Raw genomic sequence first — 135,181 nt, forward strand, 5'->3', positions numbered from 1 at the left:
GCGAGGAATGCAAGCAACCAACTGAAATCGGCAAACACAGCTGATGACGCAATGCTTTGCTGCCAGGTTGGCAACAGATGGTTAAGACCAACGTGTGTGCACCAGCGCTGAGTGTGCAGTGTGTCCGCTAGGTTGCCCTGCCACTTAAAGAGGGACTCAACCACCTGTCACCCTTGTCAGAGCAGTGCAGGGGTTGTTGTGTCCCAGGCCAGGGCAGGGCCTGGCCTGAGCTTGGCTGCCCTTTCATGCTGACGGCCCTGGCCCTCACACTGCTATGCTATTCCAATTGTAAAATTTGAAAACCAGGGCCTGGGGATGTAGTTGTGGTCAGTCACATGCTTAGCATTCATGAGGATCTAGGTTTCATCCCCAGCATTCCCTCCCCTGCCCAAGAAAAACTGAAGACAAAAATTAAACAATATACAACTCACATTATCTTATAACACTTAAAAAATCTATAGCCCTTAGGATATTTTTTCCTGTTTTTCATACTTATTAATATAATGGAGTTACACTGGACTTTGTGTGACAGCATACAGGTGGCACCAATCACATATGACTACATTTTTTTTTTCCGAGACAGGGTTTCTCTGTGTTAGCTTTGGCTGTCCTGGACTCGCTTTGTAGACCAGGCTGGCCTCAAACTCAGTGATCTGCCTGCCTCTGCCTCCTGAGTGCTGGGATTAAAGGCGTGCGCCACCATGCCCAGCTCATGACTACATTTTAAAAATGAGCTTCAGTTTTATTTTTATTTCATATATATTTATATATATATTTATATATATATATATATATATATATATATATATATATATATATATATATATATATAGTGGGTTGTTGTTTTGTTTTGTTTTGTTTGTTTTTGCTTTTGTTTTTGAGAAAGGGTTTCTTTTGTAGTCCTGGCTGTCCTGGACTCATTTTGTAGACCCAGCTGGCCTCGAACTCACAGGGATCTACCTGCCTCTGCCTCCCGAGTGCTGGGATTAAAGGCTTATGCCACCATGCCTGGCTTTAATTTATTTTTATTTCCTGTGCATTAGTGTTTTTCCTGCATGTAAGTCTGTGTAGGGGTGTTGGAACCCCTGGAACTGGAATTACAGACAGTTGTGAGCTGCCATGTAGGTGCTGGGAATCGAACCCAGGTCCTCTGGAAGAGCAGCCAGTGCTGAGCCATCTCTCCATCCCCCTATTTAAAATGTTAATACATTGATCCAGTGAGGTGGCTAGAGCTAAAAGGCTGGCTACACAAGCCTGATGGCCTGAGTTCAAGTCTCAGAGCCCACAGTGGAAGGAGACTGACTCCTGAAAGTTGCCTTCTAACCACACCACCTCAGCGTGCACAATAACAAAGGTTTAATATATTAACATAATGGGCTGATGAGATGGCTCAGCGGGTAAAGGCTCTTTCCAGAACTCAAGAACTGAGTTACATCTGGAACCTATAGGGTAGAAGAGAGCCCACTCCAGTGATTTATTTTATTATTTTATTTATTTATTTATTTTTATCTTTTTTGTTTTTTCAAGACAGGGTTTCTCTGTGTAGCCTTGGCTGTCCTGGGCTCACTTTGTAGACCAGGCTGGCCTCGAACTCACAGTGATCTGCCTGCCTCTGCCTCCCGAGTGCTGGGATTAAAGGCGTGCGCCACCATCTACTGGCATTAATCTCCTTTCAATTAGCCCGCCAGTAAACACAGGGCATCCTTTCGACAAGAAGTTGAAAGTTCAGGGCTCTAAAGGGCAGTGCGAAAACAGAGAAACTGAGTCAAATATGACTCTGATAGTATTGGCGTTTAACTTAGTGCTTCCTGCTGCCGCACAGGCATATACTCAGTGTCCATGTGGCTCCTAATGAAGCAGATGCTGTGTTTCTTTGGACCGGGGCCACCATGTCCCATGTTATCACGGAGAACAATAGGGATGGTGCCCCCTGCACTGGTGAGAGACCTGGCTGACTTACGAAAAACTCATTTGGCAGATGGGGAAGAAAATCGCCTTTGAACGTAAGAAACCACGGAGAAGTTCACACAGGGACCAAACCCCAAGGCAGCCCCACCCCATCCTGCCCTGATAATGGAGGTCAAGGCTGAGAAGCACCGCGGGTTCTTGCCAAAATACGGACCTTGCTCTCTGCACCGAGTTCCTGTTTGCACAAAAGCGTTTGCGCTCCTCGGGAGTATCTAGTCTTTCCCAGCGCCCTGCCCAGTTCCTGGGGAAGACCATTGGCCTTGGGCAACATACAAAGCCTCGGAGGGAGGTGCCTGGTGATCTGCCCTCACTGAGAGCCCAACGATGTGCTTTTGGGGATTGGCACTGATGGCCCCGATATAGCAGCTGCTATTTGGGCCCTTTATTTAGCAAATGTATGTATACTGCTCAGCTCACTGGCTCCGTTTCCCCAGGGATTGTTTCCAGCGAAGAAAGAGATTCCACTTGTCACAGCGACTGAAGATCAGAGTCGGTCCTGGAAGGGGCTATGGTCACTGCTGTTTGCAAACATTCTAGAAGAGTGGGAGGCCAGCAGACCCCATGCTCTGGAGTCCGCCCAGTGAGAGCGCTTCTTTCATCTCTTGCCTGGTTAGGGCTGAGGAGGGTGTGTGGAGTCCATATTTTTGTGGCGCATTGTTCAGTTGCACTCCCCCCAGTCTCCCTCGGTGTCAGCTCCTGGGCAAGACCCTTAGACCCGGGTCCAGAGGATTGGTGGGGATCTTCCCTATGCAGCTTGGAAGCACTAGGGAGACAGAGGCAGCCAGATCTCTGTGAGTTCAAGACCAGCCAGGGTCCCACAGAGATTTTGAATGTTTAATGACACTGAATTATATATTTAGCACTGATGAGAATGCCTAGTTTGGGATGATTTCTGTTTTGCCATAATTTAAAAAGCGTTTACTGCAACAACAACTAAAAAAAAAAGCATAAATAATAAATGAACCCAAGAAAGATTAGAAAACAGGAGCAGGAGAGATGCTCTTCTTACAGAGAACTTGAGTCCCAGCACCACATCAGGCTTCTCCCAGCATCAGCTCCAAGCAGATTCTCTCTCTCTTTCTCTCTCTCATAAGTGAAAGTTTAAAAAATTAAAAAATAAAGTAATTACAGCCAGGGGCTGGTGTTGACATACTTTTAAACAACTATTTTTATTTTGGGTTCCTTAAGTCTCTTTCTCCCTATTCCACCCCAATCCCTTCCAAAACCCCAACATCAGGTAAGGGAGAAAGAAGGTTAATGGGGAGAGAGGGCATAGTTTTCTTAGCTTCCTGCTGCTCAGTGCCGTTGGGTTCCTTGGGGCAAGTCCAATCTTCACTTCAGGATATCTCCAACGTCTCATCCCACTGCATCAACAGCATCCAGGAGCACAGGGGGAAAGCCCCGGCACCCTTTTTCTTTCTCTGAGCCCCCAGCCTCTCTTTGGGTCTGGCTTTTATCCCCACTGACAAAGACTATGCACAAGGTAGTTTCCACAGTCAAAGCCTGTGCTTCCTTGGCTACTTGTGAGAACTTTTTATTTTGTAATTTTTATTTGTATGTATTTTATTTTTTAATTTAATTAATTTATTTATTTATTTTGGTTTTTTGAGACAGGAGTTCTCTGTGTAGCCTTGGCTGTCTTGGACTTGCTTTGTAGACTGGGTGGCCTCGAACTCATAGCAATCTGCCTGCCTCTGCCTACCATACCCAGCCCATGAGAACTTTTTTTGCGGGGTGGGTTTCAAGACAGGGGAGAACTTTTTAAATGTAAAAACTCCTGGAATTTGGGTGTGAGAAGACTCTGTTCATACAGATGCTTGGGCATCTCATCAGGTTGCCCACTGCAGCGCTTTCATTTGTAGCTGTATTCATGAGCAGTGAGAGATGCTACTTCAACTGAGCAAAGGACTTCTACGCCGGCCAAACCATGGTAGGAGTTCAGGCATGCTGCCTAGTGAGGGAGAAAGGAAAGGCTCTGCCGAGCCTGCCACTCAGGCTACTTAGGAGTGAGTCATCTGCCTCTTAGTCAGGGAATGACCCATATCTGTGACAGGTTTTCTGGGTGGTATGCAGGAACATACGGAGGATTGGTCTTTATCTCAGAGAACAGCAAGGGTAAGCGTGCCTAAGCCTCCCTGTGGTCAGCTGAGTATGACCCTCAACTTCATCCTCATCACAGTCCCTGGGATGTATTACCTAAGAAGGCAAAAGGCACTTTGTGTATGTGACTAAGGACTTTGAGATGGGAGGAATTTCCTGGGTTATTGAGTTGAGTTCAATGGAAGCACAAGCACTGATGAATAGTTTGCCTTTTTTTTTTTTTTTTAGTTTTTCGAGACAGGGTTTCTCTGTGTAGCCTTGTCTGTCCTGGATTCGCTTTGTAGACCAGGCTGGTCTCAAACTCACAGAGATCCCCTTGCCTCTGCCTCCCGAGTACTGGGGTCAAAGGCATGCACCACCACCACTTACAGCAAAAAGTGCTTACAGCAAAAACAAAAACAAACAAACAAACAAACAAACAAAAAACCCCAAGCATAAATAATAAATGAAACCAAGAAAAATTAGAAAGTAGGAGCAGGAGAGATGCCTCGGTTAAGAGCACTTGCTGTTGTTCTTCCAGAAAACCTGAGTTCCCAGCGCTTATACCAGGGAAGCCAGGGAACAGAAGGGTGGTTAGAACCGGAGGCGGCAGCAGGAAGATCAGGAGTTCAAGGTCATGCTCGGCTACATAACAAGCGCAGGGCCAGCCCAGAATACAGGAGACCCTGCCTGTCTCAAGTGACATTCATGGACCCACGTGATAAAATAAGTGACTGAAATGCAAAATGCAAAGAGGTGAATTCTCTCACGTGGGAAGTAAATTTAAATAGGCGCTTCTAAAGGAGGCAGGGAACAACCCACCACTCCTCAAGAAAGGTCTGTGCACACTGGCTCCCTTCCAAAAAGCACCCTGCTGGGGAACGAAGGGCTTCACGGTGGCAGAACCGCAAGCATTTGGCCTCAGTCAGATCAGAGGCTATCAGCAACCGCATTGAGCCGTGCTGATGGTATGTGCCCTTGATACGACGTAGTGAGAATGGTATTTTACCTCTGTGGTTTCCTCATCGAAACTATGACACCCCGCTCCCCAAAGTAATCATGAGAGAAATGTCAAATGAATAGGAAATGAAGGGCAGTCTATAAATTCCTTGACCAGTACACCTCAAAAATGTCAAAGGCATCAAAACAAGAAATGTCAAAAACTGTCACAGCCTGGGAAGACTTGCAAAACATGATGAGTTAAGTAGGATGTTGAGATCCTGGATGGGGGTCCAACAGCAGAAAAGGACATTGAGACAAACTAAGATCTAAACAAAGGGTAGACTTTGGTTAATAATAATATGTACTGCAGGTTCACTAATGATGACAAAGGTACCCTGCTAAGGCAAAATTGTCACACAGTATCTGAAAAGGGCCTTCAAAGGCGCGCTGCATTGTCTTGGGCCAGAGGCTTCTCTAGACCACGGAGGCTAAAGGTGGGAGGGGAAGAAAGAAGTCACCACCCAGCCCTCGGTCCCTAGAGATATGGCAAGGCCCAGAGAACAGAAGTGTCTGGACAGCTGGGTATGTTACCTCCTCCTTGTAGGCCGGAGAGGCTGCCCTTCACAGAGGATCCTAGTCAACCCTCCGGACCTTCGCTAGCCTGGCGCCTCAGTCAGGCAGCCCAGCTGCTTCTGGTCTGGACATCCCCACAGGCTATTCTCTGAAGAGCTTGGTGAGTCATTCTGGAATCATCTGTCTGCAAGGCGTAGTGAGGGAAGAGCAGCAGCCTTGGCCTCTAGGGCTATAGGCTAGTCGGATCCCCACGGAGCCTCCTCTAGCTGCTCCACAGCCCCTGCCCAAGTCCCTGAGCTCAGCCAGAAGCAAGTGAGGTTATCCGCTGGGGAACCTTTTCCCTGAGAGTTTGCTATGCACCGCGCTGAAGGCAAGCATTAGCTGGCTCCCGAAGCCCGACCCGCACATGCGCTATCTTCTGAGTCCCCATTTCCCTGTACCCGAGTAGTGTGGAAGGTATTTTACCCACTGCTCACCGACTTCTGGCCTGGACCCCTAGAATAAACAGGAGAGGAGCTAAAAAGCCTCCGCGCTTCCCAGCCAAAGTAAAAGAAAAGGAAGGGAGGCGGAGCCTGGATTGGAGGGGAGGAGCTCCGAGACCTCGGGCGCGTGGCCTAGAGCCCAGGCGCCAGGCTGAGCTGATGTTCTCAGCTCAGAAGCCCGGGTGCCAGCTGGGCGCGGGCGGGTGGGCACGGGTAGGGCCATGTGCCAGACACACACAGAATGCCCTTTGAGGAGATGGCAGCTGTCGGCTCAGGCGTCCCTCTGGTTGCTGTGGCCTTGTCTGCCCTCTTCTAGCAATACCTTGCACAGCGCTGGGGACACCTACTCAAGAGATACAGGCGACCCTATTCAAAGCAAAGAAGGACACACACACACACACACACACACCCTCCCCCAATCAGTCCTAGAACCTCCTGGGTCTGGCGGTTGTCCTGATATCTCCCTTTCTCTAATATCTCCCCTCATTGTTTGGTTCCTTCTCAGAGTCTACCCTGAGGTTGACCCGACCTCAGGGAAAAAGCTGGGGCTCCTGGGGCCACCCCTGAGCCTCTGAGGAAGTCAGATACCCACGCTCACCTCTGCTCCCATCTCTTGAGCCTCCAACCACTGTAGGCCTGGAAGACAAAAAAAAGCTTGTTCTTGGCACTGCAGAGATGTCTCAGCGGTTATGAGCACTCTGTGTGCTCTTGCAGAGAACCCAGGTTTGGTTCCCAGCACCCACATGGCTGCTGACATAGTCTATAACTCCCGTTCCGGGGGAATCCCATGCCCTCTTCTGACCTCTGAGGGCAGCTGGCAGGTACATGGTGGACATACATGGACACACACACACACAAACACAAACACACACACACATGAAACAAACCAGACAACAAGGAGGAAGCAGTAGCATGCAGCAGCGGCAGCGGTGGTGGCAGCGGCGGCGGCAGCCCGCAGCCACCACAGCAGCCTTGAGCCTTGTCCCTAAGTATAATACTACAAATTTCCTAGCCTGATCGAAACTGCTGCCAGTCAGCTATTTGGAACAGGCTGTGTACTTGCTCCCCTAGGATAGCCATAGGCTGATTTCCTCCTATCTCCCACTTGCTGTAGGTACACACTCACCTACCCAGGGAGTGGCAGCCATTAACTACCCTGGGTCTGGCCTTGCCCAGGAAGAGGGTCCCATGGAGCAGTGACAGACTGTATGTGGTTTGGGCAGCACAGCGGATGGGTCACTGGTTCTTGTGACTTTGGGTAGCTGATGGAGCTCAGAGCCTCAGTGCACCGAGAGGAAGGTGAGAGCAGCAAGGGTGTGGCAGTCTTGAAGACAAAAGTTCATGCGCCCACTGCTTGCAGGTGCGTGTTTGGGCACCATGTCAGCTGTGAAACAGCGGAAGAAATTAGGGGTAATTAACTTGGGGCAAAGGAGGGCTTAGATTCCCGAAGGCCTGCCTCTCTTCCAGTCTTGGGGGGGGGCGGGGAAGGCGCACTGTGGGACCTTCCTTAAAAACCACTCTAGATTTCACTTTTCGGGGGACCCAAGGTTAAGTCAGGCTGCTTCCTGGAAGTCTGGAGCTCTCTGGGGGATGGAGTGGGCCTTGGGGGAGCCCCAGACTCCTTCTCAGCCAGGGGAGGGCAGAGGAATTCTGGCATAGTACTAAGCTGATCTAAAATCGCCTTCAACCAGACCGAGTGTGTCTACCTTATCTGCTCCCAAATTGGACCGCCACCGAGGGACCTGCTGCATGGGGGTGGGGACTTCTGGGCTCCAGAACCCTGTGGGTGGACCAGGTGGGATTTTCTAATAATGAATCTGGAGGTGGCCTTTGGAAGGACAAGGAAGGTGTGGGAACCGGGCCTCCTCGCCCGGTTGGGCCGACAGAAAAATGCTGGGGTCCCGGGTCCTCGCCTTTAACGCCGCCGGCGGCGGAGCAGGCGGGAGGGGGAGGGGCGGCGCGGAAGGCGCATGCGCGGCGCGGGGGGAGCGGCCGGACTGTCCGGTGGCGGAAAGCGGCCGGCGGGCAGCGGAGAGCGCCGGGACCCCGCGCCGGCGGCTGTGAGCGGCGCGGGCCCACCGAGCCCCGAGCTAGCCCGCGCCGCTGCCGCAGGGCCCCGCGGGCGGCGGCCAAGATGACCGTGCCGGTGAGTGCTGACCACCGGGGACCCTGCGTCTTAACCCCCCTTCCCCAGCCCCCCCATCCCACCGCTGCAGGCCTGGGCCACCGAGGGTCACCGGAGGTTCTTCATTTTCAGGCCGAGGTGGGGAACGTGGTGGAGGCGCCGCCCCCCTAGCCGGCTTTCCTGACCCTGCTTTTTACGCGGGCTGGGGGGGGGTGTAATTTTGGCCCCACGGGGAGCTCCCCGGGACGTCTGGGTTGGCCAGGGGGTGTTTGTGAGCCCTCTTGAACGATCCTGGGACTGGTGGGCCCAGCGAGGTCCGCGCTTTGACCCCCGGCCTCCTCCCAGAGTGTCCAGGCCTACCGAGAAGAGGGCTCTGTCACTCCCTGGAAACCCAAGGCCAGGTCAGCTGGGCGGCGTGCGGGGTAGACAAGTCTGTGCTGTTCCCCAGAAAACTCCCTGGGAGAACTGCCCTATTGTGCTCTCGGATCCCCACCCGGATGGCCAGGCGTGGGGCGGGGTCTGTGCTGTCCCTGGAGACACCCTTATCCCCAGAATGGCTTGGTTGGCTGAGGGGAACGGCATACCTCCCCCTACCTCTGGTTTATACACTCACTTTGTGGGAACTTTTGTTGACCCATTGTACCCCAGGCCCTTTGGACTAGCAACTCCTTTCTGTAGGGACTTCTCCCTTTGCCTGACACCCCATTTTCCTAACCCACGGGGCGGACTTGAGGAACCCTTGGTCCAGGGCTTAACACTTGGGCCTTGGGTCTCTCCTCCTGAGGTGGCAGGTGATTGTGGCAACTAAGGTGAAGGACTCAGGTATACACTCCAGCCCACTTTACAGATGGACCCACAGAGGTGTGAGGCCACACCTTCATCCTGTCAGCACTGGAGTCATGCCCTGCAGCCATTACTTCTCTGCTGAGTCAGGGATTTTTTCCCCCCAATGACAGGAAGGGGCAATGGGCCAGAGCCTCGTTTATCCTGGTCTTACTCTTCAATTGCTCTTCATCCACTTGGGGACCAGGTTCTCTCCGTGATGGAGATAGCTGAGGCTTCCTGGCAGGGCAGGTGGCCTCTTAATTGGCCACCATAGAGTATAGAGATTCCTGGAGAAGAGAGGGTTCTGTAAGTGCAAAGCATTGTTATTACAGAATTAAAGATTCCGGCTCCTGCCCGCCCCCCAGAAGCGCTAATGCTGAGTTACAGATGAAAAAATTAGGGCTTCCAGGCTGTGCTGATGGGAGCCCCCACCCCCATCTCTTCTGGTTCAAAGCGTAATTGGCTCATCTCTAGGAAGAGACAGAGAAAGCCTGCCAAGCCCCCTCTTGTTCTCCTGCGCTGTTCTGCAAAGCTCGGGATTTTCTCTGGCTTAGGGCATAGGGCACCAGCCAGCTCCGCCCCCTGTGGACACCGGTCAGAGAAACAAGACGGAGCCGCTGAACATGCTGGAGGGCCAGGGTGGCCAGGGCCGTAGTAACAGGAAATGCCCCTCTGGACAGGACTTTGGTTGGGAGGTCCAGGATTGGTCTGGCTGTCCAGAGTCCATATAGAGCTCTAAACACGGAGTCTTAAGTGGTGTGCAGGCTCTTACCTCACAGTCTTTCAGGTAGTCATCCTCTGCTGTGTGCCTCAGTGGCACCATCTGTAACCAGAGAGGGCAAGGGGTCTGGTGGGACTTGCTCGTGTGGATAAGAATCACTATGAAGAAACTCAAGTGAAGTTCTGTCCTCACCACTGTCCGCTCCAAGCCACTCTCACATGTGGCCACGGTAGTTTTGTGCATGGTGTGTAGCTAGGCTGTCCTTTCTCCCCGGACCTTGGTAGTGTGTGAGGTGGTGGGGCGAAGGAGTAGCTTTTATTTTCTAGCAGCCCTAGTGGGGGCTTCTAGAAAGATCTGCCTGCTCTGACCCTGCTCAGGGAGCCCGGAATGATGACTGGCCATGTGGTACTTAGGGACACGTTTGAGTTTTAAGCACACCCGCTCATTTGGGCAGGCTTTTCCTGGAGAGAGCTGACGCAGGCACTTTGGCCCACGGAAATTACAAGACACTACAGATGGCGATGGGAGATGATGGCAGGCAGAGGACTTGGGATGGACTGGGTTTAGTTGATGTGGCTTCCTGGATCTCCAAGCAGGGGAGGGTTTTGTTTTTTGCTTTGCTTTGTTTTAGTTAGTTAGTTAGTTAGTTTGTTTGATATAAGATCTCATTTTATAGCCCTGAATAGCCTAGAATTTACTATGTAGACCAGGCTATCCTTGAACTTACACAGAAACAGGTCTGCCTTTGCCTCCTCCCAAATGCTGGTCTGAAAGGTGTGCACCATCACGCCTGGCTGTTTGAGGGGTCTCAACTCTGTTATCTGATCCCTATGGATATGAGAGACAGAGAGACAGAGAGACAGAGAGAGGGGTGGGGGAGGAAGGAAGTCACCATGGTGGCCCTGGCTCCCAGCTCTTTCTTCGTCCTCTGCTGAGGACAGAGGTTCTCAAGCAGTGTTTGGCCGCTCATTTTCTGACTGTCCTCTGATATCTGCCTTCCTTCTGGGCATGGCTGGCCAGAAGTTCACACTTGAAAATGACCGTGTTGCCGGGCTGGAGAGATAGCTCAGAGATTAACAGCACCATCTCTGCTCTTCCAAAGGTCCCGAGTTCAATCCCCAGCAACCACATGGTGGCTTACAACCACCTGTAATGAGATCTGGTGCCTTCCTGTGGTGGGCAGGCACACGTGTGGGCAGAATACTGTATAAAGAAAGAAAGAAAAAAGAAAATGACCTTGTTGCCATCTCGGATGGGGTGACAAGAGGCTGGCTGCCCTGTCACTGTAAGGTGAAGAGCAAGTCCTGCGCAGAGCTGCCCAACTGCTGTCTGTCTCTGCATCTTGTTTCTTGTTTGTGAAACTGAGCAGCTCATCTGGCGTCTACAGTGTCCTTCCTTGGAGGACAGGCTCTTTCAAGGAACATAGGTGCTGCCCTGTGTAGGCATGTCCTATGTGCCAGGTATTGGCATGGACAAGACAGGCCTGAAGGAGGACCATGTGTGGCCACAGTCACATGGCCAGTAAGAGGTAAGGCAGTGTGGGAACCAGCTGTGGCAACATTCAGAGTGGTAAATGGCCATCATCCTACGTGGCCACTCTGATGTCAGGGCTGCATCCCAGAGAGCTGTGGACAGCCTTCTGGGCTTTCCAAGTGGGACCCTACAGTTTTCTTTTTGCTATGCTGAAGAGCAAGCCCAGAGTCCCTTTGTTGTCCCTGCAGACTGCCCTCCTGGGCTCACAGAGGCCAGGCAGCTTGCCCATGTCTGGGCAGCAGGGTTTGTCTAGTTTTGACTAATCTAACAACAGTCAGTGGAAATTAGTAGGCACTTGATTGGGCCTTGAATGACCCCAGGGCGCCCTCTGTGCCGTTGGCCTGGTAGTCAGCCATAGCCCCGTAAGAAGGGCACAAAAGGTGGAGAGAAACCAGTGTCTGAGTCCCTCAGCGCAATCTCCGGAGCTCATGCCATGCCCTCCCCTGTTACTGGACTTTGGTCCCTCTTGTCCCTCCCTGTACAGGAACTGGTCTTAAACCTTGTACCTGTAGGTCACCACTGCTGACACATGCAGCTCTGCCCCTGGACACCTCCTGGCCCCATTTTCTAGGATGTATTTTTAAAGATGGGATCACACAATTGCAGGCTTCATGGGGCAAGACCACCTGGTCCCTTATGCTTTCTCTCAGCAGCTCAGCCACGTGACAAGGGTGTGGTGTGCACCTCTTACTCCCCTCTCTGCCACTATGCCTGGTCAGGTCAGGTAATGATGGTCCTACATAGACCTTAAGATGCTCAGTCTCCGTGGTGGGGCACACCTTTAATCCCAGCACTGAGGAGGCAGAAGCAGGTGGATCTTTATGAGTTCGAGGCCAGCCTGGTCTACATGGCAAGTCCAGGGCAGCCAAGGCTACGTAGAGAAACCCTGTCTTGAAAAACAAAAACAACAACAAAACAAAACACAAGAAAAAAACCCCAAAAGATTGCTCAGTCTCTTTCCAGTCAACTGTATCTATGGCCAATTGGGGATCAAAGAAGGAGCTGCATCAGGGTGGGGGAATGTTCTGGTAGTCAAGGCTGAGGGCTCTAGAAGGAACCGTGATGGATTCCACAATAGCGCTGAGTTTCAGAACCTCGTGTGCTTCGGTGTTACGGGAATGCACTGAGCCCTAGTATTTAGGAGGAAGTCAGCAAGGGGTGCATGCAGCTCGCCATAGGAGGCTTCATAGCGGCTGCTGCCGTGAGATAGTGATCTGTTCCAGGCTCCATTGGCAGCTGTGGTAACCAAGGACCCTGTTCTCACTTCTGTGCAACCCTCTGTGGTACACCATCTCCCTCCCACGACTTTTTCTTTGTGGTTCACTTTAGTTCCTGCCAAGGCCTCCGTGGTGAGGTGACCCTGGCCTCTCCCCTGCTCTGCACAGCCTGTGGGATCCCATTCTCTTAAACCCCAGGAAGGTCATTGCCCTCACTTCTTCAACAGAGTGGCCTTTCTCTGATGGGGCCATTGGCTAAACCCACCTCACCTCAGGCCAGCTGGGCGACCTGCTGCCGTGCTTGCTATCTGGAGTGGACAGGGTCACATGTGCAGGCTTGTCCTCCTCAGACATGTCCGCAGCAGCATGGTCCAGCAATGGGGTAGCCAGGGCAGGACCTCAACCCCATCCTGTGGCTCTCAGTACCTTAAGATGCTAATGATGGCAGTGGGAGGGTGAGTGGCCCTGGGCAACTCCTGGTACTCCCTGGAGTCAGCTCTGCGCCCTCCCTACCTACTACCCTTAAGGATCTTAGGCTCCTTATAGCTGCCTGCTTTCCTTGTTTCCTGGCCAGACTTCATTATTTATTTTCTTTTGTCGTCATCATCATCACCATTATCATCATGTGTGAGCATGATGAGTGGGTGGACACACATGTAAGAGCAGAGGTCAGAGGGTGACGTTGCGTAGTCAGTGCTGTCCTGTGTTTATGTAGCTCCAGGGATGGACTTTGGTTGTCAGACTTGCCCAGCCAGTGCTCTTGATCCTCACTGGCCCAGACCAGACCTTTGTGTGCTCTTACTCACTGTCTGCCGAGGCACTGTCTCTCCAAGAAAGAGAGCCAGCAGCACCTCAGCAGAGGAGATGAGGGCCGCGCATTCTGGCAGGAGAGATGGTCACAAGTCGTGGCTCTAAAGTTAATCTCTTTTCTGGGGGGTAGGGATTAGAGACTAAGGGGGCTTTTCAGTAATTTTATTATTAAGCCCTGCCAAATTCCAAGACGGATTTGAAACAGATTATAGTGGAAGACACAAATAGTCTGGGATCATCAAAACCTCCAGAACTATGTAATAAGCGAGGAAAGAGGCACGTTGTTCACAAGGCCTAGGTTGAGTGGGCATAGAAATTTAACCCTCCATCCAGGGAACCTACAGAAAGCATAATGTAGTGAGTGGGTTTAGGACCATAAGACCTGCTTTGAGGTCCTCCAAGACACTGTGTAATGTCGTGCAGACTTTTCTTCGTGCTTGTTTCATTTCTATCCACTGAGACTTTGATACTGCGGTAGATTTTTACATGGCACGAAAGGTGCAGGCAGTAAGTGTACAGTCGATAAGTCTGGGCTACTGAAGATTCAGAATCTTCATCCATCAAGATGAGGCGTGTCATCATCTCCTCAAAGGTCTCAGAGGCCCCATCAGACGTCACCACTCTGCTTTCCATGCCTGGCTTAGATCTGCCTGTTGGTTCTCTCTTAGATCTTTCATTCCGCAAAATAGTTTAGAAGTCCACATGGGCGGCGTCACTGGTTTGTTCCTTCTTGGTTGCTGAATAATATCCTACTTATGGACGTACCACAGTGCATCCTCTTGTTGATGGAGAGCTGCCTCTTGAGTTTGTTGAGTGTGAATTTGTAGGTATCAGAACACTGGTATATGGTTAGCATTAGAACACCTGATCTCTAAGCATGCAGCCTTGGGTCATTCCCAGAGAGCTGTCTATGCCCCCGAACACCGCATCTGCTAAAATGATGCGCTTGCTCAGCATGTGCCTTAGACCAGTCATCATAGGCTTTTGAGTCACCTGTGATTTTTCTCAGGGCCTCATTCTATCTCGAGAGGTCCTGGCGAGGGCTGCAAGGAGAGCAGGTCAGAGAAGATAAGTCCTGGACACAAGCTGACTGGCCCTCCCCACCCTCCCCAGCTGGGACTGACCCAGACATCCTCCCAAGCCACTCCTGCTTGGTGCTCCTGCTTGCAAGCCACTCTGAGAGCCCAAGTCCAGGACACACCTTACACTTACCAGTTTGCCAAGACCCCCCTCATGCAGCACCTCAGCCCCCAGTCTGCTCTTCCATTCCCAGGCACCTCACTGGCCTGTACTTTTTAAATCAATTTTCACTGTTTTTATTTTTTCTGCACTGTGAACCTTAGCAAAAAATTCACACATTTCCTCATATGCCTCCTTCTCAGAGAGGCTCCCAAACATCTTGCATGGAACAGCTCCCCATCCCTGCCACTTTTTTGCCCTGCCTGAGTCCTTGTCACCACAGACCGGTGTGATTACCTGGCATGTTCACCTCCTGCAGCCCAAGTGTAAGTTCTCTGAGGAGGGGACTCTTTCCATGGCAGTGTCCTAGTACAACACAACGCCTGACGTGCATCTGATGCTCAGACCATGGTGCAACTGAGAGAGATGGATACCATGGCCAGCTACCCCCAAAGCGGTATGAGGGAACACACGAACACACACACACACACACACACACACACACACACACACACGCTCACCCTCAGCTCTGCCTGTGGATCTGTGGCAGCTGCATTCCAAGGAAGGATGGCATCCAGATCCTCCAATGAGGTTTGGAGGGAACTTGGGGAGTCTCCAGCATCTGCAAAGGGAGGGGGGAGAGCAAGGTTGGCTTAGAGGTGTGCACTTGCGTTTGTGGGGGTGGTGCAGGAGAGGGTGGGTCCTGGCACCTAGTGGGTGGTACCTGATGTATGGTGGATGGTACAAGTGCTTGGTGCAGCCCCCGTGTACACCCATGCCAGCTCCTGGATGTGGGCCCAGCTGCTGCTAATGGCCGCCTTTACCAAAGTGCATGGCCAGCTGAGGATGACACAGACAGCTGGAGTCATTTGTGTAGGCTCCTGTCCTTGTAGGCTTAGTCCAGGTGAAGCAGATGGGCCCCGCTGTGTGGGCTGAAATAGGGCTCATGGGGGAGCGCTGTGGGGTGGGTTGTTTGTTTGTTTGCTTGTTTGCTTTAGCTACAAGGAAAGAGCTGCTTTTATATACCCTGGAGCCTGTGGGTTGCTGCCTGTGATGTTGCTGGTCCTGTAGCTCACTGTCTCCAGCCCCCGGGCCTGACAACCCTGTTCTCTGCCCATCTGTGGGTATCTGTGGGTGCGGGCACTGGTGCTCAGTGGAAGTTGCTGAGGGCGTGTAGCAGATGGCATGTGAAGTCACCCCCTTTGCCTGCACTGCTGGTTGCTATGGGAGAGTGAGAGCAGATGGCCCAGCTAGTGAGGTCTCTTGACCACACCCTGTCCCTGCCCACCCAGCCTAACTGACAGAAGCCAGGCAGCCACTGGCATCTGAGCTTTCTCTCCACAGTCCGGGACCTGTCCACGTTCTTCCTTCTCTCTTGCCCCGCTCTTCCTTGACAGGGTTACTCTGTCTGACTCTTCCTTAATGCTGAGGGAATGTGGAGGCAAGAGCCAGCTACCAGAGGTAGCCACAGGGGCAGGCTCGCTAGGGCTAGCCTCTGGTCCACACTACTCAGGCCTAGCCCACTCGTCCATCAGCACCCAGTGAGGCCTCTGCTGGAGCTAAGTCCTGTCTGAGACAAGCATTTCCCTGAAGGTGCCACTGCTGCAGAATAATGTGAATAGGGGAAGTTTCTCTAGCCACCCCCCCCCCCATTTTGTCCCTGGTCCACACCTAAAAGGAGAAAGGGGAGCCGGGAGTGGGTGCTGGACTTATTAGGAGGTCTAAGTTGGTTTGTATTCTTCTCACCCCTGGGCTCTGTCCTTTCATAACAGGCAGCATTGTCTGTATCATGTGATCCTGCCTCTGTATCCAGGTCTATAGCAACCTGCAGAAAGGATGACAAAGGGCATGGCTGACCAGGAAGAACTCCCAGCTGTAGGGCCCGTCACCACTGTCATGAGGAGAGGAGGCTCTCATTGGTCATTCCGGTCTTGGAGCACTTTATGGCTAACAGCTCCGGTACCTGCCCTAGGAGAGCACTCTGCTGTCTGGGGTCACCTGGCTGGGTGCTCCCCCATGCCGACATGCTTAGGCTGCTGAATGGGCAGTTACAAATGTAAGCTGTACTAGCGCTTCCTGGCCCTGTAAGCCGGTGGAGGGAGGCACTGCCCTCCAAGCCTCTGGGCTGGTATTTCCATGTCCTGGTCCCCAGAGTGATGGGGATTGGCTGATGTGATCAGCTGTGTCCTCAGGGCCCCTGAAGCCTTGCCCAGGTTTTGACACTGTTGAGTAGTCCTCAGAGGGAAGGCAACAGCCCCTGTGGCCCTTCAGGGACAACATGTCTTCCTGTCCCTGAGGCTTGCAGTGCTTACCTCCGGCCTCAGGAAATCCTTTCCCACTGCCGCTCCCAGAGCCGGCCATCAGCTGACCTGTCCAGCCCAAGCTTCAGGAGGGAAGAGGCTGTGCGCCTAATCTCACACAAGTCATTTTAGGCTGCTCTGCTCACCCGCCTTAGTCATATGCTGTTGCCCTGTGTGATTTACTCTCAGAAGTGGCTGCCTGGTCTTCCTGCAGGGGGCTGCTCTGTCCAGCCGTGTTAGCAGCGCACATCCCATTCCGTGCCCCAGTGGTTAGCGTTACCCCTCTGTAGCCTGTGAGTGCATCTTCAACCTGGTAGAGGCTCCAGGCCACTCCTGGGATGGTGGCAGCTGTCCTGGAGGGTGGGGGCTGTGGTCTGGCCATTCCTGTGCAGTCTTTCTCCAGGAGCGCCCTCCTTCAGTTCCTCCTCTGCACGAACACCTGTGTGTGTTGCACCTGTCTGTAGCTGTACCTGTGTGTGCCTGTGTGTGTTCAGGCATGATTATGCGTGACTTGACCTTCCCACAAGAGCCACCTCTTAGGTTCCACCCCGTTACGCACACCCTTCATCAATGCAGCCCAACTTGAGAGGAGTGCTGGCCCAGGGCTGAATGCCGGGTCATTGTTTTGTTTTTGTGGTTGCTTGGGTCTCAGACACCTATCCCCTTGGAGTCCTGACTGTGGCAGAGGTCTTCAGCTTTGGAGTGTCCTTGTCCCTGAGTTCCCTTTCCACTGCAGTGCAGTAGTCAGTGTGGGTTAAGGTCCTGGCATCTCCAGGACCCTCCCTCTCGGGTCAGCTCTGTCTCTCCTGTGCACAGATTGTGTGGAATGAGACAAGCACACCTAACCTGTGTGTCCGTCTCCTCACCTGTGACGTGAGCTAGCAGGAAAGCCTGTGTTGCCAAACTGCTGTGGGCATGAAATGAGTACATGCGTCCCAAGCCAGCATGGAGGGCGTGTCGGTGTGGGGGAGGGGAGGACTACATCACTGAGCACATGTGTCCAGGCCAGCACAGAGGCCTTGTGTGGTTAGGTAGTGTCCCTGTCAACACTTTTCCATATACCCCAGCCATAACCACCCTTGTGGGTGCTTCTTCCTTCAATAGCTTGGGAAAGTGTATGCTCCCCAGCACAGTAGGGTGTCAATCCTGGGGTCTTGTTTCCGAAGCGGAAATGCCATTCCAAGGCTCACAGGCTTGGGGGTGGGGGGGGTGGCGAGAGTTAAGTGGAAAAGGAGCACATTTTTGAAATGCCTGAGCCTGAGCCCAGTTCCCTTCCCCCATCAGCCCCACCCCCATGCCACTTTAATCTGTTTCTGAGAGTGGAGGAGGGTCTCCTTTTCCCAAGGCCCTAGCTAGGCACTGCCTCTCTCTCGGTGGTGCCTTCCCTTGGCCAGGGGTGGATTAGAGGCTATCTCCTAGGAGGACCAGGCCTTTTGTGTTCCTGTCCATTCTGCAGAGACATCCTCCCTGAAGGCCTGGTCCTCTCCTCCAAAGTAGGGACCCAGTGACGTGCTGAGGACCCCTCCACCCCGACGCAGTGAATGGGACAAGTGCTTAGGCATCGTCCCACTGGCTTAGCCACACTGAGTAGCTAGGTGGAGGCGAGAAGGGGGGTAGTGCATGGTGACCAGCAGGAAGGAGTGGTCCAGGTCACGGGGCCATTTCTCCTTGCACCCCCTGCCCCCATGCTGTGAGCTCTGGCCAGTGGTTTATAAGCCAGAAAGAAGCCCTGGGGAAATGTAGGCGGCCACCTTTTCCAGAGGGTTAAGACCCTGCCATCAGGTTTAAGCAGGTGTTGGGGGACCTGAAGCACTCGCTGGACTGCCTGGCCCAGCCCCGGTGCAGGAGCTGGGAGAGGGCTGCCCAGGTGCCTGTCCAGTGGAGGCTGGCCTTGGGCATGTGTGTATGTTACCTGAGTGCTGTCTCACTGCTTCCTGGCACCAGCGTGCAGCGAGGGCCACAGCCAGCGTCAGGCTCCTTTGTGGTCTGAAATAAGTTTCATTCCAGTTTTTCCAACAGTCTTGTGTTCAGAATCTGGCAGACGTTTGCTGCTTGGAGTGACAGTTACTGAACTGCAACCTAGCAAGGAGCCACTAAGAGGTGGGCTGAGGCTCCGTCGTCCCGTGCCCTCCGGGGGTGCTTTTTCCTTCTTTCTCATTCTCAGTATATACCTTTGGAGTTGCTGAAACAGACAAGCTAGAGCAGGTTTCAGGAAGATTGCTAGGCACGAGTTTTATGTCTGGACAGGGCTGACTCAGGAATGGGGGTGGGGGTCTCCTAGGGCATGACTGTGACCTGCTCCTGGTCCCTGCGCCAGGAGCCTGGACTCAGTTCAGTGGAGAACTGGTGCACAACTTGGCAGGCCTCCAGGTCTCTGCTTAGTGCCCAGAGGCATATGTGAAGTAGGTCGTGAGCTCTGGCTTCACTCACCCTGGGCTTCAGGGGACCAGCTAGAATCCCCACAGTCGAGAAATACAGAGGGGCAAAAGTTGGTGCTGCCTATGAAAAGCAGCAGGTCAGGCTGTAGCTGGCAAGCCATGGGGTCTTTATGTTTTACTTGTTGAGACTTTGAGACTGGATCTTACCCTGTCGCCCAGGCTGGGCTTCCTGCCTTGGCTCCGGATTGCTGGGATCCTTAGACATGAACCATCAGGCCGGATTCCTGGAGTCTTTCCACAGTAAGGCCTGTCCACAATCTTACGCTATTACTGTTTTTAGCAGTTGTTTCTTGGGACAAACTCCCTCCACTGTGTCTCGGAACTCAGGTCTGAATCGGCTGCTGCGAACACACGTGGGAACACTCTGGTGTTAGTGGGTGAGGAAGGCAAAAGGCCGGCATCTAGAAGGGAAGGATGGGCTGCACCGGAGCTGAGCAGCGATAGGGCCGGGCGGCGTCCTCTGAGGACCTTCTCCAGCTCCGGGCGGCTGGCCGCGGGAGGACGGGACGTCCGCACGAGCAGTGGCCAGCTCGGCCCGCCCACCTCAGCGTCTCATTTGCATAGGGGGCCACGGCAGCCAATGGCAGCGCGGCTAGGCATGCCGGGAGCCGGGAGGGCGGCGGCGGCGGCGGCGGGCGGGCGGAGCGAGGTGGACTGGCTGCGGGCGGCCGAAGCGGCGGCAGAGACGTGCGGCGCGGGCGGCGCGGCCTCTGGCCGGGGAGCACCATGAAGTACCTGGTGAGTGTGGGCGCGGGGCTGGACGGGCGGCGAGGAGCACGCTTCCTGCGGGCCTCGCGTGTCCCGCCGGCCGCGGAGTTACCGGTCCGCTCGGTGCGTAAAGGAGTCCCTCCCTCGGTCCGCCTTCGACACCCCCCTCCCCCCCGCCGCAGCCCCTGGGTCCTGACGTCCTCGCAGCCGGGGCACCGGCCGGGTTGCCTGAGCCCGAGCCCGAGGCAGTGTGCTGAGGGACTGAGAAGCGAGATCTGCTGAGGGCTGCGGACCGTCGGCGAGCTGCGACAGGTTAGGACCCGGGGGGATTGGGGCAGTAGAGAATCCCATTGCGGGCAGCAGCTTATTTTCACGACTCTCGGTGTAGAAAGGTCTGGGCTGAAAGACGCTTCCGAGCTAGGGTTTGCTGTGAGTTTGGTCACCTGCACAAAACGACCATGTGTCCATTCCTTGCTAAGTGTGAAAGTTTCCAATTGTATTGGGCCAGGGGACACGCCCTCCTTTCTCCTGGTGGAGAGTTGGATGGTGACTGCTCAGGGCTGATGGGCCAGAATAGCAGGTGTGGGTGCCCAGAGGATCTGGAGCCAGGTGGTGCCTTGGGGAAGGGAGACCTTGGGGAGGAACTGCCGGCACACCCTCCTGGCACTAGCGCTCACCTTCCCTTGCCCTGAGCAAGGAAGGAACCCATTGGAAACTGGGTGGAGACAGGGCAGGTTGTGCCTGCAAAGTCACCTTTGGTCAGAGGAGGAAAACGAATTTCTGGCCGTTAGTGGTTATGCTTGAGCAGGAGAGCGCGAGTGCTGTGTGATCTCCCTAGAGCTGGCCAAGGAATTGAACTTAGGGCAGTGCCTCAAGGGAATCTGTCCGCACAAGAAAGGCCCAGGAGGCTGTTGCTGCTCCCCACCCTGGCTGTAAGGTTATGAGTGTGGAGACTGAGGCAGATAGAGGGTCAGTCTACCCTTTGAGCACATGGCCCAAAGCCTGGTCTCTATGTACTGTACCAGTTTGTGCTCCCTACTCTTTGTCTGGGATGAGGGACCTTAGCCTTGAGGAACTGTCAGGCTCTACTGTGGCTCTCTGCTAGCACCCATTTTAAAAAATATATATTTATTAATTTTATTTATTTATTTATTATACAGTCTTCTGCCCACATGTGAGCCAGCAGTCCAGAAGAGGACACTAGATCTCATTATAGATGGTTGTGAGCCACCATGTGGTTGCTGGGAATTGAACTTAGGACCTCTGAAGAACAGACAGTGCTCTTAACCTCTGAGCCATGTCTTCAGCTGCTAGCAACAGTTTTGTTTGTTTGTTTGTTTTTTGTGTTTTGAGACAGGGTTTCCCTGTGTAGCCTTGGCTGTCCTAGACTCACTTTGTAGACCAGGCTGGCCATGAACTCACAGCAGTCTGCCTGTCTCCGCCTTCTGAGTGCTGGGATTAAAGGCGTGTGCCCATTCTTTAAGGGGGTCCTACAGTAACTTTTCCCCAAGCCTGGACAACTTTATCCTCTGATTCCCCCTCTCCCAGATATAACTTGCTCAGTCTGGGAGGCCTTTGGAAAGAGGCCGTCTTGGTCAGGCTTGATGCTAGGGTACAGGAAGTGGGGGTGACCATTCCCCAGCAGACACACTGAGTAATCCTTTCTTCCCAGGTCGGAGGGATGGAGGTGTGGTCTCAGACCCAGAGGATGGGCCTTCTTTCTCTAGGAAGAGTCAAGGCTCCATGTTTTTCTCCCACCTATAGGGCAGGCCTCCGTGGAGAAGGTAGAGAATGGAGGGCTGTGTTTCATACAGTGGACAGCCGGCCACACTTTCTGTGATACTGTCCCCATCCTGCTCCAGAAGGTCAACTACATCAAGAGCTGCTGACTTAGGGCTGGAGAGTGTCAACACTCTGGGGCTTAAGATCTGAAGATGAATAAACCCAGGCCTTGTACTACGATCCTCCTGTCCCTTTGCTCTGATCTCTGGATCCCTCCATAATGACAGAGTCAGGGATGGGGATTCCCCTATTCTGGGCCTCATATTGTCCCAGAAGTAGAGGGGCAGTCCTATACAAACCCCTGTGAGGCACTAAGTCACAAAAGTGAACTAGAGCCAACCCACTGATGGTTCCACAAATTCTGTTAGAACCACATGGCCAGGAAGGGAAGCAGTTGGTGTCCCTGCCGTCCATGTTGTGATGGAGGCTTGTAGATTTCGTGTTCTGCAGCAGAAGGCTTCCTTATGACACTTTACCTCTGCCCAGATTCTCAGAGACAGTACCGGTGACGTTTTGGCAGGTGTGAAGCAGGAACTGCACACAGTCATTTGCTGTTGCTACTAGAGCTGAGGCCAGTGTCGGGGGGTGGGGGGGGTGGGGGGGGCGATCCTTGGCAATGGCCACTCTGCAGGTAGGTTTACCCATTTCCACACCTTCACCGTGGCTATAGTGTCAGAGCTGGGAGCTACCGTTACGGCCTCCTGCTGTTATCCTGTCACATACTCCTGAGGAAGGCAAGACTGGAGCTGTGGCTCCCTTGGGATGACTCTGGAATGTGGGCTCATGCACAGGCCATTTTGAGCACTGGTTCTCACACTCTTGCTCCCTGTCAGCGTATCAGGGGCATGAACTGGCTCCTCAGTTTGTCTATGGGAATCCTAGGGCAGGATGTTGCCATGCAAGCTTGTCTTAGAGTTCCAGCTCAGACACTAGGACAGGGAAGGAGGGAAGAAGTGCCATCTCTCAGGACTCCTTCGGCTCCTGGACTTGGGCAAGGAGGGCTGCTGGGTCCCTAGCCAGTAGGTCCATGCTGTGTGTTCCTCTAGGTGGATACCTGGACATGAATGGGGAGTATGCCTGCCAGTTAGACACACATTCACACTTATATCTGTTGGCCACAGGGCAGTGGGAGGCAGCAGTTGGGCTCTTGGGGACAAGCAAACAGAATATCCCAGAAATAAACTTGGCTCACATTTGCAGTGGTTCTAAGTATGAAGGGAGCCAGTGTTTCCTTAGTGCCTGCTGTGTATGAGGCTCTGTGCTTAGGGTGGGTGCCTGTGTGTATGCACTGAAGGTGGGACTAAGCAGGGTAGGAAAGACTTGCTCAATATTTTCCATGAATCCCCAACCCCACTTTTATCTCAGAGCCCTAGACCTGCCTCTGTAACCAAACCTCGGTGAGACAAGTATACCCATTCTGAACTCTGACTTCCTTCCGTGAATGAGGATGAGCCAGTTGTGGAGCTAGGCCTGCATGCAGGGCTTCCATTGCCTAGTGGGCCCAGGCTGGCGCTGCATGAAGGCTCTGTGGAGAGGAAGCTGTAGTGTCTTCTCTTAGCACTCCCTCCAAGCCAGCAGCTTGTCCTACCCCACGTCAGGGTTTGGGAAATCCCATAGCTCTTTCAGGACTCCCTCAGGGCAGCTGGAGCAGAGAAGAATATGACATCAAGACAAAGCCATCTGGGACCCTGTTGGGTCTGAAGCCTCCGCAGGCCCCAGGACACAGTGCGAGCCATTCTCAACCAGGCAGTACCTGTAGGGCAGTTCTCCTGGCTCCCATGTACAGTATGATGTTGTGTGGAGCAGGGAGCCTTGGCATCAGGCTGGGGAATTTTCTTGGCTCCGCTCACTCAGCAGGCGCTTGCTCTGGAACCTCTCTATGGCGAGCTTGTTGCTCTAGCACCCAGGGTTCTGCTGAAGATAGATTTGGGCCTCCCATGCTTGGGTTAGGAACCGGAATATAGATAGTAACAAGAAATGTCAGTATGTGAGGGCAAAAGGGGACGTGGGTACCTTCAGATAGACATTGGCTTTCCGGAAGGAGGAGAAGGGTGATGTCTGATGTAGTCCAGTGGGTGTAGGATGCAACAGAAGGTTCCAGAGTGAGATCACCAGAGATTGGCCAAGTCAGGCAGCAGCCTCCATGGTGACTGGCTGGATGTGACTGGCAACACCAGCCTTCCTAATGCTATGACCCTTTACAATTCCTCATGTTGTGTGTAACCACACAACATAAAATTATTATCACTGGTACTTCATAGCTATTGTTATGACTCATAAATATTTTTTGGAAATAGTTTGCTAGAGGAGTCGCAACCCACAGATTAAGAACCACTGATCTCTACAAGAACATCATCTTGACGGGTAGATAGGGGCCCAGGGGGGTCTGCTCAAACTAATGCACTAACCAAGGACAATATGAGTAGCAAACATCGAACCCCTACTCTGATCTACCCAATGGACAGGACATTCTCCACAGTTATGTGGAGAGCGGGGACTGACTCAGACATGAACTCTGGGGCCCCACATTTGACCACCCTCCCCCCTTGGTGGGGAGGCCTGATGACACTCAAAGAAAGAATAAGCAGGCTACCAAGATGAGACTTGATAGCCTATGACTATATAGTGGGGGAGGAGGTCCCCCTCGATCTTAGACCTAGAGGAGGGGAATAGGGTGGAAACGGGAGGGAAGGAGGAACGGAAGGATACAAACGATGGGGTAGCAGTTGAGTTGTAATCTAAATAAATTAATAAAATTAGAATAAAAAAAAAGACCACTGATCTAGACAGATAGTTGTAACATGGCTCTGCATCCCTCAGAGTCCCAGTTGTACCCATTTTGGGGACATAATATGTATTGCAAGCATATCATGGGCCATACAGCTGTCCAGCTGAGGGAGACTGGAAAAAATGGGCTCAGGAGGCTGACTGCTTCTCCGCTTTGAGTAATGTCAGAGTCCCTGTGATCTTCCCAATACAGAGTCCCATGGGAGGCTGCTAGGGGGCTGAAAGCATGCCCACAGCAGGAATGCCCAGGCTGCTGTGGGCTTGTACCCAGCCAGGCTTATTTGGCTGTGGAAAGCCATTGTTTGGATGGTATTTATTGGCCCTGGGGTGATAGAAGGATAGTGTGTGGAATCCTACAGTAATTAGCCCCTGCCTGCCTGCCACTCTGGGGTCACAGAAGTCTCCCTTTATCCTTGCTCCTGCTCCAGCATCTTGACTCCTACCCTTGCCCTGCCCCGTGCGCTTAGTCAGTCAGCTACAGTATTACTTCCTTGGGGAAGTCACATATACACAAAGTCTTGTCCTTCATTATTTCTGGTACCCCACTTTCTCCCTATCTTGACAAATTATTACTTTCATGAGCCTCACTTAAGCCAGGCAAGTGTTTTACCACTGAGCCACACTCCGAACATGGCAAATATTGTTGGGTGTCTTTCTGCCCCACTGCAGTTGTAAGCCTTGTCCTGACCTGGCTTTAAGCACATAGGTGTACACTATCTTTAGGAAGCCAACTGTGTCATCTTAGCTTCCACAGTCTGGTGGTCTAGGGGAGAAGGGACTTTACTCAGGGTCACACATAAGTGGGAGTGAGAGCTAGGCCCTGGGCTGGGGCTGAGTTGTTGTCTAGTGACTTGAGAGAGGGGAGGAAGGAGCAGTGTGGCCTTGAGTAGTAACTAGGGAGGCAGAGAGGCTGAAAGGGCCTTTGCTTGGCCAGCTAAAAAAGTCGATAGAGCAGGCACTGGCAGTGCTTAGGACTTGGGTTGGGCAGGAGAGAGGCTGCTGCAGGGGCTCTGGGCCAGAGAGCACCAGCTGACACAGGCAGAGGAGCTCCTGGTGCCAGGCTCTTGATGCCACGTGCCCAGGCCATGAGGTGCTTCCCAGCCTGGCTGCAGCTGCTCTTAACTGTCCAGTTACAACCCTACTTGGCCAAGGCAAACTTGGCCGGCGCTCAGTGAGCGTGTGCTTTAGGTAGAGCTCACACCTCTGGGAGGCTGGAAGCCCCAAGTGGCCTCACCTGGACTGGGCAGTTCCTCAGCAGACCCTTCTAGCTTTCATGCTTTTGCTCTCTCCCGTGTTCCCAGACCCACCCAGTGGGGCCTCTTTATGAGCTTCCCTGGGCAACAATCATAGGAGGTGAGGCGACTCGGCCGTGGGGCCCTTCTGTCTACACTTCCACCCGCCTTTGACTTGACTGGAGGGAATTTCCCTGTGACTCACTCTGCTGGCACTTCCTGTGGTCACCAGGGCAGGGGCTGGGGGACCCAGGCAGGCGGCTTGATGTTCTGGGGTCACTGAGGGAGGGTGGGCCTGGTGATTCCTGGAGGCAGGCTGCAGACCATATTTGGGAAATTTGCTCCTCTTGTTTGCAGCTTGGGACTGTGAGCCTGGTGGGCTGTAAGGTAGTTCCCCAGGAGCCTCTCTAACTGTCTGCTCGCCTCTGTTCCAGCCTCACCCACAGCCTGGGAGTTGGCCCACTAGTTTCTTTTCCTGAAAAAGTTATTCTTTTCTTTCCTTAAAAAAAAAAAAGTATTCAGAATGTGTGTGTGTGTGTGTGTGTGTGTCTGTCTGTCTGTCTGTGTCTGTGTCTGTGTCTGTGTTTTTTTTTTCAAGACAGGGTTTCTCTGTAGTCTTGACTATCCTGGACTCACTTTGTTAGACCAGACTGACCTCGAACTCACAGAGATCAGCCTGCCTCTGCCTCTTAAGTGCTGGGATAAAGGTGTGTGCCGCCACGCCTGGCCCAGATTTTTTTTTTTAATGATGTTTTCATACATAATTAGTCTTGATTGATTTCCTCCTCAAACATACTTTTTATCAACTTCAAAATAAGAAGTGCTTATTAAATACAAGTTGAAAAATCCTGTAAATAAGAAGAGAGAGTATCTACTTCTGTTGTCTGGAATATTTTCAGTAGTATTCTGACACCTTATTTTGAATTTTCAAATGACATTTTATTGTGGACCAAAGTGACTTAACTCTAAGAATCCTCCTGTCTCAGCTTCCTGAGTGCTGAACTACTCTATGCCCAGCTTATTCCGTGCACTTTAATTCTTCTGTAACTGGTGTGAGCAGAGTTCGGGGGCTGTGGCAGTTTCAGGGACTCTGCCCTCCGTAGGCTGCCTGCTTGCCTGGCTCCTTCCTACGCCTTGTTCTTTTTGCCTCCCTAGCTCCTCTGCCCCTGCCTTTTCTGGGTCTGGAGACTCCAAGCTATCTTGGAGCAGTGGCTACCAGCTAGTGACTCCTAGGGCCCTCCTCCATCCAATGCTCCTTACCTGTCAGTGCGGCAGGGCCTGAGAGACAGCTCAGAGGTAGCCCTCTGGGACACCTCTGCCTCAGAGCCTGGCTTCCCACTTTGGATTTCTGTCCAGGCGCATGGCCCTTCCTGCTGTCTGGAATTCCATTCCAGCTCCTAATTGGTTCCCTGAAGGAGTTGAGGTCCAGGGCATGGTGGTTGGTTTTGTTGTAGGTTGGTTTGATTGCAGGTTGTGTACCACCAGCTTGGCCAGAGGATGGTTTTACTTTGTGGGTCTTAAGTAGGCAAGGCCACACAGCAAGTAGCCAGAGCCCAGGTCCCACTTCCAGTCTAGATTTCTCTGTGTCCTCAGACTTAGGAGGGACCTTGTAAGTCACCCAGAATTGATGTTTGGCTGGAGGCCAGAGCGTGCACCTGACCTTCTTGAGTGCCCAATGGGTCTCTGTCAGCCTCTGCTGAGACAGACGGTCTTCTGCTGTTCTAGCACAGAAGATCTCCCAGCCACGCCCAGTCCGGGCTCCTTCCTTGCTCCTGCCCTCTGCAGTCTCTAAGCCCAGTTCCTGGGCAAGGAGGCAGTAACAGGATTGCTCAAGTTACAGTGGCAGTGTTGGAGCCTCCCCATTTGGTTCTTATGCCTTCTTCATGTCTCCTATACTGTTGCCCTTCTGTCTCAAGTCACATAGCCCCAGCACAGGTTACTTGGCTCCTAGGCCACACCAAATGCAGGTTTCTGGTGTGTGTGTGTGTGTGTGTGTGTGTGTGTGTGTGTGTGTGTGTGTGTGTGTGTGTGTCTCCTGATGTAGAATGGCCATAGTAGTACCCATTTCTTGTGTGTGTGTGTGTGTGTGTATGTGTGTCCCCTGATGTAGAAAGGCCATAGTAGTACCCATTTCTTGTGTGTGTGTGTGTGTGTCCCCTGATGTAGAAAGGCCATAGTAGTACCCATTTCTTGTAGCTGTGACAGTAAAGGTGGGAGGTGCTGCTGTCCCTTTGCTTAATGCCCTTGTTTTTCCTGTTGCTTCTCCCTCAAGCCCCAGAAGCACTCACGTTAGTAGAATGTCTGGGATCTGTCCGGGATAATTGTCATTGACATTTAAAGGGTATTGCTTTGTAGGTGCTTATAGCTTTAAAGTTCTGGGCCGTAGCACATCTGTCTCTTACTCTAACTCCAGATGGCAGGTCTGACTCACCTCACCTTTACCTCCTCATTGCCCCATGGTCAACACAGGTGGGCCTCATGTGACAGGCAAGCACCCTGGTGCTGAGTACTCCTGAGAGCAGTAAAACTTGGGAATACTACTCCTGCCTGCAGCACTTCACTGAATACCAGGACACCTGAAGGGCACTATGGCATGATCCCTCTGTGTCTCTATTGATGGACTCTGGGCATTCCATCAGCAGGTCTTGGCCATTTGATTTCCCTTGGGCCACCTCTATATATTGTAGGTTTTCTGTTGATACTGTCTTTTCCTTTTTAATTGTATGAACTCTCCCAAATTCCTAGTAACTTTTCTTGCCATAGCAGTAGGCCTTTTGTGTTTGATTTCTGATTGGTGGTCAGTAATGCCAGGTCAGTGTCTACATTTGCTGCTTTCCTACAGTGAGTTTCCTACCTTTGCCTGCTGTGTGGTTGTACCCTTTCCCCATTGCTTTCCAGCCCTTGTCCTGCCCCATCCCTGCTTACAGTTGTCCTCATAGCAAGGAAGGAATGCCTTGTGCCTTTTATAAATGGCTTGTTTTGCCAAGCATGGTGGCACATGACTTTAATTCCAGCAATTGGGAGGCAGAGGCAGGTGGATCTCTGTGAGTTCAAGGCCAGCCTGGTCTACAAAGAGAATCCAGGACAGCCTAAGCTACATAGAAAAACCCTGTCTCGAAAAACAAAAAAGGAAAAAAAGAAAAAAAGTGGCTTGTTCTTTTACTGGCCTCTGTTAATCCACTTCATTCTAAAAGAATTCCTCAAAGATGAAATTAAGCTGGGTGAGGTGGTGCACGCCTGTAATTCCAGCACTCATGACACAGAGGCAAGCGGATCACTGTGAGTTCGAGGCCAGCTTGGTCTACAAAACGAGTCCAGGACAGCCAAGGCTAACACAGAGAAACTCTGTCTCAAAAGAGAGAGAGAGAGAGAAAAAAAAGACATTTAAAAAGCCCTAGAGCACTTTGATCATAATGAATTATTCTGATCCACTGTTAAATTATACTGAGTTCACATTATTGTCCCCTCGGTCTCTAGAGTGCTTTTCAAGACTCCCAAAGAATGCCCCAAACCACAGATTAGTTTTGAACACTGTATACTGTGGTTTTTTTTTTCCAGGTATGTGTTTGTCTATAATAGGGTTTTTTTTTTCTGTTTGTTTGTTTCTTTTTGTCTGAGACATGGTCTTACTATGTATCCCTGGTTGGCCTGGAACTCCCTATGTAGACCAGGCTGGCCTCTGCCTACTGCTTCTGCCTCCTGAGTGCTGGGATTAAAGGAGTGCACTGCCATCCCTGGTTTTTTGTTTTGGTTTTTTGAGACAGAGTTTCTCTGTGTAGCGTTGGCTGTCCTGGACTCGCTTTGTAGACCAGGCTGGCCTCGAACTCACAGCCATCCACCTGCCTCTGCCTCCCGAGTGCCATCCCTGGCTTTTATCTGTAATAGTTTATTTATAAATGTGGTGTGGTAAGAGATTAATAAAAATAATATAACAATTGCAATAATTGTAATAAAAGTTAAGTGATTCGTCCCTCACAAAGAATAAATTACTAATTTTCACCTTTTCACTTAATAGAAGCACCTTTATAGCTTCTCTTTGGTGAATTTGGACTATATAAGAATTGCTGCCCATGTGTTTGGGGGGCATTCCAATAGAGCTTATTTGAACACATACAGGATGGATGCACTGGCCCTGGAGTGGTGGAGCACAGTAGCAAGAGAGTTCATTGTACTTTTCAGAATGGCCTGTAACTGAAACCTTATCAATTATTTCTGGAATTTTTCATTTAATATTTTTGGGCCATGGTTGGCCACAGATAACTGAAACCACAGAAACATACTGTGGAGGAAGAGCAAGCTGCTGTGCTAAGAAAGTGTGGACAAATGAATGTTGTACAGTGTTAGGTCATCCCACCCGGCACTTGGTGCATTTTCCTTCTGTTCAAGTTTTTACTTGAGTAAAAACATTTTGTCCTCTCCAGTCTTGAGCAAGGGGTGTGTGTAGTAAGCTCACAGGTAACTTCTCTTGTTCTCTGTTTGCTGTGACATTTTCATCTGTTGCTGATTCCTCTCATTGGAACACTTACAAAGATGATCGTGTGATCTGCAGACAGTGAGCATTTGTCCCCTGTGAGGTGTGCATTCCTCCCTGCCCCATCATTGTCTCACTCTAGGACAACTGCAGTGCCCTGGACACAGGGTCTGAGCCTTGGAGCTAGAGTGGGAAGACACCTTACTTCTCAACTTAAGGGACACATTTGAAGTTTCTCCATAATTACTGGCTTTTTGGTAGATGAACTTGGGAAAATGCCAACCCCTTCACACACACACACATACACACACACACACACACACACACACGGTGTTTTTATCTTAAGAAACTGTTGTTACTGGGCAATGGTAGCACACACCTTTAATCCCAGCAACTCTGGAAGCAGAGGCAGACAGATCTCTGAGTTTGAGACCAGTTTGATGTCTACAAGTGAGTTTTAGGATGGCCAAGGCTACACAGAAACCCTGTCTTGAAAAACTAAAAATAAAAAAATTGTGGTTTTGTCAAATGAGTTTCTCTATTGCGGCTAACCTAGTGGTAACCTAGTGGCTGTATTGCCATAGTCATTAGACTTTTCTGCTACAGACTGTCACGTGACTTCAGGAATCTTTAAAAGATTTTATTTCATTATTTTATAAACACATGTGTGGTGTGTATGTGTCTGCATACATGCACAAGTGAGTTCAGGCACCTACAGAGTCCAGAAGAGAGCATTGCATCTCCCGGATCTGGGTTGTGAGCCAGCTGCTATCAGTGCTGGACACAAATTCAGCTCCTCTCCGGCAGCAGGAAGCTCCCTCCTAATTGCTGAGCCCTCTCTACAGCCTTAGAAGCGATTTCTAGTAACACTTTGAGAGCCATCTCTGAAGTGTTGGTGGCAGCCGATAGCAGCTGCTGTCAGCAAGTATTTGAGGGGCCCCAGCTCAGTGGAAAGATACACTGGGGTCAGTTCCACTCTGCTGCCGGGGGATGAGCAGAGACAATGAGAGCAAAGGCCCTCCGCTGTTGCCATGAGTCACTCACTCAGTCTTACTGAATATGGACTGGGAGCTAGGTGAGGCTTGTGGCCGTCCTCCTGCCTACATGTCCGCCTGTCTCTTCTCTCTCCAGAATGTGCTGGCTAAAGCCCTCTACGACAACGTAGCTGAATCTCCAGATGAGCTCTCCTTCCGAAAGGGTGACATCATGACAGTGCTGGAGAGGGACACACAAGGCCTGGATGGCTGGTGGCTCTGCTCGCTGCATGGGCGCCAGGGCATTGTGCCTGGTAACCGCCTCAAGATCCTGGTTGGCATGTATGACAAGAAGCCAGCAGGGCCTGGACCAGGCCCACCTGCCACCCCACCCCAGCCCCAGCCCAGCCTCCCCCAGGGTGTCCATGCCCCCGTACCCCCAGCTTCCCAGTATAGTTCCATGCTCCCCACTGCCTACCAGCCCCCACCCGACAACGTGTACCTGGTACCCACTCCCAGCAAGGCTCAGCAAAGTCTCTACCAAGCCCCTGGGGCCAACCCACAGTTCCAGTCACCCCCAGCCAAACAGACATCCACATTCTCAAAGCAAACACCTCATCACTCATTTCCCAGCCCAGCCGCAGACCTTTACCAGGTACCCCCCGGGCCTGGAAGTCCAGCCCAGGACATTTACCAGGTGCCACCTTCCGCTGGCATGGGGCATGACATCTACCAAGTCCCTCCATCTTTGGACACCCGCACATGGGAAGGAACAAAGCCACCAGCAAAGGTAAGGCCAACTTGCTGTGAAACCCCATGGGGTTAGCCTAGGCCCTGACCACCAGAGTACCCACAGTGCAGTGTCACTGTGTATATGGTCAGAGCTCAAGGAGGGAGGTATCTGGATAAATGCATCCATTTATCTGTGCAGGTGGGTGTGTAAGGGACATTGAGCTGTCCATGGAGGCTGCCCTGAATTGGAGAGTGTTAACCACAGGTAACAGCCTGTGCTGGGTCTAGAGGTATGGAGGAGTGACCTGTGTTCCTGGAGATCAGGAAAAGCCAGAGCAGCAGGCCAGGGGCAGTCTCAGGGGCCTGATACCCAAGCTGAAGGTGAAGAGTTTAGAGTAGAAGGAACCTGACACACACACCCCCCCCATGTTGAAGTCTGTTTATGCTGGCACAAATGGAAAGTACTGCAGGACATAAAGCCTGTGGGGCAGGAAAGGGTGGTTGTAAGGGTGACAACACGGGAGAAACGAGAAGAGCGAGCCAGGCGTGGTGGCGCACACCTTTACTCTCAGCACTCAGTTCCTGGGCCTGTCCTCCAGATGTTGAGGCAGAGGCAGATGGAGCTCTGTGAGTTCAAGGCCAGCCTGGTGTACAAAATCGAGTCCAAGATAGCCAAGGCTACACAGAGAAACTCTGTCTTGGGGCAAGGAGGGGGAAGAGAAGAGCAGCATGTCTCTTACAAATTGCATCTAGAGGCCAGGTGTGGTGGTGCATGCCAGGACTTGGGAGGCAGAGAAGCAAGCACATCTCTGTTAGTTCAAGGCCAGCCTGGTCTACAAAGAGAGTCCAGGACAGCCAGGGCTCTGCAAAACAGAGAAACCCTGTCTCAAAAAAAAAAAACAAAACAAATTGCATCTAGAGGTGATCAGGCCAGGATCAACATGGGGCTGCTTGAGATCCAACCATTTGGTCTGCCTTCAGGCCAACAGGAAGAGGAGGAGGGGACAAAAGAGACTACAGGTTTCCTAAAGCACTTTCTTGGAGGTTATTTATGTTGCATGTTGACCTTTGCCTCACCCAGCTGCCTGGGAGGCTAGGCTATGAGCTCTGTCCGGTGTGTGCCACTTAGAGGGTCTTCCCTAAGGTAGAAGCAGCAGGCCTCTGACAGATCTAGCCCTCACGGGCCCCATGATGGTAAGGGAAGCTACCTTGTGCTCAGGGGCTCCCATAGGCCTTCAGGAGTCGTTCTGACCAATTCCGTCACTGTGAGCCAGGACCTTTGCAAAGGCTCCAGGCTGTGTCTAGGTCCTAGTTCCCCCTGCAACCTTTTGCCCCTATGCTCATTACATAAGCAGGACTGACGTAGGAGAGGCCCTTGGCTTCATACCAAATCAAGAAGCACTTCTTACGTTTGTGTTGGCCTGTTTTCCTGTACCAGAGGCCTTTAAGAACTAGGGAATGGGCCAGGCGTGGTGGTGCACACCTTTAATCCCAATACTCAGGAAGCAGAGACAGGCAAATCTCTGTGAGTTCCAGGACAGCCTGATCTACAAACCGAGTTCCAGGACAACCAGGGCCACACAGAGAAACCCTGTCTCGAAAAAACAAACACAACAACAACAACAAAACTGAGGAGTGGAGCTCCTGGGCCTGTCCTCCAGATGTTGCGGCTAGAGTTGCCATGCCCAGCTCCCCACATCTGCTCCATGCCTTCATCTGTTCTTCCCTAGAAGGCCTTAATGGCTAGACAGGTGCCCCAGAGGCCTTGGTAGAAACAGCCCATGGAGGCCAAAAGAAGATTGAAAAGTTACAGGAATTATAAATTGCTGATGTGGGAACCAAATCTGGGTCCTCTGCCACAGCAACAAGCACTTTCAACCTCTGAACCATTTCTCTAGGGCCCCCACTCCCACCTATTTTTAAAACATTTTCCTTGTTGTTTTTGAGGTAAGGTTTCTCTGTAGCCTCCGCTGTCCTGGAATTCCCTCTGTAGATCAGGCTGGCTTCAAAGAGAGTTCCAGGGCAGCCAGGGCTATTACACAGAGAAACTATCTTGAAAAACCAAAACAAAACAAAACAAAAACCCAAAGACAAACAAACAAAATCCTCCAAAACTAAGACCTCTTGTTCCAGGGACTGAGATAGTACTGCAGCTTGTAGTATCAGTGGGAAAAACTGATGAGGGTAGGGCCAGGGGAGCTCGCACCCCTGGAAGAGTGGTCCAGCGTCCAGAGGCTCTAAACATGTAGAGGAGACATCTACCTGAGCAAGGCCACTTCCGAAGGAGCATTTCTGGGTCAGGAAGTACAGCTTGCGGGCGTGGGGGGGACGTGTGAACTAAGGTGTGTTTGTCAGGGAAGCAGCACTTGTGGCCAGTAAAGGCGGTGAGATAGGCACCTGTCTTGGCCCGATGATAATCCTGTGGTACTCCGTTCCCAGAGGAGAAAAAGGCAGCTTCTCTATGGGAGGAGGGCTAGATTGTGAACAACTAAGCCAGCAGCTGGCCTAGGCTAGCAAGATGTCCATTTTACAGGAGGGGAGCTAAGCAGCCAAGCTGTCTGGAGGGGTGGGGCCCCAACACAGAATGAACAGCCCAGAGGGACTCCTCGGCTTTGTTCCTCCTGCCTAACTGCTGCTTGGACCTCTGCCTTGGTCCCTGTAGAGCCTGGCCTGCTCTGGAAGTTTCAGCCCCATTAAGGACTGACTAGCTGGGTTATGCTTCTGGATTCAATCTCTTTTTCCTTCAGACTTGCAGGGAGGTAAAGAGCAGAGAGAAAAATAGCCTTCTCCAGCACAGCTTAACGTGTGTGTCTGTGTCTCTGACTCTCTCTCCCTCCAGGACCTGCTAATGGGGCATCAGGTGCAAAACAGTATAGCCTGTGATTAGCAGGGCTCAACAGCTCTCTGATGAGTCCGTGTCCCTAATGAGCTTCTCTTTTCCCCTGCTTTCTCTATAGAGCAGTAGAGAAACATTTGCTAGCCAATATGGCTGCTTATTGTCACCTGACTGAGGTGTAGGAATGGGAGCTGCCCTTTAGCCTTAGGACCTAGCACTACAGTTCTGATAGTGAGACCCTCTGACCTGTGCTTGCAGCCCTATCTACATGAGGCCTGGATGGGTGCTAACAAGGCAGAGGTGCTCTCTATACTGAGGCCTGGAGTGCCTCTGTCTGAGGGATACACTGTCTGCCCCTTTGGGGTTTGAATTCCCACCTAGGAGGCTTTGGGCCTAGAGAAGCCTCAGGCCTTGCCACAGGCTTCTCTAACCTGCCACGTCCCTCTAGCTCCAGTCTGTGTTGCCATGGGCAGGTTCCAACATCTAAAAATAGCCTTGGAGGAGACTCAAGTCTGGGGCCTGAGCAGGGAGATGCGTCTGGAGAGGCAGCTGCAACTCTGCCCCCAGGCACTATTATTGGTGGGTGGGGACACCCCACAGAGGAGACCCTGAAGCTGCTCCAGTGGCACACACCAGCCTGCCAGGCGGCCTGCCAGGAGCAGCTCAGAAGGCCCAGCTGGCCTGAGTGTCAACTGCCTAGCTCAAATGTACTGCCTAGGAGGTTGTCAGGTCTGTGTCTGCTGAGTGCCCCTGTGTCCTGCGGGGGGTGGGGGAGTGAGGCATGGCACTGGTGCATGCCTGTTGACGCTTGGGTTGAGTTCTAGGGTGCTGAGCCTGAAGGAGGCAGGGTATGTGTGTGGAGGCCCTGAGTCAACCCTGTCCCAGACATCCCCTTTGATTAGAAAACAAAAGGCCTTTCTGTGAAGAAGGCTGAACAGGGAGCCCCATGGGGGAGGTCACCCTGAGCCTGGCTGGAGAATCTTGTAGAGGGGAGGCTGCCTGGCACGCTTCCATCCCTCCCAGGCTGAGTGCTGCTGTTAAGGGGACAGCATGGTCTAGGGGTTAGAATATGAGCATCCCAGAGCACACCCCGACCCCTGCCTACTCTCATGTAGAGCCACAGCTTTCCTGCTGTGGCCCACTGCCATGGATCCAGGGTCAGGGCCCTGGGGAGGAAGTGGCTTGCTCGCTCTTGACCAGCGGCTCCCTCTGAGGCCTTAACCTTCAGGTGGGCAGGGCAGCTATCGGTGGGAGTCAGAGAGCATGGGATTGTGCTTCCAGTTAGAATTCCTTTGCTATGTAGCTGACCTTACATCCTAGCCCTGTGAACTTCTCAGGAGTTACCTCTGAGGTCATTGTATGCCCAGGAGTCCCACTGAGCTATGATGTGGGCAAGGGAGGGTTACTTGCTGCCTTTGCAGGCTACTTCCCTCTGCCTCCGGAGTCTGGAGGTGATGGCGTTCTGGTCATTCTCTTGCTTAGCAGAACTGTGTGAGGCAGGGTAGCTAAGAGGTGTCAACAGGAGTGACACAGGAGACCTTACATGTGGCCTGTGGTCCTGCTGTGCTCAGGACCGCAGTGCAGACTGGCCCCTTGTCTACTGCCTCTGGGGCCAGGCCTTTTACTCTTCCTCTTCCATTTTGTCACCTGTGTACAGCCATGCTTGCACCCAATTCTGTGGACTCTCCTGGGGCATCCAGCTGTAGAGACAGGTGTCATGGCCCATAACCAGACAACTCTAAACAAAACCTAGGGGTCTAATTATTTCTGCATTTTACTCCAGAAAGGAAGCACACGGGGGATGAAATGTTATGCCTCCAAGCCCACCCTTACAGAGAGCCCCATCACTATCTGTGTGTGTCACCCACCTCTCAGAGGAGTTTCCTGTGGGCCTGTGGGTGCATCATAGGGGCTAGCTTCAAGGGCCAGTGGTGCAGTCAGCTCTTTGTTCTTAGGTGGTGGTTCCTACCCGAGTAGGACAGGGCTATGTATACGAGGCCTCCCAGACAGAGCAGGACGAGTATGACACCCCACGCCACCTGCTGGCTCCAGGTCCCCAGGACATCTATGATGTGCCCCCTGTTCGAGGACTCCTTCCCAGCCAGTATGGCCAGGAGGTAAGTGTTGGGCATCAGAGGTGGGGAGGGCAGGGACTGGGCCTTGCTCTGTGGGCTGCATTTTCTTAGCCTATCCAGGGCCTGGGTAGTATAGCAGCCACAGCCCAGGTAGGTTTTTGGGGATTTCTACTTTTCCCATTAAACCGGGTGTCCCTGACAGTTACCACTGCACCTTCTTTTGTGCCCTCCAGGTATATGACACGCCGCCCATGGCAGTCAAAGGCCCTAATGGCCGAGACCCATTGTTGGATGTGTATGACGTGCCCCCTAGTGTGGAGAAAGGCCTGCCACCCTCCAACCATCATTCGGTAAGGAGTCAGCAAATGCTATGTGTGCACCCTGGCCTTGGGACTGCTGTCTGCAGACCCTGGATCTGCCCTTACTTGGTCTGTGGACAGATACAGAAACTAAGTGCCCAGGCTGGAGAGCTGGCTCAGTGGTCAAGGCACTGGCAGCCATCTGTAACTGCGGTCCCAGGTGATCTTTCTTACCTCTTGGCACCAGACATACATGTGGTACACAGACATACATACAAACAAAACATCCAGCCATAAAATTAGTTAATTAAAAAAAGAAAGCTTAATGCCCTTCTGAGTTCAGAAAATGGCCCATTGCCAGACCTTCTCATTACGTATGCTCTGAGAAGTACCAGCAAGAACACAAACTCTCTTCCAAACTAGGACACTACGGATGTGAAAGGGACCAGTAGCCAATCATGCAGGACAAAGCCCAGCTAAGGGCTTGCTACAGAATGGAAAGTATCAGTGATGAGGTCAGGAGATGGAGGTGGGGAAGATGCAGGCAGCATTGGCAGTATGGTAGCAAGTCTCTCCTACATGCCTGCGGTTAAGAACTGCACTACACACCTAATACACCTGCCCTTATACTGTGAGGGAGTTCCACATCTTATTGATGAATATCCAGGCACAGAGATTTAGTCATCTGGCCCAGAGATAGGCACTTGCCATAGTTGTCATAGCCAAGAACCCTGCTGGCTGTGGGCCCCAGCTGGGTCTTGCTTCAGCTCCAAGGCTGGGCACATGAATGACAGCCTTAACCGCCACTTGGTCCCTAGGTGTATGATGTCCCTCCCTCTGTGAGCAAGGATGTGCCGGATGGCCCACTGCAGCGTGAGGAGACATACGACGTGCCCCCTGCCTTCGCCAAGCCCAAGCCCTTTGACCCAACCCGACATCCATTGATCCTTGCTGCACCCCCTCCCGACTCCCCACCAGCTGAGGATGTGTACGATGTACCACCCCCTGCTCCTGACCTCTATGATGTGCCCCCTGGTTTGCGACGGCCTGGCCCTGGAACATTGTATGATGTGCCTCGTGAACGGGTGCTCCCTTCTGAGGTGGCTGATGGGAGTGTAATTGATGATGGTGTGTATGCTGTGCCGCCACCAGCTGAACGAGAGGCCCCGACAGATGGTAAGCGCCTGTCGGCCTCTAGCACGGGCAGCACACGCAGCAGCCAATCAGCATCTTCTTTGGAAGTAGTGGTGCCAGGCCGGGAGCCCCTGGAGCTGGAGGTTGCTGTGGAGTCCCTGGCTCGGCTGCAGCAGGGTGTGAGTGCTACCGTAGCCCACCTTCTGGACCTGGTGGGTAGTGCCAGTGGCCCTGGGGGCTGGCGGAGTACCTCTGAGCCCCAGGAGCCTCCTGTGCAGGAGCTGAAGGCTGCCGTGGCTGCGGTTCATGGAGCAGTACACGAGCTCCTGGAGTTTGCCCGCAGTGCTGTGAGCAATGCCACCCATACTTCTGACCGCACCTTGCACGCCAAGCTTAGCCGGCAGCTACAGAAGATGGAGGATGTGTATCAGACACTGGTGGTCCATGGTCAGGTCCTGGACAGTGGCCGGGGAAGCCCCGGATTCACCCTTGAAGACCTGGACCGCCTGGTGGCCTGCTCAAGGGCTGTGCCCGAGGATGCCAAGCAGCTGGCCTCCTTTTTGCATGGCAATGCTTCACTGCTTTTCAGACGGACCAAAGCCCCTGGCCCAGGGCCTGAGGGCAGCAGCTCCCTACACCCCAACCCTACTGACAAAGCCAGCAGCATCCAGTCACGGCCTCTACCCTCCCCTCCAAAGTTCACCTCCCAGGACTCTCCAGATGGCCAGTATGAGAACAGTGAAGGGGGCTGGATGGAGGACTACGACTACGTCCACCTGCAGGTGAGTGCCCGCACGCCCAGGCCAGGAGCTTCCCTCTCACCCCACACGGAGAGCTCTCGTGGTCAGAGGGAGATTTGGGCTCCAGGATTGGTCACTGGCGAACCTAGTGCCCTCCCTGTGTCTTTCCCTATTTTTGTAGATGATCAATAAGGCTATGTCCTTGGGGCTTGAATTGCCAACCAGGATGGCTCCCCTGGGAATGGGCTTCTCTGGGGCCCATTCTGTACAGACATTCCAAAGAGACACTGGGGCCTAGGGAGCCTAGACAAGGGGAATGGGGAGGCGCTGAGGGTGCATCCCTGAGAAGACCCCTGCGTGCCCTTTCATTTGTGGGCCAAGGGCAGCATTTGGATTTGATGCCTGGTCTGGGAGCCCCAGGAGGGCCATGGCCATGTGGCCTGAGTGCATCCTGTAAATGGGTACCTTCCTCAGCCTGGTGTGCCTACACTGCCACCTGGTGGTTCCCTGGCCCTTGCACCCATGGGACCTGTTGGTGCTTCTGTCCCAGAAGAGACTTGTCAGTCCAGGCCTTGTCTCTTTTCTCTAGGGGAAGGAGGAATTTGAGAAGACCCAGAAGGAACTGCTGGAAAAGGGCAACATCATGCGGCAGGGAAAGGGCCAACTGGAGCTGCAGCAGGTGAGGCTCCCAGTAGTCACCTCTCAGTGAGAGCCTCCAGGGGTACAGCCCTGCTTGCCCTCTACCCAGCCAGACTGTGCCCAACGTCGTGGCATCCTGTCTTAGGGCCGGTTATTTAAGATGGCAGTCTCACTGTGGTGCTCATCATGAACACCTCTGCAGACTCTTGAGTAGCTGAGACTACAGCAGTGCACTGCCCACTTGGTCTGATGTGGCTTATTTTGAAGCTCTCACCAGAGAGCTGAGACTAGCAGTTGACTAGCATGCTTGAGCATACGTCAGGCACAGCAGTAAATTAGCACAAATTGTTACTTCAGTAATGTGTACATTGTAGATAGCACAAGATAGTGTAGGATTAGAAACACTGGCAGAGGAGGCAGAGATAGGCAGATCTCTGAGTTCGAGGCCAGCCTGGTCTACAAAATGAGTCCAGGACAGTCAGGACTGTTACACAGAGAAACCCTGTCTCAAAAAACCAAGGAAGGAAGTAAGGAACGGTGTGGCAGCACTCACCTTTAATCCCATCACTCAGCACTTGTGAGGCAGAGGCAGGCGGATCACTGAGTTCAAAGCCAGCCTGGGCTACAAAGCGAGTCCAGGACAGCCAAGGCTACACAGAGAGAAAGAAACCCTGTCTAGAAAAACTTAAAAATTAAAAAAAAAATTTTTTTTTTAGAAAAACCAAAAACAAACACATACTGGCAGCCTTAGGCATCTCAGAAGCTGAACCTAGCTGCTGCCCACCGATCTCTATAAGCCGTGCCTCCCTGTGCCTGCCCGAGGTGACACTGTGAGCAGTCACACTCTGCTGTCTGCAGCATTCCCAGGCATTAAACATTGTGCATACTCCTTTTTATGGGCCACATAATGTCTATTGTTGAATGTTTTCAGTGTATCCAGTTCTCCATATAAATTACAGTGCTGTGCTTAGCCACAGCTTTCTTCATATTTTGAATCATTTCTCAGGGTAAGAAAGCATTTCTGAAAAATACTAAAGACATTCAGTTTTGAGGATAATAACTCAAAGTAAATATGAAAACTCTCACCACCCCCCTCTGGGTGTAGAAAAGGCAGGCAAGGAACGGCTTGCCCAGCCTGAGCAGCGCTACTCACTGTGGGGCTTGTAGTTGGTAGCTGCACCATGGGTAATGATGCTAGAAGTAAGTAGTCGTGTGTCGCCTGCTTGGGATGTGTATGGCACATAACAAGTGAAACATGTAATTACAGGCACATTCCTGTAGCCCAGCACTCGGGAGGTTTAGGCATAAGGATCCCAAGTTTGCGGCCAGCCAAGATATGTGGCAAAATACCCCTCCCTAGTAATAGCTAAACATGTTTGGCCATGGAGTGCCATTGTTTCAAGAGTTGGGGTGACGTATCTTTCCTATGCACTCCCTAACATGTCTTCAGGCAGTAATGCTGCTGCTGACACTATGGGTCACTTTCTTGTGCTAAACAGTTGTGTGCTGAGTACAGATGTTTACACATGTCTGTCAGCTGAGAACCTAACTGTGTCCTGCCTCCCACAGCTGAAACAGTTTGAGCGACTGGAGCAGGAGGTGTCTCGTCCCATAGACCATGATTTGGCCAACTGGACACCAGCCCAGCCCCTGGGGCCAGGGCGGACAGGGGCCCTGGGGCCTTCAGACCGACAGCTGCTGCTCTTCTACTTGGAGCAGTGTGAGGCCAACCTGACCACACTGACAGATGCAGTAGATGCCTTCTTCACTGCAGTGGCCACCAACCAGCCACCCAAGATCTTCGTGGCACACAGCAAGTTTGTCATCCTCAGTGCACACAAGCTTGTGTTCATTGGGGACACACTGTCACGGCAGGCAAAGGCAGCCGACGTGCGCAGCCAGGTGACCCACTATAGCAACCTGCTGTGTGACCTCCTGCGTGGCATTGTGGCCACCACCAAGGCTGCTGCCCTGCAGTATCCCTCACCCTCTGCTGCCCAGGACATGGTAGACAGGGTCAAGGAGCTGGGCCACAGCACTCAGCAGTTCCGCCGGGTCCTGGGCCAGCTGGCTGCTGCCTGAGCAGAGGACTAGGATGTGGAGGCCAGGGAGTGGGCAGTGGTGGTCTGAGCTACCCAGGCATTCGTCTTGGAAGTGGATATCCTGCAGGGTTGGGGACAGGTAACCCCAGCTCTACCTTGGGCCTGGTGCCCTCAACTGTCCAGGGATTTGTACATATTTATAGCAAGGCAGGATGTGGGATTCCTTCTCAGAGAAACTGAGGAGCCGAGCCAGATGAGAGTGCTAGGGATTGCCAGGGTGGGGACATGTGGGCCCCAATCTACAGTGTTCCCTGTGACAGGCAAGTACAGTGGGGTATGCCCCTCTGCACCAAGAAAAATCCCTAAAGAACTATTTTTCACTATTGATTTTTTTCCAATCATTTGACTAATAGTCTACATTTAATAAAATTTTAAAAACAAGAAGCAGCCTACAGAGATGACTGAGAGCTCCTGTGGATGGGAAGGTAGGTGCGTCCCTGACCCACCCACGTGACGAGTGGTGGGGAAGAGTCTGCGAAGGGTAAAAGAAAGGTCCTTCAGAAGAAAATCAAGGGACCTGCAGGGAGTTAGGTGGCAGTGTCCTTTGTGCCAGGTACCTGCTGGCTCTTCTGTACCCCAACGAGGAAGCTCACAAGTCAAGGTACTGCACAAAACAGCCTCACCTTCCAGACTACATCAAACTTGGCTCTAGAGAGAACTTCAGTCTGGGACACCCGAAGTGTCCTCCTTGAATTAAACATGGATGTGGCCTCCAAGCTGGGAAGGCTGATGCCCAGAACAGGCCTTGGCCTGGATGGCTCCTCTCCTGGGAGTTCTGGCAGCCTGTGGCTCAGGGAGGACTGGAGTGTATGTTTGGCACCCTGACAGTGGTCTCACCTTTGAACATTGTGCCATGGATATGGACCTCAGTTTCGCTGCCGGTATAGAGAGGGAGCTAGGAGTAGGTGACCTGTCACCATGGAACCGTGCTGGGGGTACGGAGCCTCCAGGACCCCAGAGCAGAAGTGAAGGTGCGGGGCCTGTTCTGGTTCTCGGCTTTCTTTTGCTCTGTCTTTCGGGGTTTCTCCTTACGCAGGTCTAGGTTCTGTTGTAACCCCATCTCTATCTTCTAAGCCGAGGGACCTGGACAGCTGGGAGCTCAGGGAGCTGTGGTCCTTCTGGCCCAACAAGGTCTCCTATGAGTAGAGGGCCGGAAGCTGCAGCATGCAGGAGACCCTGTCAGAAATTGTACAGATCCTCGGGTGGGTTATCTGACTGCCCCAGAACTTGGAGGCAGGAAGAGGTTGGACACACAGGGCAGAGCCGCCTCATGCAGCTTGTGTATGAGATCTTGGCTTCAGAGGCAGAGGCCGTTAGTGTCACAGTCACAGACCTCCATCCTACCAGCTCACTGAAAATCAGCCGTGAGTCCTTAAAACCATCTGTGGAACAAGACCTGGGCCTCAAGCAGGGCTGTCACTGGTCCTTCCCTCCCTGGCCCTCTGAGGTACATGTGTGGATGTCCCGGATAGGTATAGAGGGGCCTACCATCTGTGTCCCCTTTCTGGGAACTCCTGTCAGTGACGGGAGACGGCATCCATAGTGAGTTGAAGCCTGGGGAGCACAACTTGCTTGGGCTAACAAGGTGAGCAGAGTCCACACTCGACTGCTTACCTAGCCAGAAGACTCCCAGCTAAAGGCTGGGTGACAGTGACATCTGGTCTACAGAACAAGTTCTAGGACAGCCAGGGCCTCCACAGAAAAACTTTTGTCCTGGGGCCAGTGGATTGCTGTGAGTTCGAGGCCAGCCTGGTCTACAAAGCGAGTCCAGGACAGCCAAGGCTACACAGAGAAGCCCTGTCTCAAAAGAACAACAACAACAAACAAACGGTTGTCCTGAAAGAAAAATAAAATAAAATAAATAAACTAAAACCTCCAGCTGGGACCAACAGGCAGCACAGTCCACCTTTCAAGAGCTAGAGACGTGCCACTGGGGACCCGCAGGTGGTACTGCAGACTTCCTGGGAGGTTGCTACCACTTGTGCAAAGCTTTCTTCAGGACCCTGTTACTTGCTTTTTCTTTTTGTATTTGGTGGGTTTATTTGCAGGGTGTGGAAATTGTGTTGCCCAAGCTGGCCTCTAGCTCAGCCAAGGATGACCCTGAGCTGATCCTGCCTGCGGCCCTTGAGTGCTATGATTATATGTGCACCACCATGTCCAGTTATTTGGTGGACTCCATCCCCCCTGCCCCCAAGACAGGGTTTCTCTATGTATCCTGGCTTGACCTGGACTCGATTTGTAGACCAAGCTGGCCTCAAAGTCGTCAGGTCTGCCTGCCTCTGCCCTTCTGCATGCTGGCATTACAAGCATGCACCACCATGCCCAGCTTTGGTGATTCTTTGGTTTTGTTTTTTTGTTTGTTGTTTTTTGATGTTGTTTTGGTTTTTGGTTTGGTTTGGTTTTTCAAGACAAGGTTTCTTTGTGTAGCCTTGGCTGTCGGGACTCATTTTATAGACTAGGCTGGCCTGGAACTCGGAGAGATCCGACTGCCTCTACCTCCCAAGTGCTGGTATTAAAGATGTACGCCACTGCTGCCTAGCTAAATATTTTTAAGATTAATTTTTAAGTATATGTAGGTGTGTGTCCCTGCCTGTGGGTATATATACCTGAGTGCAGATACCTGAAGAGGTCAGAGACGTGGGTTCCCTGGAACTGAAGTACCAGATTGTTGTGAGCCCTTCATGTGGGTGGTTTAGAGGAATTGTTTTTGTGTTTTTGCTTTTTTGTTTGGAGTTTCTGTTTTATTTTAGATTGTTTATGTGTATGAACGTTTTGCCTACATGTACGTCTGTGCACCTCGTGTGCCTGGGATCCATAGAGGTCAGAGGAGAGCATCAGGCTTCTGGAACTGGGGTTACATGGTGGTTGTTGAGCTGCCATAGCTGCTGGGGCCTCTGCAAAGTGATTGGTGCGCTTAGCCAGTACTGGGCCGTCTCCACAGACCCCTGCTTGGTAGGTTTTTTAAGTAAACGATTTTAAAGAAATGAGAAATTACAATTTATGAATACACTTGGAATTTTGACCCCCAAACAAGACAAATCTCATACTATCAAAAGCCCCTGCAGGGACACTGGTGCTGTGAGTAGAGGTGCTTTAGTCTGCTGTGGCACTTATCCTGTGGAAAAATGCTTTTTGGGCAGATAAAGACAGTGCCTTGGAGAGGTGAACAGATGTGGACAGGCTCAGGGAGTTGTCCTGGTGGACAGTCCTGTGGATACATAGGCATGCAAACAAATCTTTGGGGACCTGGCTGGGTAGACATGAAGAGACGACACCCAAGATTCTGGGACAGATGAAGGAACCTTGATGCAGGCACCATGATGACATAGGCATATTCCATTTTTATTATGCATCATGTTTTCCAACAAGACAGGTTTATTTATTATTTTAGTGTTGGAGATTGAGCCCAGGGCTTTCACACACCAGGAGAACAACATTGTCACTCAGCCCCAGCCCAAACCAGTGTGTGTGTGTATTATATTTACTTTTATCTCTGTGTGAGTGTATGCTGGTGTCTGTAGAGGTCAAAAGAGTGTGTGATCCCCTGGAGCTGCAGTTACAGATGGTTTGTAGCTGGGTGCTGGGAATTGAACTGAGGTCCTACAGAAGAGCAGCAAACGCTGGAAACCACTGATTGAGCTCTCTGCTGCCCTCCCTCCCTGACCTTCTAGTCAGAAGCAGGTGTGTGTGTGTGTGGATTTCACTTGGAGAAGACAGCAAAATGCTGTAGGCACTCGTGTAGCCCCTGTCCCCAAAGACTTCTGCCACGGTCACACAAGCCCACCTCCCGACTACGTCATCTGCCCTCTGCATCCAGATACTTCCTGGACAGAGTCACCGGCAGGTGCTCTGGCTGCCATAAGGTGGCTCTCCCTACAGAAGTGTGTTGGTGGGGTGAGTCACAGTTTGACTTCAGAATCTCAGGGACACCTTAGGTAAACCTCCTTTACCCTGGGTCTCAGTTTCTCTGCATGCACAGGAGGGTGGTGGGTGGCAACACTGGGTAGGCAGGCATGTCTGGTGGGCTGTAGTTCCGCCACTAGGGATCGGGTAGCTTGTCCCCAGCCTGTGGTCTCTGAGATCCTTTTCCTTTGGGAACTGTTTTGACTGGAGTTAGAGTTGTCACTCTCTGACTCCCAGGGCCTTCCAGCTGCCTCCAGGGAGTGATAGTGACCACCTAGTCCTTGATGGTGTGGGTTCCCGGAGAAGAGGAAAACATTGTTATTCTAGTGAGAAAACAGGAAGTCTCAAGTTCCAGCTGGGCAGCACTCTTAGCTCCAGAATACCCCCTACATGCCCAGAAACCCCTCTCATGTGCAAAGACACCTGCTAAGGCCATGAACCAGCGACAGACAGCATGCTCCTCCCTACTGACAGGTCCTGAAAGTTAAGGGGCAGCTAATGGATGTGTCTACAATAGGCCAGAGCAAAGATTAGGAGATTCCAGACCTGTGTAGCCCATAACATTGAGCTCTTTAGTCTCTACAAAGTCCTTAGCTCTACTCAGCCTGGGAGACATTCTTAGAGAGCCCCTCTTTTGTGTGTGGGAGGGGGTGAAGGCCCAGGGCATCTAAAGTTGGGGCCTGGGGCGAGGATCTCTATGATAGACACCTTATGCCCAGCTGTGCACCCAGGGGAAAATCTGTCCCTTTAGAGCTGAGTCCTTGGATATGTTGCTCCTGAGTGCCTCAATGCTTTTATGTCCTGAGATCAAGTGTCTTAAGACTCCTGGATAAACAAGCCCAGGAGGCTGCCCGTATCCATTGCTGACAGGGCAAAGCATGAGGAGCCATGAGGGCCTGAAAGCAGGAAGGAGCTTTGGGGATGCCTGAGTGATTGGACAAAATAATGACAAGAGAAGGGCCAGGGTGTGTCGGCTTGAGTTTAAGATGCGCTTGTAGGGCTGGAGAGATGGTTCAGAGCTTAAGAGTACTGGCTGCTCTTCCAAGGGTCCTGAGTTCAACTCCCACATGATGGATCACAACCATCTATAATGAGATCTAGTGCCGCCTTCTGGCCTGCAGGTGTTACATGCAGGTAGAACACTGTATGGGTAATAGATCTTTAAAAAAAATTTTTTAAATTTTAATTTATGTGCATTGGTGTGAGGGTGTTAGATCTTAGAGTTACAGACAGTTGTGAGCTGCCATATGGGTGCTGGGAATTGAACCCGGGTCCTTTGGAAGAGCAGGCAGTACTCTTAACCACTGAGCCATCTCTCCAGCCCCAGGTAATAAGGCTTTAAAAAAATTTTTTTAAAAGAAAGAAAGAAAGAAAAAAAAGAGATTCCCCTGCATGGTGGCACAGGCCTTTAATCCCAGCACTCAGGAGGCAGAGGCAGGTGGATCTCTTGAGTTCAAGGACAGCCAGGGCTACAAGAGAAACCCTGTCTTCAAAAACAACAACAAAAAACGCCCCTGTAAATCAGGCATGGTGGCACACTCCTTTAGTCCCAGCACTCAGGAGGCAGAGGCAAGTAGATCTCTGAGTCTGAGGTCAGTTTGGTCCATAGAGTGAGTTTCAGAACAGGGCTATGTAGAGAGACCTTGTATGAGATGGCCTATCTGGCTACCAGCATGGACTAGCACCCCACCAGGATAGGGTGGGGTTCTTAGAGCAGCAAGCCCTTACAGCCTCCCCCTTGTCATCTCCGTTCCCTGTTTCTGGCTATTGGGGCCACAATAGGTAGGTGTGACCTAGGTTTGCGAGCTGTCTGGGCCTCTATTCACCAAAGCTGATAGCTGAGAACCACCTTGAACAAGGTCACCATGCGTGTGGCTGGGAGAGTCCCAGCTGATGGCCTCCCGAGCCTTTCCACCACAGCCTGCCTCCACATTCCCCTTATCACAAGTCCTTGGTCTGATAAAGTCCGTGAGACTCCAGCACGGCTTGGGAAAGAGAAGGCCTGGAGAGGGCACCGGGGAAGAGTCACAGAGCCACAGGTGTATAAGGTCAGAATGGGCTAGGTTCCCCACCCTCTCTCCCCAGCTCAGGGCCCCTGAGCACACTAGCAACATCGCTGCAGCCTTACATGTGGAGAAGCCAGGGTCAACCTGGACTCCGCTTACCTAGACCCTACCTTTCCTGTGACATCTCATTTCATCAGCCTGTGTCCTCCCTTACTACCCTGTGGGGAGGTAGAGCTTTTGTGGTGGGGACCCTTCCAGAAACTCCCACCTCATCTAACCTCGCCCAGTATGGTCCAACTCAGTGAAGCTTTAAGTTCTGGGACAGAATAGAGCCTTGGAGGCCCCCAAAGAGGAGGCAGAAATCATTGACTCACACACCATGGTTTACTGAGGCTTCTGGGAGCAGAGGCAGTGGGCTCAATCGACATGGCAGAAGTGGATGTAGAGCCTGTGTCTACTGCCCCAGGAGAGCGCAGACAGCCACCAGAGTTGCACCACAGGAAAAGAAAAGTGCCTTTGATCTGGCCATCAGGCAGCCTAGCTACTGGACATGGCCCCAGTAGACACCGTCCACATGCTCACTAGGTGAAGTTATGAAGAGTCCAGATCCCCTGGAAGTCAGGTCTACTGCCAAGGCAACAGCATGAAACAGAAGTTCAATAGAGCTGGTTTGGCTGAAAGGAAGTGGGGCTGGTCATGGGACCGCTGGCAGAGGGGAAGACCCAGGCATCCTCAGGATCCTCAGGCCTACCCTGTTCTACTGTTCCATCCCCTACACAACTGAGGAGATGCCATTCTCGTTGGCTTCTGTGAAATTCTGTAACATGGTGACTGAAAATGGAGCCCCCGTCTTGGCTCCCTCTGCTAATGTTACCACTGATCCAGCCGTAACCCTGGCTCCTTAATCATGTTGAGCAGGCATGTCCAAGACGGGATCCATAATGAGAGCTGGTGTCCTTTTCTCGCCTCCAGCTGTACATGCAGGCAAAACATTGTATACATAATAAAAATTAATAAAAAGAAAAATAGGTCTGCACCCCTCCTTCACCCCAGATGGAGCTAAAATTAAAGCCCCAAGGCAACCCAGGCCCTAGTGCTGCCGTGGGCAGCAGTGACTACCCAGTCTTCCCTGATGAGGAGACCCACACAGAAATGGCCACCAGTGCTATCCTGGGGAGGGGAAAAGAGGGAGTCAGCTACCCGTGCAGCAACCTCAGGTAAACAACACCCTAGAGTGTGCCCTCAGGTACCCAGAATCCCTCTCACCTGTAGGAGGGACACCTACCGGGCCCAAGAAGCTCAGGACAACATCCTCTGGAGTGACAATTCTCCACAGCCCGGGAGCGGAGGGGGTAGGACCCAAAGTTGACTCTGAGGACCTCTTAAGTCTTGCTTCTTTTTGCCCCCTGCCTCTTCCCTACCTCTGAACTATCCCACTATCCCAGGAAGACTGATCAGCTACCTTCAGTTCTTGAAGCTGAGTGTTGGGAGCCCAAGGAGGTCTGTTCTGAATCTCTCCAGTGCTGCCTCCACACTGGGGATGTCAGATGGTGACTCCAGATCACACGCCCTCCCAGTCCCAGAATCCCCTCAGCTGCTGCCCCACACCCTTCCCTGTGCCCAGCTAGTCTGAGGTCCCCAGGGGAGGAGGCTGATGTTCCTAGGGCTGGCATCTATGGGACAGGGAAGAGAAGTGTGGAGGGACAGAAGATTGTCTTAACGCTCAGGGGTAAGCATATGGGCTCTGGTGGTTTGACACCTTTGGCACCTTGATATGTGGCCCTTTAAAGTTCTATGCTTTGGGATGGAGACATGGCTCAGTGGTTAGGAGCACTGGTTGCTCTTCCAGAGGTCCTGAGTTCAATTTCCAGCAACTGCACGATGGCTCAGCACCATCTATAATGGGATCTGATGCCCTCTTCTGTCATGCAGATGTACAGAAAGACAGAGCACTCATATGCTTTGATGTACACCAAGAACAGAGTGAGAACTCTGACACATCCTCACACCAGTCTTGCAGCAATGACGTGACCCCCAGGTTGTCGAAACTGAGACTGTGCTGAATGGTTGAACTAGGCAATAATGGGACACTGGTCCAAACCCTGGGCCTGCCACCCTGCTCAGGCTCAATGGCCTGCCGGGCTGAGGAGCTCAGGAAAATCCAAGTCCTCGGTGTCCTCATATCCAACAGCTGCCATATGGAATTAATCTCCTAGGTGAGCAAATTTTCAGAGGCGGAAAGGGGACCGCTGACAGGCTGGGCGTGAAGAATGCTGTGGGACCACCAGCTGCCAGATTCTGAGGTGATTCTGGGAGTAGGAGGGGCCATTTAGAGGCATTCTCCATCATAGAGACAGCGCTGGCAAGACCCTGTGGAACAGACTCACTTGGGCTCTCAACCCCTTAACTGGGAGAACCAAGACAAAGGGTATCAACCTTCCTGCCTAGGTCAGGTTGGGTGCCTAGCAAAGACAGAGCCCAAGAGAGGCCAGCCGGAGAGGGGCCACAGGCCGGCCATGGTGCCGCAGACACAGATGTACACCGCGCCTGTGGGCAAGGTTGGGAGAGGTCTGTGATATCCCTGCCTGCAGGCTGTTATCTCAGATCTTGTGTGGGCTTGTGCCTGGCTAGGCAGCGTGTTCCAAAGCACAGCTGAGCCTGGGACCAAGGGCAACGGCGGGGGCTAAAGAGGGGTCCCTGCCTCCTGAGCCTGAGTCTAGAAGTCCTCTGCTCTGGCCCCCCAGCCTGGTTGCTTGTGATCTGGAGGACCTTGGACAAATGCTTTAGTTAGTCTGTTTGTTCAGCTCCGGCCCCCCTCCTTCCCCCGCTCCAGGTGCTAAGGCACACACCTGTGCTCTACTTCTGTACTGGGAAATGGAAACTATCAGCAGTTTTCCACGCTGACTAGCAGTTTCTTTTAATAGCAGTACAGAAAGTGTCAAACCCTGCTCCGTTCTGAGAATCGCCTCCCTGAAATGTCCCTTCTTCCCAACGGCAAAAAAGAACTCAGGGCTCAGGTTTACACAAGACTTGGGGTCCTTGGCATAGTGTGTAAGTAATCCCAGCTGCTTGGTCCTTTGCCTGTTCCCTTCTCTCCTCGGTTAATCTCTAGCTGAGTTATTTGGATTAAAAAACGATGTAGTTCTCTCCCTAAACTAACCAGAGACCCCACTGTGTAAAACATCCCCTCACTGACCCATCCTGTCCCCAGCCCTTCTGCCCTTGCGCACTCACTAGACAGAAATGACACGACAGACCCAGCTACTCTGAAAGTTTAGACAGGAGAGACCCGAGTTCACGGCGAACCTGGACAATTTAGGGGATTGTGCTGGCCACTGGGGAGCACGGTGCTGGATTCTCCCAGGTGACAGTTGCGCTGCGCTCGTCACTTCCCATGTGGGCCTCCTAACGTTCCAGGGACACACCCACATGGATTGCTTGTCCTCCTCCAGAGATGCCGCCTTCCTCTTCATGTTCTTAGGCGGACTGTCCCCATCAGAGTGGCCTCTGTATCAATAATGATTAAAAATAAGCCAGGCGTGGTGGTGTACACCTTTAATCCCAGTGCCCGGGAGGCAGAGGCAGGAGGATCTCTGTGAGTTCAAGGACAATCTGGTCTACAAAGTGAGTCCACAACAGACTGGGCTATTGTACTGAGAAACCTTGTCTTGAAAAAACAAAAACAACAAAAAAGATAAAAAAAAATAATAAATTTCTCAGCCCCTGGTGGCATGTATTTCACTCATACATATATACACACACACACATACGTGTCTAAGTATTTACATACATGTGTAAATCACTCAGGTAAGTATAATAACTTGCCTACAGCTACCTGATACCCAACCTGTACTAAGAAGAAACGTTATAGTCATCTGCACCTGGATGGGCCAGCAGGGACTCTCCATGTCCCCAACTCCTGTTCTCCTAAAGGAATGCTTCCCACTTAGACTCAGGGGGCTAACAGCTCAGCAAAACAAATGGTCCTTCCTGTGCCTGGACACCCCTCCCCCAACAGGTTTACATTTCCTACAGTTCTCAGCAGAGGTCATAGTCATGTGATCCAGGTTGCACAATGGAATGTCTGGCGGTCTCCATCTTTTGGCTCAGCCCAGGGCAGTCTCCCAACATTCCAGCTGGCTCTTGGTGCCGCCAAAGGGAGCCGCCGCCCGGCAGATGAAGGCAGGATTTGTAGAATCGCTGCCAGCTAGGGACCCAGCTGGACAACCTGTCCTGGAATATCCCAATGCAGGTTTCTCTTTTGGACAGGGTTTCTCTGTGTAGCCCTGGCTGTCCTGGACTCACTTTGTAGACCAGGCTGGCTTTGAACTCACAGAGATCCACCTGCCTCTGCCTCCTGAGTGCTGGGATTACAGGCGTGTGCCACCACCTCCTGGCCTGTTATTCGTTTTTTTTTTTTTAAGGTTTATTATTTTTTGTCTTATGTACATGGGTGTTTTGCCTGCATGTGTACTGTGTGTATGCTTAGTGCCGACAGATGGTGCTGGGTCTTGAGCTACAGGCTGCTGTAACTGTCGTGTGTGTGCTGCGAACTCACCCTGGTTCCTCTGTAAGAACAGCCAGTGCTTTTAGCCACTGAGCCACCTCTCCAGCCCCACCCATTCAAGATTCCTTAAGAAGCATATTTTTTTCCCAACGTTTCTTTAGGAAATGTTCAAGTCTTCAGAAAAATCTGTTAAATTAGCCCTGTGATCACCTCAATAAATATTTGCCCAGATTTACCAGCAAACACATGTTGACACAATTTTAAAGATTTATGTATTTATTTATTTTATTATATGTACAGTCTTCTGCCTGTGTGTAACTCCTGCAGGCCAGAAGAGGGCACCAGATTTCATTGTAGATGGTTGTGAGCCATCATGTGGTTGCTGGGAATTGAACTCAGGACCTTTAGAAGAGCAGTCAGTACTCTTAACCTCTGAGCCATCTCTTGAGCCCAAAGGAGAGAGGTTTTTTATTTTTTCGAGACGGGGTTTCTCTGTGCAACCTTGGTTGCCCTGGACTAACTTTGTAGACTAGGCTGGCCTTGAACTCACAGCAATCTGCCTGCCTCTGCCTCCCGAGTGCTGGGATTAAAGGCATGCACCACCACTGCCCAGCTAACACACATGTTGATAAACGCATAGTGGCAGCATCTCACCATGTAGCCCTGATTGTCCTGGAACTCATATGTGGATCAGGCTGGCTTCAGACTTGTGGCAATCCTCCTGCCTCTGCCTCTCATGTGCTAGAACAGTGGGATTTCTTTCTTTCTTTCTTTCTTTCTTTCTCTTTTCTTTTCTTTCTTTTTTTCCTTTTTTTTTTTTTTTTTTTTGAGACAGGGTTTCTCTGTGTAGCCTTGGCTGTCCTAGACTTGCTTTGTAGACAAGGCTGGCCTCGAACTCACAAAGATCCACCTGCCTCTGCCTTCTGAGTGCTGGGATTAACGATGTGTGCCACCATGCCCAGGCAGGATGATGGCTTCCAACTTTCCTGACATTGCAACTCTTTAAAACAGTTTCTCATGTTGTGGTGACCCCCAACCATAAAATTATTTTGTTGCTATTTCATAAGTGCAATGTTGCTCCTGTTATGAACTATACTGTAAAGGTCTGATATGCAGGATATCTGATATGTGACACTCTCCCCCTCCCCCTCCCTCATCCCCCCACTGTCTCAACCCTCAGGCTGAGAACTGCTATGCCAGGATTACAGAACATGTCACCAGGCTCCACTTGTTGTATCTGTACACTTTGAGAGTTAGCTGCAAATGTCACTGGTTTTTCTTTTCACGCAGAAAGGCTGACCTCGAATTCCCACACCTCCTGCAACAGCGTCTGGAATGGTGCGGGTCTGCAGGCAATACGCCACCGTGCCTGGCTCTGTGGATTGTCTTTCTTTCCTAGGCTGGGTAGTGGTGTGTGTGAGCTCATGGCACAGTCCATGTTTGGGTAGCAGAGGACAACATGTTAGAATCGGTTTTTGGGCTGCCTTATGGGTCCCAGGGACTGAACTCAGGTCAGTAGAGCAGGTACCTCTGTCAGCTGAGCCATTTCACCTGCTTAAAATGTACCTTATGTCTTACAGGGAACTTTTTTGTGTCTGTTTTTTGGTTTGTTGTTGTTGTTTTCAGTCTTGGGAATCAAACTAGGGCCTCGAGTGTGTCAGCCAAGCACGCTGGCACTGCTGTACACCTTCATCAGTCCCTTAATTTTTTCCCCAGGAGTCGGGGGGGGGGGGGCAGTGCTGGAGAGCAAACCTAGGTTCTAATGCACAGTGGGGAAAAGCTGTACTGCTGAGCTACATGCTAGCCCAAATCTCAGACATTTTACCTACAGAATGGATAACTATAAGAGCAATTACAAGAGGCTGAGGCTGTAGCTCAGTGCTAGAGTCCCTACTTAGCAAGAACAAAAGCCCCAGGCCCAGGCTAAAGGCCAATTTGCCATGAGAACATTATTAAGAGACTGGACCTTAGCCAGGCATGGTGGCACATGCCTTGATCCCAGCACTGGGGAGGCAGAGGCAGGAGGATCTCTGTGAGTTCGAGGCCTACAGAGTGAGTCTAGGACACCCAAGGCTGTTACACAGAGAAACTCTGTCTCTAAAAAACAACAGAGAGGGGGGGGGGTAGGGGGCGGGAGGTTGGACCTTTAAGAGGTAATCGGGCCCTGAGGGTTCTACCCTCACAGGTGGTACTTAAATCCTTATGAAAGAGGCATTTCGTCACTCTAGGCCCTTTCACCTTTCTTCGGGTGGCGACCAGCAAGGCCTTCACGTGTCTGTCTTGAACTCAGATTCACCAAAGCGGCAGGCACCTTGACCCAGGACTCACAGCCTCTAGAAGAGGGCAGAGGTCAATGTCTGTTTGTTAGTTAGAAATGGTCACTGTGGTCAATCAGGTGCGCTCCGCCAGCCTGCCTTTCGGCGACTCAGTTTATGTCATCACCTTCACAGCTAGGTGCGGTGCAATTACCACTGATGCTGTGAGTTGCACGTCCACACGTGCCCCCTTTAAAAGGTCCCAGCCATAGGCTGGCATGGTGGAGCATGCCTTTAATCCCGGTACTCAGGAGGCAGAGGCAGGAGGATCTCTAAATTCCAGACCAGCCTGGTCTACAAAGGAGTCCAGGACAGCCAAGGCTACACAGAGAAACAATGTCTTGAAAAAAACAAAACAAAATAAACAAAAAAAATAAATAAATAAAAAGAAGAAAAGAAAAAAAAAAGATGAAAGAAAAAAAGAAACTCCAGAAAAGTTGCCTAGAAGAGACAATATTCCTTTTTCTGTGGGGTGTTTCAAATGAGGATGTTAAAAAATGCAGTGAATTAAGCTGAAGGCCATGTGTATATGGACCTTTAGGAACTTTGTCCCTTCTCAGCTACAAACGGGCAATTTTCTAGGAATCTCAAAAAAAAAAAAAGAAAGAAAAGAAAAGAAAGATAAAGCCACGGGTCACAAGGGTTGCACAAGCGAGTTGGGACATGTCTTGTACTGTAAACGGGATTATCTTATCAGATTGCAACCCTGTCTAAGGTACCTATAATCTTACTTACCAAAAAAAGGGGGGAAAATAGAGATAGAGAGGAGAGAGGGGCTCCAGGGCAGCCCTTTGGGATGTAACTTAGAGCCCCTTCTGTCTGGAGCTGGACAACCCGTGTCCAGGAGCCTGGGATGAGTGTAGCTGTCACAGAAGCCCAAGGAGCCAATGCTTTGGGGCTGCTTTTTTCCTCTTCTCTGGAAAAGTGCCCCAGGCAAGGAAAAGCCAAATGCTCTGGCCACCTGCTTGGAAAGGCAGCTGAGAAGAGTGTTGCTCTTGCGAGGGTTCAGTGAGTCACTCTGGCCTGAAGCTTGGATCCCTCACATCAAAGTGGCTAAGGGTCACACCCCAGGACAGCTGCACAACTCCAACAATGGGGGGGGGGCTGGCTGTTGCTCAAGCTGACTGTCATGGAGGGAAATCTGCTCACACTGAACCTGTGAGTTAGACCAAAACACATTCAGAAGAACAGCTTTGCTTCGATATCCCTGGGGACACGTGTGCTATTGACTCAGACTCAACTCTGCTACTGTCATGCAGCCTTAATGACCTAAGGGCCCCAGGGCCTTAGGTGAAGACTCAGCTACAGTTCCTGCCCGTTTTCCTTCCTCCCTTTCAACACTGTGTTTTTGGTTTGGTTTGGTTTGGTTTTTTCTTTTTTGGTTTTTGGTGTTTTGAGACAGGGTTTCTCTGTGTAGCCTCAGCTGTCCTGGACTCTCTCTCTGTAGACCAGGCTGGCCTTAAACTCACAGACATCTGCCTGCCTCTAGCTCCCAAGTGCTGGGATTAAAGGCATGCACTACCACCGCCCGGCTCCTCAGCATTGTATTTTAGACGTGGCCTCTAACCCAAGCTAGCTACAAACTTGCTATGTAATCCAGGCTAGCCTCTAAATGTTTTATTTTTACTTATTTCTTTGTACATGCATGTGTGTGTATGTGTGTGTGTGTGTGTGTGTGTGCTATGTGTGGCTGTGTCTCTGTCCAAGAATGTGCACATATATATGTGTATACTTGAGGGTAGAAGAGGAAGTCAGATCCCCTTTGAAGTTAGTTTACAGGTGTTGGGAGCCACCAGACACAAGTGCTGGGAATCAAACTGGCATTATAGGCATGTGTCACTATAGCTGCCCGACTGCTGCCCTGTCACCTGCCTGGATGGCTAGGCCTGAGCAGCGCTCTCCACAACAGCCACAGTCCCAGCACCAAGTCCTTGCCTCTCTGCTCTTTGCTTCCTATTCTCATGGCTTCTGTGGCCCACACAGGCACAGACAGACACCATGTGCTCTGGGGCCTCAGCCTGGAACAGCGCCTGACCACGGGACAAAGGGACTTGCCTGCATGGCTTGAGAATATGTTCAGCCCGTACTTCCTGCCAGTGTGTCACTCACACCTGCCTTGGCTCCCCATCTGTGGCAATGACAGGAGTTTGTCCTCTGTGTCATTTTGTGCAGAAACAGAGCTTCATTTTATGGAAACAAGCTCCGGGCAAGTGAGATGGTTCAGTGTGTAAAGGCGATTGCCAGTGACCTTGACAACCTGAGTGTTGTCCCTGGGACCCACATGGCAGAGAGAACTGACTCCTACAAGCTGTCCTTAGACCTTTACATGTGCCCCATGCCATACATGTGTGCCCACCACACAAGTAAATACAGGTGATTTTAAAACTGTGTGTTAATGTTTTACCTGTGTGTCTGTCTATGCCACACATGCATGCAGTGCCGAAGGAGGGCAGAAGAGTTAGGGTTTCAGACTGTTGTGGACAGCAATGTGGGTGCTGGGACTGAAACCTGGGTCCTCTGGAAGAGCAGCCAGTGCTCTTAATCCCTAAGCCATTGCTCCACTGCAATAAATACAGCCTTTTTCCTCTTTCTTTCTTCCTTCCTTCTTTCCTCCCTCCCCCTTCCTCCCTCCCCTCCTCTCTCTTTCCTTCCTTTGTTATTTATTTGTTTGGTTTGTTTGTATTTTGTTTTGTTTTTGAGACAGGATTTCTTTGTGTAGCCCTGGCTGTCCTGGGACTCACTCTGTAGACCAGGCTGGCCCCAAACTCATAGATCCACCTGCCTCTGCTTCCCAAGAGCTGGAATTAAAGGTGTGTGCCACTATGCCCAGCTATAAACATATCTTTTTGCAAAGAAACTAAAACTTTATATAAAGACAAAAAACTATCTCTCTTTCTCTCTCTCTTCCTCTCCTTTTCCTTCTCCTCCTCCTGTTTCTCCCTTCCTCTTCCTCCTCTTCCTCTTCTTCTGAGACAGGCTCTCACATAGCCTAGGCTAACCCTACAACTTGCTCTGTAGCTGAGAGTGATCTTGAACTTCTGATCCTCTTGCCTCCACATCTGGAATGCTTAGCTTACAGTCTACAGCACCACACCTGGGGTGTGAGGTGGTGGGGTTGGACCCAGGGTTTCCTGTGTGTTAGGCAGGCACTTGCAGCCCCAAGACTAAATCCACAGATTGTGAATCTTCACAGGTGAAAATGCCACTAAGCACAGTCGCCTCACAGGGGCTACTGTCCTGTTGCCTAGACCCACTCCTGCTCCTCTCTACACTTGGACTGTTTGGTGGGACTGGGGACAAGGTGATCCTTGGATGACCCTGGCTGTCCCTGTGACCCTTTGTTTTAAATGAGTGAAACACATTTGTGGTCATGGGCCATCCACCAGCTTGGAGGCCTCCAAGCCACCAGGGTCTTTGAATCTGTCCTGGGACTGCCTTCAATTAATACTTGGGATCCCTTCCTGTGTCATTAGGATGGGCCTTGAGTCTCCTAGCCCAACTCCTAACAAGACTACAGGGGCATGGCTCTCCAGGACGTGTGCTCCTGTCCAGCAGGGGTCTTGTCCACAGTGCCCTGGGTATGCTGGGCACTACCAACACTCATGAGCACTGTCTATCAGGGCAGCTGTCCTTTTCCCACGGCTTAGGCATTACAGGCTAAGACCATGATAAGGAACTTGGCCTGCACTCTGTTCAAGGTCCCTGGACACCAGGGAGGGTAGCTCTTGGCCCTTTCTGGTTGGCTAAGGTCACAGGGACTGGGTAGGGCTTGAAGACCCTAGGGGACATAAAAGAGCCACAGAATAGGTGAGCCTCACTTCCCTGACCAGCACCATGGCATTCCTTTGGCTCTTGTCCTGCTTTGCCCTCGTAGGGGCCTCCTTTGGTAAGTGCTGCTGAGGCTCAAGGTGGCTGGCCAGGCCCTTTCATAGGGAAGGCACAGGGGGGGTTATTCTTTTGTCTTTCCTTTTTCTTTCTTTCTTTCTTTCTTTCTTTTTTTCTTTCAGAGATAGTGTTTCTCTGTGTATTAGTTGAGCAGTCCTGGACTCATTCTCTAGACCAGGCTGGTCTCGAACTCACAGAGATCCTCCAACCTCTGCCTCCGGAATGCTGGGATTGCAGTCATGAGCCACCAAGCCCAGCTAGGGGGTTTATTCTGAAAGAGCTGATCCCCCATCCTTCTGGTTGAATCTCATCCAGTGACTAGTACCCCAACACCTCAGGAAGGACAGGAGTCCTCGGTCTTTCTGGGCCCTTATGCCTGCTTCAGGAGCAAAAACACAAGTCTGGGTCCAGCTGTGGTCTGTTCACCCAGATGTGGAGAGCTAGGGGAGCTATGGCTTATGCCACCACATCCAGCCTAACATTTTGCTTTTCACTGCCTTTGTTGTTGTTGTTGTTGTTGGCTTTTCGAGACAGGGTCTCTCTGTGTTAGCCTTGGCCATCCTGGACTCACTTTGTAGACCAGGCTGGCCTCGAACTCACAGCTATCCGCCTGCCTCTGCCTCCCGAGTGCTGGGATTACAGATCTTGTTGTATAGATGGTTGTGAGCCACCATGTGGTTGCTGGGAATTGAACTCAGGACCTCTGGAAGAGCAGACAGTGCTCTTAACCACTGAGCCATCTCTCCAGCCCCGGCTTTTCACTTCTAAAAAGAAAAAATAGTGACTAAAAACAAATAAGTTAGTAAAAAAACACAGAGGTGAGTGCCTGGAGTCCTAGCACTCAGGAAATCAATGCTTCTCACAGAAACAGCTTTTTGTGGTTCATCCTGATCCTCCTGCCTCTGTCTTCCAAGTGCCAGGACTACAGGCCTGTGCCACCACACTCAATGTCAGAAGACTCTTTTTTTTTTGTTTTGTTTTGTTTTGTTTTGTTTTTGTCGCTATTGCTTAGTTTGTTCTGAACACCTTCTCACCCTCTTGCTCAGCCTGGCAGGTTTTAGGCTTGAGCCATTCTCCTGCCTCAGCCTTCAGAGCAGCTGTGTCTACAGGCGTTTGCCACTGATCCAGCCTCAGATGCCTTTTAAAAGCTGAAAACCCAGATTCGGCGGAGCTGCCCTTCGCTGCCTCCCCTCCTGTATTAGGCATTGCTTTTCCAGCTTATACAAATGCACTACGTGACTATAAACCCATAAGCAAAGATCCTTAAAACCACATCAACAGTGTTTGACTGTGTCAGGTGTACAGTATGCTCCTTTTCCACTCATAGTGCTGGACATCAACCCATGTTGCCATGGAGACCCAGCTCACTCAATTAAACATATTCTGCTGTGGGAAAAGCTAGCACCCTGATTTCTCACTTTTTGGCTCTTCTATAAATAGATGATTGTGACTTTGTGGGGGCATATCAGTCATCAGTGAGGGGTCTTGTCCATTTCCTGGTCTCTGGGCACAAGAGAGACAGGTGCTGACCCTTGAGCATGTCAGGAGACTTCAGAAAAGAGGCTGGGCATGGGATCACATTGCTCAGTGCACAGGCAACCTGCGGAGCCTCAGCCATGATGTGCCAGCTGCTGTAGCGAGTGTGTTCTGGCCTGCCCAAGGTGCCCAACTGTTCGCTCAACTTGTTTCCCTCTTTTGTGATGCGATCTTTCATGGGGAAGAATCAACACCCCCTTTTCCTCTCTCTCTCTCTCTCTCTCTCTCTCTCTCTCTCTCTCTCTCTCTCTCTCCAAGTTGAGGCAGGGTCTTGCTATGGAGCCCTGCCTGGCCAGGAACTCCCTAGGCTGCCCTTAAACTCAGAGGTCTCCTGCCTATGTCAGGAGTGTTGAGTTCACCAGCACACCTCCCACAAAGTCTTTTTTTTTTTTTTTTTTTTTAAAGAAAGAGAGCAGGTGGTGGTGCACACCTTTAAAACCAATACTCAGGAGACAGAGGCAGGTGGCTCTGTCTGTCTGTGAGTTTGAAGCCAGTCTGGTCTACAGAGTGAGTTCCAGGACAGCCATAGCTACACGGGGAATCCCTGCCGCAACTCCATATATATAAATAAGGAACCAAATTTCCCATAAGGAACAGTTTCTGCAATAGGCGGGTCCCACAGGAAAGGCCAGCCAGGAGGCTGAGCCAGACAGCCTGATAGTCCAGCCTGCTTTCTGCCCCTTCCTCTGTGGCATGCCTGGATGGGGCAGCTGTGCCTCTTTCCATTCCTGGGGGGAGAAGTGGGGTCAGCAGGCTGGGCATGAGGGATCCCTGAGGCAGGAGGCTAAAGGACAATCAGATGATTCCAGGGGAGGTGGCTTGGTCTCAGTGAGTTGGCCGAATACCCCTGTCCCCACAGGCTGTGGAGTCCCTGCCATCCAACCCGTGCTGACCGGTCTGTCCAGGATCGTCAATGGAGAGGATGCTGTTCCTGGCTCCTGGCCCTGGCAGGTGTCCCTGCAGGTGAGCGAGGGATTCTGGGCACAGGAGCTCACGTTCTAGTGCAGCTGTGGTGGGAGGCGCTGACCTTCCTTCTCCTCCTCCCCAGGACAGCACTGGCTTTCATTTCTGCGGGGGCTCCCTCATCAGTGAAGACTGGGTGGTCACTGCTGCTCACTGTGGGGTCAAGTGAGTCCCAGACTACCTTGGGGGTTTGCTTCCAGCTTTATTTGGGGCTGGTGATGGGGATCAGAGCCATTCTTCATGCTCGCCCCGTGTGTCTCAATGCCCAGGACATCTGATGTGGTGGTAGCTGGAGAGTTTGACCAGGGCTCTGATGAAGAGAATGTTCAGGTGTTGAAGATCGCAAAGGTATGCAGGCTGCTGGATGGGGGAGGGGCTCAGCCCACAGGCTGGGGAGAAAGGCAGGAGGGAGAAGGCCCTGGCTGCTTGAGGGCAGGAGCACAGGGCAGCTGGGGCTGGGTCTTTCTGGGCCTGTTCTAATGGGGCCAACAGGAAAGGAGCTTGTCCCCTGGAGCTTGGCACAGCCGGGCTCCGACCCACCCACGCCACCTCCAGCCCACGCCCCCCCCCATACCATTCCTCCCAGGTCTCAGCTGAGCTTCTGGTCCCCACAGGTTTTCAAGAACCCCAAATTCAATATGCTCACTGTGCGCAATGACATCACCCTGCTGAAGCTGGCCACTCCTGCCCAGTTCAGTGAGACCGTGTCTGCCGTGTGTCTGCCTAGTGCTGACGATGACTTCCCTGCTGGCACAGTGTGTGCCACCACTGGCTGGGGCAAGACCAAGTACAATGGTGAGTGTGCTAAGGCCTTGCTCCAGCAGGGGCTACTGTTGGTTCAGGTTGCCCAGACATGGCAGGCTTTTCCTGGTATAACCCATAGTGTTTTTATTTTTCCTTCTTTCCCTTCTTCTTCTTCTTCTTCTTCTTCTTCTTCTTCTTCTTCTTTGTTTTCTTCTTTTTTTGGTCTTTCCATTTCCACTATGGCCTCGAACTCACAGAAATCTGTCTGCCTCTTCCTCCTGAGTGCTAGTATTAACATCGTGCGCCACCACTGCCTGGCTTACTTTTCCTTTTTATTCTTTTCTTTCTTTCCTTTTTTCAATTTTGGTTTTTTAAGACAAGATTTCTCTGGGTAACCTTGACTATCCTGGACTCCCCATGTAGACTAATTGACCTCAAACTCACAGAGATTGGCCTGCTGCTGCTTCCCAAGTACTGAAATTAAAGGTGTGTACCAACACACCTGGCTCCATTTTTTAAAATTCATTTATTTTATTTCATGTACATTGGTACATTGGTATTTTGCCTGCATGTATGTATGTCTGTGGTAGGTGCCAGATCCCCTGGAACTGGAGTTGAGACAGTTTTACTCTGCCAAGTAGGTTCTGGGACTTGAACCTGGGCACTTTGGAAAAACAACCAATGCTCTTAACCACTGAGCCTTCTCTCCAGCCCTATCTTTCCATTTCTTAATTTGAACTGAGTTAATTAAGCTGTGCATGGCGGCACACTTTAATCCCAGAACTTGGGAGGCAGAGGTAGGTGGATCATGGGAGTTCCAGGTCAGCCACAGCTATATAATGAGACACTGTCTGAAAAAAACTGTGAATAGGCAATCTATAAAAGTAACAATTATTATGTGTCAGCTAAGACTTACTGTTTAAAACTTACCCAGCATAAACAAAGGCTGCTGACAAGATGAGGCCTGAAGGAAGCCTTTGCTCAGCAGGAGGTCTTCTCTCTGACCCTTGACCTGATTGTGAGTCCCATCATGGGTCTCTAAGACTCCAGAGGGTGGGGCCATGCTCTCTTGAGATCTTACACACCCACTAGCCATGGCCACAGGGGACCTAAGGGCAGCTCTGCCTGAGGCCCCGGCCCTGCCTCTGGTGGAACCTGACAGCAGCTCCCCCAGCAGATGACTGAAAAAGGACTCCTGGTGGTATCCAGCAGGCTGGTGGGCCTAGGGACCCTGACTGCATCTCCTCTGTCCCCGTAGCCCTGGTGACTCCTGACAAGCTGCAGCAGGCAACCCTGCCCATCGTGTCCACCGCTGACTGCAAGAAGCACTGGGGTTCCAAGATCACCGATGTGATGATCTGCGCAGGCGCCAGTGGTGTCTCCTCCTGCATGGTACAGCTTCCCGCCCCACCCACTCACACCCCTGCCCAGGCCTGGGTCAGCCCACTGGGGATCACAGGCCCCTGGTGGTCTGTGTTCCCATGACCCTCTGCCTTTCTCTACTGAGCCTCATTCCTTCCCAGTACCCAGAAGAGAATGGGCTGATGCTAACAGACACCCCTGGCAGGCATCTCTGCCCAGATGGGTGCTGCACCGCTGCCTATAGGATACCCAACTCTTGCCACCAGCAATGTGAACTGCCTGTGTCTCCTACTCACAGAGGCGAGCTAGTTGTGTCTCTCCAGGCATACTGGAGCAGAGCTAGGACTGTCACTGAGCCCCAAGGCACTCCCCTACACTTTCCCTTCCAGCCCGCCAGGTCCAGGTCCTCTTGTCAGGCTTGGGGACAAGTCTGTTTCCTTTCTCTGCAGGGTGACTCCGGTGGCCCCCTTGTCTGCCAGAAGGATGGAGTGTGGACCCTGGCCGGCATTGTGTCCTGGGGCAGTGGTTTCTGCTCTACTTCCACTCCTGCTGTGTATGCCCGAGTCACAGCCCTCATGCCCTGGGTTCAGCAGGTCTTGGAAGAGAACTGAGTCCATGGCTCTGGTCTCCCCGTGCAAGCATCTGCAATAAAATCATCTCATTAGAGCGCCGACTCTCTGTGTGTCTTTGTGGTCCAGGGGTCATGGGACTGGAACTAAGCCTGGCATCTACCAAGGGGTCCTATTGCTGGTCCCTTTCTACCTCCTCCCTCGCTAGGATAGAACTCAGGCTATTCTACTGCAGTAGCTAGACCCACAGCATCCTCTGGAAGGCAATAGTCTTTGGCCAGACTGTAGCATCCACAGCCCTAAAGAGTTAGTCACCTCAGAGCCAAAATGGCCAAATGGCAAACCCCATGCCATAGACACCTTTTTCTGTTGGCTCCTTCTCCCCACACCCTAAGAGGACCCTCCTGCTTCAGACCCCGTCCCTGCCCTGCGTTTGTTCCAGGCTGTCTGTGAGCTCCAGGCCTGGGTGTGAACTCACTGTATGTGTGTGAATGTGTGAGGGGTGTGTCCCTTGTGTGTCTGTGCACTATGTGCATGCATGAACACAGAGGACAGAAAAGAGCGTCAGAGCCCCTGGGACTGAAGTTGCAGGCAGTTGTGAGCTGCCATGTGAGTGCTGGGAACTGAATGGAGGCGCAGCTGGTGCTCTTAGCTGCTGAGCCAACCCTCCAGATCTGCTCTCCTGCAGCAGTGACCTCTTAGGCTTTGCATGTGTGCACGGGTCTGTTGACGTAGACATGAGGAGGGGTCTGGTCCAGTGTTGTCATTACCTTTACTGAATCCTAAACACTCTCACCTTGGCCAGTGGGAACTTCTTCAATGGGTACTTGAGTCAGGTCCACATAGTCTTCCCATTTCCTTGCTATATGACGTGATTCCAGCCTCCCACCTGCATTAAACAAAACCCAGTAGGAAGTCATTTCCTAGTCCTGGCTGTCTTCGAACGGCTAATTCTCCTGCCCCTGCCTCCTAAGTGCTGAGGGGGGTACAGGCGTGACTCAGTACTCACTGCTCTTTACTTTCTTTCTTTATTAAGATTTGTTTATTCATTCTGTATACTGTACTCTGCCTGCATGTATGCCTGGGTGCCAGAAGAGAGCACCCAATCTCATTAAAGATGTTTATGAGCCACCATGTGGTTGCTGGGAATTGAACTCAGGCCCTCTAGAAGAGCAGACAGTCCTCTTAACCTCTGGGCCATCTCTCCAGCCCCAGCTCTTTATTTTCAAGAATCATTTATAATTTATTATTGTTTTGCTTATTTATTTTTTGAGACAAGGTGTTTCTGTAGACCAAGATGTGCTTCAACTCACAGAGATCCTCCTGCCTCTGCCTCCCAAGTGCTGGGATTGAAGGCATTGGCCACCACGGCCTGGCTAGCCATGCATTATCTAGAAGGATGCTTCACTATAGTTTGCAAGAACATCCTTCCCTGGCCTCTGGTTTCTCTGATTTGTTGAGAGGTCAGTTATCTCAGAGCAAAGACAGTAGTGCAACCCAAGCAAGGTCATCCTTTACCCAGAAGAGGACCTGGACCTGGGTCCCTGCCTCCAGGTAGATCCATGTATTTCTGTCCTTTGCTGATGGCTGTTCGTCTGTCTGTCTGTCTGTCTGTTTGTTCTGGGAATCGAACCTAAGGCCTAGCTGTCAGGTAAGAGCTCTACTATTGAGTTGTATAGTCAGCCCTCACTGTTACTTGTTTTGTTGTGTTTTTTTGAGACATGGACTCTTTCTGTGTGTCATTCCAGCTGGCTGGGAACTTACTATGTAGACCAGCCTGGCCTCCACTAACAAAAATCCAGCTGCCTCTGCCTCTGGAGAAAGCTGGATCAAAGGTGTGTGCCAGATTATCAGGCCTCCTGGTTGCATTTAAGAGAGTTTTTGTGTGGTTGGAGAGATGGCTTAGTGGTTAAGAGCACTGCCTGCTCTTCCAAAGGTCCTGAGTTCAATTCCCAGCAACCACATGGTGGGTCACAACCAGCTATAATGTAACCTGATGCCCTCTTCTGGCCTACAAGCAGACAATACTGTATACATAATAAATAAATCTTAAAAAAAAAAAAAGAGTTTTTGTGTTTTCTTTGGATGCTTTCAAGACTCTGCTTGGCTTGATTGAACTGGTTGATGTTTGGTTCTGTTCATTTACTGTGTTAGGATCAGAGCCCAGGAGCTTGTGAATATCAGGCCACTGAGCCATGTCCCCTGCCTCTGTGATTCATCCTTCTTGGAATTCTTGTGGATTATGTGTGTGTGTGTGTGTGTGTGTGTGTGTGTGTGTGTGTGTGTGTGTGTATTACATACATTATATAAATATGTATGTATGTGTGTGTATGTATGTATGTAAGTATGTATGTGTGTGTATGTATGTATGTATGTATGTATGGCTAGTTGGAGACAAGCTCTCGGCATGTAGCCTTGGCTCCGTGGAACTCTGCAGTTCTAGCAATTGAAGCAGATAGCTTCACGTTCAGATCTTTTCTGGGTTTCAAAACTGTGGATCAGAAGACAGTTGTGGGCTGCTGAGACATCTCAGCGCTGCAGTGCAAGCCTGATGACTCAAGTTAGACCTGGGACCCCACATAAAATGGAAGGAGAGAACCAACTCCACTAAGTTGTCCTGTGACGTCTACCTGCACGTGGTGACATACATGTGCCGCCTACTTCATATACACACACATATACAGTGAAAATAAATGGAAGGTAGATGATCATGGTGGCCCACACCTTTAATCGCTACACTCAAAGGCAGGCGGATCTCTGTGAGATGAGAGCCAGCCTGGTCTACAAAGCAAGTCCAGGACAGCTAAGGCTACACAGAGAAACCCTGTCTCAAAAAACAACAAAAATTAACAACAGTAATAAATAAATTTCAACAGAACTGAAAACATCCAAAAAAGCTTCTTGGAGCCGGGTGTGGTGGTGTACGCCTTTAATCCCAGCACTCGGGAGGCATAGGCAGGCGGATCGCTGTGAGTTCGAGGACAGCCTGGTGTTCAAAGGGAGTCCAGGACAGCCAAGACTACACAGAGAAACCCTGTCTCAAAACAAACAAACAAACAAACAAAAATAAAAAAGCTGCTTGGTTGTTTTTGTTTTTGTTTTTTTCAAGATAAGGTTTCTCTATGTAGCCTCGGGTGTCCCAGAGTTGCTTTGTAGTATGATGCCTAAGTGGTGAAACCCCCAAAGACCATCAGGAAACAGTCAGAAGCAGATCACACAGAATCTCGCTTATTAATCAAGCTCTGAGTCTAGACCCTCAGCCCCCTGGTGAGGAGGGAAGATGGCGGTCCCTATAGGGTTTTTAAAGGAAAAAACTGCAGGTGGAGGTGGCATGATGGGGAGGGGGCCATTTTTTCCAAGCCTTGCTGTTATATCATAGGTCAGAGGGGTACAGGAAAGTTACCCACTATACTGACTGGCTGGGGGGCCAGGACTGAGCTAGGGGACCAGGGCCAGACCTCAGGGGGCAATTTCTTTTTAATGTTCTGGTCCGAGTGACCTGGAAGAATTGCTAGCTATACATTTGTGGCTCCCCTGGAAACTCCACGACAGTGGGGGGTGGCAGGTGGGGGGGGGAATGGTGTGTGTGTCAAGTCTTCAGGCCCCAGACACAAAATGGCATTGGTTTGGTCACTACAGTAGACCAGGCTTGCCTCAAACTCTCTGCGATCAGGAAAAGCCATTGTTTCAGAAATTTTCTCAGCCATCCTTTTCCCAAATACTATGTCTGTCTGTCCTCTGCTGCCTCAGGGACTCCACCTATGCATCTTAGTTGTAATGGGTTGAATGGTGACCTAATTCTGCACATTAATTACAAAGAGTTAAATGATGTCTCATTATGCATATTAATTATAACAGGTTACATGATGGTCATTAGGGACTTATCTTTTCTTGGTTTTTTTGAGACAGGGTTTCTCTGTATAGCCTCGGCTGTCCTGGACTCTCTCTGTAGACCAGGCTGGCCTCAAACTCACAGATACCTGCCTGCCTCTGCCACTCAGGTGCTGGGATTAAAGGCGTGGACCACCACCCATCAGCTCCTCAACATTGTGTTTTAGACATGGCCTCTAACCCAGGCTACCTACAAACTTGCTATGTAATCTAGCCTCTAAATATTTTTACTTTTATCATTCGTTTATATGTGTATGCTCATGTGTGCACGCACAGGGGTGTGGGTGTGTGTGTGTGTGTGTCCAAGAATGTGCACATATACTTGAGGGTAGAAGAGGAAGTCAGACCCTCTTCAGAGTGAGTTACAGGTGTTGTGAGCCACAAGACACAAGTGCTGAGGCTCAAACTCTGGTCCTGTGGGAGAACAGCAAGTGCTCTTAACTGTAGGAGAGATAAACCTGTTTCCCAAGTGTGGCATGAGGAACAGCCTTGTGAGAGAACAGGTGAGGTTAATCCACAGGAAGACCAACCACCTCGTGCAGGAGCTTGATTGTGGCCAGCTGGAAAGATCCTGTGAACCAACTCTGGGAGGAGATACATAAATGAGTCCAGAACTGGAGGTGGGGTCTTTGGAGACTTCAGATAGTTTTGGCTGTTGATAGTTCCACTTTGAGACGCTCTTAGAGAGGACCGCTGGAGGGAAGGCTTCTGGGATTCGGCTCCTGCTGAGATTCTGGGTTCTGGTTACTCCAGGTTCCAGCAGAAGAAATCCTGCAGAGTACACCAAGAGAATTGTTGTTCGGAACTGATATCCTTAGGGTTTTGTTATTGTGTTTGTTAATCCTCATTTCCTATTGTGTTGCTTAGTTGGGTTATAGGTGACGGAAGCTTGCTTAATGAGTTATAATAAAATGTATTGGTTAAGAAAACTGAGCCTGGGGATGGAGAGATGGCTCACAGGTTAAGAGCACTGGTTGCTCTTCCGAAGGTCGTGAGTTCAATTCCCAGCAACCACGTGGTGATTCTCAACCATCTATGGTGAGATCTGGTGCCCTCTTCTGACACACAGGCATATATACAGGCAAAACAGCTGTATACATAATAAATAAATCTTTAAAAAAAAAGAAAAGAAAAGAAGAAAATTGAGCCTACACTTAGCTGATGAGCCATCTCTCCGGTCTCTTATACAATATCTTAAAAACCTAGGCTGGGAATCACTGGTCCCCAACCTAATCTTCCAATCGTCAGGCCTCTGCCTCCATAGTGCTGGCATTATAGGCATGTGTCACTATAGCTGCCCGACTGCTGCCCTGTCACCTGCCTGGATGGCTAGGCCTGAGCAGCGCCCTCCACAACAGCCACAGTCCCAGCACCGAGTCCTTGCCTCTCTTCTCACTGCTTCCTATTCTCATGGCTTCTGTGGCCCACACAGGCACAGACAGACAACATGTGCTCTGGGGCCTCAGCCTGGAACGGTGCCTGACCACAGGACAAAGGGACTTGTCTGCATGGCTTGAGAATATGTTCAGCCCGTACTTCCTGCCAGTGTGTCACTCACACCTGCCTGGGCTCCCCATCTGTGACCATGACAGGAGTTTGTCCTCTGTGTCATTCTGTGCAGAAACAGAGCTTCATTTTATGGAAAGAAAGCTCCGGACAAGTGAGATGGTTCAGTGTGTAAAGGCGATTGCCAGTGACCTTGACAACCTGAGTGTTGTCCCTGGGACCCACATGGCAGAGAGAACTGACTCCTACAAGCTGTCCTTTGACCTTTACATGTGCCCCCATGCCATACATGTGTGCCCACCACACAAGTAAATACAGGTGATTTTAAAACTGTGTGTTAATGTTTTACCTGTAAGTCTGTCTATGCCTCACATTCATGCAGTGTCGAGGGAAGCCAGTAGAGAGAGTTGGATCCCTTGGAATTAGGGTTTCAGACTGTTGTGGACAGCTGTGTGGGTGCTGGGACTGAAACCTGGGTCCTCTGGAAGAGCAGCCAGTGCTCTTAAATGGCCCTAAGCCATTGCTCCACTGCAGTAAATACAGCCTTTTCCCTCTTTCTTTTTCTGTCTCTTTTTCTCTGTCTCTGTCTCTGTCTCTGTCTCTGTCTCTGTCTCTGTCTCTCTCTCTGTCTCTGTGTCTCTGTCTCTGTCTCTGTCTCTCTTACACACACACACTTTATTTTCTTCCTTTCTTATTTATTTATTTGGTGAGTTTGTTCATGTTTTCTTTTTTGAGACAGGGATTCTTTGTGTAGCCCTGGCTGTCCTGGGACTCACTCTGTAGACCAAGCTGGCCCCAAACTCAGAGATCCACCTGCCTCTGCCTCCCAAGAGCTGGAATTAAAGGTGTGTGCCACTATGCCCAGCTATAAACATATCTTTTTAAAAAGAAACTAAAATTTTATATAAAGACAAAAAAAACTATCTCTCTTCCTCTCCTTTTCCTTCTCCTCCTGTTTCTCCCTTCCTCTTCCACCTCTTCCTCTTCTTCTGAGGCAGGCTCTCACATAGCCTAGGCTAGCCCTACAACTTGCTCTGTAGCTGAGAGTGATCTTGAACTTCTGATCCTCTTGCCTCCACATCTGGAATGCTTAGCTTACAGTCTACAGCACCACACCTGGGGTGTGAGGTGGTGGGGTTGGACCCAGGGTTTCCTGTGTGTTAGGCAGGCACTTGCAGCCCCAAGACTAAATCCACAGATTGTGAATCTTCACAGGTGAAAATGCCACTAAGCACAGTCGCCTCACTGGGGCTCCTGTCCTGTTGCCTAGACCCACTCCTGCTCCTCTCTACACTTGGACTGTTTGGTGGGACTGGGGACAAGGTGATCCTTGGATGACCCAGGCTGTCCCTGTGACCCTTTGTTTTAAATGAGTGAAACACATTTGTGGTCATGGGCCATCCACCAGCTTGGAGGCCTCCAAGCCACCAGGGTCTTTGAATCTGTCCTGGGACTGCCTTCAGTTAATAGTTGGGACCCCTTCCTGTGTCATTAGGGTGGGCACTGAGTTTCCTAGCCCAGCTCCTAGAAAGGCTACAGGGGCATGGCTCTCCAGGACGTGTGCTCCTGTCCAGCAGGGGTCTTGTCCACAGTGCCCTGGGTACGCTGGGCAGTACCCACACTCATGAGCACTGTCTATCAGGGCAGCTGTCCTTTTCCCACGGCTTAGGCATTACAGGCTAAGACCATGATAAGGGACTTGGCCCCTGCTTCTGTTCAAGGTCTCCGGATACCAGGGAGGGTGGCTCTTGGCCCTTTCTGGTTGGCTAGGGTCACAGGGACTGGGTAGGGCTTGAAGACCCTAGGGGACATAAAAGAGCCACAGAATAGGTGAGCCTCACTTCCCTGACCAGCACCATGGCATTCCTTTGGCTCTTGTCCTGCTTTGCCCTCGTAGGGGCCTCCTTTGGTAAGTGCTGGGGCTCAAGGTGGCTGGACAGGCCATTTCATGGTGGGGGCACAGGGGGGGTTATTCTTTTCTCTTTCCTTTTTATTTTTTAAATTTTATTTATTCTTTTTTTCCCCCAGGATAGAGTTTCTCTGTGTAATAGTCCTGGCTGTCCAGGGCTCACTGTGTAGACTAGGCTGGTCTTGAACTCTCAGAAATCTGCCTGCCTCTGCCTCCTGAGTGCAAGGATTAAAGGCATGCACCACCATGCCCAGCTCCTTTTCAATCTAAAAAGAGGGAAATAGTGACTAAAAACAAAATGGCTGCGTAAAACCAAGTGGTGCGTGCCTGTAGTCCTAGACTCAGGAAATTGATACTCCTTGCAGGTACAGGTTTGTGTGTGTGTGTGTGTGTGTGTGTGTGTGTGTGTGTGTGTGTGCTCCTGATCCTCCTGCCTCCGTCTCCCAAGTGACAGGATTACAGGCCTGTGCCACCACACTCAATGTCAGAAGACTCTTCTGTTTTGGTTTGTTTTGTTTTTATTGCTATTGCTTATTTTGCTCTGAAACACCTTCTCACCCTCTTGCTCAGCCTGGCAGCTCTTGGGTTTGAGCAATTCTCCTGCCTCAGCCTTCAGAGCAGCTGTGTCTACAGGCGTTTGCCACTGATCCAGCCTCAGATGCCTTTTAAAAGCTGAAAACCCAGATTCAGAGGAGCTGCCCTTCGCTGCCTCTCTCCTGTACTAGGCACTGCTTTTCCAGCTTATACAAATGCACATGTGACTATAAACCCATAAGCGAAGAGCATTAAAACCAAATCAACAGTGTTTGACTGTGTCAGGTGTACAGTATGCTCCTTTTCCACTCATAGTGCTGGACATCACCCCATGTTGCCATGGAGACCCAGCTCACTCAATTAAATATACTCTGCTTTGGGAAAAGCTAGCATCCTGATTTCTCACTTTTTGGCTCTTCTATAAATAGATGATTGTGACTTTGTGGGGGCATATCAGTCATCAGTGAGGGGTCTTGTCCATTTCATGGTCTCTGTGCACAAGAGAGACAGGTGCTGACCCTTGAGCATGTCAGGAGACTTCAGAAAAGAGGCTGGGCATGGGGTCACACTGCTCAGTGCACAGACAACCTGCGGAGCCTCAGCCATGATCTGCCAGCTGCTGTAGCGAGTGTGTCCTGGCCTGCCCAAGGTGCCCGACTGTTCGCTCAACTTGTTTCCCTCTTTTGTGATGCGATCTTTCATGGGGAAGAATCAACGCCCCCTTTTCCTCTTTCTCTCTTTCTCTCTCTCTCTCTCTCTCTCTCTCTCTCTCTCTCTCTCTCTCTCTCTCTCTCTCTCTCTCTCTCTCTCCCCCTGTCCCTCTAAGTTGAGGCAGGGTCTTGCTATGGAGCCCTGCCTGGCCAGGAACTCCCTAGGCTGCCCTTAAACTCAGAGGTTTCCTGCCTATGTCAGGAGTGTTGAGTTCACCAGCACACCTCCCACAAAGTCTTTTTTTTTTTTTTTTTAAAGAAAGAGAGCAGGTGGTGGTGCACACCTTTAAAACCAATACTCAGGAGACAGAGGCAGGTGGCTCTGTCTGTCTGTGAGTTTGAAGCCAGTCTGGTCTACAGAGTGAGTTCCAGGACAGCCATAGCTACACGGGGAATCCCTGCCGCAACTCCATATATATAAATAAGGAACCAAATTTCCCATAAGGAACAGTTTCTGCAATAGGCGGGTCCCACAGGAATGGCCAGCCAGGAGGCTGAGCCAGACAGCCTGATAGTCCACCCTGCTTTCTGCCCCTTCCTCTGTGGCATGCCTGGATGGGGCAGCTGTGCCTCTTTCCATTCCTGGGAGGAGAAGTGGGGTCAGCAGCTGGGCATGAGGGATCCCTGAGGCAGGAGGCTAAAGGACAATCAGATGATTCCAGGGGAGGTGGCTTGGTCTCAGTGAGTTGGCCGAATACCCCTGTCCCCACAGGCTGTGGAGTCCCTGCCATCCAACCCGTGCTGACCGGTCTGTCCAGGATCGTCAATGGAGAGGATGCTGTTCCTGGCTCCTGGCCCTGGCAGGTGTCCCTGCAGGTGAGTGAGGGATTCTGGGCACAGGAGCTCACGTTCTAGTGCAGCTGTGGTGGGAGGCACTGACCTTCCTTCTCCTCCTCCCCAGGACAGCACTGGCTTTCATTTCTGCGGGGGCTCCCTCATCAGTGAAGACTGGGTGGTCACTGCTGCCCACTGCGGGGTCAAGTGAGTCCCAGACTACCTTGGGGGGTTTGCTTCCAGCTTTATTTGGGGCTGGTGATGGGGATCAGAGCCGTTCTTCATGCTCGCCCCGTGTGTCTCAATGCCCAGGACATCTGATGTGGTGGTAGCTGGAGAGTTTGACCAGGGCTCTGATGAAGAGAATGTTCAGGTGTTGAAGATCGCAAAGGTATGCAGGCTGCTGGATGGGGGAGGGGCTCAGCCCACAGGCTGGGGAGAAAGGCAGGAGGGAGAAGGCCCTGGCTGCTTGAGGGCAGGAGCACAGGGCAGCTGGGGCTGGGTCTTTCTGGGCCTGTTCTAATGGGGCCAACAGGAAAGGAGCTTGTCCCCTGGAGCTTGGCACAGCCGGGCTCCAACCACCCACCCCACCTCCAGCCCACGCCCCCCCCATACCATTCCTCCCAGGTCTCAGCTGAGCTTCTGGTCCCCACAGGTTTTCAAGAACCCCAAATTCAATATGCTCACTGTGCGCAATGACATCACCCTGCTGAAGCTGGCCACTCCTGCCCAGTTCAGTGAGACCGTGTCTGCCGTGTGTCTGCCTAGTGCTGACGATGACTTCCCTGCTGGCACAGTGTGTGCCACCACTGGCTGGGGCAAGACCAAGTACAATGGTGAGTGTGCTAAGGCCTTGCTTCAGCAGGAGCTTCTGTGGTTCAGGTTGCCCAGACATGGCAGGCTTTTCCTGGTATAACCCATAGTGTTTTTATTTTTCCTTTTTTCCTTTCTTCTTCTAATTCTTCTTCTTCTTCTTTTTATTTTATTTTATTTTATTTTTTGTCTTTCCATTTCCACTAATACATCTTTCCATTTCTTTTTCTTTTTTCCTTTGGTTTTTCAAGACAAGGTTTCTCTGTGTAGCCTTTGCTTTTCTGGAGTCTGTCTGTAGACCTCAAACACACAGGGATCTGCCTGCCTCTGCCTCCCAAGTGCTGGGATTAAAGTCGTGTGTCACCACTGCCCGGCTTCCTTTTCTTTTTTTAATCATTAATTTATTTTATTTCATGTATATTGGTGCATTGGTATTTTGCCTGCATGTATATAGGTCTGTGTAAAGGTGCCAGATCTCCTGGAACTGCAGTTGAGACAGTTTTATTATGCCACGTAGGTTCTGGGAATTGAACCTAGGTCCCCTGGAAGAGCAACCAGGGCTCTTAACCACTAAGCCTTCTCTCCAGCCCTATCTTTCCATTTCTTTTCTTTCTTTTTTTTTTTTTGGTTTTTCGAGACAGGGTTTTTCTGTGTAGTCTTGGCTGTCCTAGACTCGCTTTGTATCGTAGGCTGGCCTCGAACTCACAGCGATCTGCCTGCCTCTGCCTCTCGAGTGCTGGGATTAAAGGTGTGAGCCACCACTCCCGGCTATCTTTCCATTTCTTAATATGAAATACCTTAATTAAAGCTGGGCATGGTGGCACACTTTAATCCCAGAACTTGGGAGGCAGAGACAATTGCATCATGTGATTTCCAGAGCAGCCAAAGATGTATAATGAGACGCTTCTGAAAAAATAAAAATCAACAAGGGGCTGGAGAGATCGCGCAGAGGTTAGGAGCACTGACTGCTCTTCCTAAGGACCTGAGTTCGATTCCCAGCAACCACATGGTGGCTCACAATAATCTATGAGATCTGATATCCTCTCTGGAATGCATGCAGGCATAACATTGTATAATAAATATATAAATCTTTAAAAAATTAACTAGCAATCTATAAAAGTAACAATTATTATGTGTCAGGTAAGACTATTTCAAGCTTAACCAACATAAACAAAGGCTGCTGACAAGATGAGGCCTGAAGGAAGCCTTTGCTCAGCAGGAGGTCTTCTCTCTGACCCTTGACCTGATTGTGAGTCCCATCATGGGTCTCTAAGACTCCAGAGGGTGGGGCCATGCTCTCTTGAGATCTTACACACCCACTAGACATGGCCACACGGGACCTAAGGGCAGCTCTGCCTGAGGCCCCGGCCCTGCCTCTGGTGGAACCTGACAGCAGCTCCCCCAGCAGATGACTGAAAAAGGACTCCTGGTGGTATCCAGCAGGCTGGTGGGCCTAGGGACCCTGACTGCATCTCCTCTGTCCCGGTAGCCCTGGTGACTCCTGACAAGCTGCAGCAGGCAACCCTGCCCATCGTGTCCACCGCTGACTGCAAGAAGCACTGGGGTTCCAAGATCACCGATGTGATGATCTGCGCAGGCGCCAGTGGTGTCTCCTCCTGCATGGTACAGCCTCCCGCCCCACCCACTCACACCCCTGCCCAGGCCTGGGTCAGCCCACTGGGGATCACAGGCCCCTGGTGGTCTGTGTTCCCATGACCCTCTGCCTTTCTCTACTGAGCCTCATTCCTTCCCAGTACCCAGAAGAGAATGGGCTGATGCTAACAGACACCCCTGGCAGGCATCTCTGCCCAGATGGGTGCTGCACCGCTGCCTATAGGATACCCAACTCTTGCCACCAGCAATGTGAACTGCCTGTGTCTCCTACTCACAGAGGCGAGCTAGTTGTGTCTCTCCAGGAGTACAGGAGCACAGCTTGGACTGTCACTGAGCCCCAAGGCACTCCCCTACACTTTCCCTTGCACTATGCCAGGTCCAGGTCTTCTGGTCAGGCTTGGAGACAAGTCTGTTGCCTTTCTCTGCAGGGTGATTCCGGTGGCCCCCTTGTCTGCCAGAAGGATGGAGTGTGGACCCTGGCCGGCATTGTGTCCTGGGGCAGTGGTTTCTGCTCTACTTCCACTCCTGCTGTGTATGCCCGAGTCACAGCCCTCATGCCCTGGGTTCAGCAGGTCTTGGAAGAGAACTGAGTCCATGGCTCTGGTCTCCCCGTGCAAGCATCTGCAATAAAATCATCTCATTAGAGCGCCGACTCTCTGTGTGTCTTTGTGGTCCAGGGGTCATGGGACTGGAACTAAGCCTGGCATCTACCAAGGGGTCCTATTGCTGGTCCCTTTCTACCTCCTCCCTCGCTAGGATAGAACTCAGGCTATTCTACTGCAATAGCTAGACCCACAGCATCCTCTGGAAGGCAATAGTCCTTGGCCAGACTATAGCATCCACAGCCCTAAAGCGTTAGTCACCTCAGAGCCATAATGGCCAAATGGCAAACTCCATGCCATAGACACCTTTTTCTGTTGGCTCCTTCTCCCCACACCCTAAGTGTGCCCTCCTGCCTCAGACCCCATCCCTGCCCTGCGTTTGTTCCAGGCTGTCTGTGAGCTCCAGGCCTGGGTATGAACTCACTGTATGTGTGTGAATGTATGAGGGGGTGTGTCCCTTGTGTGTCTGTGCACTATGTGCATGCGTGCCCCCAGAGGACAGAAAAGAGCGTCAGAGCCCCTGGGACTGAAGTTGCAGGCAGTTGTGAGCTGCCATGTGAGTGCTGGGAACTGAATGGAGGCGCAGCTGGTGCTCTTAGCTGCTGAGCCAACCCTCCAGATCTGCTCTCCTGCAGCAGTGACCTCTTAGGCTTTGCATGTGTGCCCGGGTCTGTTGACGTAGACATGAGGAGGGGTCTGGTCCAGTGTTGTCATTACCTTTACTGAATCCTAAACACTCTCACCTTGGCCAGTGGGAACTTCTTCAATGGGGCTTGAGTCAGGTCCACATAGTCTTCCCGTTTCCTTGCTATATGACGTGATGCCAGCCTCCCACCTGTATTAAACAAAACACAGCAGGAAGTCATTTCCTAGTCCTGGCTGTCTTTGAACTTGTAATTCTCCTGCCTATGCCTCCTAAGTGCTGAGGGGGGTAGAGGCTTGATTCAGTACTCGCTGCTCTTTACTTTCTTTCTTTATTAAGATTTGTTTATTCATTCTGTATACTGTACTCTGCCTGCATGTATGCCTGGGTGCCAGAAGAGAGCACCCAATCTCATTAAAGATGTTTATGAGCCACCATGTGGTTGCTGGGAATTGAACTCAGGCCCTCTAGAATAGCAGACAGTCCTCTTAACCTCTGGGCCATCTCTCCAGCCCCAGCTCTTTATTTTCAAGAATCATTTATAATTTATTATTGTTTTGCTTATTTATGTTTTGAGACAAGGTGTTTCTGTAGACCAAGATGTTCTTCAACTCACAGAGATCCTCCTGCTTGTGCCTCCCAAGTGCTGGGATTGAAGGCATTGGCCACCACGGCCCGGCTAGCCATTCATTATCTAGAAGGATGCTTCACCATAGTTTGCAAGAACATCCTTCCCTGGCTTCTGGTTTCTCTGATTTGTTGAGAGGTCAGTTATCTCAGAGCAAAGACAGTAGTGCACCCCAAGCAAGGTCATCCTTTACCCAGGAGAGGACCTGGACCTGGGTCCCTGCCTCCAGGTAGATCCATGTATTTCTGTCCTTTGCTGATGGCTGTTCGTCTGTCTGTCTGTCTGTTTGTTCTGGGAATCAAACCTAAGGCCTAGCTGTCAGGTAAGCACTCTACTATTGAGCTGTATACTCAGCCCTCACTGTTACTTGTTTTGTTGTGTTTCTTTGAGACATGGACTCTTTCTGTGTGTCATTCCAGCTGGCTGGGAACTTACTATGTAGACCAGCCTGGCCTCCACTAACAAAAATCCACCTGCCTCTGCCTCTGGAGAAAGCTAGATCAAAGGTGTGCGCCAGATTATCAGGCCTCCTGGTTGCATTTAAGAGAGTTTTTCTGGGGCTGGAGAGATGGGTCAGTGGTTAAGAGCACTGCCTGCTCTTCCAAAGGTCCTGAGTTCAATTCCCAGCAACCACATGGTGGGTCACAACCAGCTATAATGTAACCTGATGCCCTCTTCTGGCCTACAAGCAGACAACACTGTATACATAATAAATAAATCTTAAAAAAAAAAAAGAGTTTTTGTGTTTTCTTTGGATGCTTTCAAGACTCTGCTTGGCTTGATTGAACTGGTTGATGTTTGGTTCTGTTCATTTACTGTGTTTGGATCAGACCCCAGGTGCTTGTGAATATCAGGCCAGAACTCTGTCACTGAGCCATGTCCCCTGCCTCTGTGATTCATCCTTCTTGGAATTCTTGTGGATTATGTGTGTGTGTGTGTGTGTGTGTGTGTGTGTGTGTGTGTGTATGTGTGTATTACATACATTATATAAATATGTATGTATGTATGTATGTGTGTGTGTATGTGTGTATGTATGTGTGTATGTATGTATGTATGTGTGTATGTATGTGTGTGTATGTATGTAAGTATGTATGTATGTGTGTGTGTGTATGTATGTATGTATGTGTGTATATATGGCTAGTTAGAGACAGCTCTTGGCATGTAGCCTTGGCTCCGTGGAACTCTGCAGTTCTAGCAATTGAAGCAGATAGCTTCACGTTCAGATCTTTTCTGGGTTTCAAAACTGTGGATCAGAAGACAGTTGTGGGCTGCTGAGACATCTCAGCGCTGCACTGCAAGCCTGATGACTCAAGTTAGACCTGGGACCCCACATAAAATGGAAGGAGAGAACCAACTCCCCTAAGTTGTCCTGTGACGTCTACCTGCACGTGGTGACATACATGTGCCGCCTACTTCATATACACACACATATACAGTGAAAATAAATGGAAGGTAGATGATCACGGTGGCCCACACCTTTAATCGCTACACTCAAAGGCAGGCAGATCTCTGTGAGATGAGTGCCAGCCTGGTCTACAAAGCAAGTTCAGGACAGCTAAGGCTACACAGAGAAACCCTGTCTTAAAAAACAACAAAAATTAAAAAACAAAACAAAACAAAAATTAACAACAATAATAAATAAATTTCAACAGAACTGAAAACATCCAAAAAAGCTTCTTGGAGCCGGGTGTGGTGGCGTACACCTTTAATCCCAGCACTCGGGAGGCAGGGCAGGCGGATCGCTATGAGTTCGAGGCCAGCCTGGTGTTCAAAGGGAGTCCAGGACAGCCAAGACTACACAGGGAAACCCTGTCTCAAAACAAACAAACAAACAAACAAACAAAAACAAAAAAGCTGCTTGTTTGTTTTTGTTTTTTTCAAGATAAGGTTTCTCTATGTAGCCTCGGCTGTCCCAGAGTTGCTTTGTAGTATGATGCCTAAGTGGTGAAACCCCCAAAGACCATCAGGAAACAGTCAGAAGCAGATCACACAGAATCTCGCTTATTAATCAAGCTCTGAGTCTGGACCCTCAGCCCCCTGGTGAGGAGGGAAGATGGCGGTCCCTACAGGGTTTTTAAAGGAAAAAACTGCAGGTGGAGGTGGCATGATGGGGAGGGGGCCATTTTTTCCAAGCCTTGCTGTTATATCATAGGTCAGAGGGGTACAGGAAAGTTACCCACTATGCTGACTGGCTGGGGGGCCAGGACTGAGCTAGGGGACCAGGGCCAGACCTCAGGGGGCAATTTCTTTTTAATGTTCTGGTCCGAGTGACCTGGAAGAATTGCTAGCTATACATTTGTGGCTCCCCTGGAAACTCCACGACAGTGGGGGGTGGCAGGTAGGGGGGGGGAATGGTGTGTGTGTCAAGTCTTCAGGCCCCAGACACAAAATGGCATTGGTTTGGTCACTACAGTAGACCAGGCTTGCCTCAAACTCTCTGCGATCAGGAAAAGCCATTGTTTCAGAAATTTTCTCAGCCATCCTCTTCCCAAATACTATGTCTGCCTGTCCTCTGCTGCCTCAGGGACTCCACCTATGCATCTTAGTTGTAAGGGGTTGAATGGTGACCTAATTCTGCACATTAATTACAAAGAGTTAAATGATGTCTCATTATGCATATTAATTATAACAGGTTACATGATGGTCATTATCTTTTCTTGGTTTTTTTGAGACAGGGTTTCTCTGTATAGCCTCGGCTGTCCTGGACTCTCTCTGTAGACCAGGCTGGCCTCAAACTCACAGATACCTGCCTGCCTCTGCCACTCAGGTGCTGGGTTTAAAGGTGTGCACCACCACCCATCAGCTCCTCGACACTGTATATTAGACATGGCCTCTAACCCAGGCTACCTACAAACTTGCTATGTAATCTAGCCTCTAAATATTTTTACTTTTATCATTCGTTCATATGTGTATGCTCATGTGTGCACGCACAGGGGTGTGTGTGTGTGTGTGTGTCTGTGTCCAAGAATGTGCACGTATATATGTGTGTACTTGAGGGTAGAAGAGGAAGTCAGATCCTCTTCAGAGTTAGTTACAGGTGTTGTGAGCCACAAGACACAAGTGCTGAGGCTCGAACTCTGGTCCTGTGGGAGAACAGCAAGTGCTCTTAACTGTAGGAGAGATAAACCTGTTTTCCAAGTGTGGCATGAGGAACAGTCTTGTGAGAGAACAGGTGAGGTTAATCCACAGGAAGACCAACCACCTGGTGCGGAAGCTTGATTGTTGCCAGCTGGAAAGATCCCGTGAGCAGACTCTGGGAGGAGATACATAAATGGGCCCAGAATTGGAGGCGGGGCCTTTGGAGACTTCAGATAGTTTTGGCTGTTGATAGTTCCAATTTGAGACACTCCTAGAGAGGACCGCTGGAGGGAAGGCTTCTGGGCTTCGGCTCCTGCTGAGGTTCCGGGTTTTGGTTACTCCAGGTTCCAGCAGAAGAAATCCTGCTGAGTACACCAAGAGAATTGTTGTCCGGAACTGATATCCTTAGGGTTTTGTTATTGTGTTTGTTAATCCTCGTTTCCTATTGTGTTAGTTAGTTGGGCTATAAGTGAGGGACACTCGCTTAATAAGTTATAATAAAATGTATTGGTTAAGAAAACTGAGCCTGGGGATGGAGAGATGGCTCCCAGGTTAAGAGCACTGGTTGCTCTTCCGGAGGTCCTGAGTTCAATTCTCAGCAACCACATGGTGGCTCACAACCATCTATGGTGAGATCTGGTGCCCTCTTCTGACACACAGGCATATATACAGGTAAAACAGCTGTTTACATAATAAATAAATCTTTAAAAAAAAAAAAGAAAAGAAAAGAAAACTGAGCCTACACTTAACTGATGAGCCATCTCTCCAGCCTCTTATACAATATCTAAAAAACCTTAGCTGGGAATCACTGGTCCCCAGCCTAGTCTCCCAATCCTCAGGCCTCTGCCTCCATAGTGCTGGCATTATAGGCATGTGTCACTATAACTACCTGACTGCTGCTCTGTCACCTGCCTGGATGGCTAGGCCTGAGCAGCGCCCTCCACAACAGCCACAGTCCCAGCACCGAGTCCTTGCCTCTCTTCTCACTGCTTCCTACTCTCATGGCTTCTGTGGCCCACACAGGCACAGACAGACACCATGTGCTTTGGGGCCTCAGCCTGGAACGGTGCCTGACCACGGGACAAAGGGACTTGTCTGCATAGCTTGAGAATATGTTCAGCCCGTACTTCCTGCCAATGTGTCACTCACACCTGCCTGGGCTCCCCATCTGTGGCCATGACAGGAGTTTGTCCTCTGTGTCATTCTGTGCAGAAACAGAGCTTCATTTTATGGAAAGAAAGCTCCGGGCAAGTGAGATGGTTCAGTGTATAAAGGCGATTGCCAGTGACCTTGACAACCTGAGTGTTGTCCCTGGGACCCACATGGCAGAGAGAACTGACTCCTACAAGCTGTCCTTTGACCTTTACACGTGCCCCCATGCCATACATGTGTGCCCACCACACAAGTAAATACAGGTGATTTTAAAACTGTGTGTTAATGTTTTACCTGTAAGTCTGTCTATGCCTCACATGCATGCAGTGTCGAGGGAGGCCAGTAGAGGGAGTTGGATCCCCTGGAATTAGGGTTTCAGACTGTTGTGGACAGCTGTGTGGGTGCTGGGACTGAAACCAGGGTCCTCTGGAAGAGCAGCCAGTGCTCTTAATCCCTAAGCCATTGCTCCACTGCAGTAAATACAGCCTTTTTCCTCTTTCTTTTTCTGTCTCTTTGTCTCTGTCTCTGTCTCTGTGTCTCTTTGTCTCTCTGTCTCTGTCTCTGTCTCTCTTACACATACACACTTTATTTTCTTCCTTTCTTATTTATTTATTTGGTGAGTTTGTTCATGTTTTCTTTTTTGAGAGAGGGATTCTTTGTGTAGCCCTGGCTGTCCTGGAACTCACTCTGTAGACCAAGCTGGTCCCAAACTCAGAGATCCACCTGCCTCTGCCTCCCAAGAGCTGGAATTAAAGGTGTGTGCCACCATGCCCAGCTATAAACATATCTTTTTAAAAAGAAACTAAAACTTTATATAAAGACAAAAAACTATCTCTCTTTCTCTCTCTCTTCCTCTCCTTTTCCTCCTCCTCCTCCTGTTTCTCCCTTCCTCTTCCTCCTCTTCATCTTCTTCTGAGGCAGGCTCTCACATAGCCTAGGCTAGCCCTACAACTTGCTCTGTAGCTGAGAGTGATCTTGAACTTCTGATCCTCTTGCCTCCACATCTGGAATGCTTAGCTTACAGTGTACAGCACCACACCTGGGGTGTGAGGTGGTGGGGTTGGACCCAGGGTTTCCTGTGTGTTAGGCAGGCACTTGTAGCCCCAAGACTAAATCCACAGATTGTGAATCTTCACAGGTGAAAATGCCACTAAGCACAGTCGCCTCACTGGGGCTCCTGTCCTGTTGCCTAGACCCACTCCTGCTCCTCTCCACACTTGGACTGTTTGGTGGGACTGGGGACAAGGTGATCCTTAGATAACCCAGGCTGTCCCTGTGACCCTTTGTTTTAAATGAGTGAAACACATTTGTGGTCATGGGCCATCCACCAGCTTGGAGGCCTCCCAGGCACCAGGGTCTTTGAATCTGTCCTGGGACTGCCTTCAGTTAATAGTTGGGACCCCTTCCTGTGTCATTAGGGTGGGCACTGAGTTTCCTAGCCCAGCTCCTAGAAAGGCTACAGGGGCATGGCTCTCCAGGACCTGTGCTCCTGTCCTGCAGGGGTCTTGTCCACAGTGCCCTGGGTACGCTGGGCAGTACCCACACTCATGAGCACTGTCTATCAGGGCAGCTGTCCTTTTCCCACGGCTTAGGCATTACAGGCTAAGACCATGATAAGGGACTTGGCCCCTGCTTCTGTTCAAGGTCTCCGGATACCAGGGAGGGTGGCTCTTGGCCCTTTCTGGTTGGCTAGGGTCACAGGGACTGGGTAGGGCTTGAAGACCCTAGGGGACATAAAAGAGCCACAGACTAGGTGAGCCTCACTTCCTTGACCAGCAACATGGCATTCCTTTGGCTCTTGTCCTGCTTTGCCCTTGTAGGGGCCTCCTTTGGTAAGTGCTGGGGCTCAAGGTGGCTGGACAGGCCATTTCATGGTGGTGTCACAGGGGGGTTATTCTTTTCTCTTTCCTTTTTATTTTTTAAATTTTATTTATTCTTTTTTTTTTTCAGGATAGAGTTTCTCTGTGTAATAGTCCTGGCTGTCCAGGGCTCACTCTGTAGATTAGGCTGGTCTTGAACTCTCAGAAATCTGCCTGCCTCTGCCTCCTGAGTGCTGGGATTAAAGGCATGCACCACCATGCCCAGCTCCTTTTCAATCTAAAAAGAGGGAAATAGTGACTAAAAACAAAATGGCTGCGTAAAACAAAGTGGTGCGTGCCTGTAGTCCTAGACTCAGGAAATTGATGCTCCTTGCAGGTACAGGTTTGTGTGTGTGTGTGTGTGTGTGTGTGTGTGTGTGTGTGTGTGTGTGTGTGTGTGTTCCTGATCCTCCTGCCTCCGTCTCCCAAGTGACAGGATTACAGGCCTGTGCCACCACACTCAATGTCAGAAGACTCTTCTGTTTTGGTTTGTTTTGTTTTTATTGCTATTGCTTATTTTGCTCTGAAACACCTTCTCACCCTCTTGCTCAGCCTGGCAGCTCTTGGGTTTGAGCAATTCTCCTGCCTCAGCCTTCAGAGCAGCTGTGTCTACAGGCGTTTGCCACTGATTCCAGCCTCAGATGCCTTTTAAAAGCTGAAAACCCAGATTCAGAGGAGCTGCCCTTCACTGCCTCTCTCCTGTACTAGGCACTGCTTTTCCAGCTTATACAAATGCACATGTGACTATAAATCCATAAGCGAAGAGCATTAAAACCAAATCAACAGTGTTTGACTGTGTCAGGTGGACAGTGTGCTCCTTTTCCACTCAGAGTGCTGGACATCACCCCATGTTGCCATGGAGACCCAGCTCACTCAATTAAATATACTCTGCTGTGGGAAAAGCTAGCACCCTGATTTCTCACTTTTTGGCTCTTCTATAAATAGATGATTGTGACTTTGTGGGGGCATATCAGTCATCAGTGAGGGGTCTTGTCCATTTCCTGGTCTCTGTGCACAAAAGAGACAGGTGCTGACCCTTGAGCATGTCAGGAGACTTCAGAAAAGAGGCTGGGCATGGGGTCACACTGCTCAGTGCACAGGCAACCTGCGGAGCCTCAGCCATGATGTGCCAGCTGCTGTAGCAAGTGTGTCCTGGCCTGCCCAAGGTGCCTGACTGTTTGCTCAACTTGTTTCCCTCTTTTGTGATGCGATCTTTCATGGGGAAGAATTAACGCCCCCTTTTCCTTTCTCTCTCTCTCTCTCTCTCTCTCTCTCTCTCTCTCTCTTTCTCTCTCTCTCTCTCTCTCCCTCTCTTCCTCTCTTTAAGTTGAGACAGGGTCTTGCTATGGAGCCCTGCCTGGCCAGGAACTCCCTAGGCTGCCCTTAAACTCAGAGGTTTCCTGCCTATGTCAGGAGTGTTGAGTTTAAAGAGGTACACCAGCACACCTCCCACAAAGTCTTTCTTTTTTTTTTTTAAAGAAAGAGAGCAGGTGGTGGTGCACACCTTTAAAACCAATACTCAGGAGACAGAGGCAGGTGGCTCTGTCTGTGAGTTTGAAGCCAGTCTGGTCTACAGAGTGAGTTCCAGGACAGCCATAGCTACACGGGGAATCCCTGCCGCAACTCCATATATATAAATAAGGAACCAAATTTCCCATAAGGAACAGTTTCTGAAATAGGCAGGGCCCACAGGAATGGCCAGCCAGGAGGCTGAGCCAGACAGCCTGATAGTCCAGCCTGCTTTCTGCCCCTTCCTCTGTGGCATGCCTGGATGGGGCAGCTGTGCCTCTTTCCATTCCTGGGAGGAGAAGTGGGGTCAGCAGCTGGGCATGAGGGATCCCTGAGGCAGGAGGCTAAAGGACAATCAGATGATTCCAGGGGAGGTGGCTTGGTCTCAGTGAGTTGGCCGAATACCCCTGTCTCCACAGGCTGTGGAGTCCCTGCCATCCAACCCGTGCTGACCGGTCTGTCCAGGATCGTCAATGGAGAGAATGCTGTTCCTGGCTCCTGGCCCTGGCAGGTGTCCCTGCAGGTGAGCGAGGGATTCTGGGCACAGGAGCTCACGTTCTAGTGCAGCTGTGGTGGGAGGCACTGACCTTCCTTCTCCTCCTCCCCAGGACAGCACTGGCTTTCATTTCTGCGGGGGCTCCCTCATCAGTGAAGACTGGGTGGTCACTGCTGCCCACTGCGGGGTCAAGTGAGTCCTAGACTACCTTGGGGGTTTGCTTCCAGCTTTATTTGGGGCTGGTGGTGGGGATCAGAGCCGTTCTTCATGCTCGCCCCGTGTGTCTCAATGCCCAGGACATCTGATGTGGTGGTAGCTGGAGAGTTTGACCAGGGCTCTGATGAAGAGAATGTTCAGGTGTTGAAGATCGCAAAGGTATGCAGGCTGCTGGATGGGGGAGGGGCTCAGCCCACAGGCTGGGGAGAAAGGCAGGAGGGAGAAGGCCCTGGCTGCTTGAGGGCAGGAGCACAGGGCAGCTGGGGCTGGGTCTTTCTGGGCCTGTTCTAATGGGGCCAACAGGAAAGGAGCTTGTCCCCTGGAGCTTGGCACAGCCGGGCTCCGACCCACCCACCCCACCTCCAGCCCACGTCCCCCAACTCCTCCCAGGTCTCAGCTGAGCTTCTGGTCCCCACAGGTTTTCAAGAACCCCAAATTCAATATGCTCACTGTGCGCAATGACATCACCCTGCTGAAGCTGGCCACTCCTGCCCAGTTCAATGAGACCGTGTCTGCCGTGTGTCTGCCTAGTGCTGACGATGACTTCCCTGCTGGCACAGTGTGTGCCACCACTGGCTGGGGCAAGACCAAGTACAATGGTGAGTGTGCTAAGGCCTTGCTTCAGCAGGAGCTTCTGTTGGTTCAGGTTGCCCAGACATGGCAGGCTTTTCCTGGTATAACCCATAGTGTTTTTATTTTTCCTTTTTCCTTTCTTCTTCTAATTCTTCTTCTTCTTCTTCTTTTTATTTTATTTTATTTTTTGTCTTTCCATTTCCACTATTAAATCTTTCCATTTCTTTTTCTTTTTTCCTTTACTTTTTCAAGACAGGGTTTCTCTGTGTAGCCTTCGCTTTTCTGGAGTCTGTCTGTAGACCTCAAACACACAGGGATGTGCCTGCCTCTGCCTCCCAAGTGCTGGGATTAAAGTCATGTGTCACCACTGCCCGGCTTCCATTTCTTTTTTTAATCATTAATTTATTTTATTTCATGTATTTTGGTGCATTGGTATTTTGCCTGCATGTATATAGGTCTGTGTAAAGATGCCAGATCCTCTGGAACTGCAGTTGAGACAGTTTTATTATGCCACGTAGGTTCTGGGAATTGAACCGGGGTCCCCTGGAAGAGCAACCAGGGCTCTTAACCACTGAGCCTTCTCTCCAGCCCTATCTTTCCATTTCTTAATATGAAATACGTTAATTAAAGCTGGGCATGGTGGCACACTTTAATCCCAGAACTTGGGAGGCAGAGACAATTGCATCATGTGATTTCCAGAGCAGCCAAAGCTGTATAATGAGACGCTTCTGAAAAATTAAAAATTAACAAGGGGCTGGAGAGATGGCTTAGAGGTTAAGAGCACTGACTGCTCTTCCAAAGAACCTGAGTACAATTCCCAGCAACCACATGGTGGCTCACAATAATCTATGAGATCTGATATCCTCTCTGGAATGCATGCAGGCATAACATTGTATAATAAATATATAAATCTTTAAAAAATTAACTAGCAATCTATAAAAGTAACAATTATTATGTGTCAGCTAAGACTTACTATTTCAAGCTTAACCAACATAAACAAAGGCTGCTGACAAGATGAGGCCTGAAGGAAGCCTTTGCTCAGCAGGAGGTCTTCTCTCTGACCCTTGACCTGATTGTGAGTCCCATCATGGGTCTCTAAGACTCCAGAGGGTGGGGCCATGCTCTCTTGAGATCTTACACACCCACTAGACATGGCCACACGGGACCTAAGGGCAGCTCTGCCTGAGGCCCCGGCCCTGCCTCTGGTGGAACCTGACAGCAGCTCCCCCAGCAGATGACTGAAAAAGGACTCGTGGTGGTATCCAGCAGGCTGGTGGGCCTAGGGACCCTGACTGCATCTCCTCTGTCCCCGTAGCCCTGGTGACTCCTGACAAGCTGCAGCAGGCAACCCTGCCCATCGTGTCCACCGCTGACTGCAAGAAGCACTGGGGTTCCAAGATCACCGATGTGATGATCTGCGCAGGCGCCAGTGGTGTCTCCTCCTGCATGGTACAGCCTCTCGCCCCACCCACTCACACCCCTGCCCAGGCCTGGGTCAGCCCACTGGGGATCACAGGCCCCTGGTGTTCTGTGTTCCCATGACCCTCTGCCTTTCTCTACTGAGCCTCATTCCTTCCCAGTACCCAGAAGAGAATGGGCTGATGCTAACAGACACCCCTGGCAGGCATCTCTGCCCAGATGGGTGCTGCACCGCTGCCTATAGGGTACCCAACTCTTGCCACCAGCAATGTGAACTGCGTGTGTCTCCTACTCACAGAGGCGAGCTAGTTGTGTCTCTCCAGGCGTACTGGAGCACAGCTAGGACTGTCACTGCGACCCAAGGCACTCCCCTACACTTTCCCTTGCACTCCGCCAGGTCTAGGTCTTCTGGTCAGGCTTGGAGACAAGTCTGTTTCCTTTCTCTGCAGGGTGACTCCGGTGGCCCCCTTGTCTGCCAGAAGGATGGAGTGTGGACCCTGGCCGGCATTGTGTCCTGGGGCAGTGGTTTCTGCTCTACTTCCACTCCTGCTGTGTATGCCCGAGTCACAGCCCTCATGCCCTGGGTTCAGCAGGTCTTGGAAGAGAACTGAGTCCATGGCTCTGGTCTCCCCGTGCAAGCATCTGCAATAAAATCATCTCATTAGAGCGCCGACTCTCTGTGTGTCTTTGTGGTCCAGGGGTCATGGGACTGGAACTAAGCCTGGCATCTACCAAGGGGTCCTATTGCTGGTCCCTTTCTATCTCCTCCCTTGCTAGGTCAGAACTCAGGCTATTCTACTGCAATAGCTAGACCCACAGCATCCTCTGGAAGGCAATAGTCCTTGGCCAGACTATAGCATCCACAGCCCTAAAGAGTTAGTCACCTCAGAGTCATAATGGCCAAATGGCAAACCCCATGCCATAGACACCCTTTTTCTGTTGGCTCCTTCTCCCCACACCCTAAGTGTGCCCTCCTGCCTCAGACCCCGTCCCTGCCCTGTGTTTGTTCCAGGCTGTCTGTGAGCTCCAGGCCTGGGTGTGAACTCACTGTATGTGTGTGAATGTGTGAGGGAGTGTGTCCCTTGTGTGTCTGTGCACTATGTGCATGCGTGCCCCCAGAGGACAGAAAAGAGCGTCAGAGCCCCTGGGACTGAAGTTGCAGGCAGTTGTGAGCTGCCATGTGAGTGCTGGGAACTGAATGGAGGCGCAGCTGGTGCTCTTAGCTGCTGAGCCAACCCTCCAGATCTGCTCTCCTGCAGCAGTGACCTCTTAGGCTTTGCATGTGTGCACGGGTCTGTTGACGTAGACATGAGGAGGGGTCTGGTCCAGTGTTGTCATTACCTTTACTGAATCCTAAACACTCTCACCTTGGCCAGTGGGAACTTCTTCAATGGGGCTTGAGTCAGGTCCACATAGTCTTCCCGTTTCCTTGCTATATGACGTGATGCCAGCCTCCCACCTGGGATTTAACAAAACACAGTAGGAAGTCATTTCCTAGTCCTGGCTGTCTTTGAACATGCAGGTCTCTTGCTCATTTGGTTGAGGATGGCCTTGAGTTTAAATATATATATATTTATGCAGGGGAAGGGAGTCCATGGCAGATGCTAGTCGAGGCCAGAAGAGGGCATCAAATCCCTCAGAGCTTGAGTTTACAGGCAGTAGCTAGCTGATGGATGTGCGTGCTAGGAACCAGACTCAGTTCCTCTACAGGAGCTGCAAGCACTCTTAACCTTTAGCCACAGCTCAGCCCCCAACCTTAAACATCTGCTTCTCCTGCCTGCCCAGTACCCGCTTGTGCCCCCACGCGGGATGCTTGTGGTGCAGGGGATGGAAGCCAGGGCTTTACGTAAGCTAGGCAGACATTGGGCTTGATGACACGCAGGTACGAATACGTCACCCATCTTGACGTGAGTTAGAACAACTTGAGTCCTAAGTCCAATCACAAGGCTCTTAAGAGAGAGGCTGAGGGAGATGGCACACAGAGAAGGACTTGTGACAGTGGAGGCAGAGGCTGCTGTGCTGCTGTGACAAGAATAGAACACCATCAGTTCCAGAGGCTGAGGATGGAGGGACATGGCGTCCCTCTGGCCTTCTGACCCTGAAGCCGTGATCTCAGTGCAGTGAGGTTGGTAAGGAGCTTTCAGCCTCCGGAATGCCGAGAGGATACACAATTTTTAATCTCGGTCACAGCAGACTTGGGAAACCAGTACTCTGAAGATTTGTTTTTGTTTGTTTTGTTTTCATTTCTCCTAAGTCATTTTTAAAATTTTCTTTTGGGTTTTTCCAAGACAGGGTTTCTCTATAGCTCTGGCTCTCCTGGAACACTCTCTGTAGACCTGAGGCTAGCCTCGAACTCCCAGAGATTCATCAGCCTCTGCCTCCCTAGTGCTGGCATCAAAAGGCGTGGAAATAATCTCTTGTGTGCTGTATGGAAGCATTTCTTGTCAATAAAAAGCTGGTTGGCCTATCAGCTGAGGCAGGAAATAGGAGGTGGGACTTCCGGCAAAGAGAGATGAATTCTGGGATAGAACCGGAGGCAGGAGAATCGCAAGGACTCTGAGGAATACGGACTTACGAAAGTGAGGAGAGGTAACCAGCTGTGTGGCACACATAGAGTAGAATAAACTGGTTTGGTTTTGTTTTGTTTTGTTTTTTTAAAAGACTAGGCGTGGTGGCACACACCTTTAACCCCAGTACTCGAGAAGCAGCGGCAGGTGGATCACTGAGTTTGAGGCCAGCCTGTTCTACAAAGCGAGTCCAGGACAGTCAAGGCTACACAGAAACCCTGTCTCGGAAAAAAAAAAGTTTGAACTAGTTGGGGAATGAGCCAAAAATCATGCTTCACTTTCCTTTTCCACCACGCCAGGCGTTAACTTTCCTTCTCGTATTTTCCATTCTTTCATATCTTGGTGCTTCAGATTAGGGTCCCTCCCCCACGTACTTTTTCTTCAGCTGTTCAACCTAAACCATTGTGTTCTTAGATTTTGGTGTGTGTGTGTGTGTGTGTGTGTGTGTGTGTGTGTGTGTGTGTGTACTTTTCCACTTCAGAGTGTCTGTGTGAGTGTTTTCAAGACTGTGGACGGCTCACGCTTTACAGGCCTGAGGACTTTGGATGCCCAGAATCCATGTAACTGCCAGGTGCGGGCGGTGGCAGATGGGGGAATCCCCAGAGTAAGCTGTGCCAGGCTGGTCTCAACCCTAAGCTCTTACGGCCTTCTGCTTAGCCCCTGGAAACTGCAGCTATAGGTGTGACTGAGAGACCCTGCCTCAGTGAACAAGGTGGGAGAAGGGTGACTGAAGATCTAAGTTGGTTGGTTTTTTTTTTTTTTTTTTTTTTTTTTTTTTTTTTTTTTTGAGACAGGGTCTCTGTGTAGCCTTTCCTGTCCTGGACTCACTTTGTAGTCCAGGCTGGCCTCGAACTCACAGAGATCCACCTGCCTCTGCCTCCCAAGTGCTGGAATTAAAGGCCTGTGCCACCACGCCTGGCTTCTTTTTTTTTTTTTTTTTAATTTTATGTATATATGTGTTTTTCTGCATGTATAATCTTTATGTGCCCCAGAGACCTGAAGAATCAGATTCCTTGGAACTGGTTGTGAGCAGCCATGTAGGTGCTGGGAATTGAACCCAGAGCCTTCAGTGCTCTTAACCTCTGACCCATCTCTCCAGCCCCTTCTTTCTTTTCTTGAGACAGAGTCTCAAGTGGCCTGGGCTGGTCTCAAACTCCCTGTGTAACTGAGGCTGTCCTGACCCTCCTGCCTCCACCTCCCCAGTGCTGCGATCACAGGTGTGAGCTACCACACCTGGCTTTGAATATGACAGAATCTGTGGCAGTCTTTCTTTATGAGGTCCCTTTATCATGCAAGAAGATTTTCTCCTAGCCTCCCGTTTCTGAGTGCCTTTAATAGTGAAGGGAAGTTGGCTTTGTCCAAGGCCCTTTCTGCATCCCCTACGATGGTCATGTGACCCTCTTCCTTCTGTCTATTGACACGGCACATTACACTGATTGATTTTCTCGTGTCCACTCACCCTTTGCACACTTGGGACAAATTCCACTTGGTCATGGCACATGATCCTTTTAATGGGCTATGGGATTCACTCAGAGAGTGCTTTATGGAAGATTTGACTTTGTCTATATTGATCAAGGAACATTTGGTCTGTAAGTGCCCTTTCTTGTGATGTAATATTCTTTCCCAATTCATCCCTGAACGCCCAGTTTATGCCCAGCTGAGCTTCATCCCTAGGCTCTGGGATGTGTGTGTGTGTGTGTGTGTGTGTGTGTGTGTGTGTGTGTGTGTGTGTGTGTTATTGACTTATGTCCTCTTGCCCTCACAGCAAGCCCTCTTACCACCGAGCAGCCTTCCCCCTCTTCCTGTAGTGCACTTTCAACGGAGCACAAAGTGCACAACTCGGGAGCATGCGCTTAGATGAGTGTCCTAACCTGTGCACACATGTTTGCTGCTCCTGGGAGCCCCAGGGCTGTGGCAGCCAGTGGATTGACTTTCACGCCACAGCTTCCTTCCTGTGCTGCACCCAGTGTAGTGTGATTCAGGACACATCAGGACATGGGAGCATCCGCCACCTCAAATTTGTGTGTGTGGTTTTTCTTTTGTTTTTTATTTATTAGTATGTATACAGTGCTCTATCTGCATGTGCACCTGCAGGCCAGAAGAGGGCATCAGATCACATTATAGATGGCTGTGAGCCAGGTTGCCAGGAATTGAACTCAGGACCTCTGGTAGAGCAGTCAGTGCTCTTAACCTCTGGGCTTTCTCTCCAGCCCTTGTTTTTTGTGGCGTTTGTTTTGCTTTGTTGTTGTTGTTGTTGTTGTTGTTGTTGTTATTTGAGACGGGATCTCACTTTGTTGCCCAGGCTCTCATCTCTCTGCCTCAGCCCCTGAAAACTGGAACTGCAGGTTTACAGGGTGTCAGCCATCTGTTTTCCCTCTGGGTAAATGGAATCTTTTCTGAAATCTGAGGAATTTACCTCTATTATTTGACTTTATTTATCCCTTCTTGGATTCCTGCTATGTAGGTACTGGCATTTGACCTGTTTTTTTTGGGGGGGGGGGAGGGCGTGTTTCAAGACAGGGTTTCTCTCTCTGTGTACTTGGCTATCCTGGACTCACTTTGTAGACCAGGCTGGCCTCGAATTCCCAACAATCCGCCTGCCTCTGCCTCCCAAGTGCTGGGATTAAAGGCGTGCGCCACCACCGCCTGGCTGGCATTTGACCTTGTATCTTTCATATCACTTTGCTGTTTCTGGAGTGTCCCTTCACCTGACCTAATTTACTAACTTATCCAATGCATTCATTTTATTATGAGCTCCTCTATTGCTGTTGCTGTGATCACAACAGATTGTTTTGTTGTCTGTGTGTTGGTGTGTTTTGTGACAGAGTTTCACTGTGTAACTTCGGCTGGCCTGACACTCACAATGGAATCCATTCTGTAGACGAAGTCATGGCAATCCTCCTGCATCAGCCTCTGAGTGCTCAGATTACAGGCCTGATCTATCTACCATTCCTGTCAAGGGCACACCTGTGAGAGACTTCCTGCTTGGTGCGAAGTGGGTGAATCCACTCCAGTCAGACCTTAGAGGTAGGAAGACACACACTCACCTCTGATCCGGATCTGAAGGCGGAAGACACACCTTTAATCTGAGCCACACCTTCAGCTGGAAGCCTATATAAGGACATGGAAGAAGAAAGGTTTTTGCTTGCCCTCAGCTTGCTAGCACGTCCATTCCTTCACTGGCAATAGCGCCTACTCCTTAGCATCTACAGAAGACCAGCTGAGCCATCCAGCCTTGTGGGACTGAGCAACGACTAGTCCCGCCTCCTTCTCGGACTTTCTATTTTTATTTTTTGGGGGAGTTTTTCAAGACAAGATTCTCTGTGTAACTTTGGACAGCCTAGACTCACTTTGTAGACCGGGCTGGCCTCGAACTCACAGCGATCCACCTGGCTCTGCCTCCCGAGTGCTGGGACTACAGACGTGCGCCACCAGCTCCTTCTTGGGCTTTTGGTCACAGCTAAGCATTGTTGATTAGCTGGACTTCAGCCTGTAAGTCATTCCCTTTTTATATAGAGAGAAAGAGGCTCATTCCATAACATCAGTGACTGTAGAGAACCCTGGGTGTTACGCAGGGTTTCTCTGCGCCACCGTGGCCTTGAACTCACAGAGATTTACAAATCACGTCCAGGACAGCCAAGGCTAAGAGACCCTGTTTCAAAAAGCAACATCAACAAAAAGAAATTATCAAATAATAATTTTTTCCCCAGACAGGGTTTCTCTGTGTAGCCTTGGCTATCCTTGGCTTGCTGTGTAGACCAGGCTGGCCTCGAACTCACAGAGATCCGCCTCCCAAATGCTAGGATTAAAGCTGTGTGCCACCACGCCCAGCTTCTTTGATAATTTCATACAATATATTTTGATCATATTCAGCCTTTTCTCAGATCCACACCCCCACCTCCAACAAGAGTGCAAGTTTGTTTTTTGTTTGTTTGATTTCTTTATTTCTTTTTCTTTTCTTTTTTTTGGCTTTTTTTTCCAAGACAGGGTTTGTCTGTGTAACCTTGGACTCACTTTGTACCAGACTGGCCTCAAACTCCCATCAACCCGCCTGCCTCTGCCTCCCAAGTGCTGGGATTAAAGGTGTGTGCCACCATGCCCAGCTTGCTTGTTTTTTTCAAGACAGGGTTTCTCTGTGTAGCACTGGCCATCTTGAACTTGCTTTGTAGACCAGGCTGGCTTCGACTTGAACTCACAGTGATCCGCCTGCCTCTGCTTCCTGAGTATTGGGATTAAAGGCGTGTGCCACCACACCTGCCTTAAAAGTGCAAGTTTGTAAGTCCCAGTAGTGCCGTAGGGAGAGTTCTTGGATCCAGAGAGTTAAGGACACGTATCTTGTTATTTTGATAGCTTTTTTATATACAAATAAATATGAAGTGTGATTACTACAGAAACAGAACATCAAACAAATCCAGATCCATTTTCCCTAGGCAAGTTCTTAGGTTCAGGGAGCCTGAACATAGCAGTTTTGAGATTGGGTTGCCACCTGGTGGTCAGTATGAAAATTGCATAACCGTTTTCTTTTCTGTTTTTCGGTTTTTTGAGACAGGGTTTCTCTGTTTATTAGCTTTGGCTGTCCTGTCCTGGTCATGTGCTCTGTATTTAACGCTTACAAAATTTACAACAAAAAAGCAGACACGCCTGGTGTGGTGGTGCACACCTTTAATCCCAGCACTCCGGAGGCAGAGGCTGGCGGATTGCTTTGAGTTCAAGGTCAGCCTGGTCTACAAAGCGAGTCCAGGACAGACAAGGCTACATGGAGAAACCCTGTCTTGGGGGGGGGGGGGAGGGGAAGCAAACTCAAGATGGGTGTGGTGTGTCATGTATGTAATTACAGCACCAGAGAGGCAGGGGTGTGGAGTGGGATATTGTGGGGGAGGCAGATTACCCTCAGTTTAAGGGTAACCTGGGGCTGGAGAGATGGCTCAAGCTAGCAGTTACGAGCATGGTGCTCTTTGGCCAGACCTGGTTCATTCCTTTGAGCACCACATGGAGCCTCACAACCGTCTCTAACTCTGGTTCCAGGAGATACAATGCCCTATTCTGAACTCAAGGCCAGCCTGGGCTATGCAGTACATCTTAACCTAGCTTGAGCTACAATGTGAAACTATCTCAAGACAGAAAAAAAGAAAAGAAAAACCAGTCATATTGCCAAATTAATCCAAATATACTTAACACCTAGAAGGGGAAAAAAAAAAAAACTAGCACTTGGGAGGCAGAGGCGGGTGGATTTCTGCGTGTTCGTGGCCAGCCTGGTCTAAATAGTAAGTTCTGGGACCGCCAGGGCTATATAGAGAAACCCAAGCAAACCAATTAGGGGCTGCCTATTGGCCTGCCCTTGTCTGCACGTGTTAGACAGGCCCTGCGCCTGGTTCCCCTCACAGGTGATCTTGCTGACTGCCAGCTGAAATATATGAAGTCAGAAGACAAAGCGCAGCTGGAGCGCGCCTGCTTCGTGCTCACGGAAGATACTCCACACAGCTGCTCTCCTGCTCCCATCCGAGACGGCAGGAAGTCGGTGTTTTTGTGGCAGAGAGCATTTAGCTGGCTGTTCTGTTCGGGACAGGTCTTGGGTAAGTCCCACCTCCTTCCCAGGCACCCAGCTTCCAGCGATTGGTCTGTGGTGAGTTTAAAGGCCCTGATCTCTCAAACACCGGGTAAAGCTGAAGCCTGCCTTCTCTCTGCCTGTCCTCGCCTTCTGTTCCCTCCTCCTCCTCCAGCTTGGAGCTTCAGAGCTACCTGGTAAGCCTCTTGCGCGTCTCGGCCTGCTTCCTTTGAGTCTCTGGAGCAAAACACAGTGACTACCAGTAAGATGGACCTCTGGGCTTGCGCGGCTGACTGCCGACATCGCTCCAGGAGCCCTCACTCCTGTTAGTAGCCCAGGTTCAAGGTAGCAATGAGCTCATCAGATCTTCCATTGCTGAACCATGATAGGTTTTCTTGTGTTCGCTTGGTTTTGTCTGCCAGAGAGCTCAGAATGGCTTCCTGCCTCAGCCTCCAGAGTGCTAGTATTGCAGGCACGGACCTCTGTGCCCAGTTTAGAGAGCACACTGGTGGAATTGAACGCCTTGGCAGGTTTTAAATATCAGGAATTTGAGAAATATGGGGGAGAGAGTAACTATGAGGTTGGTGAAATTGTGTGGTTGTTGCTGAAGACACAGAACGGCTTTGGAAAAGGGCAAGAAGCCGAGTGTAATTAGCAGACAATTTAAAACGAAGTGTGGGGCTGGAGAAATGGCTCAGAGGTTAAGAGCACTGGTTGCTCTCACAGAGAAGCCAAGGTTCAGTTCCTAGAACCTACATGTTGTTATACTCAAGTCGAGAGACCCATGTAGACCACCCAAGGACCAGCCGGATGCAATTCATACAGGGTCTTTTATTGAGCAAGCTCTGGAGCATGGACAGTCAGCTCTCCAGAAACTGGAGGAAGGTGACAGGCTCAACTCTTCAGGGTACAGGGTTTATAAAGGCAAAAACTGCAAGCAGGGCTTTCCAAGCCTTGGCATTACATGATTGGGTAAGGGGGTATAGGGAAGTTGGCCTTAACGCTGATAGGTTATGGTAGGGTAGGGGGTTTGGGCCAAGCCGTAAGGGGAATCTTAACTAATTTTTTTAAAAATCTACTGTAACCTTGTGGGTTTTTCACCTTATGAGTTGGCCCCCAGGTGTTACCAGGCATACTTTTGTGGGCTTTCCGAGAACTTGGGGAACATGGTGGGGGGAGCTCACCATGAGGGCAAGACAGAGGCTTGGTACCAAATGGCATTTGCTTGGTCCCCACAATGTCGGCTTACAACTGTCACTCTAGTTGCAGTGGCTTGGACACCCTTTTCTGACCTTCAGAAGTACTTCATACACATGGGGCGCAGGCTTACATGCAGCCAAAATACCCATAAACATAAAGTTTGTAAAAATTAAGAATGACGCGTGAGGGCAGTTGAGAGGGTAGAGGTCAGCACCCTGGGCCTGTCAACCTGGATTTGGTCTCGGGACTGCACGTGGTCTCAGGAGGGACCAACTCCTGAATTGTCTTCCTTAGGTGGCCTACCATGGCCAAGTCAGGACCCTGACACATGCGGTACACACTTCTGGATTGATGTAGCCTGAAGCCTCAAACCTTCAGAGTCCTTGAGCCCAGAGCAGTTGGAAGCTGTCCCCTTCTCCCTATTAGAGGTGACACTCATTCTCCAGAGACCCAAGGACATATACACGGGCTCTGCAGCTGTGTTCGCCTAGTTCCCAGGTGTCATGGCATTTAGGCCTGGGAGCAGAGGGAGAGACTATATCCCAAGGGAGCTGAAGGCTCTGACAACCGTCAGCAGGAACCAGGAGCAGCTGACTGGAGAGGGACAGCGCCTGACAGCGCATGAGAGTTCATCCCTCAGGGATTGCTAGTCCAGGCCATGCAATTCCACACTGTGGTCAGGGCCCTGGGAGACGCTGCCAGATGGCTCCTAGAAGAAAGGGGAAGCAATGGCACACATCAGACAAGGCAGACACGTTAGAGTCACTGCCCACAATGGGAGAGGGGCTGGAGGCTTCCGAGGCAGGTATGTGTCCCAGGAGACACCATGAAGATGCATGCACCCACCAAAGCTCGTGAGAGGTACCTCTGTGGTAGCAGGCTCCTCAGTAGCTGTCCTTCATAGGCCAGGATGGCAGTGGGAGCTGCTGCAGTTCAGGAAGTGGCTGCTACTGAGGACACGTGTGGCCCGAGCCAATCCGGCAGTGTATGTTGTCACTATGAGGAGCACCAGGGCATGAGAGGTGGAGCTCAGTGACATGATGGCAAAATAGACCCGGGCATCAATCAGGAGGAAAGAAACTGGGCCTGTGGGGTGCTATGCAAGCCCGCTGGCCTGCTTCTGATCCCAGGAGCCCATGTAAGGTAGAAGGAGAGAACGGACATACACCTCCCCCACCCTACTAATTATAAAATAGAATTTAAAAAGGATGCTTTGGGATTTTTTTTTTTTTTTTGGTTTGGTTTTTGGTTTTTGAGACAGGGTTTCTCTGTGTAGCTTTGGCTGCCCAGGCTGGCCTGGAGCTCATAGTGATCCCCCTGCCTCTGCCTCCCCAGTGCTGGGATTAAAGGCATACACCACCAACACCTGACATTTTTGTTTGTTTGCAGTGGTCCATTTTCTGTGTGAAGTGCCCTTAAAGTTCATCAGAGTCAGACAAACAGGAGGCACTGGGTACCCTCCCTGGCTGGCAGCTGACGCCTGCTTGTCTTAGGACTCAGCTGGAAAGTTACAGGCAGCCTGATGAGTGAGTCTAAAACTGAAAACAAGGTAGTTGCAAGCCTCAAATTACTCACTAGAAAAAGCCTTGCTTCCTAAACCAACAGAATCGGGCCTTGGGAAAGAATTCCTGGTCTATGGAAAGAGAGAACACGAATTTCCAGAAATCAGGTTTGTTGTTTTTTGTTTTGGTTTTTCGAGACAGCATTTCTGTGTTTTCTGTAGACCAGGCTGGCCTCAAACTCACAGCAATCCACCTGCCTCTGCCTCCCGAGTGCTGGGATTAAAGGCATGTGCCAACACACCTGGCAGTCAGGAGATTTTAAAAAACCACTGTCAGGGCTAGAAGATGGCTCAGAGGCTAAGAGCACTGACTGCTCTTCCAGAGGTTCAGAGTTCAAGTCCCAGCAACCACATGGTGGCTCACCACCATCTACACTGTGATCTAATGCCCTCTTCTGGCATGTCCGCGTACATGCAGGCAGAGCACTGTATACATAAAAATAAAAATATTTAAAAACCACTATCACTGGGTGGTTGTGGCACATGCCTTTAAACTCTGTCACAAAAGCAAAAAACAAACAACCCCCCCCCCCCCAAATAGCAACAACAAAACCCACAGCAGGCAGGCATCCCACACTGCGGATGGTATTAAAGTAAAATAAGAAAAGGCCAATTACCACGGATAAACATCTTACACAGTCCCCCAGAGTTCTATGTTGTGAAATATCTATTGGAGGTTGTGGTCCCTTGCCCTCAGGGACAGCAAGAATAGGCTTGGGAGGAGCAGTTTGACTTTCCAAGGATTTATTGTCCATCCAGGAATTACAGTTGAGGATTTCAAAGGAGAAATTAAAATAATGGCTTGAAGGCCAATTATTAGATATTGATTTCTTTAGAGATTTACTGAAAGCACCGTCTTTACTGCTTGTTGCCAAGTGTGACTTCATTGCTGCCTTGAACAGTGACTCGGGAAAGGAGCTGAAACAGCGGTAGCCTCATTGCCTTAACAACCTGACCAATGTCACTTGGTCGCGTGGCCCACTGTATGGTTTTAAAATATAAAGTGGACTGGACCTGATGCCAAGGCCTTTCCGGAGCTTTCCCGGCTTTGGTCCACACTGTTCTTTCTCTCTCACTGATGCCAAAATGTTTATTCCAGAAAGATCCCAACAACAGTATATTAAATGCAGCTTCTAGGATGTGTTATAGAAATGAGGATCTTATTCCTCTTGCCTCTCTCACAGGAAGTGGCAAACATCTTTAATCCCACCCAGCATGTGGGAGGCAGAAGCAGATGGACTTCTGTGAGTTAGAACCCAGACAAGTTAACATAGTGCTTTATGCTAGCCAAGGTTTCACAGTGAGTGGTGTCTAAATAAAATAAATAACCACTTGGGAGGCAGAGGCAGGCAGATCTTTGTGAGTTCGAGGCCAGCCCGGTCTACAAAGCAAGTCCAGAACAGCCAAGGCTACACAGAAAAACCCTGTCTCAAAAAACAAAACAAAAAAGACCTTGTGTCAATAGAACTCGGCAGCCCCTCCCATTTGTCCTGGGTCTCCTTTGCTTCCCCTCCTGTGTATGGTATGGGCAGCTGGTCTTCCCCACTCCATTGCAATCTCCTGCCAATTAAGCTCACTCCAAACTAGTGTCCTGGAAAATAATGGACTTAGCTATGGGCTGGAGGCCTGCAAAGGTGTATGTGCTACAGAAGGAGCTGGGGCTCATTAGCAACAGTGCAAGCTCTCCAGGCACCCAGGCCACAGAGTCAGAAACAATGGGGATGGGCTAAGCACTGCATCACAAGTCATTTTTGTTATTTTTTAAAATTACATGTGCATGTGTGCACATGTGAGTGCAGAAGAGGGAATCAGATCCGTTGGAGCTGGGGTTACATGTGGGTGTGAGCCACCTAACATGGATACTGAACACCAGACTTCTCTGGAAGGGCAGCAAATGTCCTATTGGTTTTTTTTTTTTTTTCTTTTTTTTAAACCCAGTTTTTCGAGACAGGGTTTGTCTGTGTAGCCTTGGCTGTCCTGGACTCTTTGTAGACCAGGCTGGCCTCAAATTTACAGTGATCTGCCTGGCCTGCCTTTGCTTCCCGAGTGCTGGAATTACAGGTGTGCACCACTATGCTCGGCTATAAAAATCTCTCTTAAACTCTAGGAAACCAGCACTTTTGTGGACCTTGAGCTCACTAAGAATTAAGACTGCTATCCTACTGTACAGTCAACCTGTTTGTTTAACCTGCCTTTTTTGGGGGGTGGGGGTTCCAAGACAATGAGTTTCTCTGTGTATCCTTGGCTGTCTTGGACTCACTTTGTGGAGCAGGCCTGCCTCTGCCTCCGTGTTGGGATTAAATGCGTGCACCACCACCACCTTAGTTTGTTAAGGCTTGTCAATCCTAGCATATTTTGGTGGCCCAGATGGAAAGTTCGCTTTGTCTCCCTTGGCCTCTCTCCATTCTGGTGTCTGTGGTCAGCTAGTCGGCCCATGGGTGTTGTCCGGTAAGACTGCAGAGACTAACAGGTTAGTGATCCGCTCAGAGTGACCAGTAACCTTGCTGATACTTCGTTAAGGGGCAGGCAGGGAAGCCCTTCCTGTTCTTTAACGAAGAACAAGTCCAGGTTTGCATCTTCTACATCGTGCCCTATGTCTTACCTCCCTGCCTGCTGAATGAGACTGAAGCTGTGTCAGTGCCTCTGTGTGTCTATTTATGAACATCACAAGTTATCACACGAGCAAGGGATGAGGGATGCAGTTCTACAAGGATCAAGTGGCTGGCTCCGACTAACCCATACAGACATCACTGTTCATAAAGCCATAGCTGAGCGCTGTGTGCGATGTCTGTGGTGGACGTCCGCTTACATGATCACTTTCAATCTCGTTTCGCTGCTTTTGGCAAATCATTGCGAGAACTCGTGAATTACTTTGAGTCAGGAGCATGGATTACATACTTTAAGATTATAGCTATGGGGGCTGGAGAGATGGCTCAGAGGTTAAGAGCACTGTTTGTTCTTCCTAAAGGTCCCGAGTTCAATTCCCAGGAACCACATGGTGGCTTACAACCATCTATAACGAGATCTAGTGTTCTCTTCCAGCATGCGGGCAGAATATTGTATAAATAATAAATCTTAAAAAAATATTATAGCTATGGAACTGGAGAGATGGCTCAGAGGTTAAGACCACTGTCTGCTCTTCCAGAGGTCCTGAGTTCAACTCCCAGCACACACATGGTGGCTCAGAACCATCTATAAGGAGATCTGGTGTCCTCTTCCGGTGTGCAGGGACTTCAGACATGGCTTCATGAGGTGCTAGTAGAAAAGCAGAAGTGAACTTGCTGGCCAGCAGCCACTAAAACCTGGGCCCCTCTCTGTAACCCCAGAGCTAGGAGATACTCAACAGACGAATGTAAGGTTTCTCGATCCTTATTTGAAAAACAATAAAAACCAACCAGCATATGCTTTCTTTCTTTCTTTTTTTTTTTTTTTTTTTGGTTTTTTCGAGACAGGGTTTCTCTGTGTAGCCTTGGCTATTCTGGACTCACTTTGTAGTCCAGGCTGGTCTCGAACTCACAGCGATCCGCCTGCCTCTGCCTCCCAAGTGCTGGGATTAAAGGCGTGCGCCACCACACCCGGCTTTGTTCATACTTTCTCATCTGATCTGGACATTTCCTCCTCCATGCTTTTCAATGAAAATTCATTTAGCCATAGCAGATTTTTATTGTAATTTATTCACTCTTTCTTGTTTCTCAAGACATGAATTTTCTGTTTAACAGCCCTGCTGTCCTGGAACTCAACTTTGTTAAGACCAGGCTGGCCCCAAACTCAAAGCACTCTCTACCTCTGCCTCCTGAGTGCTGGGACTAAATGAGTGTGCCTTCATTCCCAGTTTATTCACTCACTTTTTATTTATTTATTTATTTTTGGTTTTTCAAAATAGTGTTTCTCTGTGTAGCCTTGGCTCACTGTAGACCAGGCTGGCCTTGAACTCACAGCGATTCATCAGTCTCTGCCTCCCGAGTGCTGGGATTAAAGGCGTGCGCCACTGCGCCCAGTTTCACTCATTCTTAAATACTTCCTAGTATGAAGTAAGAGTGTGGGCATTTCTTTTCTTAATGTTAAAAGTCAGAATCACCTACCTTCAAAAATGAAAACCCAGAGGGCTGACGAGATAGATAGCTCAGTGGTTACCAGAGGACCTGGTGTTCAGTTCCCAGCACCTACAGGGTGGCCAAGAACTGACTGTAATTACAGCTGCAGAGGATCCGACGCCCTCTTCTGGCCTCCACAGGCACTGCATGCACATGGTGCACAGACAATACATACAAGCAAAACAGCCATACACATAAATATTAAAAAGGCTACACAGAGAAACCTTGTCTCAAAAAACCAAAATAAATAAATAAAAATCCAGTTGTGGTTAACACTTATGATTTTAACACACAATGAAAAAGCTGAACTCGTGATTTAAAAATCAAGCTTCAAATGCTCATCTTTCAGTTATGGAAAACATGGTTTGTTTTCAAACAGGATCTCACTTTGTAGACCAGACTGGTCTCGAACACAGATCTGCATTCCCAAATAAAGACACCACCACACCTGACAGAAACCCCTAACTTTGTAAATGTAAGTCGCCAACATATGGGGGCCACTGAAGTCTGGTTTTCTGTGGTGGCTTGGCTAAGAATGGCCGACAGGTTCCTATGACTGAGTACTGGACCTGCAGCTGGTGGAACTATCGGGTAAGGGTGAGGAGTGTGTCACTGCACGTCAGCTCTCAACGTTCAAAAGCCCACACCGCTCCTAGTTAGCTTGCTCTCCTTGTGCTTGTGTGTCAAGCTGTGAGCTCTGTGCTGCTGCTCTGTCGCCATGCTCCCTGCTCATGATGGTCGTGGGACCAGCTATGGAACTGTGAGCCTAAGACAAGGTGACAGCTAATGCTAAGTCACGTTCCACAGAGCAGTGTTGTATGGGAAGCAGAAATACCTCCTTTAAAGGACACTGCAAAAACAGTTTCTAAAGTGGATTATGCACATGGAAACTATGAAAAGCAATGAAACAGAGCTCTTGACAGTTTTTTTTCTTTAAAATCTCTGAAATGTAAAATTTTTCAGCTACACAGACACCCCGCCTCTTTTTTTGGACAATTCATAAAGCATTAAGAGGAAAACATACAAAAATAGTTTTCTGGGGTACATAGTATTTTAGGAATAGACATGCACTTGTATGTAAACGCCTCAGGAGAAAGACCAAGAACATGACAGATGAAGACACTCCCTGCACAGCACAGCTCTATTCTGTGGTGTTCCTGGGGTGAGAGCTCACTTCTATCCCCTTTCACTTTCTAGCTCCGTTGTATCAGACCTTTGCAAATCTCCAAACCCAAAAGCAGGTTAAAGTTCCAACAACACGGCTTTTCTTTAGTGACTGGGCAGCGCAGTAACATCGGTCTCATCAGCCTGCATGAGCCAGCTTAGAGGGCAGTGACTTTAAGGTCCATCACAGCTTTCCTTTGGATGTACACTGGGTTGGGAAGGTGCTGAGACACACATGTGGAATATGGGAAGCCTTGTTTGTTGTGATGCAGTTGTCACAGGTGAGAATCTCAAATTCCCAGTAGCTATTCAACATACAGAAACAGATTTAAAAGACTTTGTTTTGTGGTACATCCTTACACACAAATGTCTAAGATACTGTCTACATGTGCTTTATATTTCCTTTTATACTACTCAATTCACTCAAGATTTGTAAAAGCTTACTGTGGACTGGGGGTGGGCGACTAAAACAACCCTTGCTCAGCAGACAAGACCCTAGATTTGATCCCAGCAGCACAAAAAGCCAGAGGCGCTCTCGGAAACAGCTGGGTGTGTCTGTGTAACAGTTGGATCTGGAGACACATGAACTGAAATACACACATATATGGATATTTACTCTTTTGCTGCATATTGTAACTGTCAGTATAATATTCTTACTGTATCCTTTCTTTCTAAAGTTTTTGAGTTAGATTACATCTCCACATGATTCCCCAAGGTCCTTCAGTCTCTTCATGAGGCCTTCTCCCTCACTGGAAGAATTCTGGTTTCCCGGGTTTTCCACAGTGCAATCCCATCAGGACCTAGCCCGTGTGAACCCTCTGATGGACGCTGAGCCGAGACTTTCTGCTGAAGGCTTTGCCACACTCGGCACACTCGTAGGGCTTCTCTCCCGTGTGGATTCTCAAGTGTAACCTAAGGGTTGACCTCTGGCTGAAGGTCTTGCCACACTCAGGGCACTCGTAGGGCTTCTCCCCAGTGTGAGTCCTCATGTGGATGATGAGCTGTGAGTTCTGGATAAACGACTTGCCGCACTCACTGCACTCGTAGCGCTTTTCCCCCGTGTGAATCTTCTGATGTATAATGAGGTTTGATTTCTTAAAGAAGGTTTTTGCACATTCATTGCACTCGTAGGGTCGCTCTCCTGTGTGAATTCTCTGGTGTGTAGTAAGTTCAAACTTCTGTGCAAATGTCTTTCCACACTCATTGCACTCATAGGGCTTCTTGTCCATGTGTGCCCTCTGGTGCACAATCAGGTTGGACTGGTGGGTAAACGCTTTCCCACACTCGGGACATTCGAAGGGTTTCTCCCCGGTGTGAATTCTCTGGTGTTTGATGAGGTTCGCCTTATGGGAGAAGGTTTTCTTGCACACATTACACTCGTAGGGTTTTTCTCCTGTGTGTATCCTCTTATGACTAATGAGGAGCGACTTGAAGGAGAAGGACTTGTCACAGTAATTACAGACGAAAGGCTGAATCGGATTCTTAATTTTCTGATGTTTAAAGATGACTTCTTTATGGCCGAGAGCCTTTCCGCTTCCGGTACATTCTGAGTATTCTACTGCAGCAGGGGGCTTCTCCTGCTTCAGACACAGAAGTGTTTTCCCAAATCCACTGCGCTCTTCCCCCCTTTTCCTTACACGGCTTCTACTACTAAGTAAGTCAGAGTTATATTTCAGAGTTTTTTCATATAAGTCATATTTATAGGGAACTTGTGCTAATGACACAAAGTCTGTGTTCGGATTTAATGTCTTTCCAAGGAGAATGTCTCCTTCAGCGGGCGGTTGGTTCTTGAGGGTTATGAGTGGCTTCACGTGCTTATCTGGGTCTCTGGGCTCCTTCACCTGGTCATCGGCCTTCCACACTTCTAGGACAAAGCACAGTGAAAGGCACGGTTTTTATCCTTTTTTGTTAGAGTGGGAAATTCCCACAAGTGCTCCTATCATAGAGCTCACTCTGGTTTCCAACCCAGTCTCTCAGCATTAAAAAAAAAAAAAGAGGCCAGGCCTGGTGGCGCAGGCCTTTAATCCCAGCACTCCGGAGATGGAGGCAGGTGGATCTCTGTGAGTTTGAGGCCAGCCTGGTCTACAAAGTGAGTCCAGGACAGCCAAGGCTACACAGACCCTATCTCAAAACAAAACAAAATCCCCCCAGTGCAAATTTTTCTCATCTCTTTAGTGTTGGATGGAAAATAAATACATGTTGGGTGGGGGGAGATATTTCCTGAGCACAAAATGCCCTTAACGTGGGCAGAGAGAGCTTGACAGTGACGGTGCACACATCAACCCCAGCACTCAGGATGCTGAACTGAACCCAGCCTGAGCTTAAGGTCAGTCTGGACTATAACAGATCTTCTCTCAACTTTCCTCCTCCCTGTGGGCACAAGCAAAAATAAAGGTCAGCATAAGGTGGCATGGGAAAGACAGAGGTCAGGGATGAAGATTTCCCTCAAGGACAATGAACTGTTAGCCTGGAGACCAAGAAACTATGTAAGTGAACAGAACCCAGGGAGAACACGGTTGGTGACTGGCACTTCAGTTCCAGATGGCACTGTTGACCAGCACTGGCCCTCTGCTCAGCTGTACTGTTTTCACCCTTTTAAAGAATAAGTTTCATTATGTAGACCAGGCTGGCCTAAAAATCTTCTTTATTATAGGCATGTGTCACAACAACCGGCCCCAACTTTATTTTTTCAAAATATATAGGTGTTTTGCTTGTAGGTATGTATGACTGTGCACCACCACACGTGTGCACCACCACACAGGGAGGCTAGGAAGAAGTTACAGATGGCTGTGATCCACCATTTGGGTGTTGGAAACTGAACCCAGGTCTTCTGGAAGAGCAGCAAGTACTCATTTTTTTTTTTTTTTTTTTTTTTTTTTTTGGCAGCTTTGGCTCTCCTGGACCTCAGTCTGCAGTCCAGGGGAGCCTCCAACTCACAGAGATCCTCCTGCTCCTGGGATTAAAGGTGTGCGCCACCACTGCCCAGCTGCAAGGAAGAACTCTTAAAAGGTGGAAGCGTCTCTCCATCCCCTGTGGAGAGAAGACAAAAACACCTGCAATGGCCAGGCGTGGTGGCGCACGCCTTTAATCCCAGCACTCAGGAAGCAGAGGCAGGTGGATCGCTGCCTCTCGAAAAAACCAAACCAACCAAACAAAACAACAACAACAAAAACCACCTGCAACAAATGTAAAAACCCAGGTATAAGATGCCTAGAGTATACATAAGTTTATTTAAAGCTTAATGCCTTTTCTTCTGCTCAGGGCAACCAGCTTGTCTCTAAATGGGATGCTTTCTCCCAGGAAACAGGTAGTGGCTTGGCCTATACACCAGGTACCATAGAACCTAGAGAAGGACATTTAGAACTACACAATCTTATTTTGATCTCAATTAGATAATGATTGTATGTTCTCTGATAATGGTAATATCGTACTTCCTCTATGAGAGAGGTCAAAATGAAACAAACTGGGATGAAAGGGAGACTGCTAACTTAAGTCAGTCTATACATACATGAATTAAAACTACAGAACAAGCAGGTAACCTGCATTGCTAATCCCATTACAGGGGAATAACTCTGACACTGGCTGAGACAATGTGACATTCTTTGTATGGCAGGAATGAAGATTTACAGATGTCTTTCTTCTGCTCATACAAAGAGCAGAGAACCAGCCTTGATTGTTCTGTGCATCCTGCACACCTCATACACCTATAATTTTAGGACTGTATAATGTTTGTGAGAAATTATGTTTTCAGAACAAAAGAACTGGACACTGACACTGGATTAGATCTGACAGAATTCATCTTCCAGCATTCTGAGACTCTGACGTCCTGCATCCTTCATGTTCCAGGACTAAGTGCTTTGGTTGCTGTTCCTCATCAGAACAGAACAGCTCCCAGGACAGCTTCAAAGCAAGCTCCTGATTCCAACTGTCCAGCACGTCACACTGTCCCACACAGAACTTACAGTAAGCCTGGACTTTCTCAGCATTTAGAGACTGAACCACAAATGCTACCCCTAACTTGTTTACCATTTTCCCACTTTTATTTGGGCTCCTACAAAGGTATTATTCGTTCCAAAGCAGCTGGAAGAAGCCTTAAAAAGAGGGCGCTATCCCATTCCCCTTAAGGGAGGTTGGGTAAAGTTTGGTTGTTTTCTTGGGCTATGGATGTTTATTTGCATTGGGAGTTGGCTATGTTATATTGGTCTTATTCATAGATTGGACTCAAGGATGTCTCTCTTTACCTTTATTTTTCTTACAAATGGAGATAGAGGTTTAAGATAAAGAAGAGGGAATATAGAAATATATAGGGATGATAGAAAAAGTAGATTATTGACTCTACTCCTCAACTTAAGGCCTTTAATATTATATATTTAAATATATATTATATATTGTATATATATGTATATTATATGTAAATATATTTCTGCCTTAATATGAGGTATTGTACCCATACAATTCAATTATGATACAGGGGTTATTTCCAATACTTTGAAAATGCTATTGCAGGCTGTTTAGGATAATTAGTAACACAAGTTAACATTTAGTTGATCAACTCATGATCATGTCAAGTACTACTCTATTTTTATCACAAGAATATACATCCTAGGTTTAACAGATAGATACTGATTCATTAGTTAGGCCTACAGAATATGGCATTAAAGATATTTTCATTGTTTTGAGGAGACAGGTTAACTCCTGGCAACACCCAGCCTGCCTCAAAGAAGGTGGTGAGCATTAAAGAACCTCGTTATGGAGATGGCTTCACATGTGGCAAACCAGCCACTGGGCAGAATGTCCTCGTCTTATGCCATAGACAGAATTCTGCCTGAACTTGGCAAGTTTGGATGCAAGTGGAGTTGACGGCCACACTCTGCCAAGACAGAGTAAGCAAGTCCTCGGTAGTCCCTGCCTCACAAATATGTCTGTCAGATACACTGGGACAGAAGGCTGAAGATGATGCTCCAACGTTACAGAGTTCTGAGCGACTGTCCAGGCATTTTTTCATTTTGGAAGCTGCTAACCTGCACTTCCTGTTTGCTCAGGTAGTTAATTTTACTTCTTCTCTGATGGAGCTGAGTTTAGTTTACATTTAAGCTTAGCTGTTTAGTTTTCTTTAGGTTGATAGAGATGAGCTCTGATAAGAGACTGATTACACTCAGACCCAAGACAGGAAAGATGTTTTCTTCAAGGCTCTAAATACAAATCAGCAAAACACTGTGACGGTAACATTCATGCAGTTAGTGATTGTTTCGTGGTTCTTCTTGCTGTATGTAGTTTATTGTATATATGCGTAATAACATAAAGGTATAGGTAAAGGGGGGGCTTTTTATTAGACTAAAAAGGGAAATTGTGGAGGAATGTCCTGAGTGGATGTAGCAGTTGTCAATAGAGGGCTGTTGGCCAATCAGCGGGCAGAAGGTATATGTGTAGGTTTTGGGGCCACAGGATTAGAGTAGCTTAGATTCTGCTCAGCACAGTGGTTACAGCTTTTTTCTTTTGTTTTGTTGGGTTTTTTTGTTTCTCAAGACAGAGTTTCTCTGTGTAGTCCTGGCTGTCCTGGACTCTCTTTGTAGACCAGGCTGGCCTCGAACTCACAGTGATCCGCCTGCCTCTGCCTCCTGAGTGCTAGGATTAAAGGCATGCTCCACCATGCCCAGCAACAGTGTCATTCTTGTATTGAAAAATCTGTGCCAGTTCCCATGAGCTAAAACGCAAAGCAGTATTCTGGCAAGCTGAGAATAATACTAACACCCAGTATTAATGTGTTAGGCAAGTACTGATAAATACGACTGGAGACAGGAACCTTTGGAAGTGTGATGGGAATCAGAAGTACAGGCCATCCTGAGGCAGAGGCAGGAGGATCGCTGTGAGTTCAAGGCCAGCCTGGTCTACAGAGTGAGTCCAGGACAGCCGAGGCTACACAGAAACCCTGTCTCAAGTCCCCCACATCCCCCAAAAAAGCCTCTGGGCTCTGCACCACAGAAAGCCAGGAGCAGCAGTGCATGCCTGTAACTCAGCACTTGAGAGGTAGAATTGCGAGGATCAGAAATTCAGACAATACATGGCTTATATACGGGTTCAAGGCTAGGCTGGGTAGATGAATCCTTGACTTAAAAAAATTATCCCACAGCACACACCTTTAGCCCCCCACTGGGATGGGAGGGTTAGAGGCCAATGATCTCTAAGTTCAAGACCAGCCAGGACCACATAAGAGAGCTTATCTTAAACAAAAAACAACTCAAAGTTGCTCAAACTGTTCAAAAATTCAGATATCACTTCTACTGCCTTTTCATTTTCTTTTTCTTTTTTAAGCATTTATTTATTATATAAACAGTGTGCATTAGATCACATTATAGATGGACACAAGCCACCATGTGGTTGCTGGGAGTTGAACTCGGAACCTCTGGAAGAGCAGTCAGTGCTCTTAACCGCTGAGCCATCTCTCCAGCCCCAGCTTTTCATTTTCTACTCCTAGCTCCCCCAGAGAATTCTGAACAGACCGTTCTCACTGCACTGCCGACAACTCCCGCCCCGCCAGCTTAAAGGCCCGCTGTCCAGAGCTGCCTTACCCACTGAGAGTAAGTTGCTGTAGTTCTCCAGCATTACGTCCATGTAGAGAATCCTCTGCGAGGGGGCCAGCTGCTCCCACTCCTCCTGGGTGAAGTCCACAGTTACATCAGTGAACGAAACCAGTCCCTGAAATGACACACACGTTAGCTTGGAGAGATGAGGAAGGACATGTGAAAACTCACTCTTGCCACACTGTAAGCCGCTCACCACAACACAACTGTGCTGCTTGTTCAGAGTCTTGTCACAGCTCTAAACAGTAAAGAACGTTATTCAGGACAGGTGTAGTGGCACATACCTCAAACCAACAAGTTGGGAGGTAGAGTTTGAGGGCACCTGATTTACATAAATATTTCAATCTATCCAGGGTTCAACTTCTCTGGGGTGTGAGGCATACTAGGAATCAAGGCCAAGGCCTCAAGGAGGCAAAGCAGGCACACTATGAGCTGAGCTAACCTCCCTAGTACTTTACTGAGGACACTGTTAGTACACAATGAATTAGAAGAGGGCTGGGCCTGACTAGTGTGCAATCCCTGGAACCCAAAGAGCCAGCTTCTGAAAACCAAAACATGTATGCTGTAGCACACACAAAAGAAAAAGGGTTTTGGCCAGGCATGGTGGCGCACGCCTTTAATCCCAGCACTTGGGAGGCAGAGGCAGGTGGATCGCTGTGAGTTTGAGGCCAGCCTGGTCTACAAAGAGAATTCCAGGACAGAGCTGTTATACAGAAAAACCCTGTCTCGAAAAACAAAAACAAGAAAAACACTCATCTGATGAGTACTTTTAGTGCACAGGAGCCGCAGAGATGGCTCAATGGTTAAGAGCACTGGCTGCTCTTCCAGGGGACCTGGAACCACAGGGCAGCTCACCACTGTCTTTAACTCCAGTCCCAAGGGATCTGGTACCCTCCTCCGGCCTGCAAGGGCACCAGGCACATATGTGGTGGAAAGACATGTGACAATGTAATATTCTGAAATACCTCTTACATTGTTAAGAGACTGGAACTTTTCCTGGACCTCACAGCCAAAGTTAATAATCACTTAAAATGAAAGCGTGCCAGCATGCTATGCACTCAGACTTTATTTAATCACCCTTTAAGAGAACAATGTAGGGCTGGAGAGATGGTTCAGAGGTTAGGAGCACTGTCTGTTCTTCCAAAGGTCCTGAGTTCAAGTCCCAGCAACCACATGGTGGTTCACAATCATCTATAATGAGACCTGGTGCCCTCTTCTGGTGTACAGGCAGAATACTGCATAAATAATAAATAAATCTTAAAAAAAAAAAAGAGAGAACAATGTAACAACCAACCTTAGGTGGCCTGGGTTTACTATGTAACCAACTTTTACAATCTACACTAATGCACAGCTCTAATCTTAAGTGCTTCTCCATGCTCCTGACCCAGAGTAATATATGTGTATCATTTGCTGAAAGCAGCAAATACAGAAGTTGAAAGTGACTTCTTAAAACCAACCATAAAGGTTGAAAGCAAATGCACACTTTTATTCCAGCACTCAGGAGGCAGAGGCAGGAGGATCTCTGTGAGTTCCAGGCCAAGCTGTTCTACAAAGCGAGTCCAGGACAGCCAAGGCTACACAGAGAAACCCTGTCTCAGGAGAAAAAAAAAAAAGGGTTGAAAGCAACCATTTATGGTTTTTGGTTGATGTTATCTGAGTCAGCTGGGCTAGCTGAAATCAGGGACTTAATCCCTTGTTTAAAAAAAAAAAAAGCATCCCATGGCCCAAATGATGACAACTTCTGTGCTGGTCAGTGGACAGTGGGAAACACAGATGCACACTGCAGGCTCCAGGCAGGCCCAGGTTCAGACTCATGCAACAGAGGACACAAGCCAAAGGACACATGATGTAGAGAATTAACATCTGAGCTGACTCTTGTTAAATGACTCCAAGGGGAAGTGCTTTTATTTCTTAGTGTGACAGCAATGCATCATGGTAACCCGTGAAGACACACGCATACAAAACACCCTGTGATGGCTGTTCTTGGTTGTCAACCTGACATCTAGAGTTAATTAAAACCCAAGCTCCTGGTTATACATGTGAGGGGTTTTTACCCTATAGTGTTTTGGGTTTTTTTTTTTGGGGGGGGGGGGTGTTTTTGCGACAGGGTTTCTCTGTGTAACCTTGGCTGTCCTGGACTCACTTTGTAGACCAGGCTGGCCTTGAAGTCACAGAAATCCGCCTACCTCTGCCTCCCAAGTGCTGAGACTGCAGGTGTGAGTCACCACACCTGGCTGGTTTTATTTCTCTTAATTGGGTGATTTTAAGTCTGAATATGACCGATTTTAATGTGATTCTTCTGAGGTGGGAAGACCCACACCATCTGCTGGCAGTCTATGTAGAGGGCATGGAGAACAGAAGCCTGCTCTCGCTCTCACTGCCACGCCCGCTCCTTCACTGACATGAGAGCCTGCTTTGGGATTCCAGCATGTACTGAAGACCCGTTGAGACACCCAGCCTTGAGGACTGAACAATACTGTACTCTTAGACTTTCTGTTTGTAGACAGCCATTGTTGGACTAGTTGGACCCCACACATGTGATTTATATGTGTGTGTGTTTATATATTACACTGGATATATACATTGTAATATTCAATATACACATTACAGAGTAGATGTGTGTATGCATACATGTACATGGTTCTAGAGCAACAGCAGTATAAAGATGGCTTTTTAAGAAGATGTATTTATTACTTAATACAGTATTCCGCCTACATGTATGCCTATACACCAGAAGAGGGCACTGGGTCACATAGATTGTTGTGAGCCAGCATGTTTTTCTTGTAGTTCCGCCTGTCCTGGACTCACTCTGTAGACTAGGCTGGCCTTGAACTCTCAGATCCATCAGCCTTTGCCTCCCAGGTCCTAGGAGTAAAGGCTTGTACCAGGACAGCCAGAAATACAAGAAAAATCCTGTCTCTTGAAAACCAAAAAAACAACACAGAGGTTTCGTCCCCTGCACAGCAAGAACTGGGCATGGTGTCACATGCCTGTAATCCCAGCCCTTAGGAGAGAGGCTAGACTTCCAGGAAGTTTCAGTAACCCTCCTGCCTCCATCCCGTGTAATACAGGAGATAGTGGTGTGGGCAAACCCCACCATGCTCCCACTAAGGTGCTCCGGCGTATGCAGGAAGGGCTTCCCACTGAGCCAGTTTCTAGTCCAAATCGAACTCACTATGCTTTCTACTTCATTTTCTATAAACATAACATCCCACAGTGAGATGAAACAGCAGAGTAATATACGGCCAACTCACCTGGGACCCCATCCTTCTCTGTGGCTGGGTAAGGCACTGAAGCACAAAGGCACGGCTGGAAGAGAAGAGGAGGCTTGTTACTATGGATCTGACCTGCTGACACCCAGAATGGTCTTCAGAGACTACTACACAACCCGAAAAATACACCCCTCTTCAAAAAAGCACGCTGGCAATACCTGCCTTCAACCAAACATGATGAGACACACACCAAGGCAGAAGTAAGACATCCCACCATCAAGAGACAAAACAGAACCCCTCACCCCACCCCCACCCTGCTCCTGACGCGGTCAGATAAGTAACGCAACTAGGACCCCACATTATAGTCTAACTTCGTGCTTTTCCTCTGGCAGCTTCTGAAATACCAACTGAGACTTTATATATAGGAATAAATGCTTAGGCTCAGACCCTGACTAGCTCATAACCTATCTTACCTGTTTCTCTAGTCTATGTGTGCCACATGCCTGGTTACCTCTCCTCAGTTTTATGCACTTATCTTCCCTCAGAGTCTGGGGTGAATCTTTGACTATCTCTCTCTCTGCCAGAACTCCCACCTCCTATTTCCTGCCTCAGCTAATAGGCCGATCAGCTTTTTATTGACAGGTGATGTTTCCACACTGTACACAAGAGATCCTCTCTACAACAGTATTTAATGTAAAAGGCAAATATAAATGAATAAGGAGCTTCAGCAAAGATAGAAGTTATAAGGAAAATGCAAGGGCTTGGAGTCTAGCTCCATGGCTGTCAAGCTTTGGCTATGAGGTGACCCCCCTGCAAGGCTCAGGCATAAAAGGCTTATCACTGACAAGTGCCTGAACTTTGAGGTTCCCCTTCATCTATGGAGTAATCCCCAAAGGCCTTTCCTATTAGTGGAAAATAGGAGGTGGGGCTCAGTTAGTGGAAGCAGGTTGCCAAGGTATGCCCTGGTGATAAATCTTGCCTCCGGCCCTTTCCTGCCTTCCTGCTTCCTGCTTGTCAGGAAGGGAGCAGGGATGAGCAGCCTCTACCAAGACATTCAATGTCATCTTAGGTTTAAAGAGATGAGATCAAGGGACCAATGACTGAAGCCATCGAATCCTCTTGAGCTGCTTCTCTCAGGATTTGCCACTGTTAACAAAACACTAACTGAAACAAAGGAAGAATGCTTGGCATGCCTGAGGCCTTGTCCCCACAGAAGTAAAGAGAATTAAAGTAAAAGAAAACAGCATTTTTTAAGATAGAGTCTTATCACCTAGCCCAGGCTAACTTCAAATTCATGATCCACTTGCCTCAGGCTCCCAAGTGCTGAGAATGAGATTCAGTACCTGACGTGTATTAATTAAAATGTTTACCTCAAGCCAGGCATAGTGGTACAGCCTTTAATCCCTGAAGCAGGAGGATCTCTGTAAATTCAAGGCCAGCCTGGACTACAAAGCGAGTCCAGGACAGCCAAGGCTACACATAGAAATCCTGTTTCAAAAAAACAAAAACATCATCATAATAATACGTAGTAGTAGTAGTATCTGTGTTATCTTGGCTGTCCTGGACTCGCTTTTTAGGCCAGGCTGGCCTTAAACTCATAGCAATCCTCCTGCCTCTGCCTCCCAAGTGCTGAGATTAAAGGCGTGTGCCACCACTGCCCAGCTTTTGTTTTGTTTTTTTTGTTTTTCAAAACAGGGTTTCTCTGTGTGGCCTTGGCTGTCCTGAACTCCCTTTGTAGACCAGACTGGTGTACGACTCACAGCCATCAGCCTGCCTCTGCCTCCTGAGCGCTGGGATTAAAGGCATGCACCACCATGACTGGGTTACACTCAGTTTTTTAAGAGACTCTAAAAGCCCGAAGGAACAGGACAGATGTGCTGCACACTCTCAGAGACCATATGTCAGTCCAGGCTGACTCTATGGAACCACCATAGATGGAGAAAACAAGAGCTTTCATGATAAAGTCAAATTTAAACAATATCTATCTACAAATCCAGCCCTACAGAAGATACTAGAAAGAAAACTCCAACCCAAGGAGGATAACTATACCCATGAGAGCAAACAAACAAACAAAAATATATAAATATAATCTCACACCAGCAAAACCAAAAGAAAGAAAACACACAACAACCACAAAATAACAGGAATTAACAGTCATTGTCACTGATTTCTCTCAATACAAAGACTAACAGAACGGATGTGAAAACAGGATCATCCTGCTGCTGCATACAAGAAACACACATTAACATCACAGATAGACAGTACCTCAGAGTAAAGGGTTGGAAAGAAAGAATGGCTGGTGTACCCATTCTACTAGCTAACAAAGGAGACTTCAAAAGTAAGTAAAAGAGGCAGGGCAGGACACTTTCATACTCAAAGGAAAAGTCCCATCAAAATAACATGCCACCACCACCACCACCACCACCCAGCGAGCAAGTTAATATCTAAGCAGACTCTAAGTGTGGGTCTCACCAGTGAAAGAAAGGAACTGACCATCTTGCTAAGAAGCACTGATGCTACCTCCAAAGTAGCTAATGCTCACGTGTAATGATCACTACAAAGACAACTAATTCTTCACCAGCAAAGGAAATACTTGGGCAGAGAAAGCCACCAAGTGGGCAACCTGAGAACCAGATAAAATACTGAAAATACTGGCTGTTGCGATAGACAAGATATCCACTTCCCACCATAACTCTCATCACAAGTGGTTCTTAAAAGATGAAATACAGGCCAGGCGTGGTGGCGCACGCCTTTAATGCCAGCACTCAGGAGGCAGAGGCAGGCGGATCACTGTGAGTTGGAAGCCAGCCTGGTCTACAAAGCAAGTCCAGGACAGTCAAGGCTACACAGAGAAACCCTGTCTCGAAAAACAAAAACATGAAATACAGGGGGCTGGAGAGATGGTTCAGAGGTTAAGAACACTGGCTGCTCTTCCAGAGTCCTGAGTTCAATTCCCAGCAACCACACAGTGGCTTACAACCATCTAAAATGTGATCTGATGCCCTCTTCTGGCATGCAGGTGTGTATGTGGGCAGAGCATGTATACATAATAAAAATAAATCTTTTTTTTTTAAAAAAGATGAGCTGGGCGTGGTGGTGCACACCTTTAATGCCAGCACTCGGAAAGCAGAGGCAGGCAGATCGATGTGAGTTCAAGGCCAGCCTGGTCTACAAAGTGAGTCTAGGATAGCCAAGGCTATACAGAGAAACCCAAGACAGCCAAAGCTACACAGAGAAACCCTGTCTTGAAAAACCAAAACCAAACAAAGATGAAATACAAATGGCTAAATGAAAAAAATTTAACATCACTAGCCATCATAGAAATTAAAATCAAAACTACATTGAGATTCCATTCGTCTTAGGTAGGGTTTTATTGCTGTGAAGAGCCATCATGATCACCACGGCAACTCTAAAAAAGGGCAGCACTTCATTGGGGCGCCTTATATAGTTTCAGAGGTTTAGTCCATTATCATCATGGCGAGAAGCATGGCAGTGTGCAGGCAGACATGGTGCTGGAGGAAGAGCTGAGAGGTCTTGATCTAAAGGCAGCAGAAGGGGACTGTGCCTCACATGGACATAGCTTGTCCATATATGACTTTAAAGCCTGACATACTTCCTCCCACAAGGCCACACCTCTAATAGCGCTACTCCTTCTGCCCAAGCATTCAAACACATGAGTATAGGGGGCCATTCCTATTTAAACCACCACATTTCACCTTAGTCAGAACTGTAGTCAGTAAAAATAATCTTCTGCATTCAAGAAACACATTTCAGACACAAGGATAGACATTTCCTCAGGGTAAAAGGTTAGAAAAAAATATTCCAAGCAAACAGTCACAAGAAGCAAGCTGGTGTAGCCATTTTAATATCTAATAAAATAGACTTTCAACCAAAATTAATCAAAAGGGACGAGGAAGACACCTCATACTCATCAAAGGTAAAGTCAACCAAGATGACATCACAATTCTGAACATCTATGCTCCCAATACAAGGGCACCCACATTTGTAAAAGAAGTATTAGCAAAGCTTAAACCACACATCAATCCCCACACATTAATAATGGAGACTTCAACACCCCACTTTTACTGAAGGATAGGTCACTGAAACAGAAACTAAGCTGAGAAATAACGACATTAACCAACATCATGAATCAAATGGATCGAACAGATATCTATAGAACTTTTCACACAAACACAAAGGATTATACCTTCTTCTCAGCACCACATGGAACCTTCTCCAAAATTGATCACATAGTAGGTCACAAAGCAAGCCTCAACAGATACAAGAAGATTGAAATAATACCTTGTATCCTATCAGATCACCATCGTCTAAGGCTGGACTTCAACAACAACAGAAATAACAAAAAGCCTATACACACATGGAAACTAAACAACTTTTTACTTAATGACACCTGGGTCAGGGAAGAAATAAAGAAATTAAGGACTTCCTGAAATTCAGTGATAAAGAACAACAAAACCAAAATTGAACAACATACCCACACTGAAAGTGTTAAGAGGAAAATTCATAGCACTAAGTGCCTTTATAAAGAAATTGGAAACATCCCACATAAGCAACTTAATGACACATCTGGAAGCCCTAGAAAAAAAGAAGCAGAAACACCCAAGAGGAGTAGACATCTGGAAATAAACTCAGGGCTGAAATCAATAAATTAGAAACAAAGAGAACAATTCAAAGAATCAACAAAACCAGGAGCTGGTTCTTTGAGAAAATCAACAATATAGACAAAGCATTAGCTGAACTAACTAAAAGGCAGAAAGATACTATCCAAATCAACAAAATTAGAAATGAAAAGGGAGACATAACACTGAAGAAATACAAAGAATCATAAGATCCTACTTCAAAGGCATATATGCCACAAAATTTGAAAATCTAAGGGAAATGGACAATTTTCTTGATCAATTCCACCTGTCAAAATTGAATCAAGAAGCCAGATGTGGTGGTGCATGCCTGTAATCCCAGCACTCGGGAGGCAGAGGCAGGCGGACCGATGTGAGTTCAAGGCCATCCTGGTCTACAGAGTGAGTCCAGGACAACCAAGGCTAACACAGAGAGAACTTGTCTCGAAAAACAAAACAAGAACAACAACAACAAAAATTGAATCAAGAACAGATAAACAAAGTAAACAGTACCATTTCTCCTACAGAAATAGATTGATAGTCTCCCAACCAAAAAAAGCGCAGGGCCAGATGGTTTCAGCACAGAATTCTACCAGACCTTCAAAGAAGAGCTAATACTGACACTCTTCAAGCTATTCCAAAAGATAGAAATGGATGGAACATTACCAAATTCATTCTATGAGGCCACGGTCACTTTGATACCTAAACCTCACAAAAACCCAACAAAGAAAGAGAATTTCAGACCATTTTCTCTGATGAACACTGATGCAGAACTATTCAATAAAATACTTGCAAACCAAATACAAGAACACATCAAAGATATCATTCACCATGACCAGGCAGGCTTCATTCCAGGCATACAGGGATGATTTAATATATGGAAATCCATCAATGTAATCCACCATATAAGCAAACTTAAAGAAAAAAAACCACATGATCATCTCCTTAGATGCAGAAAGAGCATTTGACAAAATCCAACACCCATTCATGTTTAAAGTTTTGGAGAGATCAGGGATACAAGGCACATACCTCAACATAATAAAGTCTATATCCAGCAAGCCAATGGCCAACATCAAATTAAATGGAGAGATACGCAAGGAAATTCCTCTAAAATCAGAGATCAGGCAAGGTTGTCCACTCTCTCCATATCTCTTCAATATAGTACTTGAAGTTCTAGCCAGAGCAATAAGACAACAAAAGGAGATCAAGGGGATCCAAATGGGAAAAGAGGAAGTCAAATTATCCATATTTGCAGATGATATGATAGTGTACATAAGTGACCCCCAAAATTCCACCAGAGAACTCCTACAGCTGATAAACACCTTCAGCAAAATGGCTGGATACAAAGTTAACTCAAAAAAGTCAGTAGCCTTCCTATATAATACAAAGGACAATCGTGCAGAGGAAGAAATTAGGGAAACTACACCCTTCACAATAGCCACAAGCAATATAAAATATCTAGGAGTAACTCTAACCAAGCAAGTAAAGGACTTGTTTGAAAAAAAAACCTTCAAATACCTGATTCTGAAGATGACATCAGAAGATGGATCAGGAGAATTAACATAGTAAAAAATGGCCATCTTATCAAAAACAATTTACATATTCAATGCAATCTCTATCAAAATACCTACACAATTTTTTTTAAAGACATTTAAAGATCAATTCTCAACTTCATATGGAAAAACAAAAAACCAGAATAGCTAAAACAATCCTGTACAATAAAAAATCCTCTGGAGGAATCTCCATACCTGATCTCAAGCTGTACTATACAGCAACAGTAATTAAAACAGCATGGTACTAGCACAGCAATAGCCTGGTTTATCAATGGAATCAAATTGAAGACCCAGAAATGAACACATACATATGGTCATTTGATTTTTGATAAAGAAACCAAATCTATCCAATGGAAAAAAGATAGCATCTTCAACAAATGGTGCTGGTCTAACTGGATGTTTACATGTAGAAAAATGTAATTAGATCCATATTTGTCACCATGCACAAAACTCAAGTCCAGATAGATTAAAGACCTCAACAAATGGGAACTCATGAGGCTGAGAAGCTTCTGTAAGGCAGGAGATACTGTCAACAGAACAAAGTAACAGCCCACAGACTGGGAAAAGATCTTCACCAACCCTACATCTAACAAAGGTCTAATATCCAAAATATATAAAGAAGTCAAGAAATTAAACACCACCAAACCCAATAACCCAATTAAGAAACGGGACTCAGAACTAAACAGAATTCTCAACAGAGGAATATCAAATGGCTGAGAAACACTTAAAGAAATGCTCAATGTCTTTAGTCATCAGAGAAATGCAAATCAAAATGACTCTGAGATTCCATCTTATACCCATCAGAATGGCTAAGGTCAAAAACACAAGTGACATCACGTGCTGGCAAGGATGTGGAGAAAGAGGAACACTCCTTCATTGCTGGTGAGAATGCAAACTTGTACACCACTTTGGAAATCTATCTGGCGCTATCTCAGAAAACTGGAAATAGGGCTTCCTCAAGACCCAGCTATTCCACTCCTTGGAATATACCCAGAAGATGCTCCAGCACACAACAAGAACATTTGTTCAACCATGTTCCTAGCAGCCTTATTCATAATAGCCAGAACATGGAAACAGCCTAAATGTCCCTCAGTTGAAGAATGGATAAAGAAACTATGGTACATTTACACTATGGAATACTACTCAGCTATTAAAAACAAGGAAACCCTGAAATTTGTGGACAAATGGATGGAACTAGAAATGATCATACTGAGTGAGTCAACCCAGAAGCAGAAAGACTCACATGGTATATACTCACTTATAATTGGACACTAGCCCAACAGGCATGTCCCATGAAAGTCTTCACTTACCAGGAGACTGGGATAGTTGTGAGGACATCCTATTAAGACTCTACGTGAGAGAAGTATGGGAGAATGGGGAAATAGAAGGATCCAGAGGGTTCTAGAAACCTAGAAGAACATCATGGCGGGCAGATCTGGGCCCAGGGGAGTCTGCTCAAACTCCTGCACCAACCAAGGACAATACAATAGTAAACATCAAACCCCTACTCTGATCTAGCCAATGGACAGGATATTCTCCACAGGTGAGTGGAGAGCAAGGACTGACTCGGACATGAACTCTGGTGCCCCATATTTGACCACCTCCCCTTGGTGGGGAGGCCTGGTGGCACTCAGAGAAAGGATAAGCAGGCTACCAAGATGAGACTTGATAGCCGATGACGATATAGTGGGGGAGGAGGTCCCCCTCAATCACAGACGTAGGAGAGGGGAATAGGGTGAAAGCAGGAGGGAGGGAGGGAGGAACGGGATGGGATAACAATTGAGATGTAATCTGAATAAATTAATTAAATAAAAAATAAACAAAATCAAGAAATGCTAACAAGAATGTGGACAAATGGAGCCACATTTGTTAGTCCAGCCACAGTCTAAGTTAGCAGAGAGGCTTCTCCAGAAACTAACGATAGATCTTCCATAGGACTCAGCTACGCCACTCCTAGATTTTTACATAAAGATTCCCATTTCACAGACATTTGCATATTAATGTTTGGGGACTTTGCTTTTTGTTGTTGCTGGGGTTTTTGTTTTTTGGGGGTTTTTTTTGGTTTGTTTTTTTGAGAAGGGGTTTCTCTGTGGAGCCTTGGCTGTCCTTGACTCACTTTGTAGACCAGGCTGGCCTCGAACTCACAGTGATCCTCCTGTCTCTGCCTCCCAAGCGCTGGGATTAAAGGCGTGCGCCACTACACCCAGCTTTTTAGTTTTTTAAAAGGGGATTTCTCTGTGTAGCCTTGGCTGTCCTAGAATTCTCTTTGTAGACCAGGCTGGTCTCTAACTCACAGAGTGCTGGCCTGCTGTGCTGGGATCAAAGGCGTGCGCCACCAAGCCCAGCTGTTTTTTGCAGAATTACAACTAGCTAAGTTATGGAACCAACATAGGTGTCCTACAACAGAGGAATGAATAAAGAAAACACGGCATACATATACATAATGGAATTTGTAACTTCTTCACGTGAGTGTACGTGTTTGTGCACACAAGTGCTTTTGGAGGTCAGAGAACAACTTTCAGGAATCAGTCCCCCAGTTCTCTGCTTCTACTCTATGGGTATCAGGGCTCAAATTCAGATTTCCAGTATTGGTAGCAAGTGTCTTTACCCACTGAGCCTTCTCTCTAGCCACACAATGGAATTTTTTTCAGCTATAAATAACAAAGTTATGTGATTAGCAGGAAAATTAATGCAACTGGATATAATCACATTAAATTCCTCTCAAAAAGACAAACATGTTTTCTCTGACTCATGGTTCCTAGATTTTTATATAGGTGCATAAAATCATGTACGGGAAGCAGGAGGATAAAAGTAATTATCAGGAGGGGAAGATTAGGCAAAGGTGACAACCGCGATGTGGGGGAGAACGTGTGTATGAAAACTTTAAAAAATATTTATGGTTGTGAGCCTAGCCTTTAACGGCTGAGCCATCTCTCCAGCCCAAAACTGCACTCGGGAGGCAGAGGCAGGCGCATCGCTGTGAGTTCGGGGCCAGCCTGGTCTACAAAGCGAGTCCAGGACAGCCAAGGCTACACAGAAACCCTGTCTCGAAAAACAAAAAAACAAAACAAAACAAAAAAACAAAAAAAGAAAGAAAAAAAGAAAACTTTAAAAAATAACCAGGCGAGGTGGGGTATGCCTTTAATCCCAGCAGTCAGCAGGCAGAGGCAGGCGCATCTCTAAGTTCCAGACCAGCCTGGTCTACAAAGCAAGTCCAGGACAGCCAGAGCTACACAAAGAAATCTTATCTTGAAAACGGAAAAAAAAAAAAAAAAAAAAAAAAAAAAGCAGAACTCTAGTCAGGAAAATAAAGAGGTAAAGCTGGGCTTGTACGGATCGTGAATTGAAGGTCTGCCTGAGCTACATGGCAAGCTGCTGGCCAACCCAGGCTACCCAGAAAAGGCAAAATTAGGGGGGGAAACTGTTTATACTAAAGCTCAAACCGGAAGTAACGGGGTAGATGTGACAATTCCGTGGCGGTCTAACAGGAAACACCAAGGAGGCTCAGGGAGCCCACTAAACTGGCATTGGGGGCGTGACCAGCTGAGTGGGCCCCGCCCCCACACCCTCGTGGAGGGTCACGCGCGCGCCCGCCAGGCTTCCGGACTCGCTCCCGCGGGGCCTGAGCCCCGCGTGCCCCGCAGCGGCGAATCTCCCGACAAAGGAGGCTGGAGCCCGGCAGCTACCTGTCCTCCTCGGACCCCGCACGCGTTGACCGGGAGCAGCCCACAGGGACGACTCTCAGAAGGGCCCGAGGCCCGGCCCTATACCCGGGGGTTGCCGCGGCCACTGAGGCACGCCGAAGTGGGGGCTCCCACCCTGGCGCGGACGAGACTCTCCTCCCGGACCCGGGCACCCCGGGCCTTGCAGACATACCTGGAGGGGGTTAGCTTCCACTCTCGGTTCCGGGTCACGACGCGCGCGAAGAAGGGGCCCCTGTCACCCACTCGCGACTGTAAGGGGGGGGGGCGGAGGGCGACCGCTAGCGCATTCGCGCAAGCGCGCTGATTGTGGCGAGGGAGTAGGTTCTCGGAGCCATGACGCGGCTTTTAGGACTACAATTCCCATACGCCTCAGAGCCGCGCTGTTAGAGACCCTGGGAAATCTACGCATTGTTTGTAGGGATGGAACGCCTTCCAGGTTAGCTGAGTCTTGACTATGTACTCAGAGATGATTGTGAGTTCAGTCCCTTTCCCCCTCCTATGCCCTTAAAAGCCTGGGTTTTGAAATTTTCAAGAGTAATCTATTAAAACTTTAAAACTTAGGGGCTGGAGAGATGGCTCAGCGGTTAAGAGCACTGACTGCTCTTCGAGAGGACCCAGGTTCAAATCCCAGTACCCATATGACAGTTCACGCCGATCTGTAACTCCATGATCTGACACTCTCACACAGACATACACGCAGGCAAAGCACCAATGCACATAAAACAAAAAACATTTTTAAAAAACTTTAAAACTTCAAAGTATGTACATTAAAAGCAAATACCAACCTTAATCTCCCTTTTTTGGTTTTTCAAGACAGGGTTTCTCGGTGTAGTCTTGGATGTCCCGGACTCACTTTGTAGACCAGGCTGGTCTCGAATTCACAGTGATCCGCCTGCCTCCGCCTCCCAAGTACAGGGATTAAAGGCATGCACCACCATGCCCGGCTACCAACCTTAATCTCAGCCATTTAAGGACCACACACCTTTCTGGGTGTGGTAGTGCAAGCCTTTACTCCGAGCTAGTTGGGACATAGAAGCATGCAGATCCTTGGGCGTTCTAGGACAAAGTGCTTGGGTGGGCGCTTGTGTGTGCACACACACACAGCCCACCATTTTCCCTAACTGTAGCCTCAATTTTCTTGATAAATATAAATAACCAATATATTTGATTAACAACTTATTAAACGAGCGTTCGTCACCTATAACCGGACCAACCAACACAATAGGAAATGAGGATTAAGGAACACAATAACAAAACCGTAAGGATGTCATTTCCGAGGAACAATTCTCCTGGCGTAATCAGCAGGATTTCTTCTGCTGGAACCTGGAGTAACCAGAACCTGGATCCACAGCAGGAACGGGAGCCCCGAAGCCTTCCCTGGAGCAGTTCTCTCTAGGAGCAGCTTGATTTCCGAAGTGTCTGAAGGCCTCGCCTCCAGTTCTGGGCTCATTTATATATCTCCTCCCAGAGTCTGTTCACGGCCCGTCCCAGCTGGCAACCATCAAGCTCCCGCAGGAGGTGGTTGGTCTTCTAGTGGATTAACCTCACCTGTTCTCTCACAAGACCATGCCAATCCCACACTTGGGATCCTAAAAACAAGTTTACCTCTCCTCCTCCTAACCTCCCGGGCTTATAGTTATTTTTGGAAGGACCCACACAGATAACCCCATGTTGTTGGTTTGAGAGAGAGTCTTGTCACCAAGCCTGAGCTGGCTTCTAATTTAACCATCTTCTTGTTTAGGCTTCATATTTACTGGGATTGCAGATGGCTGCTCTTCCAGAAGTTCTGAGTTCAATTCCCAGAAACCACATGGTGTCTCACAACCATCTGCAAGGTGATCTTATGCCCTCTTCTGGCCTGCAGGTGTACATGTAGATAGAGCATTCATATACATTAAAGAAATAATTCTAAAAAGAAAAAACTGCATATTTTTACTGAAGTATATTTATTCTTTCTTTTCCTGAGACAGGGTCTCAAATACTGAAGACAGGCGTTGGAGTTGGTTCCCAGGAATGGTGTATGCACTGTGTAGCCCAGAATAGCCTTAGACTTCTGATTCTCCTGCCTCCTCCTTCTGAATGCTGGAGTTAAAGCTGTGCACCATGGCTGGGCTTGGTGGCGCACGCCTCTAATTCCAGCACTTGGGAGGCAGAGACAGGAGGATTGCTGTGAGTTCGAGGTCAGCCTGGTCTACAAAGTGAGTCCAAGATGGCCAAGACTACACAGAGAAACCCTGTCTCAAAAAACAAACAAACAAAACAAAAAAAAGCACCATTATACCTACTTACCTGCTTTATGTGGGGCTGGGGAGGGAACATAGGGCTTTGTGTGAGATGCTCCCAATTGAGCTACATCCACTGCCTGAAATGTGACTTTTTTTTTTTTAAGGAGAAGTTTATTGTATGCGCATGGGGCGAAAAGGATAGAGGGGAGGGGTGCCCCATAAAGAGACAGAGACAGAGGAGGAGAGAAGAGAAGTAAGAGGTACCAAGGAAGAGGAATGAGAGAAGTGAGAGAGAGAGAGAGACAGGGAGAGAGGGAGGGAGGGAGGGAGGGAGGGAGGGAGAGGGAGGGAGGGAGGGAGGGAGAGGGAGGGAGAGGGAGAAAGCCTGAAATGTGACTTAAAAAAATTTTTTTTCAGGTTTTTGGACACAGAGTTTCTCTGTGAAACAGTCCTGGCTGTCCTGGACTTGCTTTTGTAGACCAGGCTGACCTCGAACTCATGATCCGCCTGCCTCTGCCTCCCGAGTGCTGGGATTGAAATGTGACTTTTAATTTCATTTATTTCCTATTAAACTCTCAGGGCTCTCTTGTCACTCACCTCCACTGGACACTAGTGGGTGCTTGGTGTCCTTCTCAGCATGCTGCAATGTGCCACTTAAATCCAAACATTCACTCCCTTGCTGCTTTGTAACGTGCTTGGATGTACATAGTGCATGTACAGACATTTTAATTGCAAAAACAATAACAGTTGAAAGTGGCACCAACCATACTGTGGTTGTTCATGGAACTGTGACAGAAATTTAATTTCTACCTACTGGCTCAAGTGCCATATCATGTGACAGGATCACATCTCTAAACACTATGGCAGCCCCAGGTGTGGTGGCACACCTTTAACACCAGTACTCAGAAGGCAGAGACAGACAGATCTCTTTGAGTTCCAAGCTAGCCAGAGCTACATAGTGAGACCCTGCCTCAAAACCAACAACATTAAAAAAACAAAACAAAACAAAAAACAAATAAACCCCACCATCACAGCAATGAGCTTTCCTACTGTATTTAAACTCCTTGGTCTTGGAGTAGATAGATGACTTAGCAGTTAAGCCATGTACTGAGGACCCAGCACTAATGTGGGATGGCTCACAGCCTTGTAATTCCAGCTCCAGGAGATTTGATGCACACTTCTACTATCCATGGGCATATGTATTCATGTGCACACACTCACAGACATAGAAATGATTAAGATTAAATCTTTTGGGCCTAGAGAAATGGCTTAGTAGTTAAGAGCATTTCATTCTTTCATTCTGCACTGGAAATGTTTACTCCATGCCATTGTCTATTGGAAGTATGTAGCTTGTTTTCTTTTCTTTTTTCTTTTCTTTTCTTTTTTTTTTTTTTTTTTTTTTTTTTTTTTGAGACAGGATTTCTCTTTGTAGCTTTGGCTGTCCTCACTCTGTAGACGAGGCTGGCCTCGAACCCACAGTGATCCACCTGCCTCTGCCTCCCTAGTGCTGGGATTAAAGGCTTGTGCACCATCTGGGTCTGGGTGCTTATTTTATTTCTCATGGACTCCTATATAAGAGATTGCCTTGACTTCAGAGAAGATGTTGGGACTCTTGAACGATTTTTGGAACTGCTAAGAATTTGGGAACTTTAAACACGGGCTAAATGAATTTTGTTTCATAAAATGAACATGAGCCTTTAGGGACCATAAGACTGAAATTAATTATTTAAAGATGATGTGTCTGTGCAACCATCCTTACAGGAATGAAGATACTATAAACAGATACTGTGTCCCTCCCTTAGGCTATCAGGCTATTGAGACAATGGATCTCAATCTGGATAGAGGAAAAGGCTGGGATTCTGGAGCTAACCCCAGGCAGAGCTTGTCTCCGAGAAAGACACCTCACCCCCCCACCCCCACCCCCTGCCTTTGGTTCTTCAAGACAGGGTTTCTCTGTGTAAAAAGCAAAGCAAAGCAAACAAACAAACCAAAAAAAAAAACCCAAAACAAAAACTCACTCTGAGAACAATTCAGCATTGCAGTCCTGGTTTCTGAATCCAGACTGAGTCCCTGACTGGTCAGATTTTGCTAAGCATTCGATACACTTCCATCTCTCAGAGTCTGGTGTCCTTCAAGTTGTCAGTGTGCCCTATTCCTGAACCTCAACATCAAGGCTTTCATTAGCATTAACTCCTTGACATCTGTCTTGGTTACTTTTCTATTGCTGTGACGAGATGAGACACCATAGTCAAGGCAATTTATAGAAGAGATTATTGGAAGATTGTAGTTCAGAGGATGATTCCATGACCACCATGGCAGAGAGCGTGGCAATCAACAGGCAGGCATGTCACCTCCTCCAACAAGGCCACACCTCACAATCCTTCCCAAGCAGTTCCACCAACTGGGGAATCAAGTATTCAAATATATGAGTCAATGAGCCATTCTCACTCAAACCACCAAATCTGTCACCCCCACCTCTTGTCCGAAACATAGGATCAGATCAGGCTAAGCAGAACAGCTCTCATCCCTGTGTTGAGATCAGACCATCAGGTAATCAGTGATGTCTTGAGAGAAACATTGTTCAGAGACAAGTGGGGGAAATGTCAAAATTGAAATGAAGTCACATTGGGCATGGTAGTGCTTGCAGCACTTGGGAGCCTGAGACAGAAGGGTTATGATTAAGAGGCCAGACTGAGGTTGGGGGTGGTGGCTCACACCTTTAACCCCAGGACTCGGGAGGCAAAGGTAGGTAGATCTTTGTGAGTTCTAGGCCAGCCTGGTCTACAAAGAGTCCAGACCAACCAAGGTTACACTGAAAAACCCTGTCTGGAAAAAAAAAAGAGGACAGCCTGAGAGCTGGAGAGATGGCTCACCAGTTAAGAGTACTGTCTGTTCTTCCAGAGGTCCTGAGTTCAATTCCCGGCAACAATATGGTGGCTCACAGCCCTCTTCTGGCATGTAGGTGTCTATGCAGGCAGAACATACATAATAAATGAATGTCTAAGAAAAAAAAAAAAAAAAGAGACCAGCCTGAGAGTTGTAGCAAGACTATCAAAGCCAACAAAAAAAACGGAATCACTGTGCCTACCCCCAACCCCCTTTTTAAGATTTATTTCTTTGGTAGACAGTATTCTGCCTGATCGCCAGAAGAGGGCACCAAATCTCATTATAGGTGTTTGTAAGCCACCATGCAGTTGTTGGGAATTAAACTCAGGACTTCTGGCTCTTAACCTCTGAGCCAGCTCTCTAGCTCTGTGCCAGCCCTTCTAAAAGTACTAAAAACCAAAAGAAATGGAAAAATGGAGAAATGGCCTGTACACTAGGCTACCGGACATTGATTAACTGAACGTCTTTGCTCCTTGATCCCCGCTTGTATTGTTTGTGGTACTTATTTCAGACACAGGCACATTATACCTCAGGACTGAAATATAAAAACAAAAAGTGAGAATGGAGCCTTCCTCGGAGGGATGGACATGTTCTAAAGAGAGACCTATGCCTTACCCTTGATTATCAGAGCGTTGGAGTAGCCTGCGGTGGGTGCTGCACTGTGCTGCACCCTTCTGTCCTGGAAGAGCCTCTGGGACTTGGCACCTACACAGTACCCACACTTGAGATCATCTCCTGACTCTTCCTCACCATCACCCCGCAAGCCTTAGCAGCATGTCACAGAGTAGGCTGCCACCATGGCCACAAGGAGGGAGGGAAACTCCAGAGGCACTTCCGGGACAGAAGAGGGTAGTACATGCTTCCTTGCAGAGGAGTCCCAAAGAGAAGCAGCGCAGCCCCAACTATGTGAGGAAGGAGGGTGCTTCCTTCCTTATGGCCTCTGACCCCTCCATGTCCCTGATAAAGGACCACGAGAATGGGAACTTCCCTGGGAATCTCATAACGGGCGAAGGAAAAGCCTGCGCTCAGTCTAATGTGCAGAGTGAACCAAAATGGAGTTACTCGTGATAGATGCCACAAAATCAAAACTGTAAGCAAACATGGGTCCCAGCAGGTTGGCTTTCCGGAAAACTGGAGCTTCCATTCTACCTGAGTCATGGAAAGAAAGTGGTATGTGGGATGGTGAGTAAGATAATGACGTGCACATATGACAAAGTGACAATGACATAGCACTTTGTGTGCTAACCACACAAGGTTCCCTCTGCTTTAACCTTACAAAGAAGGCCGAACTGATGTCAGCCAATCAGCTCTCCCCACCCCCGTATGTTTTTGTCCATCTCATAAAACTCACTGTTCTGTCCATTGAGTGCTTTCCTTCCATTTTGCACACTTGGAGGGTGCCCCACGTCATGAAGAGCGAATAAAAGACCATTAGCTCTATGACTGTGTAAGTTTCTCTTTTTTGTTTTGTTTTTGGAGCTCAGGCGGGCTTTACCTCAACCTAACTCCGTCTCCTTGTGTGGGATTATAGGTGCATACAATGGCTGGCATAATTTTTCAAATTATTTTTTTTTTTCATTTTTTTGGCAAACCCATTGAGATGAGGCTGGGTGAATTATGAGAAGAAACACCACGACGCTGTTCTCTGACCTCCCACGTGCGCACCGTGCCATCTATGCTCGTCCATCATGTGCACAGGCACAACAATAACGAATAAAAACTAACGAAATAACTAAATTAGCTGGGAGTTTGTATTCCCAACTCAAGAGAAGAAACATCTAATCTGTGGGTACTTTATCCCAATGGTGATAGCAAAGGCTTTTCTGGAATTGCTTGAAACCATCATGGCAGCCACTCCCCCCCCTCCCCCCAGGATGTTGTGGGAAATACCCTCCTTCCTCACATAGTTGGGGCCCCGCTGCTTCTCTTCGGGACTCCTCTGTAAGGAAGCACAGGCTACCCTCTTCTGTTCTGGAAGTGCCTCTGGAGTTTCCCTCCCTCCTTGTGGCCATGGTGGCAGCCTACTCTGTGACGTGCTGCTGAGGCTTGCGGGGTGAGGGTGAGGAGGAGTCTGCTGGGCAGAGTCAGGGGATGATCATCGCAGGTGTGGGTACTGTGTAGGTGCCAAGGTCCTGAGCCTGGGCTGAGCTCTGGAACGGACGGTGAACCTGGAGGTCACCTAGAGGTGAAAGAGAAGGTTGAAAGTGTCTTAGAAGAAGTCTGAGGAGCCAGTGAGTCTTTTAAAGCCTCCAGACAAAGTATTTGTGTTTGAAGGGCTACAGGAAGCAGTTGACTTTAAACAGGAAGTGGATGCCGTCCTTGTTTTCTATATCTGCAGGGGCCACCTTAAGTCAGCTCCACCTTAAACAGGCTCCACCCAGGACAGCCTTTGGATCCCGCTGGAGGCAGGCTAGCTCTGAGGTCTGGTTATGGCTCTGCTCCGAGTGGCAACCCAGAGGCTGTCTCCTTGGAGGGGCTACTGCTCCAGGGGGTTACAGGTATTAAGTCTATGTGTGGATGGGGTCCTCGAGGGTGGAGAGCCTGGTCTGAAGTGCTGGAGGCTCTGTGACGTCATCTTGGCCCCCCTTCTTCCCTCCTGCCACAGTGCCAGGCTGTGGCTCCTACGCTTTTCTATGACCCTTGCACTGTTTCTTCCCTGCAGGGCAGACTCAGCCAGGACTTTGTGGAGGCCCTGAAGGCAGTGGTAGGGAGCCCCCATGTGTCCACTGCTTCTGCAGTCAGAGAGCATCACGGGCACGATGAGTCGATGCACAGGTACCAGAAGCTGCTGCTGGGACACAGAGTCCTGGGCGGTCCTTGTCTCTGGCCACCTGTTTGAAATGCGTTGACAAATCTCCTTACACAGAGGGGGTGTTCTCTGCCCGAGCCTCAGGTCCTTAAACGACTCCAGGCTCCTGGAAAAGAGAGGGCTAGAGGCCGCCACAACTTTCCAAACCCCTGAGGTCTGCTTGCTTCTAGGTGTCAACCTCCTGACGCTGTGGTGTGGCCTCAGAATGTGGAGCAGGTCAGCCGCCTGGCAACCCTGTGCTACAACCAGCGTGTCCCCATCATCCCATTTGGCACAGGCACCGGTGTTGAGGGGGGAGTCTGTGCTGTGCAGGTATAAAGGGGTATCCTGGGTCTGGTCCCATCACACATTGGCACATTTATGGCTCTTTCTACCTGTCATCCCAGAGCTCTGCTGGGGGGCCTCAGCCACAGAGTGAGGTTCTCGGGGCTGCCCTTGGCCTAGAGGCCTAGGTTGGGCAGCGTTCTTGGTAATCTTGCTACCAGGGTGGAGTGTGCATCAACTTGACCCACATGGACCGAATCATGGAGCTGAATGTGGAAGACTTCTCTGTGGTGGTGGAGCCCGGCGTCACTCGGAAAGCTCTCAACATTCACCTGCGTGACAGTGGCCTTTGGTTTCCTGTCGGTAGGCCTTGGGCTAACCATTTTCTGAGTCCCCAGGGTCGTGAGGGTGATGTTTGAGGGGTTTCAGAGGACCCCCACCTTTCCCAAAAGAGGGACAGGGCCTCCCCAGCTGCCCTCTCCAGCGTTTTGTTCTACAGACCCAGGTGCGGATGCTTCTCTGTGTGGCATGGCAGCCACTGGAGCCTCAGGCACCAACGCTGTGCGCTATGGAACCATGCGGGACAACGTGATCAACCTGGAGGTGGTGCTGCCCGACGGCAGGCTGCTGCACACCGCGGGCCGGGGCCGCCATTATAGGTGAGCACTGCCTGACCCCACTGCAGGGCCTCCTGGATAGGTGACACTCAGGAGGGTCAGGGATGGTGTTGGGAGTTGGTGCCTCTTGTGCAAGGCCTACCTGGGTTGTTAAAGCACAAACACTGTGGTGACAATAGGGGCTGCAGGAGACCCGTGCAAGCCTGTCTTCTACCTTTAGGCTTCTGGCCAGTTGTTGTTCATACGGCCCCCGGGGCACTCACCTATCTGATGTGTCCCTGGGCCTAGGAAGAGCGCAGCTGGCTACAATCTCACAGGACTCTTTGTGGGCTCTGAGGGGACCCTGGGCATCATTACATCTGCCACCCTGCGCCTGCACCCTGCACCTGAAGCCACAGTGGCTGCCACCTGTGCATTCCCCAGCGTCCAAGCTGCTGTAGATAGCACGGTTCAGATCCTCCAGGCTGCAGTGCCTGTGGCCCGCATTGGTGAGCCGGGGCCTGGGTCAGTCGGGGTGGGTTTCCACAGAAAAGGGCCCCCCCTCCCTTAGAAGGCCAGGTGTCAGATGCCCAGTCCTCTCTCTGGTTCCAGAGTTCCTGGATGATGTCATGATGGATGCCTGCAACAGGCACAGCAAACTGAACTGCCCTGTGGCGCCCACACTTTTCCTGGAGTTCCATGGTTCCCAGCAGGCATTGGCAGAGCAGCTGCAGCGCACAGGTGCGGTGGGGAGGGTGGGGCGGTATAGGGCCCGGACTGTCTTAGTGTAGGGCTAAAGACACTTTGTGTTCCCATGACAGAGGCAATCACTCAGGAAAATGGAGGCTCTCACTTCTTGTGGGCCAAGGAGGCTGAAAAGCGCAGTGAACTTTGGGCAGCGCGGCACAATGCTTGGTATGCAGCCTTGGCCTTGTCTCCAGGAAGCAAGGTGAGCTGGGCAAGAGTGGGTGGCACCTTGCACTCAGTCCAAAGGCCCTTGCCTCAACCCACCGCTTGACTGCATAGAGAAGGCCAAGGCCCACCAAGGGCTGCCTGAGATGGGTTGAGGAGCAGGGACCACAGACCACTGCACCTAGCTATTCCAGACTGGTCTAGACGGAGAACTTGTTAAGATGCCCAAAGCCTGAGGAATTCATATGAGCCAGCCCCAAGTGCAGTGTTGAGCTCTTAGGAAACTTTAAACACAGGGAAGGCTTCCTGGGGGAAGAAACGGAGAGGAAGGGGGCGGTCCACCCAGAAGTGAAGGCTGAGGCAGATTACGCAGGATCTCAGAAGTGTGGAGGGGCTGGGAACCTGCATGTAGTCTAGGCTTGGATCCGGGGGAGTAGTAAAGACCTGGGCTAGTGAGCACCCCAGTGGGCTAGAGGACAGATGTTTCGTTTCATGACATCATCCCCCTGGATTGGTCCTAAGCCTGAGCCACAGTAATCCCTTACCTGTAGGTAGGCAGTGGGTGACAGGGAGAGCCACACAAGCTTGCCTTCTGATATAGGGCTATTCCACGGACGTGTGTGTGCCCATCTCCCGGTTGCCGGAGATCTTGGTAGAGACCAAGGAGGAGCTTAAGGCCTCAAAACTCACAGGTTTTGTTCTACTTACTTGCTGTTTGGGAAGCATTTGGGGTTAGCCAAGGCCTACCTGGGCAAGGAGGCTAGAGGTTAACAGCACTGTTTTCTGGGGCCCCCCAGGAGCCATAGTTGGGCATGTGGGTGACGGCAACTTTCACTGCATCCTGCTGGTCAACCCAGATGACTTAGAGGAACAGAAAAGGGTCAAGGTCTTTGCAGAAAATTTGGGCAGGTAAGGACTCAGACGCGGAGGGGTTGGGGTTGGGGAGGGCACAGGAAGAGGCAGAAGGAGAGGGAGAGGGAGAAGACACTGCTGAGGAGTCCTTCACTTGGCCTCCTAGGCGAGCCCTGGCACTCCATGGGACATGTACTGGAGAGCATGGCATCGGGCTGGGCAAGCGGCATCTGCTGGAAGAGGAAGTGGGCACCGTGGGTGTGGCGACTATGCGGCAGCTCAAAGACACATTGGATCCCCGAGGTCTCATGAACCCAGGCAAAGTGCTATGAGGAACTTGGAAGACTTGGACCACAATCCCCAGAACGGAGAGCGCCTGTTCTGGACCTTTCTTTCATGCCCCTGACTTTGCAGAAAATAGCATAGCTGATTCTACCTCTGCTTGCCAGGTAGCGCTGTACAGGGCCCCCCTCTGCAGCTGGAGCTCGAGGTGAGGAGGGATTGCCTCTCAGAGAGTCAGTATCCTTGCTGTTCTAAGGAGCCTCGCAGAAAACCCAGGCTGTTTCCTAGCTGAGTTTGTTCCTGGCTGGCAGGGACGGTGTGGGTCCCTCTGCGGACCTCTCCTCTGTTGGTACCCAGCATCATCAGGATTCCACCCTAGACCCAGTGATAGGAACACCCCTTTCCTGCAAAGGGAAGTGACCTTCCAATTTACACTGTTAGGCCTTTTTTTGTGTCCTCCCCTGCATGAATGTGAACCCCACTTGCAGCTGGATCCTCTCCTTCTTTCTAGGTCTCTAACCTTGGGTAAGGAGCCATTTGTTTTAGGCCAGGCCCAACCCCTCTGCTTCTGCAGACGTACCTGTGCGGCAGAACACCTGCCTGTGGTGGAGGTGACTCACGATACTTTCCCACCATTCTTCCATCTGCTGTGTAGGACACTGGAAGTAGAGATGAGACAGTCCTCTGGGTACCACCCCTCTCCGTGGTATAATGTACTGCCCACCGGCTTCTACCTTCTACCACTTTGGGGCCTGGCAGTTTTGAGATTCCCTGGCCAGAGCTTCTGTCTGGCGTACTTTGGCAGTTGTTTCCCAGAAGTCCACCAGAGGGCGCGTGACACCATAAATCTTAAACATCATAGCATTTGCTTAGGGACAGCTTGCAGACACCTTCCAGGGGCCAGATCTTTTACCCCATGGGTCCCAGTTAATTGTACCCTCTTCCCTACACTTAGCTCTTTGGGTTGGAAAAAACAGGAAGGAATCATGGCGGGGTAAGCAGCAGCCTCTTGCACCCCTAGTTCTTACCCACCTCTCCCATCAGGCTCTGGGTAGAAGCTGCCACGTGACACTTTGTCAGTGAAACTTCAGTTCTGTGATGTCTGTCTCAGGGTTCTC

At 49.5% G+C, this 135,181-nt stretch overlaps 6 protein-coding genes and 3 long non-coding RNA genes across 12 annotated transcripts in view; 7 read left to right on the forward strand and 2 right to left on the reverse strand.

Moving 5' to 3' along the window:
- Positions 1-8,014: 8,014 nt before the first annotated feature.
- Positions 8,015-42,087, forward strand: BCAR1 (BCAR1 scaffold protein, Cas family member; the record flags this gene model as incomplete). Its single annotated transcript, XM_084756660.1, is given in 9 exon segments — positions 8,015-8,137; positions 8,139-8,152; positions 8,154-8,190; positions 31,304-31,936; positions 36,670-36,831; positions 37,023-37,139; positions 37,907-39,004; positions 39,552-39,641; positions 41,171-42,087. Coding segments are annotated over 9 exon segments (2,787 nt in total). The 3' UTR covers positions 41,684-42,087.
- On the reverse strand, positions 13,416-19,475 carry LOC311583288. Its single transcript, XR_014774447.1, has 4 exons — positions 19,340-19,475; positions 16,201-16,279; positions 14,976-15,076; positions 13,416-14,318 (listed from the first exon to the last, which is right to left on the reverse strand). It is a non-coding gene; the product is annotated as an uncharacterized lncRNA (long non-coding RNA).
- On the forward strand, positions 19,329-21,862 carry LOC311583286. Its single transcript, XR_014774445.1, has 4 exons — positions 19,329-19,432; positions 19,757-19,930; positions 20,083-20,212; positions 21,665-21,862. It is a non-coding gene; the product is annotated as an uncharacterized lncRNA (long non-coding RNA).
- A 16,181-nt stretch (positions 42,088-58,268) lies between the features above and the next one.
- LOC311582274 (chymotrypsinogen B) lies at positions 58,269-63,578 on the forward strand (the record flags this gene model as incomplete). The annotated part of the gene is made up of 7 exons (XM_084755233.1): positions 58,269-58,320; positions 60,715-60,818; positions 60,904-60,983; positions 61,088-61,166; positions 61,433-61,613; positions 62,821-62,954; positions 63,374-63,578. The coding sequence occupies 7 exons, from the start codon at positions 58,269-58,271 to the stop codon at positions 63,533-63,535; spliced, it is 792 nt and encodes a 263-aa protein (XP_084611359.1). The 3' UTR covers positions 63,536-63,578.
- Positions 63,579-70,747: 7,169 nt separating this feature from the next.
- LOC311583091 (chymotrypsinogen B) lies at positions 70,748-75,834 on the forward strand (the record flags this gene model as incomplete). The annotated part of the gene is made up of 7 exons (XM_084756418.1): positions 70,748-70,799; positions 72,756-72,859; positions 72,945-73,024; positions 73,130-73,208; positions 73,473-73,653; positions 75,120-75,253; positions 75,673-75,834. The coding sequence occupies 7 exons, from the start codon at positions 70,748-70,750 to the stop codon at positions 75,832-75,834; spliced, it is 792 nt and encodes a 263-aa protein (XP_084612544.1).
- Positions 75,835-82,813: 6,979 nt separating this feature from the next.
- On the forward strand, positions 82,814-88,073 carry LOC311583092 (chymotrypsinogen B-like; the record flags this gene model as incomplete). The annotated part of the gene is made up of 9 exons (XM_084756419.1): positions 82,814-82,870; positions 83,168-83,179; positions 84,228-84,372; positions 85,135-85,238; positions 85,324-85,403; positions 85,508-85,586; positions 85,846-86,026; positions 87,316-87,449; positions 87,869-88,073. The coding sequence occupies 9 exons, from the start codon at positions 82,814-82,816 to the stop codon at positions 88,028-88,030; spliced, it is 954 nt and encodes a 317-aa protein (XP_084612545.1). The 3' UTR covers positions 88,031-88,073.
- Positions 88,074-95,531: 7,458 nt separating this feature from the next.
- LOC311583287 lies at positions 95,532-107,763 on the forward strand. Its single transcript, XR_014774446.1, has 2 exons — positions 95,532-95,728; positions 106,437-107,763. It is a non-coding gene; the product is annotated as an uncharacterized lncRNA (long non-coding RNA).
- Positions 103,874-125,129, reverse strand: ZFP1 (ZFP1 zinc finger protein). Of its 4 annotated transcripts, none has more exons than XM_084756683.1 (4): positions 124,023-125,129; positions 113,386-113,440; positions 110,120-110,246; positions 103,874-105,414 (listed from the first exon to the last, which is right to left on the reverse strand). In XM_084756683.1, exons 2-4 carry the CDS (start codon positions 113,395-113,397, stop codon positions 104,351-104,353), a joined length of 1,203 nt encoding a protein of 400 aa, XP_084612809.1. In that variant the 5' UTR covers positions 113,398-113,440; positions 124,023-125,129; the 3' UTR covers positions 103,874-104,350. The 4 variants fall into 4 exon arrangements, with proteins under 4 accessions (XP_084612809.1, XP_084612811.1, XP_084612808.1 ...); XM_084756685.1 differs by lacking the exon at positions 124,023-125,129 and adding an exon at positions 123,410-124,014 and having other exon boundaries at positions 103,874-105,411; XM_084756682.1 differs by lacking the exon at positions 124,023-125,129 and adding an exon at positions 123,410-124,011.
- Positions 125,130-130,701: 5,572 nt separating this feature from the next.
- The window catches only part of LDHD (lactate dehydrogenase D), a 4,754-nt gene continuing 274 nt past the window's right edge, over positions 130,702-135,181 (forward strand). Inside the window, exons 1-11 of the mRNA XM_084756673.1 lie at positions 130,702-130,846; positions 131,011-131,123; positions 131,328-131,469; positions 131,643-131,784; positions 131,921-132,080; positions 132,327-132,526; positions 132,630-132,758; positions 132,839-132,966; positions 133,531-133,621; positions 133,727-133,838; positions 133,948-135,181. The exon at positions 133,948-135,181 is cut by the window's right edge and continues 274 nt beyond it. Of these exons, the coding sequence (XP_084612799.1) occupies positions 130,778-130,846; positions 131,011-131,123; positions 131,328-131,469; positions 131,643-131,784; positions 131,921-132,080; positions 132,327-132,526; positions 132,630-132,758; positions 132,839-132,966; positions 133,531-133,621; positions 133,727-133,838; positions 133,948-134,113 (1,452 nt within the window). The 5' untranslated portion in view covers positions 130,702-130,777 and the 3' untranslated portion in view covers positions 134,114-135,181. The remainder of the gene's footprint in view (positions 130,847-131,010; positions 131,124-131,327; positions 131,470-131,642; positions 131,785-131,920; positions 132,081-132,326; positions 132,527-132,629; positions 132,759-132,838; positions 132,967-133,530; positions 133,622-133,726; positions 133,839-133,947) is intronic.

The sequence above is a fragment of the Acomys minous genome (genome assembly GCF_964271855.1).
Source record: "Acomys minous genome assembly, chromosome: 14".
NCBI lineage: Eukaryota > Metazoa > Chordata > Mammalia > Rodentia > Muridae > Acomys > Acomys minous.

Excerpts from the sequence above, each read along its gene's own strand:
- ZFP1 (XM_084756683.1), bottom strand. Across the intron at positions 105,415-110,119 it reads CAGCAACTTACTCTCAGTGG|AAGTGTGGAAGGCCGATGAC; the intron begins GTAAGGCAGCTC and ends GCTTTGTCCTAG.